The 129,593-nt window shown below is 45.0% G+C and overlaps 1 protein-coding gene across 3 annotated transcripts; it reads right to left on the bottom strand.

Annotated features, from left to right (window-relative positions):
- Window positions 1-7,953: 7,953 nt before the first annotated feature.
- On the bottom strand, window positions 7,954-112,377 carry LOC137561638 (potassium voltage-gated channel subfamily KQT member 1-like). 3 transcript variants are annotated; one of them, XM_068272948.1, is made up of 11 exons: window positions 112,283-112,377; window positions 100,136-100,628; window positions 36,085-36,175; window positions 33,238-33,364; window positions 19,426-19,504; window positions 17,056-17,152; window positions 14,931-15,071; window positions 11,749-11,859; window positions 11,413-11,508; window positions 10,435-10,563; window positions 7,954-8,151 (listed from the first exon to the last, which is right to left on the bottom strand). In XM_068272948.1, the coding sequence occupies exons 2-11, from the start codon at window positions 100,456-100,458 to the stop codon at window positions 8,143-8,145; spliced, it is 1,203 nt and encodes a 400-aa protein (XP_068129049.1). In that variant the 5' UTR covers window positions 100,459-100,628; window positions 112,283-112,377; the 3' UTR covers window positions 7,954-8,142. The 3 variants fall into 3 exon arrangements, with proteins under 3 accessions (XP_068129049.1, XP_068129048.1, XP_068129050.1); XM_068272947.1 differs by having other exon boundaries at window positions 7,954-8,156; window positions 10,439-10,563; XM_068272949.1 differs by having other exon boundaries at window positions 10,474-10,563.
- Between the last annotated feature and the right edge of the window lie 17,216 nt (window positions 112,378-129,593).

Here is a 129,593-nt window from a genome sequence, read left to right as displayed (position 1 = left end):
TTGTACAGTGGCCGTTACGGTCCGCTTTGGAACGCTAATGTGAATCGGGCCTTAAAGCGGATCTGAGAAGAAAAACTAACTATAACAAGTAACTTGTCTATATATCTTATCTAAAGTTTAGATAGTTTACACAGCAAATCTAGCTGCAAACAGCTTTAATAGAATATGATTATTTCTTCCTGCGATACAATGAGAGCAGCCATGTTGTTTGTAAACATTACACAGAGGCAGGCTTATCTGCATCTTGAGCAAAAAAACCTAATCCTCCCTCCTCCTCTCTAAAATCTCTGGCTAGTAATACCTCCCCCTCCTCCTGCCCAGACTGAGCTCCCATGAGCCCTTGCTACTGTCTGAAAGTGCCTTGGCTCTCTGAAAACCTGTGCGCGTGATGTGTTTAGTTTATAGGGAAATAGAGTATTAAAACAAAAACAAAAAAGTATTTGGCTTGAGGAATTCCCTATAAACAATAGGAAAGGAACACAATTATGCAATCAGTAAAAGTTCATCTCGGATCCACTTTAAGGTGAAAAATAAGTGAGCTTTGTGAATCAACCCCATAGGCTCTTATTCAATTCACTTTTTCTCATAAGTTTTCTGCTAGGAGATAATTTTGCGTCTTCTGTTTATACAAACTTTTTAGCACTTGGCAATATGAAAAAGTACCAACTAGCAGGTGCAGGGGCGTAACTATAGTTGAGGAGACGCAATCGCCAGGAGCAGGTAATGTATAATAAGCCTTTTGTTGCTCATTCCTTATACTATTAGGTACAGGACCGCCCCCAGGACTACCTCCGAGGCCACTGCAATGGCAGTGGGGGCTATAGCTTTGCCTAGTTACGAGTGAGTGAAAAGGTACTGTCAAAATTATTCTGAATATTTTCTTGCTTTCTGGTGGCTTAAAAGGCATTTTTTGACAAGGTGTGAACATATCACTTAGGAGAAAACAAAAGAAATCGCCAAATTCTCATTCCCTTATGCACTGCTATAGTAGCAAACTAGCAATTCCACCAGAACAGTGAATGTCTTGTGTTCGGGCTGGTTCAGACGGACGTTTGCAGAGCGTTTACAGCCAGCGTTCAGGGCTTGGTGTTAAACGCTCCCATTCAAGTGAATGGGAGCGTTTGTACCAAGCTTTCAAGCGCGTTTACACAAACGCGGCGTTTGGGTCCCGATTTTCCCTGGCGTTCAAGGAGCCCCTGGAAGCTACATGTAGCTTCCAGGGGAGGTTAACCGCGACGGCTAATGTCCCCCTAGGGGAAGAAAAAACGCGACCGCATCCAAACGCACGAACGCTGCTGAACGCGACGCCAGCAAACGCAACGCCTCCAAACGTCCGTCTGAACCAGCCCTTAAAGCTATGAAAGGGACACATTGGGCACTACCACTATCGAACTCCTTCTTGTAATAAAGTCAGTCACATGGAACTAGTATACAGATCAGCTACCTCACTCTTATGGCTGCTCTGGTCAGCACACTTCTTCCAGGTGAATAAATTAGGAGGCATTATAATAAGCCAAATCATTACAGTTTCAGAAGGAGGTCAGCTTAGTAAATTGAAGTCACATGCAGATGTGATGAGTGATAATGAGGACCTCCTTGCTGTCTGCTTTCCTTCTTGTGGTCTGTAGGATTTTGAATCCACGATTGACTTGTGCATGTAGTCAGGAGAAAACATCTGCTCACATATGAGCATAGACTTGTAAACATCTGCGACTATAGATGACTAAAACAATCAAAGCCTTCGTAAGAGTCCTTTGACATCTGCTGACAAGCAGGCATGAGGAGAACTATGGTGAAAGATATTACTATTAAAATCCCTAAGAGAGATGAGAAGCCAGTAGGTGAGCCAGATCACCTGAATTCATCTACAGTGGGTTGCAAAAGTATTCGGCCCCTTAAAGTTTTCCACATTTTGTCACTTTACTGCCACAAACCTGCATCAATTTTATTGGAATTCCACATGAAAGACCAATACAAAGTGGATCAAAAATCATGCAACATTCCAAACATTTTTTACAAATAAATAACTGCAAAGTGAGGTGTGCGTAATTATTCGGCCCCCTGAGTCAATACTTTGTAGAACCACCTTTTGCTGCAATTACAGCTGCCAGTCTTTTAGGGTATGTCTCTACCAGCTTTGCACATCTAGAGACTGAAATCCTTACCCGTTCTTCTTTGCAAAACAGCCCCAGCTCAGTCAGATTAGATGGACAGCGTTTGTGAACAGCAGTTTTCACATCTTGCCACAGATTCTCGATTGGATTTAGATCTGGACTTTGACTGGGCCATTCTAACACATAGATAGGTTTTGTTTTAAACCATGCCATTGTTGCCCTAGCTTTATGTTTAGGGTCATTGTCCTGCTGGAAGGTGAACCTCCGCCCCAGTCTCAAGTCTTTTGCAGTCTCCAAGAGGTTTTCTTCCAAGTTTTCCCTGTATTTAGGTCCATCCATCTTCCCACCAACTCTGACCAGCTTCCCTGTCCCTGCTGAAGAGATGCACCCTCCGAGCATGATGCTGCCACCACCGTATTTGACAGTGGGGATGGTGTGTTCAGAGTGATGTGCAGTGTTCGTTTTCTGCCACACATAGCGTTTTGCATTTTGGCCAAAAAGTTCAATTTTGGTCTCATCTGACCAGAGCACCTTCTTCCACATGGTTGCTGTGTCCCCCACATGACTTGTGGCAAACTGCAAACGGGACTTCTTATGCTTTCTGTGAACAATGCCTTTCTTCTTGCTACTCTTCCATTAAGGCCAACTTTGTACAGTGCATGACTAATAGTGTCCTATGGACAGAGTCTCCCACCTGAGCTGAAGATCTCTGCAGCTCGTCCAGAGTCACCATGGGTCTCTTGACTGCATTTCTGATCAGTGCTCTCCTTGTTCGGCCTGTGAGTTTAGGTGGATGGCCTTGTCTTGGTAGGTTTACAGTTGTGCCATACTCCTTCCATTTCTGAATGATCGCTTGAACAGTGGTCCTTGGGATGTTCAAGGCTTTGGAAATCTTTTTGTAGCCTAAGCCTGCTTTAAATTTCTCAATAACTTGATCCTTGACCTGTCTTGTGTGTTCTTTGGACTTCACGGTGTTGTTGCTCCCAATATTCTCTTAGACAATCTCTGAGGCCCTCACAGAGCAGCTGTATTTGTACTGACATTAGATTACACACAGGTGCACTCTATTTAGTCATTAGCACTCATCAGGCAATGTCTATAGGCAACTGACTGCACTCAGATGAAAGGGGGCCAAATAATTATGCACACACCACTTTGCAGTTATTTATTTGTAAAAAATGTTTGGAATCATGTATGATTTTCGTTCCACTTCTCATGTGTACACCACTTTGTGTCTTTCATGTAGAATTCCAATAAAATTGATTCATGTTTGTAGCAGTAATATGACAAAATGTGGAAAACTTCAAGGGGGCCGAATACTTTTGCTACCCACTGTATACCCAAATATGTCTAGGTGGGCTGCAGGACTCTTACTGTGAGATGTCGGTCACCGCTGGCAGGGGACTCTCCTCACTCATAGCATCCATGTCGTCTGTATAACTGTTAGTCCGGGAGATGTCTGGAAGGGACTCCACTGGACGGTTCTTTCCTGTGTGGATAATAAACATGGATAAAAAAAAATCATGCTGTGAAAATCTGATGAGCATGTCAAAAGATCCTTGGCTAATTTCTAAACTTCCTGTTTGAGGAAACCCATGTCTGAGCAGCACGGTTTTTGTCCATCACGATGGGTTTCTACCCTACCTACAGAGTCTAGAAGACTCAGGTCTAGTCAGGAGGGAAAGATGACTACTGTAATGTGCAGAGACATCCTGGATGAAAACCTGATCCAGAGCACTCTTGAACTCAGACTGGGTTGACAGTTCATCTTTCAGCAGAACAACAACCCTAAGCACACCGAGAGGGAGAAGCCTGAAGGGTGAGGGGAAGTATCGGGCACACATCGGCAGGGAGGGGGGGCCCGACTCCACCCCCCCGCCTACTGCCCCAGTATAGGTAGCCAGCTATAGTTGCCCCCAGTATAGGTAGCCAACTATAGGTGCCCCCGTATAGGTATCCAGCTATAGGTGCCCCCAGTATAGGTAGCCTGCCCCCCCCCCCCCCTCCAGAAATTAGAGCAGTGGCAGCAAGCGCGGGAACAAATCGCCCATTCCTGGTTCCAGGCGATGGAGCTCTGTGTGCCGCTGGTCTTCTAAGTCTCCAGTGCTGCTCACTGTACTACAGCTAATCAGGAAGTACAGTGAGCGGCATTGGAGACGCAGAAGACCAGTGGCCTGCAGAGCTCCATTGCCTGGAACCAGTAGGAGTTGAGTCGTTCCCTGCCCGCTGCCACTGCGCTAATTCATGCCACTGCGCTAATTACTGGAGGGGCAATGCTGAAGAGTGGGGGCCCAGATGAGGGGGGGGGGGGTCTGGCGCTCCTCCCCGCCACTGTGTAAAAGTTTTGCAGGATGTCCCAGTGATTTCTACCTGCGCCCCTGGCCACATAAGTAATTTCTTTACACTGCATTTGTAATTACAGAATTCTCATTTGACACAGCAAGGTAATAATGACAATTGATCAAAAAAGGCTGCACAATAAAAAAGCTCAGGGCCAAATTAACTTTTAATAATAATAATCTAAGCATTCTGCTTGCTAGAACACACCTGAATTGGAAAAAAATGGATTTTTGCTTACCAGGGGCCTCTTCCAGCCCCCTGTAGGCTTTCTGGTCCCTGGGAGTCCTCTGGATCCCCTCTGTTGTACCGCCACCCCCTCAGGAAAATCTGCGACTGGAGTTATAGTCACAGCTACAGGACATGCACGGTCTCGTCCGCCCCCCACCTCTACTGGGCTCTCATTGCCGAAAGCGTTCTGCTTGTGCTCAGTACAATTCAAGAACCACAGAACGCTAAAAGTAATCGAGGAGGTGGGGAGACGAAACTGCGCATGAGCAGTATCTGTGTCGTAGATCTTTCTGAGGGAGCTGCGGCACAATGGAGGTGACCCAGAGGACATCGAGGGACCTGAACAAGCGAAGACAAGGGAAGACAAAAATCCACTTTTTTCCCCAATTCAGGTTTGCTTAAGCTGTCTATCAGATGGAATAGTCTGGACATTCAACTGCTATATTTTTAGGAGGCAGTCTAAAATGTATAGCACATCCGATGTATTTGTTCTTCTGCAGGCTGCAGTACCTTGTACTGTAGAGTTAATAGATGTGCAGATAGACAGAGTAGACCAGGAACGAGGGCGACCTGTGTAGGCAAAGAAAAGGACAGAAAAGAGAGAGAAACAAGGCTGAAAGATAGACAGTTGATAACATGGAAGCAAAGGCAAAGACACACAGGGTTTCTTTTTTCCTCCTATATTGTACCAAAGCATCATATCTTCAGTGTTGTCCCATGAAAGGATATAATAAAATATTTACAAAAATGTGAGAGGTGTACTCAATTTTGTGAGATACCTCCCTGGCGGTAACCACGAGCCACCAGGAAGTCAGGCTCTGGATTATTGCTCTGAGCTGTGGTTTTCTGCCCAAGCCTGGCTCCTGGGCATAACTTTGAATCGGCCGCCGAGAGATTTGGGAGCAGGGCAAAGCAGATAAATGGCTCACCCTGCTCCAGCACAAGTCCCGGTGGCGCTAAATACTACTCTACCTCCGGGCCACCATGGATAATGGGGAAAGGCGTAATTCAGCTTCCAACTATTGCTGGCGGACGAATTACAGTGCTTTTGTAGTAATTTGTGCGCCGTCTATCGACGGCGCCCAAATTACTCACTGAACGCCACTCTAGCCGTAATTCCTATTACAGCCTATAGTGGCACCGGCTGCACCCAAATCTCCTGCACTGTTTTTACAGCACTCAGACTCCTGGAATCCGCCGGGAGGACGGTGCAGAGCATAGCGCACAGTGGGCGGTTAAACTCGCCTCCCTTGAGAGCCACATGCTAGCAGCTATTCTCCTTCCTTTCCTCTGAAACTCTACATCCCTCTAGTGAGATCGCTGCTCATGACGACAGATGGAAATCTCACTACAGGGTTACAACGCCACCCGGAGGATGGAGGGAGAATTGCATTGGATCCCAGGGAGGTGAGTAAATGCTGGGCTGCTGCAGATCTCTCTGTGTTGGGATTTTATTTTTTTATTTTTTTTGCTGGTTTTAGGGTCTGAAAGCGTGCCAAAAATTTGAGAATCTGAAAAAAAATCATATCACCAAGGAGGTTAAATACATACATGCCTATAGAGAAGAGGTGGTGCAGGGAGCCCTGGAAAGTTGGAAACGGAAAGATCCTGAGGAAAAGGTGAGGATGTGCCATGATGTGCACTCTGCAGGGATAGGAAGAGGTCTCCTAATGCAATCGGGGGAGGAGAGGCCACCTCACCCCGCTATATTGTGAGGGGAAGGGTGAGTGGCATGGCACGTAATACCATCCATATTGAGGGGTGGGGGGGGGCACGGCACCTAATACCATACAGCTATATTGTGTGTGTGTGTGGGGGGGGGGGTTTGCACAATGGGGAGAGCAATGGCGGCATGGCATCTATTACTGCAATATTGGCTGGATCGCTTTTGCCTAAGGCCCTATTTTTTCTAGAGCAGGCCCCGACTATAACTATGGTAGGTATTAGATTGTGAGCTCCTCTGAGCAGTTAATGTCATGACTACAGACTCTCTAAAGCGCTGTGGAAAATGTCAGCACTACCGGTACATAATTACACAGTATGTACACAAAAGATAGAATAAATCTGCAGTGCACAGCGGAGGCTTAAACACAAAGCTTTCCTTATATAAATCCAATAAATAATAATTATACATGAAGTGACATAGGTTTCATCAGTTTTCAGCTTGCTTGATGAAAACATCGACAGTCAATCAAAAGTGGATCCATTTCAGTACCAAAGACAGCAGCAGAAGACTGTGCAGTGACAATGTATGTGCCAATGCTTCAAAATTCAGTGAACCAGGATTAGGCTGAGGGATCTCAAAACTCCATCAGATACTTGTGCAACTGACAGATATTTTACTGCAGGATCAACTGAGTATCTGTTAATTCTGCACTCAATCATTTTTGGTGGACTGACATCAGATATTTACAATAGATTTAGGCTCAGCTCAATGAAATGATTAACCTAAATGAAAAATCAACCGATGTATTTAGCTTTAATGTATTTATATTTCAATTGTGGTTAAAATGTTTTAAAATAAGGCCTTGATTCATTACAGATTACAAATTACAGATTTTCGATCTATAATGCAGTGTAAATGAATTACAGATTCAACTCTCTTTAAAAATAGAAGCAAAATACTGGCATTTGACCCATTCTTGACTCATTATCGGTCTGCTTCTCTCAGTATGTGCTGAAGTGCTGATAAAGGCTACAGAGGGTTGTTAAGCAGTGAAGAGAAACTGGAATGGAGGGAACTAAAAACTAAAAGCAGTGGATACCAGTTAAGAAGCACAAATTTCAAAAAGTGATCAGCGCACAATGAAAGCAGTTTACTATCAGAATAAGCACAGAGCAACAGTTTATTGTGTATATAATTGAGGCGACATGTTAATATGGTAAAATGGGGATAAAACCAGTAAGGCAAATTTATTTGACAATTCATCAGAATACGTTTTAAACACATTTAGGTCCCTTGCACACTCGTTGCACTTCGATTGTTATGCAATCACACCACAAGGGTACCGAAAGGGTGCACCACATGTTACCGCTGTGGTGCAACCATACTGTTAGAAATACTTTGCATTGAAAAGTTCTTGTTAAAGTGGTGTGCAGACCTTCTTTGGATACCTGTCTGGAGAGGGATCTGGGAAGCCTCTGGGACATACAGGGGCTCTCCACCACTGAGGCAAGTATCTAACTTTTTTGTGACGTCAAGATTTTTTTTTTTTTTTAATGGCAAAATTTGAATTGTTTCATCAAGCACAGTGAAGCCTGTAGTCACCTACCTGTGGGCCCCTGGAAGTTCAGGCTGCTCTTCTCCCCTTCAGTGTGATGGTAAGTGATGTGAGGCACAGATAGGGCGTTTTCTGGGACTGATGTCCTGGGCCCTGCGCTCATAGGAGACAGGCACAGAGGAGCGAGGGTGGGACTGGTGGGGGAGACGATGGCCTCATGTACAGACTTGGTCTTCTTTTTACTTCTTCTGTTCTGGGGGAAGAGCAAGGACTTTCTGTCACCACATAGCCCTGATTTCACAGTCTAAAGGAAAACTAAACAGCATTGTAAATTCATTTCATTTTGGCACCCTCACTTAAACTTTACATTAAAAAGTTAACCAATCCCAGATAAAGGACTACTATCACGAAAAAGGTAAAATTTAAACTACATGTAAACGCATACAAATAAGTGTTTCTTACAGAGTAAAATGATCCATAAATTACTTTTCTCCTAGGTTGCTGTCACTTACAGTAGGCAGGGCCGGCCCTAGACTTTTTGCCGCCTGAGACAAATTTAGGAGAAAATTGCTGAAGTTTGCCGCCTGAGGCAAATGTTTCACTCCGCCTCATGAGCGGGCCGGCCCTGGTATAAATTTGATAGAACCAACAGGTTTTGGGCTAGCCCATCTCCTTATGGGGGAGTCTCAGAGTTTTCTTTATTTTCAAAACCACTGAGCAGGGAAGCTGGCCAGCATCAGTCTATAATCCTTTTAAGGGAATGTCTTTATGAAGAATAAAAGCCTTGCTGAGAATCTCCAATGAAGAGATGTACTAGTTCAAAACCTGTTGGTTCTGTCAGATTTCTACAATCTCCTTTAAGTGACAGCAGCATAGGAGAAAAAGTAATTTATGGCTCATTTTACTCTGGAAGAAACCTACTTCTTAAAGGGACTCCGAGCAGTGCAGAAACTATGGAAAGATGCATATTATTTTGAAGCTCTCTTTCTCCTCTTTCCAACGATATATAAACTGCCACCCTTCACCTTTTAGTTTTCGATATTTTCGCGATCGGAATCGCAGCCGCGATTTCGATCGCGAAAATATAGAAAACTGAAAGGCATAGGGCGGCGGTTTATGTGTCGTTGGAAAGAGGAGAAAGAGAGCTTCAAAGTGGTATGCATCTTTCCATAGTTTCTGCACTGCTCGGAGTCCCTTTACTTTTATATGTTTACATGTATTTTAAATTTTACAATTTTTCGCAATAGTGATCCTTTAAAAACATTTAACACATCTGTTAGTAGACCCAAGTAGACCCTTTATTTCATGGGTAACCAGTGGAACAAGCAATGTTTGTGACAGTGGTGAGGTTATTTTGTTAACTAGCATCTGGGTCCAGGCAGGGCTTTTTGTGTAGAACCTGAAGACTGTTTCCTTCAGAGAGGTGGGAAATCTCCCTACTTGTAATGAAGAGTTAACTATTTTATGAAATGCCAATTCCAGGTCCAGGTAGTCTGGTGGAGGTTCACAGGTACTTTGAGGGAGCTGCTGTGGGGAAGAAGGGAATTTTGTGATGTTCTGTCCAGACTGCTAGGCTGGCTTTCACAACAGTTATTAAAATCCCTTGTATGAAATATAAGATTTTGAGAGTGACTTTTCTTGTGTATAGGAAGGTTGAATACTTGAGAGCAGATCAGTGCATTCATAGTGTAAAGTTTTCCTCCTCCTAGTGGTGAAGAATGGGCATCTCATGCAAATACGTTTCCTGGGATGGTCTAACTAGTGTTAGAGCTATTTCCTTGAGAAAGGGGGGGGGGGGGGGGGGAGTTGATGAAGCAATATGTTCATGTGCTAGTAGATACCCTCAGTAGATATCCCAACCAGACTGTTGTAACATCGTTCTCTGTGGTCTACCAATAAATATGCTGGGACCTCTTCAGTCCATTCTGAGCTTCTTGACTCCTTCATCCCTCTTCTTACTTCTCAGATGCTGCTCCTCTCTGTCACGAGTCTATCCACTGGTTACCCATCAAATACAGGATACTCCAAGCTTGCTTCACTCCACTGGTTCCATCACCAATTATATACAGATTACCTGCTATTAGCATACACACAACCTGTCCCCCCTTCCTTTTGGAGTTATCTCCATAAATCTTTTCAGCACTCGTTAATCTTTCCAAGCTTCAGAGTAAAAACTCTGTTCTAAAGACTATGGAATGGCTGAAATAATGAGCGTCATGAATCCCTACAGTTTATATGGATATACTGCAAGAATTGTACGAAAGTGGAATTTCACTTTAATGGATCCATCCAAACTTTTGATATACTGTAAGTTTTGTCTGAATGGTGGCAAGTTAAATTGCCCAACAGTTTCTGATATCTCTCAGACACAAAATGATGTCCCACAACTCTACCCGCTCAATAGGGCCTCCTCTGATGGGGTTTTTAATCTATTTGCATCATGTAGAATGCATGGGTGTTGGGGAGCCTTTGACTCTGCATGTTTGAGAAGACTGGGGGATATCAGAGTAGGCTTGTAGGAGTCCCCGGACCTGCCTGCGCACACTGGGGCTGCCCGGCGTTGACACCACCTTATTGGAGTGATCTGGAGGGGTCAGGTAGATCTTCCAGGTCGCAGTAGAATTGTAAGACTTCTCGGCAGCATAGCACCTCCACAGGGTCTGTAAAAGAGACAATCACACACATGCCGTGAGTAACACACGCAGAGTTATGTGGTACTTTAGAGATTTAAGATAGGTTAACAGTTATTAAAAGGAAATCCTGTAAATGGAGGAGGAGGTGTTTCATGGGGTAGCATGCACACAGCCCACCTCAATTCACTTTCACTCACTTTTCATTTTTTTTTCTCCAGTATTTTCTCTTTTCTCTTATTCCCATACCTCAATTGTCTGTTTTTTCCTTCCATCTATCTTTTTCCTTCACTCTGCTACTTCACTTTCCTCTCCACCTTTGCCTACCATCTTCCTCTTTTTTTGTTTCTCTTACCATCTCCCGTCCCCCTTAACTGTCCTCTCACGTCCATCCTCGCCTGTTCTCTTTTCCCCCCACCTTACATTCTCCTCTTCTTCTCTTCAACCCAGTTATCTTCACCCTCCACTCCCCTTCCCTCCCTCACCTCTCTTTTTCCCTTCTCTCTGGTATCCTTACCCTCCCCTCATCTTCTCTTACCTCTCTCCCTCTCCTCTCCCACTCCTTTCCTAGTCCTCCACCCTACTCTCTTTGCCCCCCTTCCTTTTCTCTTTCCCTACCTCCCCCCTGATCTCCTTAAGTCCCCCCCCCCAGCCCCAAACTCTGCTCTTTTCTTCTCACTGCCTCCAGTACTGTCCTTGCCTATCCTTTCCTCACCCTCACCTCCTTCCTTATCGGCCTGCTCCTCCTGTGTCGTGGTCTGCCTGCATTGCTCCTACATCTCTTCATCCCCTCTTTATCCACAGATAATTGTCATCCATCTGACCTTCACTATCACAGCCCTGATCTCTCCTGCCATTACACTGCAGCATGTGAGGTACCTGGATGAGTGAAGCCGCTGCTGGGATCTGCCTGTTGAAATGTTTCTGCCGCTGTTTCTGCTGGACTTTTAGAGCAAAGCCAGAGCCCAGAATCCCCTGCCAGATGAGAAAGAGTGTCAGCTCACTAGACAAGACTGTATTTCAGAGTGGACTTTATAGAGTGAACAGCATCATTTATATTCTATTTATAATTCCTGCCCTGTGTGAGGTGTGGAGGGAAACTTCCCAAAATAGTAGAGGAAGAACATAATGGCTTCACGTGAAAGGTTAATGAGTACAGGAGCACATTATGTATGTGTGTTATGTTATACTGGTTACAGGGCTCCTATTACTCACCGCTGGAAGAGCAAAGAAAGAAATGGCAAAGACAGAGAAGCAAGATGCAATGGTTTTCCCAATCCACGTCTGCGGCACTTTGTCCCCATAACCGATGGTTGTCACGGTGACCTGTGAGAGAGGAAACTGAGCCGAACACAGGCGACACTATATGACATGCACAGAAGGCTCTAACCCTATCTTACAAAAGGCTCCATGAGTGGCGTCTTCCACACTTTGCTGAGCCAGGTACTGTCCTAAATATATACTCTGCGGTCCAAACCAATTTCTCCTTTGTCCCCATCTCCTCCCATGCTTGCATTTGGAACTTCTCACAATCCGCTTTTTTTTTTAGATTTCCTTTCCACAAACGGTTTGGCACTTACAATCTATCGGGATCTTTACAAACAATCTTAAAGTAGACCTGACTTCTTGCACAGGACAGAAGAAAAACCTAGAGAAATGCACCCTGTATGTATTTAGAGAGTTTAGCCTCTCTAATTCCCCCTCATCTGTGACTAATCACAATGGTAATTTGATCTCTCAGCTGTGTCAGCTGGCTGCCTCGGCAGAGCAGCTAATTTGTAAACACAGGATGTTAACCCTATGTCTACTTCCATGAAAGCAGGAAGTAGACATACTGCAGGTTTACTACAGGATTTGTATCAGCTGTAACAAAGAATTGTTTTTCTTTGAAGTTGGTTATGCTGTTGCTTATCTTTTAGAGCAGAGAGGAAGTTCTGGGTTCAGATCCTCTTTAAAGTGGAATTGAACATGTACTGTTCTGAGTTGCATGTCCGGTTTTGAAACAATAGATTAGTGCTGAGGAGGTAATGTTTACATTTTTTTTTTTTTTTAACTTCAAATTTTTATTACATTTTTGCATTAAAAGAGCATGAAAATTGTTACATACAGTAGCGTTGAAAACAATGAATCTGACACACAAGTACAATGTGATATGCAAGGTTGCACATAGCTTGGATAATGTGAAGTCACTGCACTTAATAAGTCTTGATTTTGTGCTTATAGGAAATGCTACAAACACTAGAAATAACAATGACCATAACAATAACTGTAACTGGCTGTTCCTTGTTTCTAACCTGAGAGGTACTTGAGATGAATTCGAGTCAAAATTAAATTAAATTAGGGTTTGTATTTAGGTGCCATGTGTCTAAATGGAAAAGATTCTTTCATATAACTCTACGGATTTGCCCTCGCAGTCTGTGTTCCATGTCTAGGTTGAGTTTGTATATGCCCATAATTGACTCTATTGTGGGTGGGGATGGCTCTTTCCAATTTGTGCATATGGCTTGTCTTGTTGCACATAGAATATGTGTGACTTGTAAGCGGAATTCTCTGGGGACATTTGAAAGGCCTATATGCAGTAGTAGGTAATGTTTACATTAAAGAATGCACGTTTATCTGCCATGAATCATCTTTTCTTCTTAACTTCACTGCATGCTCTTCACACAGAGGCAGCAGTTCTCTTTCTGCACTTTGCCCTAGACACTCCCAGTATCCCCTCTTCCCCACACCATCCCTGCTCTTTGCACTTGTGCCCAGACAGCCTGGCAATGCCAGCTGTTCCACATATATGGCACATACAGGGAAAATGATGGGAATGAAGATGGCCATGAAGTAGCACAGGAAAATATGAGCAGCTCGGGGTATAATAAGGATAAGGTACAGGCAGAGGCGTAGCTATGGGTGAGCAAGGAGGTACATATGTCCCCGGGCGCAGCACTAAGAGGGTGCTCAGCACAGCGGCTGTACCCCCACGTGTATGAGAGGTGGCTCACTGGCTGCCAAAAGTGCCCAATGCTTCTCTCCTTCCCTCTGCAGAGGAGTGCAGAAGCATTAACAGCAGCAGTAAAAGAGGCGCACATCTGGCTATCTAAATGGGGTCACATCTGGCTATCTATAGGGGGGAAGACCTGGCTATGTAAAGGGGGCACACATGGCTGTGTAAAGGGGGGCACACCTGGATATGTAATGGGGACATATTTGGCTATATATAAAGGGGGGGGGGGCACATCTGGCTATCTGGACGGGGAGAAGGGTGACAAATATGCCTATCTAAACGACATTTGACTCCACCCATGACCACAATCACATTCTGATGCGTGGCCTCACCAATTTGTCCAGAGGGGGTGCAAAAACTGTCTTTGTTTCCGGGTGCTGAAAACCCTAGCTATGCCTCTGGGTACAGGAAGGTTGTACCTGACCTGCCAAATATTTTAGCTGATCAAAGACTCTTTAATAGGTAATGTATATGAACCTTTAAGTTGAGTTTGCTGTTAGCGAGGCTGTTTCTGGGCACAGGATGTCCTGGCAAAAGTCTGGTGTACCGTCTAATTTACAGGCACAAAACTTCACTCCCTACATTAAATTCTGTGTCAGGCAGTCTGCGGCAAACAGCACAGCATATTTCAGCTTTTGCAGAGCCTCTCTGATGTCTTGCAGCAGCTTTCCATTGCCCGCTGTAGTGTAATCCTGGGTTGATGCCACCCCACTCATCCTGTCCTCTTGCTACCCCACAGAGTGTGTGTATGTGTGGGGAAATATCATTTCATTCTGGGCAGTGTAGAAAATGTTTTAAAACCTCTTTTGTTTTTTTGCTGTTGCCACTGTCTTTGACTGTTATTATTTACTAGCTGCGTGGGGCAGGAGTGCACACAACATCTCTCTGGATAATGTGCGTGCCATGCAGTTTCACATGTGCGTGCACCCCTGCCAGCATCACCAATCATGACAGGGCAGGAAGGAGTGGGGGGGAGGGGGAGGGGGAATCTTCATTACAGGAAATCCCCCAAAAGAAAAAAAAAGCTGAAGCTTTAACTTTTTGGATTCCCTTTCCAGGCAGCACTGAAAGGGTTAAACCTCAGTTATTACTGTATGAGGAGACATTTTGATCTGGCTAAACATACACAGAGCAGTGAATTTCTTCAGCAACTATATGTGGAATATAGACTTTTCATTGTGTGCCGTGCAAGAGTTAAGGTACACATTAATAGACCCAAAAGTTGAGAATGTTTCTATGTCCTGGTGGTGTTCACAACTATAAACATGGCAAAAAAGAATTCACCTTTTTTTCATAAGTTTTTCTTATGTTTAGAAATATGGCAATGGAAAACAATCCTGAGGTTTTCCAGTTTATAGCCCAAATTTAATATACAAAGCAGGATCTCTCCTGTCATACTCACCACTCCCCACCAGAGGGCATCTGCATAGCTGGAAAATCCAGTCCTCCCCTCCTCATCCACAGCATCCTTTTCAGCCAGATAGACAAAGTAGGATGAGAAGATGAGACCCAGAAAACCGATGTACAGAGTGGTGATTAGTTCCTGGAGGGGACAGCACATACAGAAAGTAATTCAGAGTCAGGCATATGCTATAACTGAGCAGTTACTTATAGGGAACCTTAAAGCGGAACTGAAGATCTTCTAAAAATAAAGAGTTTCACTTACCTGGGGCTTCTGCAAGCCCCTTGCAGCCGTCCTATCCCGAGCCGGTCCTCCACAATCCTCTGTTCTCCCGCCACCAGCTACTTTCGGTTTCGCCTGACGGGCCACTGCACCTGGGCGGCTCTGGCCACGCGTATCCTTCTTCGCGTTCCAGTCCACAATAGCGCTATTGCAGACAGGTACGCGGAAATAGGATACGCTTGACAGGGCTGTGCAGACACAGTGGTCCCTCGACTTACAAGTCGAGTAATGAAACTAGCTGGCGGCGGGGAACGGAGGATCGTTGAGAAGCACCGTGGGACAGGACGGCTGCCCAGGTAAGTGAAACTCTTTATTTTTTAGAAGATCTTCAGTTCCACTTTAAGTGACAAGTGACGAGACATGTGTATGTACAGTGCCAAGCACTCAAATATACTGTGCTGTTTTTCTTTTCTCTCTGCCTGAAAGAGTTAATATTCAACTATGCAGCTGACAGTTTTTCTCCAGTGGGGACCCAATGAATTACAGCCATAAAATACAAAAAATCAGCTTTTTTTTAGTTTGTAAACATAACATAAAACTGAGGGATATCTAAAAGTGCTATTTAGGAGTAGGAGGTTAGACACAATTGTTTATCTCTTTACTTTGTTTTCACCTAAAATTCACTTTAAAGTGAACCTCCGGACTAAAGATCTACTCAGCAGCACTGAAAAGGCTTGGTGTTTCTTTAACAGTTTCACAGCATCAGAACTTTGTTTTTCTTACCCAAGCCTCATTTTTAGCTGCACAGAAGAAAATTGCCCGGGCATTTTTCCCCTGATGCTGTGCAAAGCATGATGGGATTTCTGATGGTGGTGTTCTCCTTCTGCTGTTTTGGCACAAATTTGTTTTTTTTACATTTTGAATTTGAGATTTGAAGCCTAGCGTGCGCAGCTGGGAGGGGTGATCAGGACATAGGACAGTTGGAACTGTGTCTCATGCTCCCTTTCACCTCTTTTCAACCAAAAAGGTGGCTGCCTCATGAAAAAGATGGCTGCCCCCATGAAATGACAAACATTTGCCTGTTCTTTTAAAACAGGTAATATCTCTTACCCATCCTATCTATTTTAATTAACATAACTAGTATCTTTGTTCAGGCTAAAGTTCCCCTTTAAAGAGAACCCGAGGTGGGTTTGAAGAATATTATTTGCATACAGAGGCTGGATCTGCCTATACAGCCCAGCCTCTGTTGCTATCCCAAACCCCCCTAAGGTCCCCCTGCACTCTGCAATCCCTCATAAATCACAGCCACGCTGCTGACAAACAGCTTGTCAGAGCTGGCTGTGTTTATCTCTATAGTGTCAGTCTGCTGCTCTCCCCGCCTCCTGCAGAACTCCAGTCCCGCCTGCATCCTTTCCCTCCCTGCTGATTGGAGGGAAGGGACGGGGCAGGCACCGGAGCAATGCAGGAGGCGGGGGAGCAGCTGAGACTGACACTACAGATGTAAACACAGCCTCACAGCACGGCTGTGATTTATGAGGGATTGCAGAGTGCAGGGGGACCTTAGTGGGGTTTAGGATAGCAACAGAGGCTGGGCTGTATAGGCAGATTCAGCCTCTGTATGCAGATAACATTCTTTAAACACACCTCGGGTTCTCTTTAAGCTTGTAGTTACCTTGTCAGCAACTGCATAAACTCTAATCATTTAAAGATGAGGCATGCAGATTTTAAACTAATCTTATGAACTTTGGATATGGACCAATCAAATTCATGTAGCTGATGACTGGCCAAAATCCACATTTCATAAATGTGTGTAACATGAACATATTTGCATCATCTTGAAATGTATAGCTTCTCGTGAACCCTGTCTATTCATGTGCTTGTCCATGCTGAGCAGCGCCCTCACCTGGCGATGGATGAACACAACAGATCCCAGCAGCCTCCATGTTCCTCCCTGGCGGTCCACATGTAACATACGCAATATCTGCAGGAACCTGATTCCCCTGTGGTAGGAAAGTTGGCAGTTAGGAGGGTGAGGGGATGGATTAGAGTGCATACAGTGCTCTTTATGTATTCAGAACTTTATAACTTGAGATTGAACACTGAGGGACAGATTTATAACGGTACGAGGATTACTGCAGTAGCATACTGTTGTATCTCTCTGTGATATCACTGCAATTCTCAGTGCATTTATTATGCTTTATGGTGCAGTGATTAGGTAGGTCATTTATTTACCTGCATTATTAAACGGCTTCCTGTTGTGATAAGTCACAATGACATAGAGATAACACAGCGAGCAGTGTGGTAACTGACAGGAGGGAGCACTGTGCGATGCTTGCTCTCTTAGCCTTTCCTTGGTACTGAGGACTCGTACACCCTTTACATTACTGTCATCTGGTAAGGATCGGCACTCAATCCCTCGGGCCGCAGTTTGTGACTGAGGCAGTACAGACACCTCATTAGTCTATAGGCTAGCGACGTGTTCTGCCACTATGTAGAGGAAGCGCTCAGTGTGGTTTTGATGCTGATAAGCTGTATGCTCCTTTTTGATTGGCCTGATGAAGCGGGATTGAGCCCGTGAAACGCGTTGCCTATTTTTACTGTGGAGTATAAATAAATTGTTGTTTGACTGTTGATGCCACAGTCCTTCCTTTGTTTGCTTTGTCCACATGGATGGGATAGGTCCACCACTGCCCCATCAGTTTTAAGCTTGTTTAAGTGACTTTTATTCTATTGGCGCCTCTGGAAAGCTTCTATATATCATTCCATGCAAAGTGAGATATTTCAAGCCTTTATTTGTTGTAATGTTGATGATTATGACTTACAGCTTATGAAAACGACAAAATAAAAATCTCAGAAAGTTAGAATTTTGTGAAAATGTTAAATATGCTGGGCCCAAAGTCAGTGGCGTAACAATAGGCCCTGCAGTCCCTGCTCCCATGGGGCCCGCTCGGGGCCGTTTTGTGGGGGCTGGAGGGGTGGCAGCATGAGGGGAAAGCCTTGGCCACAGTCGGCGGGGAGAGGGGAAGTTCCCCCCCCCCCCCCCCTCTCCCTCACCTAGGGGCTCTCCCCTCTGCGCTCCCCTCCAGCTAGTTACAGTGTGTGGGCAGCGGGCAGATACATACCTTCTTCCGTGCGTTCCATCGCAGACTCCTCGCTCTAGCGGCTGACGTCACTTCTGAAAATTCTGCAGGCGGGCCCGGTGGGGCCTAGTTACGCCCCTGCCCAAAGTATCAGACTCTAATCAGCTAATTAATCCAAAACACCTGCAAAGGGTTCCTGAGCCTTTAATTGGTTTCTCAGTCTGGTTCAGAATTACGGACATAAATTAACTGTTGCAGGACAGTCTAATTTTTCGAGTTACACCTGTATTTAGGAAGCAGTTGGCTTGGGTCACCACAGGGGCGTATCTGGGTAATATAGTGCCTATGGAAAATACTGAAATTGTAGCCCCTCTCCTGGGCAGAGCCCCCTTCCCCTCTAAAAACAGCATTGTTTCTCCTGTACAGGTGTTATGGTTGCCTGCGTTTTTGGCACGGGTTATTGCTTAAGTAACTTTTTGGAATCTCTCTGTCCTCTTTTCTAACACTAAGCTAAGTGTGCCCTAGATACATAAATTAAGTAGCCAAGTTTCCTAGATAACAGAATTAACCTGATCTGGGGTCTGAGTGACAGGGAGGCATGAGGGCAGGCATGGGGGCGCAGCACAGGGGCAGGCATGGGGGCGCAGCACAGGGGCAGGCATGGGGGTGCAGCACAGGGGCAGGCATATGGCGCCTGTGGTGCTGTGGCGCTCACGGCACAAGCCATGCCTGCGCCCCTCTAGATATGCCTCTGGGTCACCAATCTCTACCCATAACTGATATGTCACTTTTGGGTGGAGCAGTCCTATCAAATTGGAAAAAGCTCCTTCAAGTCAGGGACTGATGTGTCCTCGGTGTTCCAAGGATGACATCATGATAGGTTTTCCAGCCATGTGTCTGTTGGAAACTGAAGGAGGGTTGCTATGTCATTGCAGCATCCCAGCCTCTTGCTGTCACCTTAGCTAGGGTGTGTGGCACTGCCTGCTGCTGATTGGAGAGGGACGTGGTTGTCACATGTCCTCTGAGTCTATACCATGGCTGGGAAGGGGCTTTGGCTATGTTGAATCAGAACGGGGGATTCTGGTCTTGCGATTATAGTGTCCAGTGCTACGGAAGACTATGGTGCTATATAAATCAATACTAATAATAATGTCACACCACAACACTTCCTGGATCCCAATAAACTCACCAACCTAATTGCAGAAGTGGCGAAGACCTGGCCATTGGAACCAACGCTGAGCACAATGATGGAGGCTATGACCACAATGAGATCTGGGGGAGAGAAGCACAGCACTGAGAATCACTACTTTGCATGGTACATTGGCCACTAAGTACAATCTATCCTCGTCTTAAAGTGTACCCGAGATGACATGTGACATAACATATACATGTATGTACAGTGAAAAACATTAATAACCAGCCTGTTTTACTTCCTTTATTTTGCTGCCTGAAAGGTAATTTCTAGGCATGGAAGTGACAGCTTCTGTCTTGTCGGGAATATAGTAAACATCACTGATAAGCAAATTACAGGCATAAAAGTTTTCCTGGCAGAATACAGCTTCTGAGGACAGAGAGAGATAAAATACATGAACTATTGACCTTTTCCTAACTCCGGGACACTCATTAGGCACCGAGCCGAGGTAACAAAACATTCAATCTCGTTTGTTAATGTTGAAATATAAAATAAAACCATGGGGTATTCAAAAAAGTTATTTTTAGGAGGTGAAACATAAATACAATTTTTAGTCTCATCTGTTTATTTTTACCTCCGGTTCACTTTAAACTCCACCTTCACTGAGGAAAAAAGCAATACCACCTGTACAAAGAGCTATATTATTTCAAATTGTTTTAGATTTCTGAAATCAGGATTACAGGCAACCAATATCCCAATCATCTACACAATTTAATGTAAAAGGACCCTACATCGAAAAAGTAAGCAGTTAAAATATGACAGAACGGATATATTTTGAACTAGTCTATGGGCCAGTGCACACCAAAAATCTCTATCAGATCCGCAGATTTCAGAGCAATTCTAGGCATGTTTAGAGAGATTTTCTAAACGTGTAACGTTTTTTGGAGCGTTTTTGTGTAGCAGATTTCATATATTGTTACAGTAAAGCTGTTACTGAATAGCTTCTGTAACAAAAACGCCTGGAAAACCGCTCTGCTTTAGCGTTTTTCAGAGCTGTTTTCCACTTTCCTAAACTTTAACAAGAAGTTTTGAATCCGGATGATACCATTTATTGGCTAACTTAGAGATGGATAAACAGTGAGCTTTCGACTTATAAAAAGCCTTCGTCTGACTGGTTCCTGACCAAAACTGAAAAACACAGCTTATATACACTGACATACAGAGGAGAAACATTCTTTAGCAAACATAAATGTAATTAGCAGGGCAGTTTCTAGGCTAAAATGCACCCAGGGCGAGGGTGTAAAAATTGTGCCCCCCGCGGAGCCAGGTAAAGGTGCCCGCAGTATAGGTTAGCCAGGTCCAGTTGCACTCAGTATAGGTAGCCAGCTATAAGTTTCCGCTGGTATAGGTAGCCACGCATAGGTGCCCCAGTATTGGTTAGCCAGGTAGGTGCCTCCAGTATAGGTAGCCAGTATAGTTGCCCCCAGCATAGGTTAGATAGGTAGTTGCCCCCAGATTAGGTTAGATGGGTAGGTGCCCCCAGTATAGGTTAGATGGGTAGGTGCCCCAGTATAGGTTAGATGAGTAGGTGCCCCCAGTATAGGTTAGATGAGTAGGTGCCCCCAGTATAAGCTAGATAGGTAGAAGCCCCAGGTATAGGTTAGATAGGTAGCTGCCCCCAGTGTAGGTTACATAGGTAGGTGCCCCAGTATAAGCTAGATAGGTAGGTTCCCCCAGTACAGGTTAGATAGGTAGGTGCCCCCAGTATAAGCTAGATAGGTAGGAGCCCCCAGTAAAGGTTAGATAGGTAGCTGCCCCTAGTATAGATTATATAGGTAGGTACTCCCAATATAGGTTAGATAGGTAGGTGTCACCCACCCCCACATAATGGAGGTCTTGGGTGGTAGTTACAATACCACCACAGACCCCCACTCAGTGCCGGTTGGCACTGACAGGCCAACAAACCTCCCTTAGTTAGTAAGCACCCCACCCCCAGTGGCACATGCAAGTCCTCCCAAACCCCCTCAGCCAGAGAGAACCCCCCAAGTAATTGTGTCACAGCCACCCTAGAACCCCCCAAATGGCCCATACAGGTCCTCCAGTTTTATATTTTTAATTCACTGAGAAATCAGCATGACTGACATAATTTATGAAACTGAAATAGAAAATACATGCAGCTCACAATGAAACAAAAGTTGTGTGTGCAATGCTAGACAATACACTAAGTTGCACAGCATTACTTTTAGGTAAGATTTACATCCATTATTGTGTACAGCATTGTTTGTGTGAGACATGCATCCCTGCCTTGGCTGTCAGGGCTCTGCATAATGTCACACACAGTAAGCAAAATAATTCTGTGCCATCTGCTCCTGGCTGCAGAGGTTATATACCTCCGGAGCAGACGACACAGTCTCACAGGAATTACACGGGTGATTTATACCTGGCTGGCTGGCTTGAAAACAAAAATAATGCGGACTAGTGATGGGTCGTGATGGGCCGGCTCTTTGAAGTGAATCAGAGGAGCCGATGCTCACTCTGAGAAGAGCCGATGCCTCAGCCGCCCCTTTTAGCTCTGCTTTGCTCCGTAATAAAGGGCGCTGAGGCATTCTGGGAGAAGTAGTCCTCCTCTTGCAGCTTGTAGGAGTGTTTGGGGCGGAGCAGAGCAGTAGCAAGACCAGTCAGAGAAGCAGTCTGGAGTTGTCATGGAGATGGGGCGGGGCTTTTAATCCGATTCTGAGTGGTGTCTAGTGATATTTAATTAAACAATGATATCGCTGCGCAAAATGGATAAAAAAATACTTGATGAGTATCCCAGCCGCAAGCAGTGTCCTCTGTATAGGAAGTCCAAGTGTTACGTGTTCAATGCTGCTGCGCTTAACTCCTCATAGACACATCCAGTGGTGACATATGCAGGGGGGAGATACAAAAGAGAAAAAACGAACACATAGGGTGTAACGTATGCTTAGTTCACCCTCAGTGACAAACACACTCTTCCCGAAATTGTGAATAAGCACCCAGCTGTAAGGACCACCACCTCTTCCTATAGAGCGGCCGCTTACCCTCAGTTTTCTTGTAAACAAGCCTAGCTCATGGCAGCCATTGCCTCTGCAAAAAAGATCCTAGAGCCAATACAAGGATAAAACATAGCGTAATTCCGTTTATTTAAAATAAAAATCCCTGCTACAAGATGTGCTTACAATGTAACTACTTGGGTATGAGCATGTCACATAATATACTGCACCGGATCCTCAGCGCGTCCGCCGGTCAAGTGTAGTTAATGGACCTCGCTCCTTCCCCAGTATGCGTGCATGCGTACGTCCAAGCTCCGCCCTACGCGTTTCGTCACTGGGCATGACTCATCAGGGGCTGGACGCACGCACGCAACCCTCACACATTTATACCTTCTATCGGAGTATGTTGCCAATGAGCCGACAGCCTTCAATAGCGTCATGCGCCTATACATTTTCATTTCGTGGTGCTGCACATCCCCTCTGTCGCGCGCACGGGCCACAACCCACTGCCCATAAAACCGCCCAGGCTGCAACCCAGTGCACACAAAACCGCCCCACTGCCGCTCATAGAGCGCACATGCAGCACATAAAAAGCGCATCTAGCGCATACACAATGCCCAATGTTGCCCCATATATATAAAATAGTACATGTACATAAAACATTCCCTAAAATGTACATAAAACATTCCATAAAATGATAAATTGAATAAACCACATAAAATCAATAAAAATAAAAAAACAAACTTAAATAAACTAAAGATCAGAAAAATCAAAAAAAGTCAAAAAAAAGGGGTTGAAAATGAAAAACAATAAAACAATAAAAATACACAAATAGCCTGTGTTAAGACATCTTTTAGAGAACCATAACCCATTGCGTCGCCTACAACCAATGAATCCCCGAGCAGCTCAGCCTATTGCACATGATTAGTCACTGTATCCATACCCCCTTAGTTGGGGCTATACTACCTACAGCCCACTACTATAGAGTCCCCCACCCCGCATCCCACATAATTCAGTCATTACTTATAAAACAGTTGATATCAACCTCAATATTTAATCCCTCAGGTGTGAGGGTGCGTAGCAGGTAGATCCATTTCGTTTCCATTCTACATAGTTCCCGTAATCTGTTTGCACCCCTCCATGAGGGTACCAGTTTATCAATTGCACAATAATGCATCTGGGTTGGGTCACATGCATGTACCTGTTTAAAATGAGCTGATACACTATGGTCCTCATGACCCTTCCTGATTTTATATATGTGTTCTGAGATACGTTTCTTAAGTTGTCTAGTAGTGCGCCCAACATATCGAAAACCACAATTGCACCATATCAGGTAGACTACATGATGGGAGCCACATGTCATAAACGATTTAATATCATATTTCTTCCCCGTGTTACCCGATGAGAACTCTGATGTCCTTCTTGCAACCCTCAGCTCACATCCCCTACATGCCCCACAAGGGAAAAATCCGGGCCCTATTGAGGGAGGTGGTACTCACGCCAGATGCAGTATTGGGTACAGCGGACGTCAGTTCACTTTATACTAATATCCCCCATCAAGGGGGGTTAGAGGCAGCTAGATACTACTTAGAACTGGAAGAGGATATTGACTACGACCAGGTTACCTTTCTCCTGGAACTTTTGGAGTTTGCCCTGACCAGGAACTATTTCTGGTACAGGGGTAAATATTACTTGCAGCAATCTGGTTGTGCGATGGGGGCATCGTTTGCCCCTTCGCTGGCGAATTTATATATGGCCAGGTGGGAGGAGAAGGCAATCAGGGAGGGTTCGCAGAATATCCTACTATGGCGGAGGTATATCGATGACCTCCTGATCATATGGAGGGGAGCTGTTGATACCTTCCAGACTTATATATCACACATTAATAATATGACCGATAATATCAAATTGACTCTGGAGTGTGATGTGGACACTATCCACTTCCTGGACCTTCAGATTAGTAAGGAGCAGGATGGCCTAAAAACTGCATGTTATTTTAAGACTACTGACCGTAATGGTTTCATCCCGGTAGATAGCTGCCACCACCCAGCATGGATGAGGGCGGTGCCCAAGGGACAACTGATCAGGGTGCGTAGGAATTGTACAGAGGTGACTGACTATGAGCTACAAGCTGACATCATTAAAAACAGATTTTTAAGTAAAGGATACGAAGCTGACAAACTGGATGCTACAGTAGAATGGGTAAAGAATCTAGATAGGGATAGGCTGCTGAGGGATAGAGAGGAGGAAGGGGGAGATACCACTCGTAGGAGTGGTGGTACTGCGTTTATAACTGATTTCTCTGTCCAATATAAACAGGTAGAGAAGAGTATACGAAAGCATTGGCCTGTGCTCCTAACTGATACGGCCCTACGTAGGGCCCTGCCGGAACGACCTGAGTTCATATATCGGAGGGCCCCCAATCTACGGGACCAATTGGTACCGAGCTGCGTGGATCCACCGATCGCGCAGAAATTTATAGGTTGGCAAAGGCCCGGATTTTTCCCTTGTGGGGCATGTAGGGGATGTGAGCTGAGGGTTGCAAGAAGGACATCAGAGTTCTCATCGGGTAACACGGGGAAGAAATATGATATTAAATCGTTTATGACATGTGGCTCCCATCATGTAGTCTACCTGATATGGTGCAATTGTGGTTTTCGATATGTTGGGCGCACTACTAGACAACTTAAGAAACGTATCTCAGAACACATATATAAAATCAGGAAGGGTCATGAGGACCATAGTGTATCAGCTCATTTTAAACAGGTACATGCATGTGACCCAACCCAGATGCATTATTGTGCAATTGATAAACTGGTACCCTCATGGAGGGGTGCAAACAGATTACGGGAACTATGTAGAATGGAAACGAAATGGATCTACCTGCTACGCACCCTCACACCTGAGGGATTAAATATTGAGGTTGATATCAACTGTTTTATAAGTAATGACTGAATTATGTGGGATGCGGGGTGGGGGACTCTATAGTAGTGGGCTGTAGGTAGTATAGCCCCAACTAAGGGGGTATGGATACAGTGACTAATCATGTGCAATAGGCTGAGCTGCTCGGGGATTCATTGGTTGTAGGCGACGCAATGGGTTATGGTTCTCTAAAAGATGTCTTAACACAGGCTATTTGTGTATTTTTATTGTTTTATTGTTTTTCATTTTCAACCCCTTTTTTTTGACTTTTTTTGATTTTTCTGATCTTTAGTTTATTTAAGTTTGTTTTTTTATTTTTATTGATTTTATGTGGTTTATTCAATTTATCATTTTATGGAATGTTTTATGTACATTTTAGGGAATGTTTTATGTACATGTACTATTTTATATATATGGGGCAACATTGGGCATTGTGTATGCGCTAGATGCGCTTTTTATGTGCTGCATGTGCGCTCTATGAGCGGCAGTGGGGCGGTTTTGTGTGCACTGGGTTGCAGCCTGGGCGGTTTTATGGGCAGTGGGTTGTGGCCCGTGCGCGCGACAGAGGGGATGTGCAGCACCACGAAATGAAAATGTATAGGCGCATGACGCTATTGAAGGCTGTCGGCTCATTGGCAACATACTCCGATAGAAGGTATAAATGTGTGAGGGTTGCGTGCGTGCGTCCAGCCCCTGATGAGTCACGCCCAGTGACGAAACGCGTAGGGCGGAGCTTGGACGTACGCATGCACGCATACTGGGGAAGGAGCGAGGTCCATTAAGTACACTTGACCGGCGGACGCGCTGAGGATCCGGTGCAGTATATTATGTGACATGCTCATACCCAAGTAGTTACATTGTAAGCACATCTTGTAGCAGGGATTTTTATTTTAAATAAACGGAATTACGCTATGTTTTATCCTTGTATTGGCTCTAGGATCTTTTTTGCAGAGGCAATGGCTGCCATGAGCTAGGCTTGTTTACAAGAAAACTGAGGGTAAGCGGCCGCTCTATAGGAAGAGGTGGTGGTCCTTACAGCTGGGTGCTTATTCACAATTTCGGGAAGAGTGTGTTTGTCACTGAGGGTGAACTAAGCATACGTTACACCCTATGTGTTCGTTTTTTCTCTTTTGTATCTCCCCCCTGCATATGTCACCACTGGATGTGTCTATAGTGATATTTAATGAAGAGCCGATTCAGAGCCGTAAGAGCCGGCTCTTTACTGGGAGCCGATTCAGAAGAGCCGATTCTCTGAAAAGAGCCGGAATTCCCATCACTAATGCGGACATCCTGGACACAGCAGAACGCAGCTTTTTGTCCTGTTGCTGCTTCTGCTTGGTTTTCTTCACGGAGACAGAGGGGCGGGCTCGGTCGGCTGGCTGCCTTACTCTCATTGGCTGGAGATAGGCACCAGCTGAAAAATGAGAGTTACTGATTGGAGGGCGGGAGGGAAGGGAGAAAAAAAAGAAGCCTTATGCTTCTCACACAGTGCAGCCGCCGGGGACCTGTCTGCTTATATCTGTTGTGCACACGTGTGCACAGAAAATAGTGTAAACACTGAGTGGCTCCCTAGCATTGTCCTCCATCCTGCGCCCATCTTCCTTGACCTGCTGGCCTGCGCTCAGTGCAGTCGCACGGCCCGCACGGTGGTAGAAACGGCCCTGGTAATTAGATGCCTTAACTGTTACTGAGGAGGCTTTCCCAGGCATCCTATCTAAATTGATAAGATCAATAGAATCCTCAACATGACATAAAGCAGACTCTGGTGATGGGGAGACATAATTGAGGCAGAAACGCCTCAGAAATCTAAAAAATGCTGCAGCACCCGAGTTTGCATTTGTGGAAAAAACGAACCGCTCTGGTGTGCACCAGCCCATTGAAATACATTAGCCAAGCAGTTTTCAAACAGCTAGCGGTTTTTAAACACTCTCCAGAACCGCTATGGTGTGCACCAGACCTAACTCCTCACGGGGGATTCTCAGGGTTTTCTTTGTTTTCAAAAGTATTTCATGAACAGCAGTTTAACTTCCAAAATAGTAAGCTACCAGCCAGCCTCCCCACTCAATTGCACACTATTTTGGCAGTTAGATTTAGCAACTGCTGTTTAGGAAATGTTTTTTATAATTAAAAAAAAAAAACAACTGAGAATCCCCCATGAAGAGATGGACTAGTCCAAAACCTGACGGTTCTGTCAGGTTTTAACTGCTTACTTTTTTCGCTGTAGTGGTTCTTTAATTAGAATATTAGCAGATTAACAGATTAATGATTCTATGGATCATGGAAAGTGTAGTCCTGTGTCTAACACAGTAAAATGGTAAAGAAAGCAGAATAAGTGAATCCCATTACCCCCCTGCTAGGAGAGAGCAATCAAATAAAAATGATGTATTTTAAATATTACAAAATATTTAGTGTTAAAATACCTTAAATCAGAGGTGGCCAGGAATCTGAATCTGAATGAGACATTTTTTTCTAAGTTTATTTTTTGTTGTGAAGATAATTGTGTTGTTCAGTCAGTAACAGTCAGTTAGTAACTCAATGTAGGATTTATACAGTATTTAGCTGGTAGAAGTCCTTTGGAAAGTTGATCTTGTTAGGTATAACTATCTGCCTGTTGTGTGTAGGTTGCAGCAGAGAGGCTGTGACTGCTGTTTAATCTCTCCTGTCTGTCAGCGCTATGGACAGACTATACGTATATCCTATAGCACGCTATTGTCTCCTGTACTCATACACAGTCTGTGAGCTGTCAGCAGGGCCGGTTCTCTCATAAAGCAAGGTGAAACATTTGCATCAGGCGCATAGATTACAGGGGCAGCATGTTTGTACTGAGTTTACACTAACAGCATGCAGTCAGTAGGAGGAAAAGCCAGAGGAAAGCGAGGTGAAAAGGTCATCATTGGGGATAAGCAGCTTGTTGTGCTCTGTGAGGATGTCAGGAACCATGCATAACCTTTTCCTGCCTGCTGGTGGCAGCATTTGCTTGGACTGCCGGGACTTTCATTGTGCCACCAGCAGAGGGTTCTGTGGACTGTGAGCAGTCCTAATTTTCTGCAACTCGTTACATGCATCCTGTTATCACTTGGACTATTTAAGGACTGCCTCTTCTCCCTGCTAATTGCCAGAACTTTGAGCCTCCAGGTCTGAGTTTATGGATATCCTGGTTCCTGATCCTTGCCCTGATCTCTGTTTATGCCTTCCTGTTGCCTAACCCTGTTACTTCTGTCTGAGACCTTGATTTTGCCTTATCCCTGGTACTGTACTTATCTGATTACCTGTTACTGCCCTTACTCTCCTGTTTAAAATCTATTAACCCCTCGCACTCACGCATGCAAATGTTCAAACAAATGCATTCACAGATTCACTCATCCAGGCCCAACTGTTATCCCTACAGCAAGTTAAAAGCCGGGGTCCCAGTTCACAGAAGAATGCATTCTTATGCTTAGTCACCTATACTGCGCAGAAGTATCCAGGTAAACATAAGTGTCCGAACTCTGGCCCTGTAACATGCATAGTGCAGACATGCAAACACATTCATTGCATCAAACCTATCAATGGATTAGGAGCACACATCCTGACGTCCTCTCCTGGGACAGATAGTGCATCTTACCAATCGCACAAGGGAGCTAACGTTATGTGTCCATGTGCACCATGCACATACACCAGTATAAGCTGGGTGCATGCTGACAAACACATACAAGGGAAGGAGGGAGTGCACTGAATTAGACCCTAGCCACAGGGGTCAGTAACAAGAACAAAATACATATATCCAGGCACATCGCATCTAGTTAGGACATTATATAAGTTATTAAGGAAATATAATAAATATAAAATATGTATTTTTGCTTGCTCTCCTGTTTGATTCTGATTCTCTGCCTGATTCCTTATAACCGCGTATGATTGTATATATTTGTATGTTGCTACTTTCTGTATATATTATTGTGCACTTATATAGATAGGTGTTGTAAATATTTGTCACTGCTTCCTGCTGGGTTATCTGTATATATTGTGTGCTGTGCATATGTTTGTATGATATTTGCATGTACGCTTGTATGTATGCTGCATTATTGCTTGGCAATAAAACGTTATATTTGCACCATATTCCTTGCTTCAGTGTCTGTATACTGCAAACTGAGGTCAATACCCTGTTTCTCTGTTCAGGCTTGTGACAGAGGAGTCTGACAGTGAGTGAGGAGGGGGAGGCAGGAGAGAGCAGCAGTGTTTCATTTGACTTGCACAGTAGAAGGGAGGAGGTGGCACTGCTGTCCTGACTGAGGAGGAATGGAGTGGCTGAGGGTGGGCAGTTTGTCACAGACTCACAGCCAGCCAGTGTGCTATTGTGTTGAGCTGCTGCATGTCATGTGAGAACATTAAATAGAGCAGAGTAAATTGTTGGGTGCTGTGCGATCATTCCAAATGGGGGGGGGGGGGCCACATCCTCACAGGTTTGCCTTAGGCAGCACCTATTCTAGAACCTGCCCTGGCTGTCAGTGCTGCTGCTGCACATATAGTACATGTGTGTGACTAGGTAAAGAAAATTCCTGCTCTGGATAAAAAAAATGTTCTTGAAAACTTTGGCACATTCACTGTTGAAGTCTGTAAATGCTAATAATAATTTGGTCAATTTCCCACTAGAAATAGCAATGCACAAGTATTTCTGATTGTCTCATATGCAATTTTTGGTATGCCTGCAAAGACCCATTCAAATGTCCTGAATAGCAGATGATGAAATCAGTCCCATCAAAATACATCATGCAAAGCAACTGTGATTCTAAACATCAGACTGCACTAATGGGAGCTGAGTGCCCTCATTGACATTTTAAGAAGAGCATCCTTGTGCTTGGCAAAACGTGCTTGCAAGAGCAGTTTAAACCCCATCTGGTAGGAACAGGGCCTTAACATGGCCACACACCATACAATTAAAAGATCCAATTCGATACATACGATTGGTTGTACCAAAAAATCAAAAGGTTTTTTTCTTTTTTCATTCATTCAATAAATCTGATCTAATTTCCTTTTTTTTTTCCTATAAAAGAAAATCAGAAGTGTTGGATTTTTCTGATCAATTTATATGAAAATTGAATGGTGTAGGGTAGATTGACAATTTCTTGATGTACAAACCCAAGCAATCTTTTCAGAATTTTCAATCATTTTTATGATAATTGAGGAAAAACTAAACATAGCTGTGTGGTACATTGGTCAGGTTTTTGAAATGTTACAATCGGTCATAAAAATTGATTGCAATTCTTGAATTGAAAAGATATTTAAAAAATTCTATGGTGTGTGTGGCCACCTTTAGGCTGGTTTAACACCAGGACGTTGCGTTTTAGGGGACGTTATGGTCGCAAAACGTGCCCCTAACGCAACGCCTGGTGCTCTCTGCTTTGGACGTCAGAGTGAGCCGCGTTGTGCAGCTCACTCTGGCGTCAGTGATGCCGTGATGCGTACTCTTGGACGCATGCGGCATCACGTGGTCCCGCCGGCCAATCGCCGCATGGAGCGGCCGCTCCAGGAAGTAAACACTGCACGTCACTGAGTGCAGTGAATATTAATTAGCCATGTGCCTGGCCGCTCTCCGCTCCTCCCCAACGTTACTGAGCATGTGCAAACAGTCTAACGCGGCTCTGCCGCTTACAAAGTACTGCATGCAGTACGTTATATCATGGCGCAGCGTTACAATGTAACGCAACGTGGGCACTGTGAACAGCCCATTGATTTTTCATTGCTGTGCGGTGGGGTGCATTACAGGCTGCTCTAACGTGCGCCTGTAAAGTCCCACTGTGAAAGCAGCCTTAAGGATTAGTTCACAAATAAAAAAGGTGTCAGTCCTGTCCTGACCTGTCAGTTTTTGACAGTTGGCATCAGTTTTGTATGCGTTTCTTTGGATGAGTTCAAACATCTGTACATTTCCGGGCCAGTCCTGTCAGTTTTATATCAGTTTTGTATCTGTTTCCAGGGCTGTGTTCCCACATAAAAGGTGTAAATGTCCGGTCCGGTTCAGTCCTTTCAGTTTTGTAACTGTTTTGTATCAGTTTTCTTTTGGTTTTGTTCATACATAAAATGTGTAGATTTCCAGTCCAGTCAGTTAAAACTGATAGAAAATGGATGCAAAACTGACAGGAATGGACTGGACCGGAAATGTACAGGTGTAAACCAAGCCTTAAAGGTTCATTCCACCTAGGCTCACAAGGCAGTTTTTTGGTGGATGCTATAGTGATAAACCATGTCATGTTCCAATCACTTAGGGTGGTGAGATCTCTTTATTTTTGACAGTTTAGGTTCCCTTTAAGAACTTCAGAGTCTCATTTACCTGGGGCTTCTACCAGCCTCCCTGCGCAGGATACACGTTGCCAGGGCTGAGCAGGTGCAGTGGCCCACTGACTTCCAGTCAGCGAAAAATAAATTAGCTGGCGGCGGGGGAACGGAGGATTGTTGAAGACTGACATGGGCACAGGACGGCTGCTGGAGGGGGGGGGGGGGGGGGGCTGGTAGAAGCCCCAGGTAAGTGAAACTTTATTTTTGACAGTTTAGGTTCCCTTTGACCCAAAGCCACACACCTGCTACACCCATAATTACGAGGGGCTCTCTCTACTGGGTGTTTTGTTAAAGGACACCTGAAGTGAGAGGGATATGGAGGCTGCCATATTTCTTTCCTTTTATACAATACAAATTGCCTGGCTGTCCTGCTGGTCCTCTGCCTCTAAAGGTGGCCACACACCATACAATTTTTTAAATATCTGTTCAATTTAAGAATTGCAATCAATTTTTCTGACTGGTTGTAACATTTCAAAAATATGACCAATGTACCACACACCTATGTTCAATTTTTCCCCCAATTATGATAAAAATGATTGTAAACTCTGAGAGAATTGCTAAATTGACAATCTAAGACACACCATGCAATCTTTAGAAAGATTGAAGAAAAATATCTGGCATTCCAGTTCGATTAAAATTGAAAAAAACGGGAAATCCGATCTGATTTTTCAGTTGGATGAAAAAAAAGCTTTCAATTACTTTGGGAGATCTGATCGTTTTTATCGAATTGCTGTAAAATCGGATAATTTTATTGTATTGTGTGTGGCCACCTTAAGGGTCCTTTCACATTGCATCACTTGCGTTGCAGGATAATTCTACGTGTCAACTTACTGCCCATTCAATTTTATAGGGCTGTTCACAGTACTGGGTTGTAATGCCTAATACACACGATAAGATATTCTGGCAGATTTACTGTCAGATCGACTATTTCCAGCATGTCCGATCTGATTTCCGATCGATTTTCTGTTCACTTCTATGGAAAATCGATCGGAAAATGAATCGGAAATCAGATCGAATAAGGACATTCAGATCATCATTAAGCTACAAATCTTTTACAGGGACCCCAATCCTCCTTCCCTTGCCTCCCCTTGGTGTCTTCCACTGGAAGAGCTTTCTACCAGGAGTCATACAACAAGTGTGACCAAAGAAGAAACGTTTCTATGCACACCTTAAAAATAATTACAAAAATTTGTATGCAAAAAAAAGTATTTAAGCAGCAGAATATGCAAAACCGCAAACAAATAGGTTTGTATAAACAGCAACAAATTAGATATGAATGTTGCAGCCAACTAAATATTTACAGCCAGAGGTAGATAACATCTAGCAACTGAGCGCGCGGTACTGGCTGAGTCTGGATAGGTCTGGCCAGAGTGAGTAACATAAAAGATTACCTCAAAGCACAGGAGAGCAGTGAGGCTCAAAAAGTTGGATACGTTTCCTCTCTTTTGTTTACACTACTTATCACTCCTGTGCAGCTCTTTCAGCACTTCAGCACACACTAAGCTTTATTTACTAGGGCATTCTTCCAGAGATCTCCAAGCAGCTCGAGTGTGGATATCATTAGCGATTTATGCAAACCTGGACCAAGGTTATTAAAATTGCCTCCCCCCACCCATCCCTGCCACACTTACCAATTATTGAGATGGGTTTGCGAGCAAAGCGTATTCGGCCCCTGAACCCCACATATTTGCTGCGGCAGCCCGCTGACCACAGCCGCACCAGATACTCTGCTCCAAAAAACACGACCAGCACAATCTCCTGCAGGAAGGAAAGAGACAATGGGGGAAACGTCAGATCTCAAGAACAACTTCATGACTAGTTATGCTATTACTAATACAATAAGAATACCATCTGTAATTTACATCTTTCAAAGTGATATACAGGGGCCTAGTTTAAAAAAATATTTATAAATAGAAGGCAAACTGAATTTTTTTGGTTCCACTTTTCAAAGCAATATTGTCACTTTTATAATAACGTCACATTTGAAAATGGTTCTGATACATTTCTGTAACACACCTAAAGAAGAAACTTAACCACTTCCAGACATTGGTAATTGAAATCTACGCCCTGTTTGGGAACTGTTATCCCTGCCAAGCCAAGGCATAGATTTCAATTACTGCGGTGCAAGCTCCCATCACTTCCGCCGATCGTGCTGCTTTCCCACCGCGGAAGCCCCCACGCTCTGTTGTGTTTAGTGATTGTCTCACAGTGATCACAGGGTCAGGAGTCCATTTCATCTCACAGAGCTGTCATAGTGAAAGCTGAGCAAGTGGGCTTCAATAATGGGAGAGCAGTGCGAACGCCGACAAGCTTGACAAGCAAGGATTTATTTACCTCTCTGGGATCCAGCGCAGGCGCATTAGCGGCTCTTCGTTCGGACTAGGCGGAAATAGCCAGGCCCAATATTATCTGCTCTACTGCACAAGCGCAAAGGGCTCGCGCCTGCGCAGTAGAGCAAATACGATTGGGCTTGGCTATTTCCACCTAGCTTGAATGAAGAGCTACTAGTGCTCCTGCGCAGGATCGCGGTAGGTAAATATTTACCTTGCTGCACTTCGGTGGGTCGCAGCACTGGATTGGCGGGCCACTGGAGGACCGGGGAAGCATTGTTAGGATCCAGAGGCTTTCCCCTCCCGAGGTAAGTATCACCCAGATAGGGTTTTTTTTTCATTACAGATCCTCTTTAAGTGGTTAAGGTTTTTAACACTTGTAATAAATTATGTACAGTAAGTCATTAAAGTACCCCAGAATCAGTCTAAAATCCTTTAAATAAAGCCCCTGGTGGGCTTGATTACCATAGGACAATGTCCTGGCGCTGCTCTGTCATTGCCACCGCCTCCTTCCAGTCTCTGTTCATCTGATGGAATACTCCGTTCGAATATGAAAGCCAGGAAGTTACCCCTAGCAACGGCGCGTGGTTCAGAACTGCTCAGGTGCAACCTCCTAACCACACAAGCACAGAGAAAGCAAGTGCTTGTTCACACACTTCACAATAGTTCTGCACCACTTGGAGGAAGTTCTGGGCAGCGCAGGAGCAGCGAGGGATGGAGGTACGGGGAGGACCCTAGTGGCAATGAGCAGAGTCAGGGCATTCCTAAACAGTAAACAAGTAATCTAGCCCAACATGGGTTTTATTTATAGATGGGTTCAGGGGTACTTTAAAGGGGAACTGAAGAGAGAGGTATATGGAGGCTGTCATGTTTATTTCCTTTTAATCAATACCAGTTGCCTGGTAGCCCTGCTGGTCTATTTCTCTGCAGTAGTATCTGATGAAAACCAGAAACAAGCATGCAGCTAGTCTTGTCAGATCAGACTTATAAGTCTGAACCACTGAAACACCTGATCTGCTGCATGCTTGTTCAGGGGCTATGGCTAATAGTATTAGAGACAGAGGATCAGCAGGGCTGCCAGGCAACTGGTGTTGTCTAAAAGGAAATAAACATGGCAGCCTCCATATACCTCTCTCTTCAGTTCCCCTTTAAAGGTATTACCTCAATCAATATATGTTGGTAAGATATTGGCATATTTGAAAAAGGTTGTAATCTCGAGACCACTAATTTAGGGGCTGCATGTCAATAGCCGGAGCCCAAATTAAATGGAGAAACAATTCATTAGGTTACCAGTAGGGGAATAGTTTTGATTGAGGGCAGAAAAATGGCTAAAGCAGGATGAGCCGTCTTTTGGCTTCACTCTGCACCCAAATTTCCCCTGTGCTGTTTTTATATGTACTATGTGTTCTATCTATCCTATCTGAATTATGGCCTGGGGCACACCAAGACCCGCTAGCAGATTTTTAAATTTTTTTTATCTTTCCGAGACGTTTTGCTAGCGTTCTGTGGATTGCTGCTGCGGATTTCAGTGTAGTACATTTCATATATTGTTACAGTAAAGTTGTTACTGAACAGCTTCTGTAACAAAACCGCCTGGCAAACCGCTCTGATCTGCCGTTTTTCAGAGCGGTTTGCGTTTTTCCTATACTTAACATTAAGGCAGAAACGCCTCCGCAATCCAAAAAATGCCTCACCCCGGGAGGATTCGTTTCTGCAAAACGCCTCCCGTTTTGGTGTGCACACGCCCATTGAAATGCATTACCCTAGCATATCCGCAGCCGCAAGCGGCTGCAGAAACGCTCAAAAAGCCGCTCGGTGTGCCCCAGCCCATATTCTGTGCTGCTGGAGGACTCTGCTCCTTCTGCTATCTAACCTGTCACACGCCCTCTACTGGTCAGACCACTTAGTGCTTCCCAATTTGCTTCAGCCCATAGACCACCAATCACATGGATTCAATCGATGTGCCAGAGCAGATGGAAATGGGCAAACAGACAGGCCAGGAGGAAACGTATACAGTGCATGGACAGGGATATATGGTAAATGTACCTCCCTATCTCTTGGAACTGTACTGGTCAGAATAATTCTTCACTTTTTTCGCCATAAGCAAACGAAGTACAGCAAATATTTTCAGTGACTCTCATTACTTACCATCCAGAATAGAGTTCCAGTGGCGAATTCAGAATAATGTTCTATAGTGGAAAGGACGCTGAATATTAAACATATAAGAACAAGAAGGAACCTGAAAACAAAGACATTGGTTATTTTAAGATGTACTGTATCTCTTTATAGACAACACAATCAGTGGGTAGAAAAACGAAAACTGATATAATACTGTATTTGTATGCCCTGATGACAGCTGCCACACACTGTAGTGGAGACTGCACAAGGGTCCTATGGTAACATAATGGTATTGGCAATCACATAGGCATCAGAGCAGTGTGCCCATAGCTGCATCTTTCTGACCCCATTCTAGTGGTGGTATCGGTGGCGTAGCTAGGGAGCTATGGGCCCCAGTGCAAGTTTTGTATGCCCCCCCCTGTGGAGATATATTGAGGTGCTGAGGATATTAGGGAGTACAGAAACCTATTCTATCATTTTTATGTCTGCTGTATATCTTTCAGAGGTGGAGGTCAGCCAGTATGGCCTGAAGATATTGGCAGCTAGCTTCATGGACTATTAAGGTGATTGTGTGTGGTGTCAATAGACAGACAAAGGGAACCTCATTACCTGTTTCTGGCTGTCCAGAGGAACTGTACGCTGTGATCTTTTGTATTAGTGTAGACAGCTGCCATTGTCTTCAGTGAATGGACCAGTCCCCTTCAATAGGCAAGGAAGTGGGTATTGTCTTGACCATAGGAAATGCTTTGAGTTTCTGCTAATGGGATTATCTGCCTGGCTTTTTGAACTCAGGAGACGGCCCATTGTCTCAATACACAAAGCAAGCCTAGGCAGGAAAAGTCTAACACATGTCAACTTGTGGTGAAGAAACCCTTTTTCACTGTGAGGAAATTAAATTATTGGAGGAAGTCTTTTCATGTATGTGGGCTATAGTACATTTTTTGTGGATGTTAGATCTCTAGAAATCCAATTATGACTGAGGATGTAATTAAAACCTAGTTCCTCCCCTCCCCAAGGAAGTTGCAGCCTCCAGGCGTAGCTCAGAGTATAAAAAGCAGAGGCAGATGCCTAGTGACTATCTGCTCTTGGAGTTAGCGCATAGCTAGAGTTGATCTTGACTTCTGGTCGAACAAGCGGCATGCTCCTGCCGACAACGTTGAGACCTTCAAGTTGGTAACGTTTTTTTAATCCCCATTTTTATTTTACGCAAATATCCGTGTGTGTTATCTTTGTAACTTTTATCTTGTAACTATTTTTACTTTGTTTTTTGTAATCTTTTGTATATAATAAGTTCTGCATTGTTCTATTTTTTTCTGGAATATTAAATTATTATTTAATAAGCTTGACTTCTGCCGTACTAAACTAACACTCATAGCCTAGAAGAGACTGAAGTGTAACCGTGTATAAGTTCATGCCTAATTGTACGCTTGAGCAACACTACCGTATGAAATTGTAATTGCATTGTGTGTGGGGGGCGTTTGTCATACGTTGGCTTAAGCGCGCAGCTGACCCAACGTACGAACAACGCCAGGGCGAGTAGCGACAGCAGAGTGGCTAACAGTATCGTTCGGAACGACTGTTAGTGGGTCTTTGCTTCACGACAGTGTAAGATTGCAACTGCGTGTGTGTGTGGGTGCGTGGCGTTCCCGTATTTGGCCTAAGCGCAAAGCTGACCCGAATACGAAAACGCAGAGTGCGCGCTGAGGACTCAACAGCAGAGTGGAAGTGTCTAGCGAACAGCTAGTGGTGGCAGTGAGAGGTGTTCTGAGGGGTCCCAGCCTTGTTTTAGCTTGAATAAGGCTGTTCCCCGCTTAATCTGGTCAAACCAGCAGTCGGGAACCGTATACGCAGGCGTGCCGCGGGCCGGTTCCTGACACCCCCCCCCAGCAATCTTTACATAATTGATACAGCGCACCAAAACCTGCAAAGAACAACAGTGTCAGAGGTGCAAGAAGGGGTTTGTTAATGATTACTACTATTTAAAGCATCTATAGAAGTTTTTATTACCAACACAGAGCCAATAGAGCTCATATGGTGCTTCAGAGAGGGCCCCTCGGGGTCCCGATGCGGTCGCTACCTCTGCAACCCCTATTGCTGGGTGGTATAGTTAGTGTTGGTGTAGTTGGACCCAGGAAGGGAAACCTTTTCCACTCATAAAAAGTCAATCACTGGTTATATAGGCTTTTGACTGATTACCATGATTGGAAATACTGGGCACTCATGGAAGGATGCAGTGTGAAATTCCACCACTAGATGGTGACTTGCTCCATGCCTACCATTTTTTTTATTTTATTTCCAGTGTCCCTGTTTGTAGGGTTGATCAACCTGCTGCATATAATTTAAAGTTGATGCTCCATGCTAATTTTTTCCAATGTATGCAGCATGAAAATGGACCAGTCGAATGCTGTAGCAGGTCCATTTTCAAGCTGCATACATTTGCATAAAGTGTGTTTTTAACTTGAAATGATTTGCATCATCTTGACCATCCTTACTGTGTAGATCATAGACGCAACCACGTCTTCTGGTTCACTGAAGCCCTGCCTGAATAATCATAATGGCCAATCCTGAGGATTTGACTAGAGGAATCTTATTGAGGAGCAGTGGCAGGAAGGAAGTTGTTGCTATTTACAGGAAGGGAGAAAGTGGTCCTTTCACCCGGTCCTATTTGGAGAACCAGCATGAAGCCATCTCTACCTGGCATGAGGCCTATCAACAAAGTATTTGGGGTAGGGAGAGTCATGTTCAGTCCTGCGTCTGTCAGTTTTTCAAGCAGATGATGTACTAATGGGCCTAACAGCAAATTCTGGAAGAGGAGAAGCCCACAATCTATTTTAACAGGTGGCACCGGCACACAAATTTCCGCCAATAGTTGGACGCCTGTGGTAGCACCCAAGCTTCCGTGGAACCGATTTTTTTTCTTTACATTTTTTTCTGCCAGCTATGCGACCAGGGGGTGTTAAGGTTAGGTGTGACGGGGGAGAGGGGGTCCTTTTAAGTTTACGCGCCAGTGTGTGTGTGTGTGGGGGGTTCTTTTAAGGTTATACGTCAGTGGAGTTTTTTTAAGGTTAGGTATCGTGAGGTATGTGTGTGTGTGTGTGGGGGGGACGGGGGCGTCGGCTAAGGTTAGTAATTGTGCAAATAGCTGCCCGATATGTCACTGCCTGCCACCAACTGAGGGGAACATGATACCACATTGACTGTATACCCTCTATACCCCCCTCCCCTATGAACTGTATATCCCAGCCCCCCATACTGTCCCCTATATCCTCCACACCCTATGGACTGTATACCCTAACCCCCTATACCCTTCCCATATTCCCACAATCCCCCCATGTCAATGCTTTGTTTGGCTTTGGGAATGCTAAATATATTTGGTCCTGCTAACAAAGCTTTTTTGGATTTGGATATCAAAGGGGTAGGGGGTGGTTAGGGCTAGTCATTGGCAAGTGGGGTCGTTAGGGTTAGGAATCAAAGGGGTTGGTAAGGGTAAGACATGGATAGAGGGAGCGTTCTTTGTGAGAATAATTTAGCTGCAGAAAATATGCCTCATTTATCACTATTTTAGTATTGGAATCAACACCCCAAAAGCGTAGAATATCTGTAAATTTACCAATATTCTACTGTCGCCTATTTCTGGGCCCCCAAATTTCCAGGCACCCATTTTGCATGTACGCTAGGAACCACCCCCTGCTTCAGATACTCAGTTCCCATCATGCTCTGCAATGTACCAACAAGAAGTCTGACACTACTATAATAAAATCAGCACCCAGTACATACAGGTGTTAGAAATCTGGAAATTTGAACCAGGTGACACTTGGGAAAATTAGGGAAATGTTGATAAATTATAAAGTTGGACACTTTTTTGGAATTTTATAAGCAGCCAAAATAAGACACTCAGCAATGTTGACACAACAGACATATTACTATTAATGCCGTAGTTTTATTACTGTTTAAATATCATTTATATACCACCATCCTCTTACAACATAGTACATTCGTAGCAAAGAAATTGTCTCATTTTTATTTTTAGTTATATAGGTTTTTTTAGTTTTATAACATTGCATCATTCTGTCATATGTGCAGTTTAGAAACCACACTCTGAGCTATAAAACAAAGCAGAAATAATGACCGTAAAACCTGCAGTAAAACCTTAACTCAAACTGTCTCTGGCCCAGTGCACACCAAAACCGCTAGCAGATCAAAACGCTAGCTGTTTTTGGAGCAGATTTCAGGGCAATTCTAGGCATGTTTAGAGACGTTTTCTAAACGTGCCTAGGGTTTTGGGAGCGTTTTTGTGTAGCAGATTACATATATTGTTACAGTAAAGCTGTTACTGAACAGCTTCTGTAACCAAAACACCTGGAAAACCGCTCTGATGTAGCGTTTTCCAGAGCGGTTTGCGTTTTTCCTATACCTTACATTGAGGCAGAAACGCTTTTGCAAACCGCAAACGTGCAGCAGGAGGCACGTTTGCGGTTTGCTAAAAACCTCGAACCGCTGGTGTGCACCAGCCCATTGAAATACATTAGCCAAGCGTTTTCACGGGCGGATGCGGTTTGCGGATCGCTGCTAAAACCGCTCGGAGTGCACTGGGCCTCTCACTGTTTCTTGGCTAAGTGCTTCAGAAAACAGGATTGTATTCCTCAGAGAAGAGAGCCTCAGCTCAGAGAAGCTCTAAAGTTTTTTTTTTTTGTTTTTTTTTAACTCTTCCCGTACTGGAAAACAACACAAGACTTTTTTCTTTACTACTAATGTTTCTTAGCTGTACTACACATACAATTCATCATCTCATAAGTTTACTATATCTTTGCTTCAGGTTTGCTTTAACACTGAGGTGGTAAACAACGTAAATATTAAACGTGTCTAATGGTGATAATGTCTAACAAGACATACCGTGATTACGAGTAAACATATAGGTGAGGGAACCCTTACAGGTGTATATTTTATACAGTGTTTCTACCTGGACATTAAAGTGAACCTCCGGACTAAACATCTACTCAGCAGAACTGAAAAGGCTTGGTGTTTCTTTAACAGTTTCACAGCATCAGAACTTGGTTTTTCTTACCAAAGCATCATTTTTAGCTGCATTTTTAGCTAAGCTCTACCCATCAAAGAAAACTGCCCGGGTTTTTTTTCCCTGATGCTGTGCAAAGCATGATGGGATTTCCTATGTTATTCACATTGCCTAGCAACTGGGAGGGGGAATCAGCACACAGGACAGTTGTAACTGTGTCTCATGCTCCCTGTCCCCTCCTTTCAACCAAAAAGATGGCTGCCCTCAATTAACTAGTGTAACTTAATGACAGTATGTTTGTTTAGGCTGAAGTTCCTCTTTAAGGTGAACCTATACTTTTAAGTTTTTTTATGCCTTTTCCCAGACATAATTAAATGTGATCCCCCTCCTCCGATACTCACCAAGACCCATGAAAGTTGTGGGGTGATGTCTCACTTCTGAAAGTAGTACTCTGAATCATCACAGTACCTTGGACTCCCAGCGTGTCATACAGGAGGAGGAGAGGTGGTTGCATTCAGCCCCCCCCCCCCTTTACCATTGATTGAAGGGGAGGCATGTCTGTTACAGCCACTTACTTCCCCTCATTATAACAATTGTCGGGATGTGTAGCGTCAGCAATGTGATGTGGCTCAGCAATGTGGGAGCCACGCGGGCGGTTCTTGGGATGCAGGGAGAAATTTTCCAGAGGAGTCAGGACACCCCGATTAGAGTTGAATTTGTTTGTGGTGCCTTCAGCTTTGTGGCCGTCTACCTGGTTGGTAGGTCATGTGACCCTGCAGTTGAATGCCCCTGAGAGGTAAGTTGGAGACCGGGGGGGCATGAGGGTTCACAGGTTAGTTGAGGGAAGAGGCATAGTTTAAAAAAATAATCTTGTAATTGGCCTTAAGGTTATTATGGGAACAAAAAACACTAGAACTTGTTTGTAGTGCTATAAAAGCACTCTTGTTTTGCCTCTCCAGTCTAAGCACTACAATGTGATCTCTGTAACTCACGGTTGTGTTGAGATGTGTGTAATCGCAGCCTTAGGTAGATTGGCGGACAGTGACTCGATCCAAACGACACCTTGCAGATCGTGAAGAAGTTTATTCAAACTGTGCAGATCATACACCGATGAACAAATGGATAGGTCAAAAAATCATAGTGTGAGTAGCTAGCAGAAGCATGTAGCTGAGATTAGTGTTGTCCGGATCATGAACGATTCGGATCTTTGATCCGAATCTATTTTGTGAGTTGAATCATCCGAATCATCAAAATGAGTGATTCGGATCGCAAAGGGGGCGGGGCCAGGAGCGACACGCCCCCTCTCAGCGGGCAGCGGGGTCCTGGAAGTAGAGCAGAGATGGATCGCTCTGTTGAAGGGGAGGCAGCCTTGCACATCCACAGGTAACTGACAGAGAGGGGACATCTGTGCCACTGCCAGATATGTGTAGAGCACACATACTGGCTGTAATGTGCTGCTCATTATAGGCTGTCTGTTCCGTAGTTGTGCACAGTGAACACATTGGAAACTTTTGGCACAGCTCAGTAACGTTCCAGGCAGCATGCTGAGCAAGGACAGGGCAGGCACTGTGATTGCTGTGCAATATGATCCTCATGCACTGCTCTAAACAGCTGCACTTTACTTCTGGGCATGCTTTGGGGAATGGGAGTTGGGAGTATACAGATGAACATATAGGTGAAATATATGTAAAGCATATGATTGCAGCATGTGGGTATTACGTGCAAACAAACATTTCTGCTCTCTGCTCGTCCCTTCTCTGTCCACTCCCTGCCCTCTGTCCTTCTACTCCCCTTCTCTGTGTGTCCACCCCCCTCCCCTTCTCCTGTCCTGCTAGTCATTTCACCCCTGAATGCTTCCCTTGTAAAATGATCCGAGATTCGGATCAAAGATCCGGATCTTTTCAATGATCCGATTCGAATCTCCTGGATCATTGAAAAGATCCGAACTTCGCATCTCTAGCTGAGATGCAGGGTGAAGCTAGAATGAGCTAGAATGAGCAGTGAGGGAGGAGACAAGGAGATCAGAGGAGGGTAAGGCAAGAGCGAGGAGACACACTTGAAAAAAGGCAAACTATGCATGTGTAACATGACAACTCTACTGGAAGACACTAGAATGTACAATGCCGCCTGTTTTAAATTCATATCATTGAGAATCATAAAGACATGACTTCAGGACAGTGAGTGGGATTCAAAACTATTGTTTATGCTCCAAGTAAGCCAAGCATACATCTTTAACTGCTGGTTTACAAGTGTATTCAACATTATCCCCAGCACAACTCTAGTCCTGTCCTGACTACAACTATATGCCCATTGTGCCTCCAGTCACAACTCCTCCATACCTTCTCTAATAAACCCCCAGTCATGACCCCATCATAGTCACATCCCTACCACACTTCCAGTAACAACCCCAATCACACTCTCCACTAAATCTCCAGTGGCACCCTCCTCACCACATCTTTAGTCACACCCCCACCACACCTCCAGTCATGCCCTTCCAACACCTCCACCAGACCACATCCCTACCACGCCTCCAGTAACACTGTCACCACACCTCTAGCAATGCCGACACTAAACCCAAAGACACCCCCCGACACACATCTAGTCACACCTCCTGTCACACCCTCTCTACACCTCCAGTTACGTTAGACCATGTCAAACTCCTTAGCTAAAGGTTTTCAGTTTTCAGATCACAGTCCTTTCTATCTTCACTAACTTTCTTTTAGATCAGCATCTGAAAATAGTTAATATGAGAATTTGAAGGTTGGACATGGAATTCACAATAATATAAATGTATTTCTTTTTTTTTTTAACTAGAATGACATTCATTTATGCCGATCTATACTCTAAATATAAGCTAAATGAAGGATAAAGAGGAGGGTTTGCTTTGTGAAACAATACTGTTGTGTTCTGGTGTTACAGTGAGTAATGCCAGTGTTACCCTTCATCCCCCTGTAATGTTATTTTCCACAATGCCCCGTATCCCTATCCATGACAGGTCCTGCTGCAATGTGTTCTGTCTGTGGACAGCAGTAATTAAAAAGAAGTGAATTATTCATCGGAGACTAAACAATGGCAGCCACGGGGATTCTCAGAAATCATCTGGCTTACTCTCAATAGCAGGGCTGTGGAGTCGGTCCAAAAATCCACCGACTCCGACTCCTCAGTTTAGGATTCCACCGACTCCTCGACTCCGACTCCTCGACTCCGACTCCTCTAATTTGCATATTACAATTTTGTTGATTAAAAGTATGTAACATGAAATTCGTCTCTTAACTGCCAACGCTTAGGAATTTTACAAGACAACTGAAGTGAGAAGGATATGTAGACTACTATATTTATTCCCTTTAGACTAAAACTAGTTCTTGGTAAGAGTACTTGTAAAAGGTACAAACCGGAACAAAGAACATCTATCAGGCTCTAGGCAATGTAAGTGTGGGTACATGTAAGAGTGATGTGCAGGTACTCTGCAGGGGAATGAGGAGATTGTAAAAGAGTAAAGACAACACCTCTGTGTTCAATGTGCACAGCATTCTCAGTGGATTCCCTGCAGCTCTGTGGGGAGTGCATATGTAGAGTATAGTACTACTGTGTAACAAAGTAAACCTGGGACAGATGAAATTAAAGTTTTATACATAGCTGGGGCTTCCTCCAGCCGCCTTCAGGATAATCAGTCCCTCGTTGTCTTCCTCCACCACCTGGATCTTCTGCTATGAGTTGAGGTACTTGAGCCAGTTGGGCGTAGTGCGCATGCACACACTCCGCCACCAGGAGCATACTACACCTGTGCAGCACTATTGCGCAAGTGCAGAATTTTCCTGGCTGTGGGAGCGGCATGCGGCCGGACAGCGCTGACTGGCTGAATTACCAGGATTCATAGCAGAAGATCCGGGTGGTGGAGGACAGCGAGGGACTGATTAGCCTGAAGGGGGCTGGAGGAAGCCCCAGGAATGTATAAAACTTTACTTTTCATCCGTCTCAGTTACCCTTTAATTTGTAGTCACCAAACCAAATTTTAACAACATATCAAATTATTTGATTTCATCAGCAAAGGGAGTGCGTACATTTGCATAAATCAGCATCAATGCAGAATTATTTCCATCTCGTTGACCATCTCTATTAGTGACACAGCTACACATCAGGCTTTATTCTTACAGCATAGATGTTATTTAGTATATATGTTACGGCCAGAACCCAAAGTTTGGCCAGAACTAGAAGTGGCCGGCCACTTCGGGTTCTGGCCGGCCAATGTGCGAACTGGCCGCTGCGCTGCGGCCAATGCGAGAAATGCAACAATTCCTGTAAGGTTAATGTTATGTTGTGGCCGCAGCGCAGCGGGCAAATGTATCACATCTTACTTTATTCAATGACATTAAGCCGCCCGGCTTTTTCCTCTGCCTCTCTCTCCCCCCCCCCCCGCCTCTCTCTCCCCCCCCCCCCCCCCCGCCTCTCTCTCCCCTTCTCTTATGGGCAGCCGGCGGGGACACGCGTGTACCCGGGAGTCGTTCGTCGCGGCAGGAGAGCAGAGCGGGGAGGCTGCAGACATTGCTTCTGCCAGCACCCGCTCTGCAAGAACGGCAGGATTCCCCTGCCGCAACAAACGACTCTGGAGGGGACAAACGTGTCCCCGCCCGGCTGCCCATAGGAGAGCGAGAGAGGCGGGAGGAGGAGAGAGAGGCAGAGAAAAAGCCGGGCGGCTTAATTTCATTGAATAAAGTAAGATGTGATACATTTGCCCGCTGCGCTGCGGCCACAACATAACATTAACCTTACAGGAATTGTTGCATTTCTCGCATTGGCCGCAGCGCAGCGGCCAGTTCGCACATTGGCCGGCCAGAACCCGAAGTGGCCGGCCACTTCTAGTTCTGGCCAAACTTCGGGTTCTGGCCGTAACATATATAAGAGATTCCTGTGTACACATCATATATACAGTCACAATCAGATATGTATATCTGACCTTAAAAATACGGGGACTGCTTTATTGAAGCAGCACAAGTAACTAATTTTGATTGGTTTATTTCATTTTTGTGGACTAAACACAGCTATTACTGTATATATATACACATTATTTTTTATGACTATTATCTAAAAAATAAAACATTTTATCATATTTTATATTTTAATTACAGTTACAAATTCATTAGGAGTCGGAGTCAGAGTCGGTGCATTTTTTCCCGACTCCGACTCCAGGCACCCAAAATTGCCCGACTCCACGACTCCGACTCCACGACTCCGACTCCACAGCCCTGCTCAATAGTATGAGAACAGAAGTAGAAGACCTATAAATAAAAGCAGAGAATAACACTGTGTTATTTGGGGCAGAGAGTGATTACTGCTGTCCACAGACAGAACAAATATACAATTCATTTTTTCACACCTTGTCATAAAATGCCTTTTAAAGCATCAGCAAGCAGCTGGTGAAAAGTTGACAATCATCTCATAGAACAGTGATGGCTAACCTTGGCACTCCAGCTGTGGTGGGACTACAAGTCCCATGAGGCATTGCAATGCTCTGACAGCTCTAAGCATAACTCGGGGAGGCAGAGGCATGATGGGATTTGTAGTTTTGTCACAGCTGGAGTGCCAAGGTTAGCCATCACTGTCATAGAAGATAACACATGAGAAAAAGTTAATTGCATATGGGCCCAAGTCTCTAAACTTTCTACTCCTCTCTCCATCTCTCACCCAATCTTTCTTTCCTTTCCTACTGATATCTCACAGTCTAAAAGAATTCCATTAGTGTGTAAAGCTAATGATCAGTGCCGTAAGGGCCGCGGTTACAGTGGTCACCTGTGCGACTGGGCCTGAGGCCCTGGAGGGGCCCGCTTGTCCTCCCTACATGCTGAGCCTGGCTACCTATACTGAGGCACCTATTTCTGGCTACCTATACTGGGGGGACCTATAGCTGGCTAACTACATTGGGGCACCTATTACTGGCTAACTATGCTGAGGGCATGTATAGCTGGCTACCAATACTGGGGTCAACTATTCCTAACTATACTGGGGGCACCTATTCCTGGCTACCTATGCTGGGGGCACTTATACCTGGTTACCATAGGGAGGGAGTAGTTATTATGTTAGGGAGTGGGCCCCATCTCACTACCATACCGGAGCGTGAGGGAGGGCACATTAATCAATGGGGGGGGGGGCGCATCCAAATTATGCATCAGGGTCCTGAGGTCTGTAGCTATGCCACTGCAAATTATTATAAGTATTTACTGGTATATAGCATAGTAATGGTCTAATGATCTAGCATATTACTGTATTATTATGTATTTATATATCACTGACATGTTCTGCAGCACATTACAGAGTACATAGCCATGTCACTGACTGTTCCCAGAGGAGCTCACAATCTAATCCCACCTTAGACATTGTCTATTGTCCTGCCATATTATCATTATGTATGTATGTATATATGTATATATATATATATATATATATATATATGTATGTGTGTATATATATATATATATATATATATGTGTGTGTATATATATATGTGTGTATATATATATATATATATATACACACATATATATATATATACACACACACACATATATATATATATATATATATATATATATATATATATATATATATATATATATATATATATATATATATATATATATATATATATAAATTTTTTTTTTTGGGGGGGGGGGAGAGAAGGGGGCCCAGTAAGTTTGCCCTGTATGGGACCCACAATACACACACACAAACACCTGTGTTGCAGAATAATTCTGTATGTAAACTCACTGCCCATACACTTCTATGGGGCTGTTCACAATATTGTGCTGTAACATCTGGTATAACATGCGCAGTGTCCACTGAAGTTCACACACTTTGTAACGCGTGCATTTTGCATCACACACAGGGCTTGATTTACTAAAACGTGATAACTCAAATATCACACCTCAAAGATATCACACCTTATAAAAGTTAATGCACCTTATCAGAGTAGCATAGCGAGCGCTACGAACTTATGCCTGCTAATTGGCAATGGCACTCGTCCTGCCCTGAGCCCCTGCGGGTTCGTAGCGTCCGCTATGCTACTTCGATAAGTTGTGTTAACTTTGATAAGGTTTGATATTTGAGTTATCTCGGTTTAGTGAATCAAGCCCACTGTGTGAAACCAGCCTCAGGCTGGGGTCACACTTGTCCATGCAGAAAACCATTAGTGTTCTGCCATGTCAGTTTTTGCGTTCTTTCCTGCATTTGCGTTTTTAATGTGCGTTTTATGCGTTTTTCATGCATTTCCGAATATTTTTTAATCAATATTCATAATTAAAATATTATTGTTTGGTCAAAAATGCATCAACATTGCATGTGAAACGCATGCTTTTTCACCGTAGGAAAGCATTGCAAGTAGAACAAATCAGTATGCAGAAAGAATAAACTTGTCGAGCATTAATAAAAAGCATTAAAAGCGCACACCCACCAATGTGTTTTGTGCGGCCCATAGACTATCATTATGTGCGGTTTTGCATGCGTTTTCAAAAACGCATGTGATTCAAAAAATTTGACCCTAGCCTAAGGTTTACATTTGGGGCTGGGGCCACACTTGTTAAAAACATGTGCGATTTAACACAATATTAAAAAAGGCATGCAATGCTTTCCAATGGCAACACGCGCGATCATTCGCAATTCCGCGTATGGTCATTAGCAATTAACACAAGCAAGGTGTTATGTGTATAATGAAGGTATATTTACATAGGGCACATTGTGTAGTTTGCATGATGCTCAGTAAGCTTTGTGTGCCCTATGTGCGCACATTAGCGTTCCGGTATTCTTATAATGCACCCCTTTGTCACAAGTGTGTTTGCCTAGAAATCTGATTTGCATAAGTTGCATTATGGAGCTGCCATGTCCAGAGCATTTGTGCCAACAAAATCCCCCCCCCCCCCCCCCCCAAAGAGGCACAATGTGTCCAAAATTGGGTTAAATTAATTTAATCTGATCGAATTGGTTAGGAGGTTTTTGACCATTAGTGGTCCCAAACGATCATTTACGATCGTTCATGTGAAGAATCGATCGTAAATAATCGTTCAGTAAATTGTATCGTTAGTGGCCACCTCAAAGGTTGTGCTTATGGTGTTTGGATTGTATCCTTACTGGGTTGCTTAGTGCTGCTTGTAGTGCATTTTTTTTCTTGTTTTTTTTTTTTTACACAAGTATTTTATTAAAACAAATCAGAAAATACACAACAGTATCATCAGGTGGCTCTTTCGGCCTCCAAGTTCGACAACTAATAGCATTCAAGGCTGGAACCCACTAGAGCGATTTTTTGAGCAATTAGGGAGCGCTTTAAATCGCTAGCGCTTTCCCTAAACGTTCTGCCAATGTAAGTAAATGTAACAAATTCCAAAGTAGCAATTGCGATTAGCAAAATCGCAATCGCAGGACATGCAGCATTTTGGGAGCATTTGAGCTTCAATGTAATATATTGAAGCGCTGGCAAATCACTCATGAATCGCTACACATAGCGATTTGAGTGCGATTGTAAGCTGTAATAAAATTCTGATACATTTAAAGGACCAATCAGAATTAAAATCGCTAATCGCAAATCGCTACACAATCGCTGGCACAAAGCTTACACTTTTTAAAATCTCTCCCAAAAGCGCCGGAAATCGCTCATAAAATCGCTTACAAAACTCTGAATAAAAACGCTAGCGATTGTGATAGCGTTTTGCGATTTGTAGTGGGTTCCAGGCCTCAGGCTAGGAAATTGAAGATGGTAAACCAGTTAAATGATTAGCCAGGCCTGTATCTCTGTTGTATTGCCAAAAACATCACTGATATCAGACCAATGGATCCGTAAACAAATCAAACATACAAACAAGCAGAATGTCTAGGCCACACACCATACAATTTGACTTTACAATCAATCACCAATTTTACCACTTTCATGTAGTATAAGAGACTAAGGGCCCATTCACTGGCTGATTTCAGCCATCGATCGATCGATTCTATAGAATTGATCGATCAGAAATCGATTCTATCAAATTCCCCATTCGATCGATTTGCGGCCGATCGATTTCGATCGAGTAGGTCTATCTGACGTGCTGGCAGCAGATCGATGGCCCATAGAGTTGCATTGGATCTAATGGTCCAATAATGCATTTAGATAGATTTCCAATAGATTTCATTCTGAAATCTATTGGAAATCTGTTCCTAGTGTGTGGCACACATCAGATAGATTCCTATCAGATTTCACTTGACAGGCATCTGCCAGAAATCTATCTGATGGTCAAATCTGCTACAAATCTATAAGTGTATGGCCACTTTAATAACTGAAAAATATATCCAAGTCACAGTTAATCTGTTGCTGTTATACTACATGGATGTTGGTAAGATTGTATAAAAATTGTATCGTCATATTGTATGGTGTGTGGCCACGCACAATCAGATTTTTCAGCAGATTTAAGGTGGCCACACACCATACAATTTTCATGCAATCTGACTGTACAATTTTAAACCATCTTACCAACATCCATGTAGCACTTGGTGATTGATTGTTCAGCCAGATTGCATGAAAATTGTATGGTGTGTAGCCACCTTTAAGGGGCCCATACACTGGTCGATTTCAGCCATCGATTGATCGATCGATTCTATAGAATCGATTGATGGATCAGAAATCGATTCTATTAAATTCCCCATTCGATCGATTTGCAGCCGATTCCGATCGATTTCGATGGATTTGATCTACCTGACAAGATGGAAAATCTAGGTCGATATGCTGCTGGCAGCAGATCAATGGCCCATAGAGTTGCATTGGATCTAATGGTCCAATAATCTGTTCCTAGTGTGTGGCACACATCAGATAGATTCCTGTCAGATTCGACTTGACAGGCATCTGACAGAAACCTATCTGATGGTCGAATCTGCTGCAAATCTATAAGTGTATGGCCACCTTTACTGTCCGATCAATTTTCAGATCATTTTTCTAAGATCGGACCTGTCGGAAATTACCTATCAAACCATCTCTCTGCCAAAATATCTCATGGTGTATTCCCAGCATTAGAGCTAAATGGGGCTTGTTTACCAATATTGAAAACGTGATGATTTTAACCATGACAAAGAATTGAGAAAATTATCAAAAAATGTTCCCGTGAAATCATATGACTCAGTGGGTGTGAACTTCACAGTTTAGAAAGAAGTAATGATGTGTATAGCATAGAAGCTTGTAGTGCATTTTTACTGACGCTAGCCACACTGCAAGCAATTAGAAATGAATCAGGAGGTAGAGGTCAGTTCATCACCTTATACTCCAGATTCCAGGAGAAATGTGACAGAGAATTGATAAACCTGCCAGTACTGTAGCACTCCAAAGTTATTCAGGTGTGGTTCCCTCAATCAAAGCTACACTTCAATAACCATGGACAACACGGTGATGTAGTGGTTAGCACTCTTGCCTTGCAGTGATGGGTCCCCGGTTCGAATCCCAGCAAGTGCGCTATCTACATGGGTTTGTATGTTCTCCCGGTGTCTGTGTGGGTTTCCCCTAGGCTCTCTGGTTTCCTCCCACTTCCCCAAAACATACAGATAAGTTAATTGGTTTCCCCTATACATACATAGACATATGACTTTGGTAGGGATTCGATGGTGAGCCCCTTTGAGGGACAGTTAAAGGACACATCCAACTTATAAAAAAAATAAAGATCCACTTACCTGGCGCTTCCTCCAGCCCGTGACAGCCGTCCTGTGCCCTCCCCGCAGCTCCGGAGGCTCCTGGTCTTCTCTGCTGGCGCCAGGTCGGGTTCCGGGTCGGCTCCTTCTGCACTCCAGCGCGCGGTCATGTGGTCCCTCCGATGTCATCAGGACGGTACTGCACAGGCGCAGAACTACTGTGCCTGCGCAGTACCATCCAGATGACGTCGGAGGGACCACGTGACCCGCGCCATGGAGCTCAGAAGAAGCCGACCTGGTATCGAGGTCTGCTGCGCCAGCGGAGAAGACCAGGAGCCTCCAGAGCTGCGGCGAGGGCACAGGACGGCTGTCATGGGCTGGAGGAAGCGCAAGGTAAGTGGATCTTTTTTTTTTTTGTTATAAGCTTGGACCACTCCTTTAAGTGACAAGACTATATATACTCTGTGCAACGCTACGGAAGATGTTGGTGCTATATAAATACTAAAATAATAAAAATAACCAGAAGTTCATTCATTGATGATCAAGGCTTTTGAATGTACCAGGAAACCTAATGTACACCAACCAAATGCACAGCCTATACTGGATGAGCTGACACGGAAAGTGCATTATGTCTTTGTTTTGTGATGTTGGGGTTGATGCCGGCAGCGCTGGTAGAATTGCAGTGCACAATTTGGTAATCTCCTCAGCTATTCTGTAGCTGCTGTGCTCAGCTCACATAGTTAGGAGCAAGTGACAACAGCTGTAATGAGTATCACATTAATGAATAATCAGCCATCTGGGAGCAGGAACTATTGGCAGATTACTAATGGAAAATCTGTGAAATCATAATCCGCCATGTGGATAGAAGAATTATATAGCGGGGAAGAGGGGAAATGCAGGCCAGAGAGGCTCAAGTGAGATGATACAGGGGAGCAGCAGAGACAGGCCGTATTTTGATGTATGTTAGTATGGTTAAGAGGCACATATGCCAAAGGAGGGGACAGCAAATTTGGGCAAGGAAGGCGCCGCGGTAGTTTGAGCGCCCTTTGCACCCGTCATTTGTAACTAAAGTTTTAGCATATTTTAACGAGCGCTGCAGACTCCCACATTTTCCTGTATTGTTGATATTACGGTCACCTATGGGGTGCCTAAACTTCTACGGTGACGGATAATTTTTGTCTATAGCGGCAATGGCAGTGAGGTTATTGACGGGTTTGCGGCTGAGGGGAGGCATGGTTATGGTTAAGCATCGTGGGGGTAGGTAATGGTTGGGCATCAGTGTGGGGTTGGTTAGGGATAGACATCAGTGGGGAGGGGGGGGGGGAATTGGTTAGTGTCAGGCACCGGCGGGGGGGGGGGGGGAGGGGTTGGTTAGGGATCGGCATTAGTGTCGGGTTGGTTAGGGGTAGGCATCAGTGGGGGGGGGGGGGTCGGTTAGGGTTAGGCATGGGTGGTGGTAGAGTGGTTAGGCTTAGGCATCGTGGTGGTTCAGTTGTGGTTAGGCATTGTTGGGGGCTCGGTTACGTTTAGGCAGCTGTAGTGGGGTGGTTAGGCATCGTGGGGGGGTTCGGTTATGGTTAGGCATTGGTGGGGGGATTGGTGAGGGTTAGGCATTGGTAGAGGGAGGGTTCATGTGGGAATAGGGATAGGTTTAGCAATAGTAAATAGTAATAGTAAAATATCAGTTACATTTACAGCATTACCACGGCACACGGCACAATAGTAGAATCATTACTATTATTATATAATATTATAATTATTAAGTAATTATTAAGTAATTACTGCCCATTTTGCCTGTACGCCCACTACTGCCTATTTTGCCTGTAAATGCATAAATATAACACTGGGTTCAGTTGTGAGCAGAAATCAGAACTGACCCAGAGACATGCTGACAGACCTTATTACTACTGTGTTGTGTGCATGTACTACTGCACATGCACACAACACAGATAAAACTTGAGGCACAGGTATTATGGGGCATATCTTCTAGAGGTACAGGCCGGGTTTAGCACCGGTACCTAGATAGTGTGGGATACATCTAGGGGTACAGGTCTGGTGCAGCACCAGTACCTATATAATACGGGACACATCTTCTAGGGGTACAGGTGAGGTCTGGTTCAGCCTTGGTACCTAGATAATATGGAACACATCTTCTAGGGATACAGGTGAGGTCTGGTGCAGCACCAGTACCTATATAATATGGGACACATCTTCTAGGGGTACAGGTGAGGTCTGGTTCAGCCTTGGTACCTAGATAATATGGGACACATCTTCTAGGGATACAGGTGAGGTCTGGTGCAGCACCAGTACCTATATAATATGGGACACATCTTCTAGGGGTACAGGTGAGGTCTGGTTCAGCACTGGTACCTAGATAATATGGGACACATCTTCAAGGGGTACAGGTCTGGTGCAGCACCAGTACCTATATAATATGGCTAACTAAAAAGAATAAGATTTAAAACGTCTTGCTTTTACTGATGGCTAACACGGTACAATACCCTACTGCTACTACTATTTAATATGGGTCACATCTTCTAGGGTAACAGGTCTGGTGCAGCACCAGTACCTATACAATATGGGACACATCTTCTAGGGGTACAGGTCTGGTTCAGCACCGGTACCTAGGTATTATGGGACACATCTTCTAGGTGTACAGGTTTGGTGCATCACAGATACCCAGTTAAGATGGCGAACAGGTTTAGAGGTACTGACCTGATGGGAGCCCAGGTTATATGGATACCAGCAGGATTGGGTTATAGGGGTACAGGACTGTTGGGAGCACAGATACTGGGGCATGTGGGGCAAATCCTCTAGAGCTATAGACCTGGTGGGACCCAATAAGAGAGGCACAGGTTACAATTGTACAGGTCTAGTGAGAATGGGTATCCAGTAAACACGGGGCACATCTTCTAGACTTTAAGGTCTTGTTGAGGTCACTATATAAGCTGGGACACATGTATCCAGGTAATTTGGGGTCGCCATTTACAGGTATACAGCTTTGGTTGAAGCACAGGTACCCTGGTAAATTCTGGTGAATGAGGTACCCAAGTAACAGGGGGCACATTCTTCTAGGGGTTCAGAGCAAGCATAGGAAGTTCAGAGAGATGCATGAGGTACCCAAGTAACGGGGGGCACATCTTCTAGGGGTACAGAGCAAGCATAGGAATCTCAGAGAGATGCATGAGGTACCCAGGTAACAGGGGACACATCTTCTAGGGGTACAGAGGAAGCATAGGAAGCTCAGAGAGATGCATGAGGTACCCAGGTAACAGGGGACACATCTTCTAGGGGTACAGAGGAAGCATAGGAAGCTCAGAGAGATGCATGAGGTACCCAGGTAACAGGGGACACATCTTCTAGGGGTACAGAGGAAGCATAGGAAGCTCAGAGAGATGCATGAGGTACCCAGGTAACAGGGGGCACATCTTCTAGGGGTGCAGAGCAAGCATAGGAAGCTCAGAGAGATGCATGAGGTACCTAGGTAACAGGGGGCACATATTCTAGGTGTATAGGGCAAGCATAGGAAGCTCAGAGAGATGCATGAGGCCTGTATCACTGTGTTAAGTACAGCATGGCAGCCCTGTCTGTGTGTAATGTTAGATTGGAACAACTGTAACCTGTGAATAAATGATGAAGAGATCAGGACACGGCTAATCCGAGCAGCGCTGTGTGTCAGGGGGAGCTATATGACACAGGGCCACGTGACGCACCCCTGACAGCTGCCTGACATGCTCTGGCCATACAACACGCACATCTGATAGCTGGTGACATGATCACCCCTCATATCATATCAGCATTGCTCTGTAGTGGAGATTCCCTTCATGCACCACAGATAGCTCTCGCCAATGTGTGAGGGGAAATAATTCCCTCAAATACGTCTTATAAGCAGCATCGCATTTCAAATGTCATTTTCTGCTAAATTGGGGCGAAAAAGGCTTTATATTTAAAGAGAAAAAAATCATCTCCAGTTTAGCTCAGTACAGTACAAGGATGTTACCAAACATTATTCCCTGCCCTTACTTACACTCTCTGTGTATACAGAGTCACTACTGCACTGCCTTCCTAATACAAAATGCTGAATGAGACTGTTAGGTTCGGTTCCCACTTGAGCAGAAAACGTAGACACTACGGTACGCAGCAAAATACAGGAAGTGGATCCTATCTTAAAAATAGGGTCTGCTTCCACTTGTGATTAAAAATGTCAGTAAATGGAATGCAAAATCCCAACCTGCTGCATCCACATGTGGAGAGCAGAGACGTTTTATCATAGCAACCTATGGTGGAAACGCATCTGCTCCGGACGCAAACAGGAAGAGAAAACGGAGTGGAGCAGACATGGAACATGGGCGAACGGACCATTTTGCTTCATCCTAAACAGGAACTGAGTCTAAAGGTGGCCACACATCATACATTTTTTTAAATATCTGTTCAATTCAAGAATAGCAATCAATTTTTCTGACTGATTGTAACAATTCAAAAATCTGACCAATGTACCACACACCTATGTTCAATTTTTCCCCAATCATCAATAAAATAGTTGAAAAAATGAATTGGAACTGTACATCAAGTAATTGACAATCCATCACTCACCATACAATTCTTGATAAAGTTGGTCTGAAATTTCCATCATGCCCAATCTCCAAAAAACGGGAAATTCAATCAGATTTATCGGTTGAAAACAAAGAAAAGCTCTCGATTTTTCAGGGCAACTGATCGGAATTATCGAATTGGTGAAAAATTGGATCTTTTAACTGTATGGTATGTGGCCACCTTAAGGCTATCCATACATGAATTGATAACCGCTCGATTCTTTGAAGAGGAACTGTAGACAAATTAAATAATGAATAAAAAAGAAATTATTTCCCACAATGCAACGAGGTTCACAGCAAACTGTCAGAACCTTGGTGCTGACATCACACTGTGGGAGGGGTTTCGCCACAATATCAGCCATACAGACTCCCCTGATGATCCATTTGAGAAAAGGTAAAGATTTCTTGTGGAAAAGGGGTTATCGGCTACTGACTGGGATGAAGTTCACTCCTGGATTAAAGTTCCTTTAACACCCAAACCACCTAATGTCAATTAGATTTCAAAAGAAACCTGATTGGGAATCAGTCAACTACCATTCTACAATTCAAAGCGGTACAACCCTATGCAGCCTTTTATTCCCCTCTGTCCCTCCTCTATCCACTCAAAGATTTTGCCAGGAAAATGCCAGCTTACCCTTTTGAATGTTAAACAAAAAATTATTAAAAGGTCTAAAATTAATCAAAAGGTGCTTGATGGGGCTTGTTGGGACTTCCATGAGACTTAATCAAAGTGATCAAATTGGCCAGAAAAATCTTTAGGGTGCATGCACTGATCAAATTTTAATTAGTCAATGATTGCTTAAAGAGAACCCGAGGTGGGTTCTAAGAATCCAATTAGCATACAGAGGCTGGGTCTGCATATAATGCCCAGCCTCTGTTGCTATCCCATCTCCCCCAGTCTCCCCCCTGCGCTCTGCTATGCCCCATAAATCAATCGCCGTGCTGTTGACGGCTGTTTACATGCGAATTGTCAGTCTGCCGCTCCCCCGGCTCCTCCATAGCGCCGGTCCTCGCTCGCGTCCCTTCCCTCCCCGCTGATTGGAGGGAAGGGAGACGCGGGCGGGGACCGGCACTATGGAGGAGGCGGGGGAGCGGCAGACTGACACTTCACATGTAAACAGCCGGCTGGCGACACGCTGCGTGTCGCCAGCACGGCAAATGATTTATGGGGGCCAGCAGAGTGCAGAGGGGGCTGGGGGGGGGGACTGTATAGCAATAGAGGCTGGGCATTGTATGCAGAACCAGCCTCTGTATGCTAATTGGATTTTTAGAACCCACCTTGGATTCTCTTTAATTTTACCACTTCCATGTACTAAGAGGGTTCACCTACACAATCTATTCATAGTATTCAAAAACTGTTGGTTTTCATACTACATGGAGGTGGTGAAACTGGATGCAACGCTACCGAAGTATCTGGAACAAAAAGATCGCTATTACCACCACACACGCTGCTTGCTCAGGAGCAGGACTTCAACGCCACATACGTGAAGATAGGATTAAGAGGTCCCGCTGCACCAAGACATAGCATAAAAAGCCAATCTTAAAGCATCTGTGAATGTACAGTGAAACAGCGTGTGTCAGAGTCATAGCTATGACTAAGAAGCCACCTTTTGCTCCAACACGCATCAGCTGTTTCACTGTATATTCACAGATGCTTTAATAAAGATTGGATTTTTATGCTATGTCTTGGTGCAGCAGGACCTTTTCATCCTATCTTCACTACCAAAGTATGTACAGGTAAAAGTGATTTGAAACACTTGGTCATAGAAGACTAGGCCCTCTGGCACAGAATGCGGTAATATACACCACTGTTTAAAATGAGAGCCTTTATTAAAAAATGTATCAAAACAAATGCGTATAGGTACCCACAGATAGGTGGTATTATAGAGTAACAAGGGTAAACTGGAGAGGGTGTCTTTTCTGACTGATTCTAACCCCCATCCCCCCCCCCCCCCCCCATAAATTGAGGTCTGCACAAGCCTGTGATGCAGAATAGGGGTGTAGCTAGCCCTCCTTTGTTACTCCCCACTGCGTACTTGCAGTAGGTTAGGCTGTGTACAAGCAGGGTGCCATAATAGGAACAAGGGCTACTTCCAAATGAGAAATGCGCCCACAGTTGTTGACAACACAGCTGCCACTGAAGCAAGCTAGTATGCGAGGAGCCACCATAATTGTATAGCTCACAAATTGTCACCAACAAATCTGTCAGTGAAACATCACTGTAAACCCTGATGTATACCGTAAGTCAACTGAAAGCAGAGGGGGGAAACATATAAAAATGGATGCTCAATATCTACAGTTCAATAGAAATAGGTGTTCTACATGTTTCACCCTTATGGGCTTCATCAGGAGCAAAGACAGTAATGTGCAAATAACTAACATTAAGACCCCCACTACATCAAAACAAAAAATCCCCCAGCATAACGCTCAAGGACCAGTTTTATAATTCAAACCACACTGGAGAGGACTAATATTTGTCTTACAAAATCTTTATGGTATGCGTGACTAGGGGTGTGGTGGGGATGTGATTATAAATGTGGTACAGGCATGGCTTAAAGGGCTACTGAAGCGAGAAGAATATGGAGGCTGCCATATTTATTTCCTTTTAAACAATACCAGTTGCCTGGCAGCCTTGCTGATCTATTTGGCTGCAGTAGTGTCTGAATAACACCAGAAACGAGCATGCAGCTAATCTTGTCAGATCAAACAATAATGCCAGAAACATCTGAACTGCTTATGCTTGTTCAGGGTCTATGGCTAAAAATATTAAACGCAGAGAATCAGCAGGAGATCCAGGCAACTGGTATTGTTTAAAAGGAAATAAATATGACAGCCTCCATATCCCTCTCACTTCAGTTGTCCTTTAAGTGTCCCTCTTTCTTATTTAGAAAAGTTGGGAGGTATGCATGTGCAGCACAACATGACAGCTCCCAGAAAGCATAGCATTTATGTTCTGTATCTACAGCAACAAGAAGAATAGACACATGTGTACTATATATACAATATAATATGGACAACTGTGATGATTTGCTCAGCTGCCTGTGCAGGCAGGCAGCTTTTTGACCATTGTGTAGGTTTGCATGCTGCAGGACTCTGTAAAGAAGAGCTTCTGTCAGTTTTGCAGCTTGTGGTTGCAGAGGAATTTGCATACGTTGTCATGCAAATTGCCTGGCCACATTCATTGGAGGCGTGTACTATAAGTACTATGTCTTTCCCAGAATGCTTGGCTGGTCATAAGGAGTCTTCCTGTGAAACACTCTGGAGAGTGTCAGCCATGCTCTTTGTTTGAAGATCAGCTTAGAGTAATTCCTGGAAACTGTGCTAGGCAGATTCCCTAATGCAGTTAGGATTGTTTATCTGGATATGTGCTGGAGGAATAGAAAAAAGGGGAGGGGCGGGAAGACACCGGGAGCCCAATCTGGTGTAGTATCACACGAGCAGGTTTTCTTAGTAAATAAGAGATCATATATACTCACAAGGCTAGGTTGCACGTAAGGCAACCACTGTATCACGCGTGTGGAGAAGTACCGTCCCCACTCGGCCTTGTGACTGGATGTTGTTGGTCGCAGCTCCTTGGAAAAAAATACCACCTGCCAAGGTGGTAGCCCCTGATCCCAGGGGAGGTAGACAACACGGGAGGGTAGGAGGCGCCCTTGGAGGTACTTTAGGTCTGATTTTTATTTTAATGCATGGGTGAACATTAGATTTATATGAACCAACTCTAGAATTGCCAATTTGTCTCGTTACAAACTCAGATATATGGAAAGATCCTACCTTAGTAAGTAGTCACTCTCGTATGGTTGAGTAAAACAAGAATTTATTGTAGCACTTTAAAATGACAACGCGTTTCGCGGTTACAACCGCTTCATCAGGTCGTGTTTCGTGCCTTTAAGATAAAAAAGAGATAGCCGGGCACTGAGACATAGAAACACCTATGGTACACCGTAGACAAACAAACCAAAAATCATATTTACAAGCATGTTTAAAACATATTTAAAAGTTCATCAAAGCATTCTTATATTCTTGTATTATGTACAATAGTAGGAGGTTCATAGTAGTACGTTGGTACTCTATATTCAGAGGTTCCTCTGTTGCCTGTATAGACATTGGGAGATAGAGCAATGAGCCCCTATAGTGATAGATTATATTAGCAGAAGCTTGGGATACATAGTATGTATCTATATACTATATGTGTTTTATATATTGATTTTAAGCGTTAAGTAGAATACGTGTATGAGCCCCGTATGGTTACCTAAATGGCCTTATGGTGTGAACTAACATTTATACATCTCTGTTATATAGTGTATATAGTCTGAGTCTGGGGGGCTCATGGTAGTGGGGAAGGACATATGGTGGATCCAGTGCCCTGACCCACTACCATGAGCCCCCCAGACTCAGACTATATACACTATATAACAGAGATGTATAAATGTTAGTTCACACCATAAGGCCATTTAGGTAACCATACGGGGCTCATACACGTATTCTACTTAACGCTTAAAATCAATATATAAAACACATATAGTATATAGATACATACTATGTATCCCAGGCTTCTGCTAATATAATCGATCACTATAGGGGCTCATTGCTCTATCTCCCAATGTCTATACAGGCAACAGAGGAACCTCTGAATATAGAGTACCAACGTACTACTATGAACCTCCTACTATTGTACATAATACAAGAATATAAGAATGCTTTGATGAACTTTTAAATATGTTTTAAACATGCTTGTAAATATGATTTTTGGTTTGTTTGTCTATGGTGTACCATAGGTGTTTCTATGTCTCAGTGCCCGGCTATCTCTTTTTTATCTTAAAGGCACGAAACACGACCTGATGAAGCGGTTGTAACCGCGAAACGCGTTGTCATTTTAAAGTGCTACAATAAATTCTTGTTTTACTCAACCATACGAGAGTGACTACTTACTAAGGTAGGATCTTTCCATATATCTGAGTTTGTAACGAGACAAATTGGCAATTCTAGAGTTGGTTCATATAAATCTAATGTTCACCCATGCATTAAAATAAAAATCAGACCTAAAGTACCTCCAAGGGCGCCTGCTACCCTCCCAGGATTGTTTATCTGTTTGTTTGTTCTGTTGCTGTTGTCCTGTCCCAGCGGTGGTCGATAGGAAATGGTTCTGATCTCTATTCTTGGAGTATAGCTGGTGCAGCGGTTGCTACCAGCTATCTCTTCTGTTCTGTCTCCTGGGATCGCGCTAGCCACTTTTCGCTAGTGCTGTGGATCCTTCTGTTCTGTCTCCTGGGATCGCGCTAGCCACTTTTCGCTAGCGCTGTGGATCCTTCTGTTCTGTCTCCTGGGATTGCGCTAGCCACTTTTCGCTAGTGCTGTGGATCCTTCTGTTCTGCTACTCTGTACCTGGATCGCGCTAGCCACTTTCGCTAGTGCTGTGGATCCTATCTCTCGCTTGTCCCTGTTTTCATGTGTCTGTCTTGTCTGCTACGGACGCTTGCTGGAGGCTCGGTGAGGTAACCGTTAAGCAAGCGTTCGCGTCCTCTGTTTCATGTTTGTCTGTCGATGGTTAGTTAGGCGTGCTTGTCTCTATTGTGCTTATCACGTGGAGACCGCGCATAACCGCGTGCACTGTTGCGAATGAGTGCGGTGTTTGCGGTTAGCTAGCGCTTGTTATTTCTTGCGATTGCGTTCTGCGCTTCGTACAATTCCTGTCTGTCATTTGTGGAGGTACAGAGGATTGGTTCCTCTGCACTCCCCAGCGCCATCTGCCGACAGGAATTTTCCCTCTACGGGTGCGTAGCACCTTTTTGCTGGGTGCCTGCAAATATACGCTTGTGGAGGATTTCCGCCGTGTCAGTGCACACGTTGTGCGCTGATCACGGAGGAAGTTCCACAATCGTTACAACAACTTATTATGATATTTTGTAAGGGTACAGAGTCTTGCTATAAATAAGAATATGCAAGTGTATTCTGTGCTGCATTATTTCCTATTATGGGGTCACCATTATCAGAGTCTATTTTACTAAAGTAGCTGATGGGCAGATGCATGGGGTTGTATTTCCAACACAGCATGAGGGACATGTTCTATTTTATTCCAATGTGACATGTGTTTAACCTTTTAGGCGCCAAGCATGTGTTATCTGGGATCATGCAGTCCTGTGATCTTCCTATCTAAGAGGGAATCGATAGCACAAGACTTGTGTTATCTATCCTGCCTTTAAATACTGCCATCTAGTGGGGTAAAACAGAATTAAAATTGCCTTATATACTTCCTACTGCTTGAGGCAAACTTGTGAGGATATGCCCCCCCAAAGCTGGAATGATCGCACAGCACGTAAAAATTTGCAACGCACGTTATAGCTGCAGTGAGTCTCCCAAAAAAACACCCCCAGTATAGGTAGGTAACCAGGTATAGGTGCCCCCAGTATTGGTAGCTAAATACAGTTGCCCCAATATAGGTTGGCCAGGAACTCTCTTCACTTCCTGTTTCTGCCTGGTGCTGTCCCCAGACCCCCTCGCCTGAGGAAATTGCCTCACTTGGCATCATGGGTGGACCGGGCCTGGCTATAGTCCAAGTACTGTAGCTTGAGCATAATAACTATTAAATGACCACACTTGACCGTATAATATTGTACAGAAATTTTAGTTTTTACATCACATTTTGCTTTGTGTTTTTCACGCATTTTTGTGCAAATTTGTAATTGTGTTAAACTGAAGTAGAATTAGCAAGATGTGCGTTATGAGGAGGAAAAAGCAAAAAGTTGTGTGTTCACGTTTCCTTCTTGCATTTCCTCTGCATTGAGAAACGTGCGGTGGCAATAAATTTCATGCTGTGCGGTAAAATGTGCACTAATGTAATGTATGTGCACCCCTGTGTATGCCTAAGTGTACTACTTAGTAACAAAAAATATTGCACATACAACATTAAATTAAATTTTTTTTAAAATAAATCAGGCTGCAGGCCTCTAGTTGAATTGGGGGTTAGAGGGTTAATGTACGGCACTTGGCTCTAGAACACCACTTACAATGAATTTAAAAGATCATCTTGTTTGATACACATGGGTGGTTGGTGGTATCTGGCTCTCTGATTGGCTTGCTAAACTGTGACCGGTGTGGGGTTTACAGTTTGTGGATTCTAGAAAATTCTTCTGTGACTATGAAAATAAAAAGTCTGGGGTTTAAATTTTTTGTACACTTTTTTTTTTTTTTTTTTTAGCTGAGAAAAGATATATAGGATTTACTCCTCTGAAATAAATGTTAAAATGTGAATTGAGAATCTGGCTACAGAAGTATCTAAATGGTATATGTAGGGTCCATATAGAGTCCGCCAGCTGATCACTTTTACAGAGTACCCAGATCGCTCATGGTTACCCAGAACCACCAGGAGAGTATAAGGGACAAAAATAGACAGAAAAGCCCTATAACTAAAAAGTGATGCAAAATATAATTTTGTCTACTTAAAACAGAAAGTATTTGCAATAATTCTGCTTTAAGTGAGCAGTTTCCCATGATGCACCACTCCTGACCATGCCAATCTTCTCTTTATGCCCCTGAAAGTAAGGCACACCTCCAGAACTGCTGGTGTAAAGAGAGCCTATAGTGCAGGGGTCAGGAACCTTTTTGGCTGAGAGAACTATAAACGCCACATATTTTAAAATCTAATTACGTGAGAGCCATACAATATGTTATAACCTGGGACAGTGCGCCTGTACAGCAGAGGGCTCACGTCCCTGTTGCCATGGTGATCTGTACACAGTTGATCCTCTGGGACACGGAAGTGTCAGACACATCTTCAACTTCTCTTGGGTTTCAGCAACATCAGCAATTTCCCAGAGAGCCAGACAGGAGAAATACCGACTAACAGCTTGTACAATTAGCTAGCTGACTTGGGGGTTGATTCACTTTGTAGGACGAGATCCCCACACTTTGGCGCAATAGGCTGCCTTGTCAAGTGACAGACAGCCTATTGGGCCAATCACAGTGCGGGGATCTCGTTCGTTCAAAGTCACTGGACCTGACAGTGTCCAGGGTGGGACAATTGGAGCGGCTGTTAGTTTTGGGGGTAGCGCGAGTAAGTTAGTAGTGCATGCTACAGCAGTAGCGGGCCTACTTTGAAAATTTTACTTGTGCTGTCACACTAAGCTGCGCTGCTTGAGAAGTGTAGCTTAGTGAATCAACCCCTACTGATTTGTCTGTGAGCCAGATGTAGCCATTAAAAAAGCCACATCTGGCTCCCGAGCCATAGGTTCCCTACCCCTGCTACAGCATATACATTTTACAGAACCACATCAACCCACTTTTCTAAGCTACATGCTGTATTTACAAATGGATTGAAGTTTGCAGGGGTCTCTTCTCTTCAGATATTTGCAAGGAGCAATGACTTTAACTAGATCCTGCTACAGAATATGGGGAAAATGTATCTTTCTCTTCAAAAAAACTTCAGGATTGAATAATGAACTGAAACTTGGAATGTTTCTTTCAATGTCTTGAAATTTGTACATGAACAGTGTCCATCAAATCTATGAATTTACATCTGGTAGGGCTGTGAAGGATAACTGGAGAGACCCTTTGGACATATTTGTTATTGCTATGGTGTTCATATTGTATATATCACGCAAGGTGGCATTCTAATGCTATTCTATAAGCGTCACAGAGTCTCCACAGAGTCTGGCACCTACATCCTAAAAGTCCAGAAGGGCCTGAAACTACCAATGGGAAGACAGCTAATGAATACTCTCCATACAGGGCCGGTTCTAGAGGCAAACTTGTGAGGATGAATCCCCCCCCCCCCCCCCCTCCAATTTAGAATGGTCGCACAGTACCCAAACTTTTGAACCACGCGTTATAGCTGCTGTGCGACAAAAAAATTAAACCCTGTCAGTGTAGGTTGGAAGGTAGCCAGGTATAGGTGCCCCCTGTATAGGTTAGCCAGGTATAGTTGCCCCCAGTATTGGTAGCCAGGCATAATTGCCCCGTATAGGTAGCCAGGTATAGTTGCCCTCAGTACAGGTCAGCAAGGTATAGTTGCTCCCAGTATAGGTAGCCAGCATAGTTGCTCCCAGTATAGGTAGCCAGTATAGTTGCCCCCAGTATAGGTAGCCAGTATAGTTGCCCCCAGTATAGGTAGCCAGTAAAGTTGCCCCCAGTATAGGTTAGTCAGGTAGGTGCCCCGGGCCACCCCTGTCTGCACATCTGTAGTTAATTTCAAAATGTTGGTAGGTTTGGCCTTGTGACAAATGCCAAGGTGACATCTTTCAATACTTTGTGGTATATATAAAGTATGTCACAAAAATAAATACACCTTTCACATTTTTGTAAATATTTCATTAAACCATCATCTCTTCATTGAAGATATGACACTTTGATACAATGTAAAGTCATTGTACAGCTTGTTCAACGTACATGTGCTGTCCCATCAAAATAACTCACCACTAATACTTACTTCCGTGAAATTATTCTTTTTGTACTGCACTTTCTTAGTAAACTGGCCCTTTTCCACTAGCAATCGCAATCGCTAAGCAGAAACGCCAGCAATTGCGATTTTTCATTAATTTAGTTAGCTCATAAAAATCGTTCCAGAAAGCGATTGCGCATTGGAAAAAAATCAAATCATGGTAGTGGAAAATACCTACCGTGATTCCTAAGTTAAAGTAGCAACTCTAGCGAATCGCTAGCGTTTTGTGATTTTGCGATTCAGCATTACAATCGCTTGCAGAGTAAAAAGGGCCCTGAGTGTGTGATTAAACAGGTGGCAGGATTTTTGGTGGAGGACTTAAAGAGACTCCGTAACAAAAATTGCATCCTGTTTTTTATCATCCTACAAGTTCCAAAAGCTATTCTAATGTGTTCTGGCTTACTGCAGCACTTTCCATTATCACAGTCTCTGTAATAAATCAATGTATCTTTCCCCTGTCAGACTTGTCGGCCTGTGTCTGGAAGGCTGCCAAGTTCTTCAGTGTTGTGGTTCTGTGATGCATCTCCCCCCTCCAGGCCCCTCTCTGCACACTGCCTGTGTGTTATTTACTTTTCTCTGCTCTATTATCTTTTACAAGCTGGATAAATCGTCCTCTGAGCTGGCTGGGCTTTCACATACTGAGGAATTACATATGGGGAGAGCTGTCTGCACTCTGCAGGAAGAAACAGCCTGACACTTCAGTGGAAGATAGCTGCAGGGGGAAAGAAACACACAAATGATCTCTTGAGATTAAAAAGGAAGGGTGTATACAGGCTGCTTGTGTATGGATGTATTTTCTATGTGTGGACATACTGTACATCAACCTACTTCCTGTTTTGGTGGCCATTTTGTTTGTTTATAAACAAACTTTTTAAAACTGTTTTTAACCACCTTTAATGCGGCGGGGAGCTGCGAAATTGTGACAGAGGGTAATAGGAGATGTCCCCTAACGCATTGGTATGTTTACTTTTGTGCGATTTTAACAATACAGATTCTCTTTAAATTTAGATATTAGCAGTAGGCTTGCTTGTGACAAACTTTCCTCAGTCCAAAAACAAAGGGGCCCCCATGTGGGATGGGGTGACTGTAGAGCCGATATGCAATGTTTGGCTTTTTCTGACAATATTGCCATCTTTTATTATACTTTTGTGATACAAGACCACATTCTTAACCAGATTCTCTATTGGATTGAGGTCCGGACTTTGATTAGGCCATTCCAACACATTTAAATGTTTCCCCATAAACCACTCAAGAGTTGCTTTAGCAGTATGCTTCAGGTCATTTTCCTGTTGGAAGGTAAACCTCCATCCCAGTCTTAAATTTACTGCCACACTGGTTAGGCACCACCGGGGGGTTAGGTGGTTGCACCACCGGGGGGTTAGGGTTAGGCACCACCGGGGGATTAGGGTTAGGCACCACCGGGGGGGGGGGGGGGGTTAGTGTTAGGCACCACTAGGGGATTGGTTAGTTTTAGGCTGCTTACACACCAAGACGTTACAGGCGCACGTTAGTGCGCCTGAAACGCTCCCCCAACGCACAGCAATGTAACACAAGTGGGCTGTTCACACAGCCCACGTTGCGTTACATGTAACGCTGCACGTTCGGTGCAAAGTGCAGCATGCTACGGCGTTGGAGCGGCTATAGCCGCGTTAGACTGTTTGCACATGCGCAGTGGGGGGCGGAGAGGAGGCGGGGAGAGCCAGCTACAGTAGCCGCGCACATGGCTACTTAATATTCACTGCACTGGCGGTAGCTGATTGGCCGGCGGGACCACGTGATGCGGAGTGTCTCGCTCCGCATCACGTGGTCCCGCTGGCCAATCAGCGCCACTCTGGGAGACATTATAGGAATCGAGCCGCCGAACGCGGCTCATTCTACCGTCGGCTTTTGCAGCACCATACGTTGTGTTAGGTGCACGTTATGCGACCTTAACGTGGCACCTAACACAACGTCTTGGTGTGCAAGAAGCCTAAGGCACCACCAGGGGAGGGTTCTGTGTGAGAGTAAGGTTGGGTTAAGCTGTATTGTTGAATTACGTAAAAACATTTTACGTTAATATATTTTTGTTATCAACTCCTGTCTGTTTTAAAACTGTATTTATCGTTAACCAATTTCGTTAACAATGTTTATCGTTATTGAGATTTCATTATCCACCGGTGCCAATTCGATATCATTTTCATGAGGGCTCTGAGGTGTTTCCAGTCCTACCTCAAACAGCCCCATTAATCCATGCCATGCACTGATGAGGATCAACCAATCCAAAACGGTCTATATGCATGTTGGATTATTGTGGTTCTGTTATATTAACAAGCTGACACATCATTGCATTCCAGCGGATCTGGGAGCGTTTACCTATCAGGGACATCAAAGGATGATTTGCATATTCAGCAGTGATGCATTGTGGGACACCTCAGAGCTCACTCCAACTTAAATAATTGTAGATACCTTCTGTTTTAAGAGGGCAAACTTCTGTTTGACCATAATGAATGATAATGTCATGCTGGGAGTTATAGTTCCCTGACAGCCTTCAGAGTTTCCACGTCAGCCCCAGCTATTTTAAGCCTATCAGTTCTTCCTGTATCGATTTACCTTTCCACCAGAATGGCACTAGCAATTACGCTTTTGTATGCTGATACCTGAAGAAAGGAAACTCCGTCTGACAGCAAAAGTATTTATGGTGCTTCTTTTCGGATGAAGAGCCGCCCCACCCCCCACACGTCACCTTTTCTCTCATCAGCTATAACGGGTGGGACGCTCCACTTTCAGGAGCCAAACAAAGGGATGTCAGTCAGCCCGCCATTGCTTCATAATTACCTGACATCAACAGGTGTCCCATTAATCTTTAATATGTTTACATTTTTACCTCTGCTGAGTTCCGGTCTAATGAAGGACCAATAGAAATGTTCAGATTACACTCCGTAGAACAGCTGTACAACAAAGAGCTCTATTTATAAAAACAGGCATAAAGATACAAATGCTACATTTGCTGAGGTCCTCACTCTCGCATTGTTTTTCACATTTAAAGAGACTCCGTAACAAAAATTGCATCCTGTTTTTTATCATCCTAAAAGTTCCAAAAGCTATTCTAATGTGTTCTGGCTAACTGCAGCACTTTATACTATCACTGTCTCTGTAATAAATCAATGTATCTTTCCCCTGTCAGACTTGTCGGTCTGTGTCTGGAAGGCTGCCAAGTTCTTCAGTGTTGTGGTTCTGCTATGAACTCCCCCTTCCAGGCCCCTCTCTGCACACTGCCTGTGTGTTATTTAGATTAGAGCAGCTTCTCTCTTCTCTCTTATCTTTTACAAGCTGGATAAATTGTCCTCTGAGCTGGCTGGGCTTTCACATACTGAAGAATTACAGACAAGGGCAAAGCTATCTGCAGGAAGAAAAGAGCAGCCTGAAACTTCAGTGCATGAGAACAGGGGGAAAGAAACACACAAATGATCTCTTGAGATTCAAAAGAAATGCTGTATACAGCCTGCTTGTGTATGGATGTATTTTTCTATGTGTGGACATACTGTACATCAACCTACTTCCTGTTTTGGTGGCCATTTTGTTTGTTTACAAACAAACTTTTTAAAACTGTTTTTAACCACTTTTAATGCGGCGAGGAGCGGCGAAATTGTGTCAGAGGGTAATAGGAGATGTCCCCTAACGCACTGGTATGTTTACTTTTGAGCGATTTTAACAATACAGATTCTCTTTAAGCAAGGCACACCTGTTTCCCCTGTTAAGTTGCATCATTTTGCCTCTTTAAAGTGCTAGGGGCCTTGTGTACCATAAAAGCCATAAAAACAGCGTTTGACTTTTCTGCAGCTGTTCACTGGAAGGACCAGTGGTGATTGCCTTGCAAAATGCGATTGCCAATGCATGAGCAAGTTGCAGTAGCAAAGCAATAGGAGAAGCAGAGGTTGCGACCACACCAGGGCCCCTGAACCTAAGGTGCCCACATGGTGACCTCCTCCAGCCATTTCCTTAGCTATTTAATGCAGCGGTAGTGGAAAGCACCTGTATTTCCCTTATTTACACCCCAGCAGAATGAACATAGATGCTTATATACCTATCTCGGCAGCCATAGTCGTCTAATTCTCTTGCCCCTATGCAAACATGGACCGTTTTTTTAACCCTTTAGCAGCCAATTTATGTAGAGGATTACAAGTGCTCCAGGCCAATTTATTTTAGCACATATTTTTATTTCTTACATTTCCCTGCTTATAATTAGTACTGCTGTAATGTGCAATTATGGTGACTTGTCACTAGGGGACAGTGTGAGACAATAACAAAGGAGTATTACTTTCGGCTCTATATTTTTTTGCTATTAAAGAGAGATCAAAGAATTTCGAGAATTTACAGCACAGCGAATTCTGCCCACTGAGGGCAAAAGCAGAGCAATTCAATAGAGTTATCTCATTTGAGATAACAGGTTAACCTCCCTGGCAGTAACCCGGAGCTGAGCTCGGGGTAAGAAAAATCTGTTAGGAGCGGGTCGGGGTAGCTAAATACCTGCGTTCTGCAGCTCTTCTGAGTCCCGAGCGCAATCGGCGCTGCGCATCGGGACTCCAGGCTTCTCCTCCTGGCCACCGGGATTCCCATGTCCCCTGCTCTTCCTCCAGGTCCCCGGCGGCCAATCATAGCGGCGGTGCGGCGTTACAAGGACAGCATGACGACATCAGGGACGGCGGAAAATTTTAAAGTGGACCCTTGCAGTGCACAGGACAGAAGGAAAACAATGAAATGCAGCCTGTATGCATGTAAAGTGTTTAGCATGTCTAATTCCCCCTTTGGACCTGATCACTTGCACAGGACAGAAGGAAAACAAGAAATGCCGCCTGTATGTATTTAGAGAGTTTAGAACGGCTAATTCCTCCTCATTTGTCACTAATCACAAGTTGTAATTTGATCTCTCCTGTGTCACATGACTGCCATAGCAGAGATGGCAGATAAGCTCATTTAAAAGCACAGGATGTTAACAATATAGCCATTTGGTTCCTAAGTGCTTCTGCTGATTTGCCTTACTGTTAGTGATTTTTGACTGGATTTTGACTACTCTGCCTGCCGCCTGCACCAACCTCTGCCTGGATTTTGACTACTCTCCGCCTGCCACCTGCACCAACTTCTGCCTGGATTTTGACTACTCTCTGCCCGCTGCCTGCACCAAACTCTGCCTGGATTTTGACTACTCTCTCCCTGCCGCCTGCACCAACTTCTGCCTGGATTTTGACTACTCTCTGCCTGCTGCCTGCACCGACCTCTGCCTGGGTTTTGACAACTCTCTGCCTGCCGCCTGCACCGACCTCTGCCTAATTTTGGCTACACTCTGACTGCCGCCTGCACCGACCTCTGCCTGGATTTTGACTACTCCCTGCCTGCCCCTGCACCGACCTCGGCCTGGATTTTGACTACTCTCTGCCTGCCGCCTGCACCGACCTCTGCCTGGATTTTGACGACTCTCTCCCTGCCCATGCACCGACCTCTGCCTGGATTTTGACTACTCTCTGCCTGCGGCCTGCAATGACCTCTGCCTGGATTTTGATTACTCTCTGCCTGCCGCCTGCACCGACCTCTGCCTGGATTTTGACTACTCTCTTCCTGCCGCCTAAGACTGATAGCAAAGGGAAAAAAGTCAGAAGGGAATCACACTTCTACTGCCCCGATTTGTGATGTCACCCTCTGTGTCATTCCCTGTTACAAATATACCACACGCAGGAGATGTATTAGGTATATATGTACATACTGTATAGTCTGGTGCCTTATTTGTACAGTTTTACTATTTTTTTTACGTTTATTAATACATTTAATTATTTCAACAATTCTGTGTTCTAGTCTTTTATTATACACGGGATGTCTACAAGACCTTTGTTCTGACATATTTCGGTGAGTTATGACTTAAGAATTGGAGGCCTAAAATTCTTGAAAAAAATGTACCACTTTTAGACCCATAATTCCAGAAAGAAATTAACTGCCAGTGCGGTTAATGGTGTGAGTGGTATAATGTGTTGCTCCCTGGATAGACTGATTTCTGTGCATGTTTTCCCTCTGTTTAAAATTAAGAACCAGAAATGGCATAGCTTGGGACTCAGGTTCTAGAACATGAAGGGTTGTGCATTGGCTGAGTACAAAATATACTGTAGTCTGTTTTGGAAATTATTCCATTATTATGGTCCTCTATTTTGACAAATCAGTTGCTTTAAATTATGTCAGAGTTCCAGCTTGTTGCGAGCATGTCTGAGGGGTGAGTGCAGTGTTACAGCCTGTTGTGAGTTCAGGGGGTTAATCCTTAAACCATTTATTTTCTCTGCTAACATCTCTCTTCCATAGTTTTGGTGGTCTGTAACAAGTTCCTGTTGTATGTCAGATGCTGGGAAAATTTGCACTGGGGCTCAGCGCTCCTTAGCTACACCACTGGCCAGCTGCATTACCCTCTTCACAGGCAGGAAGAAGCAGTATGCTATTGAGGTTCTGCGTAGCTGTGTACTGCATTGGGCAGTACAAAGATTGCAGCTGCAATGAGAGTAATGCTAGAAATTTCCACTAAAACCTAGTCTAATATTTTTAGAGTCTTGTACACACACTAGATGGTTCTGGACCAAGGCTCTGCTAAGAATGTAGCAGGTGTAAAAAGGCTCTGATGCATCACCGACAGAACCGCCCACTCCAATGTGCAGCGCACCATCGTCCCTCCTCCACCACCCTGTATTGCAATAGAATGTGCTGTTCACCTCTAGACTAGCAATGCGTCTGTACGAAACTTGTCCGCAAACTGTGGCCTAAAGCATTGAGTCCTCATCCCCGTATGCGAATGTAATGTGTATATGTGCTTTAAAGTGAGTCTGAAGTGTATTTAAAACAAAACAAAGATTCACCTAAGGAGTAGGAAGGCTCTGGATCCTATAGAGCCTAGGTTCTCAACGTGTGGTACGCGTACCCCAGGGGGTACTTCTGATGATTCCAGGGGGTACTCGGGCTTCATATACTTAGCCAAGAATAACAACTTTAGAGTCTTAGATAATGATAAATCTTATTTAACCTCCCTGGCGGTAAGCCCGTGCCGAGCACGGGCTATGCCGCCGGGAGGCACCGCTCAGGCCCCGCTGGGCCGATTTGCATAAATTTTTTTTTTGCTGCACGCAGCTAGCACTTTGCTAGCTGCGTGCAGTGCCCGATCGCCGCCGCTACCCGCCGATCCGCCGCTATACGCGTCGCTGCAGCCCCCCCCCCCCCCCCAGACCCCGTGCGCTGCCTGGCCAATCAGTGCCAGGCAGCGCTGTGGGGTGGATCGGAGTCCCCTTTGACGTCACGACGTCGGTGACGTCATCCCGCCCCGTCGCCATGGCAACGGGGGAAGCCCTCCAGGAGATCCCATTCTTTGAACGGGATCTCCTGATCTCCGATTGCCGGCGGCTATCATGTAGCGAGACCTCGTCATTTTTTTTTTTTTTTTTTTACGCATTTGCTGCCCCCTGGCGGATTTTGACAAACCGCCAGGAGGGTTAAACAACAACAAAGTAGTATTTTAGCTGATTAAAAGCAATAGTAAATACTTGGAAATCGTTTAGAACCAATGATCAAGTACTACAATTAAATATATATTTGTCAAGGGGTACTTATGATAATTTTCACTATGCCAGGGGGTACTCGGAGAGTACAGGGTTTTAAATGGGGTACATACCAATAAAATGTTGAGAAACACTGCTATAGAGCACAACTCCCCAACCCTATCCTCAAGGTCCACCAACAGTGCATGTTTTGCAGAAAACCACAAACATGCACAGGTGAGGTAAGGTAATTAGTGTCTCAGCAGAGCTGATTATATACCCCTGTGGATATGCACAAAACATGCACTGTTGGTAGGCCATGAGGACAGGGTTGGGGAACACTGAGCCTTCACGTTCCTCCTACAGTCCCCGATTCCAGCTCTGGATCCCCCATTAGCAGTCTCAGACCTATGGGTCAAAGACTGCTCACTTCCGCTGCCGTAAGAGGCTTCGGAAGCCCGAGTGCTCCTGAAGACATTCCGCACCGTTCAGTCAGTCACATGCACAGTGCGGAGCGGCCTGTCTACGGGAACACTGACCTTAGGAGTGTGAGGGCTGGGTAAACTGTCAGCAGAAATAGCGCTGATGAATACTGCGCACTAACAACTGGAAATTTAATCTTAGTAAAAAAAAAAAAATACTTTGTTTCAATTTGCTGCTAGTTTTGAGTTTTCAGGGTTCAACATATGCATAAATTGTACATTGTTTCAATCCTGGAATCTGCACTCTGATTACAGTACAGTCAGGAGTCTTCCTGCATGAATAATGATCTTCACATTTCAGGAGCTCCGGTTACCTTTTCCATAGCTGCACTACAGGCATGTGCCAGTGGCCTAGGTGAGGAGCTATGGGCCTTGGTGAAAGCCTGCTCTGGGCCATGAGGCGATTAAGCACCAAAACCTGCCACACACAACCACAGTGTCAGAGAGGTTTGAGGACGGCAGGGGAATCATTTGTTAAAGATTATGATTATAATTATTTAAACGTATATAGGTGATCATTAACAAGAAATGGTGTACCAGAGTAGTCTCTCATACCAAGAAAATCAGCCTGGACTGCTGGTGTACAATTCCTCCATAGGTCACCACTTCCACCCACTTATGGATCAATGAATAGGTTGATGGAGGCACCCACATGGCAAATTAAATTTGCGTTTAATCAAAAGTAGCAGCGCAAGGCCTAACAGGTCAGCTGACCATGGAGCGTGGTGCACTAGGTTCTATAAGTTGGTTTTCTCAGTTGCATGAACACCTGAAGAAGGGGAAGACCCCAAAACATGTTGTGTGTTGCTACTGTTGATTAAACGCAAGTTTAATTCGCCAGTTGAGTTCCTTCTTCATCCTATACATTGATCCAGAGCTAGGGAACCTATGCCCTGGGAGCCAGATATGGCTCTTTTGATGGCTAAATCTGGCTCACAGACAAATCAGTAGGGGTTGATTCACTAAGCTGCAGTGCTCAAGCAGCACAGCTTAGTGTGGCAGTGCGAGTAAAATTTTCAAAGCAGGCGTGCTACTGCTGTAGCATGCACTACTAACTTACTTGCTCTCCCCCCAAAACTAACCGTCGCTCCAATTCTCCTGCTCTGGACCCTGTTGGGTCCAGTGACATCGTAGAACAAGATCACTGCACTTTGATTGGCCCAATAGTCTGCCTGTCACTTGACAAGCAGTCTATTGGGCCAAAGTGTGGGGATATCTTTCTACAAAGTGAATCAACCCCCAAGTCAGTTAGCTAATTGTACAAGCTGTTAGTCAGTATTTCTCCTGTCTGGCTCTCGGGGGAAATTGCTGATGTTTTTGAAACCAAGAGAAGCTAAAGACATGTCTGACACTTCCGCTGCCTGGTTACACATCACCATGGCAACAGGGATGTGAGCCCTCTGCTGGGCATACGCACTGTCGTAGTTTGAAACATATTGTATGGCTCTCACGGAATTAAGTTTTAAAATATGTGGTATTTATGGCTCTCTCAGCCAAAAAGGTTGCTGACCCCTGATTGATCTATAGGTGATCAATCATTCCTAGCACAACACCAGTGAAGACCTAATAAATAGGTCAAAGGTGGGCTCCTGGTGGGGTCCTCTGTTTTAGGGGCACAAGTGTGGTCGCCTTCTTTGCATTACCTATTTCCACGCCACTGGCAAGTATGGTACATATTATATATTTTTTTAATCTATAGATCAGACCTTACATTCAATAAAAACACTGACTCTAACGAAGATCTATTTGAAAATAGAGTTCACTTTGTACGATGTATTATTGATTTGTCTTTTAAACATTTAAGTGAAATCATACTCCTAAGACAAAAATTTCAATAACTACTGTAAGTTACATAAAAGAACCTTTGAAAGCATAATCAATGAGATGCAAATATTTCCAAGTTCATGCAGGAGTATGTAAATTTGTATGCACATTGAAAATGGACCAAAATGAAAATGGATCAAGTACCACCAAGGTTTAAATTGATTGGTCCATTTTCAAACTGCATAAATGTGCATACAAATTTACATAATCCTGCATGAACTCAGAAATATTTCTCATTGATCATCAGTATGTACTATGTACTATGCTATCGCTATGTTATTTTCACTGCGGAGAGCAGTAGAAGCTTGTTTATCTCTGTTCATCAACAAATGTAATTGTTGCAGGCTGAAACTCTCTGCATGTGTCTTCACTCTCCCACCTTCTTCTGTTGAATAGACACATCACCCTGGCAACAGCTGAGCCACTTTAGCAGAAAAGGAGGGGGCAGACTGAAGATGCAAGCACAGGGAGATTCTTGCCAATGACCAGACATAAGCAAGCTCCTACTGCTCTCTGCAGGGAAAATATAAGTTTTTACACTCAGGGGAAACTTGGGAATGGTTTCAAATGTTCTTGTATGTAACTAAGAGTAGTTTCGGAAATGCTTGTTTTGTGAGTATGATCCCACTTTCATTGGGAAAGGCCATTCTTTGGGAGAATGAGTGGGATGGAGCAACGCCACAAGAGTGAGACTGACATCTGATCTGATAGTGGGGCACTGTGGCAAGATGGTAAATGATTGATATCGGGTAGATATGAATCGCATCATCACTTTCTTCACATTTTGCTATGTTACAGCCTTATTCCAAAATGGATTACATTATTTTTTTCCCCCTCAGAATTCTACACACAACACCCCTTACTGGTATTGGGAAAAAAATTACTTGAGGTTTTTGCAAATTTATTTAAAATGAAAAGAAAATGTGAAAGCACATGTACATAAGTATTCAGAGCCTTTGCCAGGAAGCTCAAAATTGAGCTCAGGTGCATCCTGTTTCTCCTGACCATACTTGAGATATTTCAGCAACTTAATTGGAGTCCACCTGTGGTAAATTCAGTCTATTGGATATGATTTGGAAAGGCATACACCTGCCCATATAAGATCCCACAGTTTATGTCAGAGCACAAACCAAGCATGAAGCCAAAGAAATCGTCTGTAGACCTCCGAGACAGGATTGTCTAGAGGCACAAATCTGGAGGAGGTTGCAGAAAGATTTCTGCTGCTTTGAAGGTCCCAATGAGCACAGTGGCCTCCATCATCTGTAAGTGGAAGAAGTTCAAAACCACAAGGACTCTTTCTAGAGCTGGCCGGCCATCCAAATTGAGCGATCATGGAAAAAGGGCCATACTCTGGAGCTCTGAGATCGGGTTCTTGGTCACCTCCCTGAGGTCCTCTGTGAAAGGAGGAGAACCTTCTAGCAATCCACCAATCAGGCCTGTATGGTAGAGTGCCCAGATGGAAGCCACTCCTTAGTAAAAGGTGCATGGCAGCCCACCGTAAGTTTGCCAAAAAGGCACCTAAAGGACTCTCAGACCATAAGAAACAAAATTCTCTGGTCTGATGAGACAAGGATTGAACTCTTTGGAGTGAATGGCAGGTGTAAAGTTTGGAGGAAACTAGGCCGATAGCATCCCTACAGAGAAGCATAGTGGTGGTGGCAGCATCATGCTGTGGGATGTTTTTCAGCTGCAGAAACTGGGAGACTTATCAGGATAAAGGGAAAGATGACTGCAGCAATGTACAGAGACATCCTGGATGAAAACCTGCTCCAGAGAGCTCGTCAACTCAGACTGGGTTGATGGTTCATCTTTCAGCAGGACAACAACCCTAAGCACTGTCCTTGAGTAGCCCAGCCAGAGGCCAGACTTGAATCCAATTGAACATCTCTGGAGAGCTCTGAAAATGGCTGTGCACCAACGCTTCCCATCCAAGCTGATGGAGCTTGAGACGTGCTTGAAAGAAGAATGGAGGAAACGGGATAGGATAGGTGAGCAAAGCTTGTGACATCATATTCAAAAAGACTTGAGGCTGTAATTGGTGCAAAAAGGTACATCGATAAAGTATTGCAAAAAGGTTGTGAATACTTATGTACATGTGATTTCTCAGTTTCTATATTTTGAATACATTTAACAAAACATCAAGTACATTTTTTTTTACATTGTCAATTTTGGGGGTTATGTGTAGAATTCTGCAGAAAAAAAATGAGTTTAAAGTAAATTAATGAGATGACGACAAAGAAAAAAATTAAACATACCTGGGGCTTCCTCCAGCCCTTTTCAGGCTAATGTCCCTTCGTCATCCTCCTCTGCCTCCTGGATCATCCATTAGAAGCCCCGGTATCTCTGCAAGGAGAGGGTTACTGCGCATGTGCGGCCTGTCGCTGGTAGCGTTCTGCATCTGCACAGTACTGCTGCGCAGGCACAAGGATGCTCCTGGCCGCAGGAGTGCAATGGAGTAGTGCCAGGCCGGACTGCACCTGTGCCGACTGGCCCCGTCTTGCAAAGATACCGGGGCTTCTACTGAACAATCCAGGAGGCAGAGGTGGACAGTGAGGAGCTGATTAGCCTGAAGGGGGCTGGAGGAAGCCCCAAGTATGTATAATTTTCTTCTTTGTTGTGATCTCAGGTACACTTTAATCCATTGTGGAAAAAGGCTGTAACATAAAAAGTGGAAAAAAAGTGATGCACTGTGAATACTTTCCGGATGCACTGTATATATTGCTATATATTTGGTCACTAGACCATTTATTAATAGATATTGTAAAAATTGAGCAATTCTTATTTTTTGACGAAATATTCTGTAAAGTTCCTTTTGAGATTTTAGCGGCAAGACTTTACGCATAGAAACTTTTACTTGTGTAACTTAATGTGCGCAAATCCATACATAACAGCAAAACGCTTTGTGAATCAACCCCGCGGTTGCCAAGGACATCCTGTGTCACAGAGAACAGTGGATATAATAAAACTGTCACAAGGCCTGACAGCTGTTTCACGCTAACTGCACTTTGTAAAAGGCCACAGTTCCTGTGTTCCCTCTCTCTCCCATGGAGATTGTCCGTTAAACAAAAGTGTTTTTGACTGACAATTATGAACTACTGGAGCAATGACCTTACTGGGTTCTTTTCAGCCTGATAATTGGAGAAACTATTTAATTAAAGCATAAGTTAAATTAAATTACTACATCAGGCAAGCTCACAGCAAGGTACCCGTAGTCACAAATGTTCTAGTCCTGTGCAGCATTCAACCGCAGAGTATGTTTTTATACATGTAGAAGCTCTCTGATCAGCAGCTGCAGGGCTGGATTGCCGGAAGGTCACAAAGGCATAGGCCTTGGGCTGCTGTAGGCCAAGCGGCCACCTGAACATAAGAGGAGTTGCTACATAGGAAAGAGGAGGCTGAGCAACACATGGAAAAAGGGAAACTGACGCCCAAGGGAGCTGTTAATGAAAGAGAAGGGCTGCACTAAATGGATGAAACACATGGAGGAGGGGGCGGCTGCACAAGAAAGGGGAGCCACTACATACTTGGCCAAGGAGCACAAAAAGTATAAATCCGGCCTTGAGCAGAAGCCAAATCATTACTTGGCTAGGAGCCAGAGGTGTAACTGCAATTCGTGCCCTCCCCCCCCTCAAAACTTTGATAGGAACCCCTCAAGGTTTACACCCTTCCCTTGCCTCCCCTTGGTGACTTTCACAGCCTGTGAGGCTTATCTTGCAAGAGTCATAAAACAGGTGTGGCCATCACTATCTTCACACCCATAACACGCTAGCCACAAAACACCTGTTCTAGAGAATGGTTCCCTGTATCATAGGAAAAGAAGGTTCGTAATAGGGGGGCCTGCTACAGCTCTGGCCCCCTGTGGTTGCAGGGACTGCTCCTCTATAGTTACCCCACTGCCAGGAGCTCAGCTACTGCCCACTTCCTGCACCCATTAGGCCTCTTTTTCGGACGGGAGGCTTGTCGGGTAGTTCAGTGTCACATTAACCACCCACGAGCGCCATTTAGGTGCAATTAAAAGGCAGACGCATGGCGGCATTTGTAACATGGAGTGTGTCAACTATTGACACACGATGTTGTTCCAGAGAACCGTGACATACCATGGCTGAGCAGTGGCCTAACACAAGAACATAGGCCTTGCATATATATAATGTGAGTTACGCAAATTATGTAACAGATTTGTAAATAAAACGTGGGCTCGCCTGCACAGGATATGCTTCACGTAATTTAGTGAATATATGCCATTGTCTGTTTGCAATACGAAGGAATGCTTTGTTTTGTTTGCTGAAAAAAAAGTATGCAAGCTGAAATATTGGGGTTAACCTCATAAACACCCATACTTATTCGTGACCACCCTGAAGGGGCCATGGGGACGTCTGGAGTGCTCCTGTCCCCTGAGCACTGGACATGGTGCTGAGTACAAGGCCTGACCTACCAATGCTGACAAGCATGGGACACTGGTAAACAGGGTTGAGGGAGACCCTTTTCCTTGCTTGGTGTCTTTCTGCTTATCCTCTGTATCTGGACACAAGAAAAAAGAAAAATGTCCTAAATGTAGAACATACCTTGTCATCATGCTCAGCACTTTGGACAGCGCCTATGGTGTGGAAGTCTTTAAACCTGCTAACATTACTTTCCGTCCAATGTGGTAAGTCTTTGGTAATAACCATGCAAAGTATCACAGACTTACAGATTTTGTGCATTAACCTCTCTTTTTTTTTTTACATTTTAGCACACCTGAAGTGAGAGGGATATAGAGGCTGACATGTTTATTTCCTTTTAAACCATGCAGATTGCCTGCCTGTCCTCCTGAGCCTCTATTCCTTATACTCTTAGCCATAGACCTTAAAGGATACCCGAACTGACATGTGACATGATGAGATAGACATGTGTATGTACAGTGCCTAGCACACAAATAACTATGCTGTGGTCCTTTTTTTATTTCTCTGCCTGAAAGAGTTAAATATCTGGTATGTAAGTGGCTGACTCAGTCCTGACTCAGACAGGAATTGACTACAGTGTGTCTATCTCATTATGTCACATGTCAGTTCGGGTATCCTTTTGTACACACATGCAAATCGGGTGTTTCTGTTTGAAGTTACTGGATTAGCTGCATGCTTGTTTCAGGTGTTTGATCCAGACACTACTGCCAGAGATTAGTGTTGGGCGAACATCTAGATGTTCGGGTTCGGGCCGAACAGGCCGAACATGGCCGCGATGTTCGGGTGTTCGACCCGAACTCCGAACATAATGGAAGTCAATGGGGACCCGAACTTTTGTGGTTTGTAAAGCCTCCTTACATGCTACATACCCCAAATTTACAGGGTATGTGCACCTTGGGAGTGGGTACAAGAGGAAAAAAAAATTTAGCAAAAAGAGCTTATAGTAACTGTCTTTTAAATGCGGGAAATGTCTGTTTTCTTTGCACAGGTAACATGCTTTTTGTCGGCATGCAGTCATAAATGTAATACATATAAGAGGTTCCAGGAAAAGGGACCGGTAATGCTAACCCAGCAGCAGCACACGTGATGGAACAGGAGGAGGGTGGCGCAGGAGGAGAAGGCCACGCTTTGAGACACAACAACCCAGGCCTTGCATGAGGACAAGAAGCGTGCGGATAGCATGCTTTGTACCACCATGCAGTCATAAATGTAATAAAGATAAGTGGTTCAATAAACAGGGACCACGCGGCAACGCTAACCCAGCAGCAGCACACGTGATGGAACAGGAGGAGGCGCAGGAGGAGAAGGCCACGCTTTGTGAGACACAACAACCCAGGCCTTGCATGAGGACAAAAAGCGTGCGGATAGCATGCTTTGTACCGCCATGTAGTCATAAATGTAATAAAGATAAGAGGTTCCATAAACAGGGACCGGCAACGGTAACCCAGCAGCAGCAGCAGCAGCAGCAGCACACGTGATGGAACAGGAGGAGGCGCAGGAGGAGAAGGCCACGCTTTGTGAGACACAACAACCCAGGCCTTGCATGAGGACAAAAAGCGTGCGGATAGCATGCTTTGTACCGCCATGTAGTCATAAATGTAATAAAGATAAGAGGTTCCATAAACAGGGACCGGCAACGGTAACCCAGCAGCAGCAGCAGCAGCAGCAGCACACGTGATGGAACAGGAGGAGGCGCAGGAGGAGAAGGCCACGCTTTGTGAGACACAACAACCCAGGCCTTGCATGAGGACAAAAAGCGTGCGGATATAGCAGCAATGCTTTTTGCCGCCATGCAGTCATAAATGTAATACAGATGAGAGGTTCAATAAACAGGGACCGGAAACGCTAAACCATCCCAGATGTTCATCGGTCATGTTACTTGGTTGGGGTCCAGGAGTGTTGCGTAGTCGTTTCCAATCCAGGATTGATTCATTTTAATTTGAGTCAGACGGTCTGCATTTTCTGTGGAGAGGCGGATACGCCGATCTGTGATGATGCCTCCGGCAGCACTGAAACAGCGTTCCGACATAACGCTGGCTGCCGGGCAAGCCAGCACCTCTATTGCGTACATTGCCAGTTCGTGCCAGGTGTCTAGCTTCATGCCCGGTTTCAGGTCCAGCGGTGCCAGCCACAAATCCGTCTGTTCCTTTATTCCCCTCCAAATTTCCTCCCCTGTGTGCTGCTTATCCCCAAGGCAGATCAGCTTCAGCAACGCTTGCTGACGCATGCCAACAGCTGTGCTGCACTGCTTCCACGATCCTACTACTGCTGGTGCTGGGTTAGCATTTCCGGATGAGGTACAGCTTTGAGATGCGTTGGAGGAGAAGGAGTCAGAGAGGTAGGTGCTGCTGTTGTTATCCAGCTGTTTGCGGCGTGGGCAACACCCGCGCCGTAGCAGGTGAGGAATCGCTGCCAGGCTCCACAAGGTTCACCCAGTGCGCGGTAAGGGAGATGTATCGACCCTGGCCGAACGCACTCGTCCAGGTGTCAGTGGTGAGGTGAACCTTGCAGGCAACGGCATTCTTCAAGCTTCGGGTTATTTAGCTGACCACGTGCTCATGCAACTCAGGCACTGCAGAGCGCGCAAAGTGGTAGCGGCTGGGAACCACGTAACGTGGGATGGCCACTGACATCATGCCCTTGAAGCTGTTTGTCTCCACCACTCGATATGGCAGCATTTCGCAGGCCAGAAGCTTGGCTATGCTGGCTGGCTGTTACTGCCACGGCCCGGGGGTCATTTGCTGGCAATTTCCTCTTGTGCTCAAACATCTCAGAGACAGACAACTCAACCGTAGCGCTGCACACCGAAGGGCTGTTGGTTGTTGTGTTTGATGAACACTGGGAGACCTCAAGAGCACTAGTCCGGAAAGTGACAGTGTCAGCATCGTCTGATGTTTGTGAATGTTGTGAACCACGCAATGGCTGGGCTACTGCTGCTGCTGAGGCGGGTCTGGTGGTGAGTCTGGTGAACCCAAGGGAGGCAGTGTTGCTGGTGGTACCCTGTCCTGCCGCGTTTGCCCACAGAGTGGGATGTTTGGATAGAATGTGGCGGCTCATGCTGGTGGTGGAGAGGTTGTTAATACTTTTCCCCCTGCTCAGGCGGGTCTTGCACACCTTGCAAATCGCCATGGTAACATCCTCAGTGCAGTCTTCAAAGAAAGCCCAGACTTTAACTGGCTGAGGACTTGGACCTCGTGCGTGATGTGCTGGTGCTGCTTAACCCACTGCTGGACGCTTGAGAGGTCATCCAAGTAATTATCTGGTCCTGTTCTTTTGGATCTGTGAGGGTTGTTGTCCTGGACAACATGGGCAGTATTGAGTGGGTTTTCTTGGGTGCTCCCCTGTGGCCTGTACGTGAACCGTCAGGGGAAACACCTCTTCCCTTGCCCCTCCCTCTTTCACCGGATTTCTTCCTCATTTCACTTATCCTTAAAGTACACGCTGACTGGCAGCAGTACAGTGGCAGTACAGAAATGCTATACAGTGGTGGGTGAGCGGTGTACCACTATTGTCAGCAGTGACACAGAGCACAATGCTATACAGTGGCGGGTGAGCGGTGTACTACTGTTCCCAGCAGACACAGAGTGGAAGTAAACACAATGCTATATAGTGTGGCTGAGCCGTGTACACAGAGTGGCATTAAACACAATGCTATATAGTCTGCTATATAGTCACCCCGAACAGGGTGATGTTCTGCAGAACCCGAACAGTGGCAAACACTGTTCGCCCAACACTACTGGGAGGGAACGCAGATTTTAGTACCTAAACACACGATACAACATGTTTTCCGGGGTCGGACTCTGAGGCACATACAGATGGTCCCGATCATCATCCTCATCATACAACTCTTCTCCTGAGTCTGACCCACCCACCACCTCTGCCACCCCAACATCCCCAGACACAGACCCCTCATCGTCCTCAACATTAACTTGGGATGCTGGCCTGAGCCAGACCTCCTCCTCCACATCAGGCCCCATCATCTCCTCAATGGCAGCCCTCATTAATCGCTCTGGCGACGGACTGATGGACACAACGTTCTCCTCCGGGGAGGGCTGCTGCTGACCACTGGCTGCTGGGGTGGATGTTATAGCTTGCGTGGGGCGTTGGCTGTTGCTGTTGTTGGGAGTGCTGCTCACAGCGGAGGTCTCTGGGGAACTCATGTTGAGCTCATATAGTGGTTGACGGTGAGTGGAGTATTACTGATCCCAGCAATATACACACTGACTGGCAGAGTACGCAATGCTATATAGTGTGGCTGAGCCGTGTACACAGAGTGGCAGTAAACACAATGCTATATAGTCTGGCTGAGTGAGCGGTGTACTACTGTTCCCAGCAGAATCAGAGTGGCAGTAAACAATGGTATATAGTCTGGCTGAGCGGTGTACACAGAGTGTCAGTAAACAATGGTATATAGTCTGGCTGAGCGAGCGGTGTACTACTGTTCCCAGCAGAATCAGAGTGGCAGTAAACAATGGTATATAGTCTGGCTGAGCGGTGTACACAGAGTGTCAGTAAACAATGGTATATAGTCTGGCTGAGCGGTGTACACACAATGCTATATAGTCTGCTATATAGTGTCAGTAAACAATGGTATATAGTCTGGCTGAGCGAGCGGTGTACTACTGTTCCCAGCAGAATCAGAGTGGCAGTAAACAATGGTATATAGTCTGGCTGAGCGGTGTACACAGAGTGTCAGTAAACAATGGTATATAGTCTGGCTGAGCGAGCGGTGTACTACTGTTCCCAGCAGAATCAGAGTGGCAGTAAACAATGGTATATAGTCTGGCTGAGCGGTGTACACAGAGTGTCAGTAAACAATGGTATATAGTCTGGCTGAGCGGTGTACACAGAGTGTCAGTAAACAATGGTATATAGTCTGGCTGAGCGGTGTACACAGAGTGGCAGTAAACACAATGCTATATACTCTGGCTGAGCGAGCGGTGTACTACTGTTCCCAGCAGACACAGAACAGTAAACAGAATGCTATATAGTGTGGCTGAGCGAGCGGTGTACCACTATTCCCAGCAGACACAGAACAGTAAACAGAATGCTATATAGTGTGGCTGAGCGAGCGGTGTACCACTATTCCCAGCAGACACAGAACAGTAAACAGAATGCTATATAGTGTGGCTGAGCGAGCGGTGTACCACTATTCCCAGCAGACACAGAACAGTGAACAGAATGCTATATAGTGTGGCTGAGCGAGCGGTGTACCACTATTCCCAGCAGACACAGAACAGTGAACAGAATGCTATATAGTGTGGCTGAGCGAGCGGTGTACCACTATTCCCAGCAGACACAGAACAGTGAACAGAATGCTATATAGTGTGGATGAGCGAGCGGTGTACCACTATTCCCAGCAGACACAGAACAGTAAACAGAATGCTATATAGTGTGGCTGAGCGAGCGGTGTACCACTATTCCCAGCAGACACAGAACAGTGAACAGAATGCTATATAGTGTGGCTGAGCGAGCGGTGTACCACTATTCCCAGCAGACACAGAACAGTGAACAGAATGCTATATAGTGTGGCTGAGCGAGCGGTGTACCACTATTCCCAGCAGACACAGAACAGTAAACAGAATGCTATATAGTGTGGCTGAGCGAGCGGTGTACCACTATTCCCAGCAGACACAGAACAGTAAACAGAATGCTATATAGTGTGGCTGAGCGAGCGGTGTACCACTATTCCAAGCAGACACAGAACAGTGAACAGAATGCTATATAGTGTGGCTGAGCGAGCGGTGTACCACTATTCCCAGCAGACACAGAGTGGCAGTAAACAGAATGCTATATAGTGTGGCTGAGCGAGGTACACAGAGTGGCAGTAAACAGAATGCTATATAGTGTGGCTGAGCAAGCGGTGTACTACTATTCCCAGCAGACACAGAGTGGCAGTAAACAGAATGCTATATAGTGTGGCTGAGCGAGGTACACAGAGTGGCAGTAAACAGAATGCTATATAGTGTGGCTGAGCAAGCGGTGTACTACTGTTCCCAGCAGTGACACAATGACAGGGGGGACCCTGGCTAGCGTGGCTGGAGCGCGAACTACCCTGCCTGCCTACCCAAAGCTAAACCCACAGACAAATGGCGGAGATATGACGTGGTTCGGGTATTTATTTACCCGAACCACGTGACAGTTCGGCCAATCAGAGCGCGTTCGGGTCCGAACCACGTGACCCGTTCGGCCAATCACAGCGCTAGCCGAACGTTCGGGGAACGTTCGGCCATGCGCTCTTAGTTCGGCCATATGGCCGAACGGTTTGGCCGAGCACCGTCAGGTGTTCGGCCGAACTCGAACATCACCCGAACAGGGTGATGTTCTGCAGAACCCGAACAGTGGCGAACACTGTTCGCCCAACACTACCAGAGATCAGCAGGGCTGCCAGGCAACTGATATCGTTTAAAACAAAATAAATATGGCTGCCTCCAATCCATATCCCATTCAGTTCAGGTGCACATTAATGCTTACAATGTTCACAGATGAATGCAACAAATACAGAATTTCATTTGAAACGTGTTTAGAGCTGATCAATAATTAATCAAACTATGTAGTCACTAAAGTCATGGGGAACCAGCAAAACGTTGATAGGACCCCCTTAATGTTTACACCCCTTCCCTTGCCTCCCCTTGACGACCCTCACAGCCTGTGGGGCTCATCTTGCAAGGGTCATAATAACATGTGTGGCCATCGCTACCTCCGCAACTATAACAAGTGTAGCCACAATAGTGGGTAAAGAGGCGCCCAATATATATAAAACACTTTAAAATCAATAAAATGAAAAAAGGATGAGGTGGTTTACCTCACAGACGACAAACTCACTTTAGGTAAGGAAGTTTAATTGATTATTAAGCACAGGCAACGAGTTTTGTGGGACTATGCCCACTTCCTCAGGCCAAATAAAAGTGCCCTAGCAGTCTGTATGCCGCATTCGAGGCGCCCCACCCTCTACTGTACCTTACTCCCCCCACCCTTCTGGGAGGGGAGCCTTGCGCACCTATCCAAGGGGCGCAGGTTTTTTGCTGAGAGAGCGACCGAGTCCAGGACTGCTGGTAGACCTGAGTGGAGTCAGGTTTAAAACACTCCACCTGCCTGAAGTGGTCGGTTGCCCCCTTTGCAACCCACCTTCTATAAAGTACTTTTTTATACCCAATACTTGTGACATACTGCACCATTTGAGCTCCTGTTTGTCTTTGTTTTTTCCCTCCAGTACTGTACAAGTCTGTAGCCACAAAAACACCTGATCTGGAGGAAAGGAAGGTTAGTAGTACAGGGCCCCCTGCGCTCGCAGGGACTGCTCCCCTATAGTCATGCCACTGCCAGGAGCCCAGGTACTGCCCACTGCCTCAATATCCCTCTCAGTTCAGGTGCACTTTAATGCTTACAGTGTTCAGAGATGAACATAAACAAATACAGAATTTCATCTGAAATGTGTTTAGTGTCGCTCAATGATTGGATCTATGTGGTCACTAAAAGGAATCTTGTGGGATAAACAATCACCCATGGTCTACTAAATGAAAGCTTTTCTGTTAAACACAGCAATGAAGTGGAATCCCCTGCTGGCATTGCGGTGCAGAGGGCCCTGCGAGCGATCGGGGGGACGCCATGTGGGCTGGGTAAACAATCTGATAATATCTGACCCTGCACATCACACAGCAGGATAAAGCCGCAGATTATCCGGGCCACTCACTGCAACATCTGCCCGGCTGACGGAGCTTATCCACACGTAGCGATTAGCGGCAGAGCCCGCTGTCCTCGAAAGAGGGGCCTATCCCAGAAGTTGGCAAGGGACCATCATGAAATCCTGGATGTATGGTGTGGGCAGTAGCAGGGAAGAGCTGGCACAGCTGTGAGGCTAGCAGTGTTTACGGCAGACAGGAGAGAGAAAGTAGCTGTGATGTGTGACCTAAAGGGAACCTCATAGTGGCATATGGCACCTCGGTACTGATGGCCATAGCTATAATTATTGCTTCATTGAGATTAGGAAAGCCTAAACATTTGCAAACTATACAAATTCCAACATGACTGCAAACAACAGTGTACAGGGGCCAATCAGAATTGAGAACTACCAATCAATTAACTGGCAGCTTTGTAAAATTGCCGGGTTGATGGTGGCATTGAAGCTGCCGGTTAATTGCTGACAGTTCCCGATTTTGATTCTGTACATTTTCACTTAGGCAGGCTTCTCCTGCATGTGCATTTAAATTACAACATAAAACCAATGTAGTTCACACTTAAATGTGAATTTCGCATTTGACAACAAAACGTGCAGCCATGCAGTACAGTCTTGCACAATGTGGGTTTTCTCATTGACAATCATTGAGCTACTGCCTGTGACAACACATGCACAGTATTAAAAAATAAAATTGCTTGAGATAAAATGTGTTTGTTTTCCACACTTAGGGCCTGAGCCCACTAACGCAGTTGTGTCCGCTTTGCAGTTACACATAATGTTACAGATGCTGAAAAGCGGACAGAAGCGGATACAACAGCGTTAGTGGGATGAGGCCCTTACAAGTGTCAGCCTTCCCTAAGGTGCTCAGGTCTGTACAGCACAGAGCCCAGCGGACAGTTTAGTGTCCACTCTGCTACGTTTTAGCGTCATGTTAGTTAGCGTCTGTGGATGCCGGGTGGATGTGTTGCACCATAGGTGGCAACAGGCAACGCATCCACTCGTCTGGAAAAATGAAGCAGGTAGGGACTCTGCGTTCCGTTTGCTGCAACATAACAAACGGATCCTTTTTCTCACAAGTGTAAGCGGATCCTATTTTTAAATTAGGATTCTCTTCCTGCGCTGCAACCCACTCGCTCAGCCGTTGCTATGACTGCACAGCTCCGTGCACCAATGAAATCGGCTCCTGACCCTGTGATCACTGTGAGCCATTGAGCCAATTACATTGACAGATATATGGAGGCTGCCATATTTATTAACTTTTAGACAATACCAGTTGCCTGGCTGTCCTGCCAACTCTCTGCCTCTAATACCTTAAAGAAAACCTGTACTGAAAAAAAGGTCCCCTGGGGGATACTCACCTCAGTAGGGGGAAGCCTCTGGACCCTATCGAGGCTTATCCCGTCCTCCTGTGTCCCACGGCGGTCTCGCTGCAGCCCCCGGAATGCACAGGCAACAAATCCGACAGCCTGTGCAATATTTACCTTTTCGGGCTCCAGCGGGGGCGCTGTTGCGGCTCTTCTGTCAGAAATAGGCGAAAATAGCCGATCTCCGTCGGGCCCGCTCTACTGCGCAGGAGACTTGAGCCTGCGCAGTAGAGCGGCCCGACGGAGATCGGCTATTTTCGCCTATCTCCGTGGGAAGAGAGGATACTGCGTCTGTGCTGGAGCCAAAAGGTAAATATTTAAATCGCCGCTGCTACGGGAGGATTTTCTCCGCCGCCGTGGGACTGAGGAGGACGGGGGAAGCCTCAATAGGATCCGGAGGCTTCCCCCACCCGAGGTGAGTACCCCGCAGGGGAGTTTTTTTCATTACAGATTTTCTTTAAGGCTGGTTTCACACCAGAAACCAGCCTCAGCGAAGCGTCACATCCTACACAGCGCATTGCACCCTCAAAAACAGGCCTTCAGAGAACACCGCGCTATTGCCATTGAGACAAAGCTATACCTTTTAAGGAAGGTTCATGTTCTGCTGATATTGTTATGTGGAAACTGAAGCCACCTGGAATTCCGTGTCTGAGCAAACATTCTGCAATCACCAGGGGCTGCTGCAGACAGATGGGACAGGTGATACTGGAAGAAAGAGAGCACAGCCAGTTTGGGGCGTGCACCTTGTTCCCCACACAGCCTGCAGACAGATCCTCGTGTGTGGCAGACAGGCTGTAAGTACAGCTCCAACACTCAGAGTACGTTGTTATAAAGCTTGGTTTTGTTTTTGCACAAAACTAGATCGTATTTTCTTTTATCTTAGTTTCAATTTTTTTTGCAGCCTGTCTACCCACCCCTGCTTGAAGGGAACCTGAAGCAAAAAAAATAAAGAGCAAAAAAAAATAAAGACTCCTTAAGGGAGGGGAAGCTTCTGGATCCTAAAGAGGCTTCCCTCATCCTCCTCTGCAGGCCTATTTCAGTGTTGGGACCCCCTGAAGAAGAGCTTGTTGACCCTTGTCAACAGCTCAACCAGGCGCACAAGCACCATCCCGCTCAGCTTTGTTCGAAAAAAGCTGGGCCAGAACGGGTCCGCGCTACTGCATTTGATTGGCTATTTCCGCCGGAGGCCTAGCAGGATGGTGCTACTGTGCATGTGCATGGAGGCCACTCTTCGGGGGTCTGAGTGCTGGAATGGGCTGAGGTATGAGGACGGGGGAGTCTTTTTAGGATTCAGAGGCTTCTCTCTCCTGAGGCAAGTATCTAATTTTGGCCTTCGCAAACCTTGGCTTTAAAGAAAACCAGAGATAAAGAATTAAAAGTTAGTTATACATACCTGGGGCTTTCCGCAGCTCCAGAAACCCTGATCGCTCCCACGCCGCGGTCCTCAGCCTTCCCCGTTCGCCGCACCGGCTCCCGTGACTTCAGCCGACTAGCCAGTCAAGGCGTAGCTGAAGTGCGCTCCTTGCGTACCTCTCCGGCTGCTGGAGAGATACGCAAGGAGCGCACTTCACTTGCGTAGGCTGGCCACGCCCCCTGGAAGTCCGTGAGCCGGTGCGGCGAACGGGGAAGGCTGAAGACCGCGGCGTGGGAGCGATCAGGGTTTCTGGACCTGCGGGAAGCCCCAGGTATGTATAACTAACTTTTAATTCTTTATCTCTGGTTTCCTTTAAAGGACAGCTGAAGCGAGAGGGATATGGAGGCTGCCATATTTATTTCCTTCTAGGACCAATTTCCACTGGCTGCGTTTCCGCAGCGTTAAGGTTTTGGGAAAAAGTATTCGCATGTGCCAGTGCAACCAAGTGCGCTCCTTCGTCTCGCTCCCGTGGCTGGGAGCGTTCTGCACCTCAACAGTAGTACTGCGCAGGCACATACCTCTTCCAGCACTTGCAGTATGACGGGGCGGGCCTGCGCAGTACACCTGACTGGCCATGGAGAACGGGGCTGCTACCGGGAGATCTAGGAGTCTTTGGACCGTGGCGAGGGAGCATTCTGCACAGAGAGGGCTGGAGGTAGCCCCAGGTATGTATAAAACTTTTCTTTCCCCACGTCTCAGGTTTACTTTAAGGCGGGACAGCTGATAAAGACTGCCTTGGGAGAGAGTATAGGAGCACCCCCACATCACCTAAAGATACTTATGGCTAACCCAACACCCCCCCTCCCCACACACACACACACCAACAGAACGCCTTGCACTAATATTAATTTCTTTCTGTTGCCTAACCCTAACCCTTCTGCCAAAGCAAATCCCCCTCCTATGAGGCTAAAGGCTCGTACACACGCCTGACGGAAGGCAACGACGGGTCCATCGTCACCTCCCGCCGGGCGGGTTTTCAGCAGACAGTATAGCGTGTGTACAGTCTGTCGGTGGACTGATAAGGCTGTTTCTGAGCGATCGCTCAGAAACAACCTTATCAGTCCACCGACAGACTGTACACACGCTGTGCTGTCTGCTGAAAACCCGCCCAGCGGGAGGCGACAACGGACCCGTCGTTGCCTTCCGTCAGGCGTGTGTACGAGCCTTAATCCTAACTTCCTAATCCTATTAACTTTAACCTATCCCACAACAATAGCCCTTCAAACCCTACAGTCCTGTAAAACTGATATCTAGTATTTGGCTATATAATGGCTGAGCACTGGTACTCGTTGAAATAGCACAGTTAAGCTGCCCATTCTAAAATTGGCTACGTAATAGCAGCTATGTTATTACCAGTGCTCAGCTAAGTAGCGGGCAAAGGAAGTGCTCCCCACAAGCGCTAAAAGCCAGATTGCACTTCAAGACACTGACATTGACCTGAGGAAGCAGGATGTATCCCATGATGTCCACTGTGTTATTTTATTTTATTTGTGACACCAGTGATCGAAGTGCTCCTTACCTTTTTTAACTGTTCTAAATTGTTTTATTATTTTGGGGTGCCTCCTCCCACCTTGTTTTTTCATAGATGGCTGAGCTGCGCCCTTCTGGGCAGTTCAACCTCCATTTTGACGGTCATCAAATGCCTTCCAGCTACAATTTAATGGGGCCAAATAGCAAAAGTTGTAATTTCACGTGTGTCATCGCTTGACACATGGTAAGATCACATGGCTACAATAAAACCGCCTCTCCCCGGCTTGTGCTGAGCGCTTTCAAGCACATGGCGGGTCCACAGAGGCAGCTGACATGAATGTACTGCCTGTACGAAAGAGGCCTTCATTGGTCCACTTGTCCTTAAAGAGACACGGAAGCGGAAAAAAAATATGATATAGTGAATTAGTTGTGTACTATGAATAATTACTAGAAGATTAGCAGCAAAGAAAATATTCTCATACTTTTATTTTCAGGTATATAGTGTTTTTTCTAACATTGCATCATTCTATAATATGTGCACATTACACAACACTCAGCATTCAAAATGAGTCTTTCAGAGCAGTCTGTGAAGTAATGACCTCTCCTCTGGCAGAGAAAAAGTAAACAGTTAACTTACAGTTGAGATAATAAAAGTCAGATAACAGCCCTCTCCATAACTTAGTCGGAGAGCTTAATGGCTTGTTTGCATAGAGATAACAACTGGAGTTTCTCAACTCTTCCTGTACTGGAAACAATGAGACTGATGTATCTGATCTTAATGTTATATTTCTTAGCTGTACTACACATACAAATCATAATATCATAATTTTTTTTTCGCTTCAGTGTCTCTTTAAATGGCCTAGATGGTGTTAGGGACATTATATACCTATGATTGGGATTAAATTGTAAGTTCCTATGAGGTCCCTACTTATTAACATTTTAATCTGATTTGCGAAATGGCCAAAACCCCTTTGCCGCAGATGTAATGTATCTCAATAGCATTGCCTTTCTGCGTTTACAATTTGGACAGCTTGTTCGCTTTTGACTCCGTTCACACTTGCGTTTTGGCATGCAAACGGACCGGATCCGGATCGGATTAGGACTTGATCCGGATCGGAACCGTACGGTTCCGATCCAGATCCGATCCGGTCCGTTCGCATCAGGCATGCATCAGGCTGCCATCCGGATCCGTGTGGTAAAAACAGCGAAATATAATAAAAAATTGTTGGGGTCAACAGAAGGTGCACCTGGTGCACCTGTAGAATCAGGTCCTCCGCTGTTAGGCCTCACCTCCACCTCCGACATACTGCCAAACAGCTCCAGCACGTAAGGTCACTGCTGCTCCACTGCTGCCCATGTGTCCCCATCCGAAATGGCCGCTAGAATACGCATAGGAAGTGGGGTAGAACGTCAGGTGTTTGTATCCTGTGTGTTCTGTGCTTTCCGTTCCCCATTGGTTTCTATTTCCGGATGGTGCAGTCAGGCTCCGGTCCGGGTGCGTGGGCCGGATGATCCGGACCCGAAAAATAGCGCATGTTGGAAAAGTGTCCGGAGTCCGGATCCGATCCGGCTCCGTTCTGTACGGAACGTACGCGTGTGAACGTCCGCATAGACTTTGCATTGCTATGCGGAACGTACGTTCCGTTTGTACAGTATACGGTCCGGATCCAATCAGGCGGATCCGGACAGGGAACACTAATGTGAACCGGGCCTTTCTTGGTGTGGGATGTGCAATTCATTTTTCAAGAAAAAGTCAATTGTAAGTTAGAAAGTTTGCATCAAATTTTGAAGTTAATTAGGTGGATTTGCGAATATAGTTTCATCAGTATTTATGAAAAACTCGCAATGAAAAATTTCACACACAAACGCATGTAAAAATTGCAAAACGCCCAAAAAAAGTTTCTACAGAAAAGAATAATCAATAAAATGCAGAATTGTACATGTGGTTAAATGCTAAGTTGAGTTTGCACAGCCCCTTAGTGACATGGCCATTTACTGTGTAAAGTGCTGCAGAAGATGTCAGTGCTTCATAAATACATAATAATAATAATAATAATAATAATATGATTGAGACTATAGCTATCGTAGGTTTAGATAGTAAACTCCTCTGAGGACAGTCACTGGCACGACTATGTACTCTGTAAAGTGCTGCTGCAAGTGTCAACACCGTATAAATACTTAATACGATAGATTCATAAGACTTTCCACTGGCCACATTGCCGCGTGTAGTGGAAGCAAGCCCATTAACTATGACAGGGATTAGATTGTGAGCTCCTCTGAGGACAGTCAGTGACATGTCTATCTACTCTGTGAAGTGCTGCTGCAGGTGTCAGCATCATATAAAAACTTAATAATATGATACATACATAAGACTCTAACGATGGTACTCAGGCCTGGATTTACATCACAGCAGCCTATAGGCACAGATGACCTGGCACCCTAGACTTTTCCCTCCATAAACCTACCAACCCTGCCGAACCACACTATAAGTGAGCTGGCTGGCACAGCTGTGACTTCTCCCTTATGTCCCTTGGCCGCCATAGGTAGCTACAGGTGTCTCCTAGCATTAGGTAACCAGAGGCACCCTCAGTATTAAGTAGTTATCGGTGCCCCCCACTGAAGGGAGATCTCGTCAGTGGATTGCAGAGAACTGGGTGAGTCACCTCTCATTTATGTTCTGCTCAGGACTCTGCATAGGTGAGCAGGGAGGTGCTAGAAGAAGGGAGGGAGAGCCCCCTTTCCAACATCAGGCGCCTGTAGGCACGTGCCTACAGTGCCTTATGGTAAATCCGGCACTGATGGTACTATTAGATAGTGACCTCCTCTGAGGACAGCCAGTGGCATGATTGTGGTATGTACCAAACTTTGTAAAGTGCAGTGGAAAATGTGTTCTATAAAAACGTAGTAACAACATGATACTGTAGAGCTATAAGACTACAGGTAGTCCCCGGTTAATGAACGAGATAGGGACTGTAGGTTTGTTCTTAACCTGAATCTGTTCTTAAGTCGGAACATTGTGCCATCTCTGTCCCCTGTACCTCCTCTGTGCCCCCCTGTGCCACCTCTGCCCTTTGTACCTGCACATACAAGTTTAAAAGCCATTTTTTCTTGTAGTTTTTGAAAAAAATTATTTAAAAAAATTTAAAGTCCAAGTTGAATTTTTTTTTAACTTGTTCCCATGGAAACATAGAATCCATGCCGTTCGCATCGGCGGGTCGTTCGTAATGCTAAGCACACACTATGATATTTTCTGGCCGATTTACTGGCAGATCGATTATCTCCGACATGTCCGATCTGATTTCCGAATGTTTTCCGAGCATTTTCTGAGAGTTTTCCTACCTAGGCGAACGGAAAATCGATCTGAAAATACACGGAAATCGTTCGGAAAGCAGATCGGACATGTTGGAAATAATCCATCTGACAGAAAATCGGCCAGAAAATATCAGTGTGTGCTCAGCATTACGATCTGCTTTCCGATGGATTTCCGTGTATTTTCCATCCACTTCAATAGGAAATCGCTCGGAAAATGCTCGGAAATAATTCGGAAATCAGATCGGGCATGTAGGAAATAATCGATCTGAAAGAAAATCGGCCAGAAAATCTCATAGTGTGTACCAAGTCGGGGACAACCTGTATAACTATGGTAGGGATTAGATTGTGAGCTCCCCTGAGGACAGATAATGGCATGACTAAGTGTTCTGTTAAGTGCTGCAGAAAGATTTTAGCACTAGATAACAGTCCATTTGAGGAACAATAAATGGAGAAGGTTTAACTAGAAGCTGTAAAGATGCCTTCTGAATGTGCATTTTACCTCGCACCAAAGACACAAGGACATAGAAACTTTTTTCTGCCTCCCCCCTAAAAAGTTTCTAAGTAATGTTTCGATGCAGCCCTACGAACAGGGTGTATGTAAATATTTACCTTCCCTGCTCCTGCGCAGGCGCTGTTACGGCTTTCAGCTCCGAAGTAGGCGGAAATACCCGATCACCGTTGGGTCTGCTCTACTGCGCAGGCGCAAGTCCCCGGCGCCTGCGCAGTAGAGCATACCAGACTGAGATTGGGTATTTCCGCCTACTACGGAGCCGAAAGCCGCAACAGCGCCCCCGCTGGAGCCTGGAAAGGTAAATATTGAACAGGCTGTCAGGCAGCTGTACGGAGGGCTGCAGCGAGACCCCCGAGGGACAGAGGACGGCGTGGGAAGCCTCAATAGCATCCGGAGCCTTCCCCCGGCTGAGGTGAGTACCCCCCAGGGGAACTTTTTGATGTTACAGAGTCTATTTCAGTTGAAAAATTTGGGGCAATTTTTAGACTAGCCAAACCTATTTATTATTTTTCTTTTTTTTTCAAGACAAATAGGGATTTCTTTTGATATAATTTAATTATAGTAAATCTGGAATTTGCTTGCGTTTTTAAGAGATAATATGCTTAAAAAACGAGAAAATTATGTAGATTATTTATTTTTTAGGTACACTGCAGGGGCACTAAATAGAGGTGGAAATTAGGATTTTAAGACCGAAAAAGTGATAATTATGCTATCCTAGTAATCATGAGCCAATCAAAATCACACCGCCTTCATTCCAGAAGGTGCCAGCTGTCAAAGTACACAAGAATGATGGAGTAAAAATCTACAATGTGTCATAAAATAGCATTCATACCCAGGAGGTAGAATTTAATATGCATGGTCCTGAAGGTGTTAACATTCCTTTATCGCAGGGCTTTTCAACCCTGTCCTCAAGTACCACCAACAGTGCATGTTTTGCAGAAAACTACAAACATTCACAGGTGAGGTAAATAGTGTCTCAGCAGAGCCGATTAACTGCCTCTGTGGATTTCCACAAAACATGCACTGTTGGTGGTACTTGAGGACAGGGTTGAAGAGCCCTGCAGTCTATTGAACTTCTTATAACATCTGCAAATTCTGAGTATGTGCTGGTTTACAATATTTAGGACAGAAGGGGTTGGAGGCCATAAGAGACCATCAGCAGTTGGCTGAAGGTGTAATGGTTAAGGGCTCTGCCTCTGACACAGGAGACCAGGGTTCGAATCTCGGCTCTGCCTGTTCAGTAAGCCAGCACTAATTCAGTAGGAGACCTTTGGCAAGTCTCCCTTACACTGCTACTGCCAATAGAGCGCACCCTAGTGGCTGCTGCTCTGCTCTGGCGCTTTGAGTCCGCAAGGAGAAAAGCGCAATATAAATGTTATTTGTCTTGTCTTGTCTTGTCTTTAATCAAAACGGTAACTCATAGCCCCCGACACGTGGAGCCTGGATGTTTTTTTCGGGGGGATTATTTAGGGTTGGAACCTAGCCATCCTACAATACGGGGAACACACTGTTCCGCATATACATCTGTGGGATCCCAGCTGCCTGGAGGACTTGGAAGTTTTGGAGGACTAACCTCCTTTGTCAAGTGTTGGCAGTATCTAAAATCATACACAATACATTACAGTTTATATAGTACACAATTCAAACATTAGCCAATCAGCTCTGCGGGGTCGCTTTTAGCGACCAATCCCTTTCCGTCCGCCACCTGGACCTAATGGGGAACGAGTACTTGATATGCAAAGAGCTGCTTCTTCAAGATCAGTAATGAAAAACAATGCTTTATTGCTTAGGACAGGGGTTCTCATTCATTGACTACTTGGGAGGAGGTGGAGGCCTGCACTGCCTGATATGGGTCATTATGGCATTTCGGTAGTTATTTTGCTAAGGGGTGTCTTGAAAAAATTTCAAAGCCATAAAGGGCATCCTCACCCAAAAAAAGTTTGAGAGCCACTGGCTTTAGGCCATCAATTTTAAGTTTTGTGTTGTTTGGGGTTTTTTTTAGACTATGTAAAGGACCACTATGGTGACAAACTGTAAAACTTAAAATACATATATCAAATACTTTTTTTTTCCAGAGTAAAATACACTATATTTTCCTTTGTTGCTATCAGTTACAGTAAGTAGTAAAAACCTGCCAGATCTGACAGGTTTTGGACTAGTCCATCTGCTCATGGGGGATTCTCAAGGTTTTCTTTATATTTAAAAGCACAGCAGTTGTGCAGTCTAATTGCCAAACTAGCGAGTAAATGAGTAGGGAGGATGACCAACATTTTTGTGTAGATATAGATTTTCAGGGTGTGCTCTAGTAAAGACTACAAGGAGATATTGACTTTCCCCCATCAGGAGATGGACTAATCCAAAACCTGTCAGATCTGTCACATTTTTACTACCTATTGCGATTGACAGCGACATAGTAAAAAAGTAATTTATAGTGCATTTTACTCTGTGATAAATGTATGTCCTATATGTATGTGTATAGACGCATTTTAAATTTTGCAATTTTCATGATAGTGGTATGTATACGGTAAGTATACCAACACAGTGAGGGCCAGATTTACTAAGGCGTCTCCGGAGATCTCAATGCATCTCCAATATAAGCGATCCAGCAAACCTGGACTGCGTTAAATAAAAACTGTATTAGGTGGTCAGGATTTTGCCACCCTCACCGGGGTCATATCAGATCCCACTGAGGGTTGTTGAGAGGTGCGTGGATTAGTGGCTGTGTGATTGCTGTTGCATGCAGAAGTTTCATTAAATTCAAGACAGTCAATTTAACTAAAAAAAAAAAAAAAGTTCTCTCTCTCTGCGAGTGCTTGCAATCATGAGGCCGCTATCACACATCTGCCAATTAACTAACCCTTCAGGAAAATCCACTATGTTCTGATATAGCCCATGTAAGGGCTGCCATATTTTACCAACTTACAGCACACAGTTTACCTGGACTGGAATCTGATATGGCCCATGTGAGGTTTTCTGCATTACGGATAATTTCCTGTTTTAGTAAACCAGGTCCTGTGTGGACAGTGTTGAGGTATATTCTACCTACACTTCCCTCTTCCCTAGAGGTAAAGGGAACACATTCTGTTTGTATTTTTCAGAAACCAAATCAGTTTTGGTTCCATTTATTTCTATTTTTTGACTCACCAGAATTCAGCTAAACTGGAAGCCTCCCCTCTCCCATTGATTATTTATCGCTGAATCCCAGAATAATTATGCAAAAACAATCTGGGGATCTATCAGACACAGGTGATAAGGAGTACAGAGTATTGTCTAGATAAGCAATAACACTCAGAGAGGAATCTGAAAGTGCATTGCACTGACTTTGCCGCATTAGCTGGAATCGGGGCCAGACAGGACAACAGAGGAAATTCATGTAGCAATTTGTGCATCAAAATATTAAGATAACAAAATCTATTTATAAAAAATAAGTAACAGTAATAATAATGACATTAAAAGGCTATTAGATCGCAAGAAAAAGCAAGACTATCCTACTGTCTGAGACCCAATATATACTTTGATTCCCTACCACCCAAGGCACATGCCACCCCTTAAAGTGGTCTGAAAGTCAGCATTTCTACTTTGCTCTAAAAGATTACTCACAGCTTGAAAGCTACTATCCCAGAATGCTTTTTTTTTAGCAGAACATCACTGAAATGGTTAAACATAGCACTTTGTCCTGCTATTCAGCTTCAAATCCGTATCCAAACTGGAGATAACAGTATCTTTGTTTAAATTCCAAGTTGATACATGTGTGTAAATACAGTGTAAAAAGTGAAAAGGAGCTCTCTGTGAACCTCTCTGTGAAGCTTCAAGCATGCAAACAGCTCAGAACAGATAATTAAAAGATGTTAATATATAATAAATAGCAGTTTGAATAAAATGCAATGACAGGTTTCAGGGCAAGATAAACTACACTTTGGAAACTTGTAATTTGTAAAGAGACAATATTATTTAAGCACAAAAGCAGATATGATAACTGTATGAGTAATAAAAAGTAGGAAAACACATTTTTATTGAATGTTATGTCGGAGTTTCAGACCACTTTAAAAAGGCACCAGCCTTCCGTGCCCGGTTCAGTTCACAGGAGTGATTGTAGACCGTCTTGCCATCGCCGGTTACACATAAGCATTTGCCTTTATTTTCCGAGGAGCGCTTACAATCTCGCCAGCCAAGACCTGAATTATGCATTGTCAATCTGACAATTGGTGTAACAGAGGAGGTAGTAAGAGTGCTATCAATGAAATGGAGACAGGGGAAGGACAGGAGACCGGCCTGCCAGATAAGAGGGAGACTGGAAGGTCTCCAATGACCGGTACGGGAGAGCGCCAGCCTGCGCTATACACAATAACACAAAGAGTGGGGAAAAGGTACTCACACGCTAAAATGGTATATGAAGCAACGCCAGCCGCTAGGTCTTTCCAGGAAGTTGTAGATGTCGCCCTGCATGCTGGTTCGCGTCAAGTAGTGGCGGTAGAAGCACTTGGGGGAGTAGTCAGCCTGGCCTTCTTTCACGCCCCCGGGGGGGCTGCTCACCTGCAGTGTGGGATCTTGGGCAGAGCAAGGGGTCCCAGAGCCATTGTTTAGGGGGGGATCCTGGCCAAGGGCCACTGAGGAGTAATGCGTAGGGTCCGTGGCAGGGGGGGCTGCGTAAAAGCTGTAGAGGGGGAGCCCCCTGCTCTCCCCCGAACTGCGCGACATGGCGCAGACTGCTCCTGATCAATATTTCACATCCTCAGCTGCTGGTGTTGGATTGCAAACTCCCGCGGGACCTGATCCCTCTTATCAGAGTACTGCTCAGAGCCACCGCAGACAGGATCACAGATGTGTCAACCGGTGTCACCTGCCGTCACCCGCTGTCACTCATAGCTCTGGAACAAGGAGAACAACACAAGGTCAGTGAACCTCGCAGATGTAAAACGGAGGGGTGAAAGAGCACCAAACAATCGCAAATATAACATTAAGAGAAATAAATACATGAATAAATTGCATTATGATAAAGACAAAATACATCACTGCTCCTGTTTCATTAAGTACAACCAATGAGCATGATCCAAGTGCAGAAACTCAAATGAACCAATCAGAATGCACCTGTTGGGTAGTGAGACCATCACAACATCATTTCTGATTGGTTGCAATGGATTATTAGTGTGCTTTGCACCACCATGCAATGAGTGTGTTACATAGTACAAAAAATACTTGGGAATGACAAGAACAGTGGCATAGCAATAGGGGATGCAGAGGTTGCCAGAGGGGGCCACTAGGGGTCCTACTTCAGCCATCTTATTAGGGTTTTTTTCGGTGCTATGCTGATAATGAACACAATGATGATGTGCATTGAAGCTATTTTCTTACTGTGATTACTCCTCTCTGACACTGCAGTTGTCTTCGGTAGGTTTTGGGGCTCCATATCAATAGAGTGCTTGGGGCTCCATGTAAAACTCACACTGGGGCATCAAGCTCCTTAGTAACGCCACTGGACAAGAATACGGAGGCTGCTATTATTGTCTTCTCTTTAAAAACATGTTAATCCTCTGCCTAAGGCTCCCTGCACACTGCAAATCCGATTTACGATTCCGATTCTGATTCCGATTTGCGATTTCGATTTTCCCCGAATGCTATCAACAGAAAAACACAGAAAAAAATGCAGCATTCAGTAACGATTACAAATCGGAATCGCATGTAAAAAACAATTAAAACTCGGAATTGGAATTGCATGCAGTGTGCAAGGGGCCATACTGATGATGGACAAGTCGGTGTTCTGACTCTGCTAGAAAAATGGCTGTTCAAGGGGGTGTGATGCTTTATACATAAGAATAATGTGTGAAGCGTCCATATTTCTCCCATTTGGACCACAAAGGCTTAAGGGGACCAAAAATACACAACCCCTGATGGTGCTTGGGCATTCTAAAGAACCGACATGATGGATCACTTCAGCAGAGAACCATTCATTGTCAGCAGTGTGTACAGAGCTACGAACGATTTCTAAACAATGTGTTCAGGAAGTCTACAGCATGTCCCTCTACATCCTGCATCGTTTAACAATCTTATTGGTTAACAAAACTTTGTCACTTCAGTGGCAGTTTTGCTGTCATTTAGGCCTCTTTCACAGTGGGACGTGGCTTTTTTGATGCAACGTTAAAGTCTCAGCACAAATGACAACGCAATGTCCCCAAAGAGTTGCAACGCAACTTAATGCCCCATTACAGTCGCATACAGTAGAGTATACAGTCAATGAAAAGTATGTTTCCAAGACATTACTGAGCATGTGCAAACAGTCCAACACACAACATGCAGCACTTTCTAATAACGCAACGCGTTACACACAAACGCAACGTGTGCACTGTGAATGTCGCACAGACTTAGTATTGCTGTGTGATTTGCCCAATCTGAGCCTCTCTAGTGATAGACATGTGCTGTTAGATGCACAATGAGTGTCTACTATGCCCAGCATGATGGCTATACCTGGTACACACCATGCAATTTTCCATCAGATGGGTTGAATTGATTATTTCGGACAGGTCTGATTTGATTTCCAGTAGTTTTTCTGGTTGATTTTTGTTAAGAAATGATCAGAAAATTGATTCGAAAAACGATCGATTCTGTTTTCTGAAACACTTAAACAGGCAAGAAACAGTGTGTGGGCTGGTGCACACCAGAGCGGGTTGTTATTTCCACAAATGCAAACTCCTGTCCTGCAGCATTTTTTAGATTTCTGAGGCGTTTCTGCCTCAATGTTAAAGTATAGGAAAGTGAAAAACTGCTCTGAAAAACGCTAGATCGAAGCAGTTTTTCGGGCGTTTTTGTTACAGTAGCTGCTCAGTAACATCTTTTACTGTAACAATATTTGTAATGTGCTACACAAAAATGCTCCCAAAAACACTAGGCATGTTTAGAAAACCTCTCTAAACATGCCTAGAATCGCTCTGAAACCTGCTCCAAAAACCGCTAGCGTTTTGCAGATCTGCTAGAGGTTTTTGGTGTGCACTGGGCCAGAGACAGCTTGAGATAAGGTTTTACTACAGGGAAGTTCAAAGGGTCAATATTTCTGCTTTGTTTTATAGCTTAAAGTCAAAGTGCGCTTATATAACTGCAATTATGACAGAATGTTGCAATGTTATAATAAACAAAAAAAAAAGCTACCGTATATAATTGAAAACATAAATATGAGACTCTTTTCTTTGCTACTAATGTTCTATTCATTATCTGTACTACACATACAATTCATTACCTCATGAGGGTTTTTTTCCGCTTTAAGTTTAATATAACTTTTTTTTACCTACAGTTTAGTACTTGTTCACCTGCTCGCTGCGGACATGGGACTTTGTAGATGACATGACAAAATATGTCCTGAGAGAAAATGTACCAAAAAGGTTATGGAATCGGACCAGTATCTTAAAAGTTGAATATATAAATAAACGTCAACCTAAGAATTACTGAAACAATTTAGAGAACCCATTACAGGCAGAACATTGCGCCCTCCAAGCTGTTGGCATGCCGACTAGTTAATGCCATTACTCCGTGCCAGCCAACGTTGTTGTTGTTTACCAGTAGCGCAGTATGCAGACTATTGCACCGACCTAGACCTCTGTACCTTGCGCCCCCTGCGGGTAAGTGTGATGCCACAGATCTGCACTGCGGACCATTGCATCCGCCCAGACATCCTAACTCTGTGTCCTCTGCAGGCTATCGCTTCATTCCAGACATTTGCATCCCGTGACCCCTGCAGACTTTCGCACCCCATCCAGACATCTGTGTGTTTTTTTGTTTTTTTTTTGCATAGCTGCAAGTGTATGCGTAAAACTTAAAAGCACACCCCTCCTCTCCCCTCCAAGCCAGATATTGCACCACTGCAAACCTCTGCACACTGAGCCCCCAACTACCATCCACTCTTCCACCAGTGCAGGAAGTTTCCCTGAGAAGACATTACCTGCAGCCTCCTGTCCTCCCTTGTAGTGACATCCAGGGACCTCCAGCCTTCAGTGATCTCTGCAGGGCTCTGCCATTAACCCCTCGGTTGCTGGGAGACTGGTATACATAGTATGCATCAGCCATCCATGTCTCATGCAGCACCTGCTTGTGGGTGTGCGGAGCTGTCTGCCTTGTGGCTGGAGGCTCTGAGTCTGTCCCCTCCTCCCTGTGGCTCATCAGTGCCACCTCCCTCCCTAACCATCCTGCACAGAGTGACAAATGCCACCCTGCGTACTCAGCAAGTGCAACACCTGTGCTGTCCTCATTCATGGTGACTGCCCATCCGCTGGACAACTACAAGTCCCATAAGTACCACAATTCCCAAGCTGGGCTTCGTAATGGAAGTCAAACAAAAGCAACTTATTTTTTATCCTTTTTATTTGTGAATAGATTGCTAATCTCGCTATACACAGTTTCATATTTGCGGCTTCTTGCCTGAAACACACCGCAGAGCACTTTTTGATCAGTCAGCGATGCATCTGCGTTTTTTTAAAAAACGTATCCTTGACTTGCATAAAAATCGTGGTAAAATCATAATCGTTGCGATTGTGCCACGATTTTTATGCAAGTCAATGGGAGCAATTTTTTTAAACCGCAAATGCAGCGCTGACAGATCAAAAACCGATATACATCGTCTGAACACTATACATCGCAGTTCCGATTTGCGCTTGCTATTTTCATTGGATGCTAGCAACACAAGAATAACGCAGAAAAAAAAATGCAGCTTGCAGCTTTTTGTACAATGCAAATCACATTTCCGATTTTTACTGGATGCTATTCAAAAAAACTTAGAAAAGGGCAGCAAGCAGGACTTTTTAAAATCCCATCAAAAATTGAAATTGCATGTAAAATCGCATCAAATTCGGAAATCAGAATCACATTTAGTGTTAAAGAGCTCTCAGTCAGGTTTGATCACTCCAATTACTGTAAATCTGTTAACGATCTCTACATCAGCTCACTATTGACTGATAATCATTTATTTTTGACAGGTTATCCATAGGAAGTATGGTCGATAGTGGATATTATTCTGCAGCGCTAGGCTAGCTACATGATTTTAAAAAAAATGTTTTAAAAAGTGCTGCACCGCCCCCCCTGGCGATTTTATTGTAACGCCAGGAGGGTTAAGGTGCGAAATCATCTTCTATTACCTGTGCAGTATTCTCCCCAGCATTTTTTCCCAGGCAGGTGGCATAAAAAAGTGGTTGGGTGGGGGAATGCAGGGCTGGTGCTTCTCTGCGCAGCTTTGCTTACAGCATAGGAAAAGCATGAGCAGGCGAGATGATGACAGCCTGGTGCTCCACCCGGCTAATTTTGGTGAGCACCTGGTTGTCATCGGCCCGCCTTCTCATGCTCTTCCTATCTTAAAAAAAACGGGGAGAACACTGCTACAGAATGTAACGCAGGAACTCATTTTATACAGTGACTTAACTAGCTATGCTTGTGTTTCATCCGTCTAGATTGTAAGACCCCAGGAGTAGGGGTCTCTAGTCAATTGTTTGTTACACCCACAGTTTATTTTGCTATATTACCCCAACCCCCTTGTGACATGGCATCATGGAGGCCTTAGTGAGGCGCTGTGAATGAAGTAGGGAAAAGATATCACAAGGGCACAAGTCGCGTTAATCCACTCTAAGCCTTAGGACAGAGGGGAGGGACATTTAAAGGAGGAGTTAAAGGGTTGGGTAGTACAACGTGGCTGCACAAACATTTTGTGCACACAGTTCTTGACACAAACAGAATATCGAAAGAAAATTAATTGATACTGCTAGACATGCATATTTTCAATGGGCAGCTCGGTATAGACTGTTCATTTGGTGGTAGGTCAGGTAAATGATCCATATCCACCTGATATGAATAGCTCACCTGGTCTACCACCAAGCACCAGTTAATATTGAAAAGAAATCTGCAGAAATCATTTCTAATATCAGTCTTACAATCGTCTCAATACAGCGCAGAGCCGAATACAGCCTAGAATGCAATACAGCACAGAGCCCAATACAGCCTAGGGTGCAATACAGTGCAGAGGCAAATACAGCCTTGAGTGCAATACCGCGCGGAGCCCAATATAGCACAGAGCCTAATACAGCACAGTGCCCAATACAGCCCAGAGCGTAATACAGTGCAGAGCCCAATACGGCCTAGAATGCAATACAGCGCTGAGCCTAATACAGCCTAGAGTGCAATACAGCACAGAGCCCAATATAGCACAGAGCCTAATACAGCACAGTGCCCAATACAGCCCAGAGCGTAATACAGTGCAGAGCCCAATATGGCCTAGAATGCAATACAGCTCTGAGCCCAATACAGCCTAGAGTGCAATACAGCACAGAGCCCAATATAGCACAGAGCGTAATACAACACAGAGCCCAATACAGCTTTGAGTGCAATACAGCTAAGAGCTCAATTCAACCTAGAGCGCAACACAGCACAGAGCCCAAAACAGCCTAGAGCGCAATACAGCCTAGAGCCCAATACTGCACAGAGCTTAATACAGTGCAGAGCCCAATGCTGCCTAGAGTGCAATACAGCCTAGAGCGCAATACTGCGCAGAGGCCGATACACCACAGAGCCTATTACGATACAGATCTCAACAGAGGCGGACATAGGCTCGTGCAGACCGTGCAGCTGCACGGGGGCCCCATGTCCTCTAGGGCCCATGCCATTGGACCAGTTAGGGCCTGATTATCCTTTAAGCTTTTCTCCATGTATTTATCTCTAAAACTTAAGAGAAACAGTGGTCATAACTTGTACCCCAGTCATATACAAGTTTAAAATGTGTGCTACATTAATACAGTGCCTAGGGAATGTGACCTGGGTTCATGTACTTTTATCTTATCGGCATTGTTTGGAGCCAACCATGATCTGTTATGACCGCGCCCAATCACATGGGGCCCAATTTATTTATTTTTGCACAGGGGCCCATTGTTGGCTTTGTCCGTCACTGGATCTCAATATAGCATTTTATAACAATACAGCAAAGAGGTTAATTCAGCACAGAGCGCAATACAGCAGAGAGTCCAATACAGCGCAGAGCTCAATACCGCACATAGTGCAATAAAGCGCAGAGCTCAACACAGTGCAGATCCCAATGCAGTAAAGAGGTCAGCACAGAGCCCAATACAGCCTAGAGCACAATTCAGTGCAAAGCCAAATACAGCCTAGTGCGCAATACGGCACAAAGCCCAATACAGTGCAGAGCCCAATAGAGCGCAGACCTCAATACAGCACAGAACCCAATACATCCTAGAGCGCAATACAGCACAGAACCCAATACAGCCCAGAGCGCAATACAGTGCAGAGCCCAATACAGCTCAGAGTGCAACACAGTGCAGAGCCCAATACAGCCTATAGTGCAATACAGCACAGAGCCCAATACAGATTTGAGTGCAATACAGCAAAGAGCCCAATATAGCCTAGAGCGCAACACAGCACAGAGCCCAATGCAGCCTAGAGCGCAATAGAGCACAGAGCACAATACAGCGCAGAGCCCAATATAGCACAGAGCCTATTACAATACAGAGCCCAATACAGCCTTGTAGCGCAATACAGCGTAGAGGTCAATACAACACATAGGGCATGCCTTCCTTAGTTATGCGCCATGCTTACATAGCAACGCATGTAACTTTAAATGCCGGCGGTCCTGTGAAGTTTCTCAACAGCGATACTTCACTAGCAGCCGCTACTATGTTAATTAACATAGTTACTATACATAGTGCAGAGCCCAATACAGCCTAGAGCGCAATTCAGCGGAGAGCCCAATACAGCGTAGTGCACAATACGGCACAAAGCCCAATACAGCCTAGAGCCCAATACGGCACAAAGCCCAATACAGCCTAGAGCGCAATACAGCACAAAGCCCAATACAGCCTAGAGCCCAATACAGCACAAAGCCCAATACAGCCTAGAGCCCAACACAGCACAAAGCCCAATACAGCACAAGCGCAGAGCAGGATCATCAACCAGGCAACCTAGGCAGGTGCCTGGAGCCTAGTGGGTGTCAAAGGGCCCACTTGCCACCTTCTCTGACCACGCTCCACTTCAGCTTACCAAAAGGACCACAAGGAGGCCCCAAATCTATTACATTGCCCAGGGCCACTTTCAGGGGTGTAGCAATAGGGGTTGCAGAGGTTGCGACCGCATCGGGCCCTTGGGCCAGAGGGGCTCTGAAGGGCCCTCCCTCAACTACAGTTTTAGCTGTCTATTGTCCTGTGCTCATAATAGTCACTTCTATAGATACTTTGAACAGTGGTATTCATTCAACTGTTCCCCATTCGCTTCTTGCATCTCTGACACTGTAGTTGTCCTTGGCAGGTTTAGGTGCGCTGTATCAATTGTTATGTATAGAGTGCTTGGGGGGCCCCATTGTAAAACTTGCACCGGGGCCAGGGTCAGATTTACCATAAGGCACTGTAGGCACGTGCCTACACGCGACTGATGTTGGAAAGGCAGCTCACTCCCCTCCCCAAGCACCTCCCTCCTTCTTTTCCTATGCAGAGTCCCTAGCAGAGCGTAAATGAAAGGTTACTCACCCAGCTCTCGGCATTCCACTGATGAGATCTCCCTTCAGTCTGAAACACTAGTAGCTTCCACTTAATACTGAAGGTACCTCTGGCTACATAATGCTAAGGGAAACCTGTAGCTACAGACAAGGGAAGTAAGAGAGAAGTGACAACTGGGACAGCCAGCACACTTGTGGTGCAGCTCGGCCGGAGTTTGTAGGTTCATAGAGGGCAAAGTCCAAGGTACCAGGACATCTGTGCCTGTAGGCTCCTGTGATGTAAATCCAGGCCTGATAGGGGCCCAAAGCTTCTTAGCTATGCCACTGGCCACTTTACTCTGACAGAGCAATACAGTGCAGAGCTCAAAACACCAGAGCCCAATAAAGCCTAGAGTGCAATACAATGCAAATCCCAGTACAGCACAGAGCCCAACATAGCCCAATAAAGCCTTGAGTGGAATACAGAGCAGAACACAGTACAGTCTAGAGCGCAATACAGCACAGAGCCCAACACAGCCTAGAGCGCAATAACAACACAGAACTCAATACAACCTGCAGCTCAATACAGCCCAGAGTGCAATATAGTACAGAGCCCAATTTAGCACCGAGCCCAATACAGTGCAGAGTTTGCATCCATATTTGAGATATGTTATTATTACTAAAGGGGAGTGGCTTGGATATGGGATAACACAGTTTCTCTAATATTGACCCCACCTCTCACTCTTGATGATGTCACACGCCTCCCCTCTGACCGGCGTGAAGATGCTCCAGTCTCTATGCAAATTCTAGGCTGTATTCATGACAGCCCATCAAAACCAGGTGAGACCTGTGTACAGCAGGGCAAACGTTTTCTGTTTTTTAAAGATAATTAGAGCACTCTTTCTCTTTTGTATGTTTTATATAGTATCTAGTGGACCCTGAGAGCTGCTAATCAAGACATCGCCAGACAGCACCATAAAGGGGACTTGTCCAATTCCTCGTTGTTTTATCGTCTCTAATATTGGGGGAATGAACTGTCCGTTTGTACTTTATGTGTTGTTATATTACCCACGTGATTAAATTAAAGTTCTCTTTCACAGCTGTCAGTCACATCTCTTCCTTGTAAAGCCCGCCAGCAGCTTTACTGTGAGATTATAGGAGAGACACACTTTATGAAAGCAGAAGTGAGTTTCTGCATGTCTGGACTGACTGACATCATTCATTCCACCTTATGCTAAGCAGTGTTCTGACAGCTGATATTTTACCAGCTAAATACTATTGTGAGCCCCCCTTTGCTGTGTTAATAGTAGCCACAATAAAACTTGACCTCACTCAAAGGGTTCTCTCACAGACTGCATCAATTCTTTCCCATGGATAGTGCTGCCTGCTGGCAGAACCTATGGAGAAGCATGTGATCAGTTTGAGTAGATGGCAGATTTATTTATAGAAGAAACAGAAGCAACATAATCAGTGGCGTAACTAAGAAGCTATGGGCCCCAGTGCAATTTTTACATTGGGTCCCCTAAGCATTCTATACCACAAAAACTGCCAATGACATCCATAGCATGAGAAGTGTAAGCAGAGGTTTGTTAATGATTACCACTATTCAAAGCATATATAGAAGTGATTATTACCAGCATTGCAGCATTGAAGGTACAGTGCAATGGGCCATTAGACATGAGTATGTTTCCCGAGGCACGACATTAGTGTGCAGGTTACTGTGAAAGTCTATGGGCTTTCATATTTCTATGCAGATCACACAACATGAATGAAGTCTGCACAAGCCCTGAGGGAAGCGTGACTGGCAATGGAGAGGTGCCGACCAGGATATGGACTTTACCTTCACGCTTGCAATACAGCGCAGAGTCCAATACAGCACAAAGCCCAATGCAGCCTAGAGCGCAATACAGCATAGAGTCCAATACAGCGCAAAGCCCAATACAGTAAAGAGGATAGCACAGTACACAGCCCAATACAGTCTAGAGTGCAATGCATTGCAGAGCTCAATACAGCGCAGAGCACAAAACAGTGCAGAGCCCAATACAGTGCAGAGCCCAATACAGTGCAGAGCTTGCATCCATATTTGAGGAATGTTATTACTAAGAGGGAGAAGCTTGGATATGGGATAACACTGTTTCTCTAATAAATATGAGGGGGGATTAAGCTGTCAGTTTGTAATGTATGTGTTGTTATATTGCCCACATGATTGAATTAATTCTCTTTCACAGCTCTCAGTCACATCTCTTCCTTGTAAAGCCCGCCAGCAGCTATACTGTGAGATTATAGGAGAGACACATTTTATGAAAGCAGAAGTGAGATGTAAGGATATATTATAGATACCTTGCGCTTCCTCCAGCCTCCTCCACACTGATCACTTCCACGCTGTCTTTCTCCGCCTCCTCGTTGCCCAGTAGAAGCCCCGTTAGCTTGGCCAGTCGGCGCAGTTCTCGCTGGGAGCATTCTGCGCTTGCGTAGTACTATGCAGGCGCAGAGCTCTCTCGGCAACGGGAGCACAGCGGGGCCTACGCATGTGGCCGGGCATGTGCAGTACACCCGACTGGATATTGGCCAAGCTAACAGGGCTTGTACCGGGCAAACAAGGAGTAGGAGTGATCAGTGTGGAGGGGGCTGGAAGAAGCCCCAGGTATGTATAACACTTTTATATCCTTATGCTGGGCTTACACGGCTCGATTTTGCCGCTCGATTCTCCCGCTCAATTGATTTCCCGCTCGATTCTGCAGGCGATTCTCTTATCTTCCGATAGTTTTTCTCATCTTTTTCCATTGTCCTCAATGCAGAATTGAGCGGCGAAACGATCGGGCGGGAGATCGGATATTATCTATCAAGCCATCTAAATGGCTCAGAATCGAGCCGTGTATTCCCAGCATTACGTCTCAGGTTTCCCTTAAAGGAAAACTTAAGTCAACTATAAAAAATGAGATTTACTCACCTGGGGCTTCCCTCAGCCCCCAGCAGCCGATCGGTGCCCTCGCAGCCCCGCTCTGACGCTCCAGGACCCGCCGGCAAACACTTCCGGTTTGGCCATCACCGGCCGACAGGCATGGGAACGTGAGTGATTCTTCGCGTTCCCAGCCTGTATATCGCCCCCTATGCTGCTATTGCGGCCAGCTGGTCGCAATAGCAGCATAGGGGGCGATATACAGGCTGGGAACGCGAAGAATCACTCGCGTTCCCATGCCTGTTGGCCGGTGACGGCCAAACCGGAAGTGTTCGCCGGCGGGTCCTGGAGCGTCAGAGCGGGGCTGCGAGGGCACCGATCGGCTGCTGGGGGCTGAGGGAAGCCCCAGGTGAGTAAATCTCATTTTTTATAGTTGACTTAAGTTTTCCTTTAAGCATGTCTGACTGACATCATTCAATCCATCCTATGCTAAGAAGTGCTCTGACTGCTGATATTTTACCATTAAAAAAACGCTATTGTGAGTCCCTTTTCTGTATTATTAGTATCCACAGTAAAACTTGACCTCACTCAGAGGATTCTCTCACAGCTTGCATCATGTCAATATGTGATAGTGCTGCCTGCTGGCAGAACCTATGGAGAAGCATGTGATCAGTATGAGTAGATGACAGATTTGTTTATAGAAGAAACAGAAGCTACATAATCAGTAGCATAGCTAAGAAGCTATGGGCCCCAGTGCAAGTTTTACATTGGGCCTCAAAGCATTCTATACATAACATCCACACGGCGCAACAAAACCTGCATATATAGAAGTGATCATCACCAGCATAGCAGCATTGAAGAGCTAATACTGTGGTTGAGGGGAAACCACTAGTGGGCCCCTGTGTGGTTGCAACCCTTGCATCCCTATTGCTACCTCACTGTACATAATAAGATTAACAGAAAATCAAAGTGTCACATATCAGCTGATAACACTGATGATATTCTTCTCTGCAAGGTTTGCTACATATGAGATGCTCATATGGGGATTTGAGGAAGGGGCCTAATGTGTTGGCACTGAAGCAGAAAGCAGTAATTAATGACACATAGTACAGTTGTCTGGCATTTTGTCCCTCAGACTTGATCAGAGTGCACCAGAAAGCTATGCTAAATTCCTTTACCTAGCATGTCCAGATACAGAATACTGGCAGCTGCATCTCAGTAATACTCCTCCAGTCCACACACTGGTGGCCTCACTGGCCTGTACTACTGTAGCAGGCACCAGGCAGTAGTGATGTCATTTCCTCTGTACTCAAGGAAACTAGGAGGTATAGAGAAGGTGGGGCTTCTAACATCCAGGGAGGGCTGAGCTTCTACTATTCCAGCTTCCTAGGGATAGTCAGTAGGATGCTAATCACTTTGAGTTGATGTATGCTAATTTTATGTAAATACATACAGTTTGGAAAAGGAACAATCAAATGTACAATCAAAAATTACCATCAATATAATTATTAGCATCCCTATTAGAGTCATACTGGCATTACCCCGTCTCCTGGTCCACCTCATAACTATTTTGTATTAAATAAAAGTAGCCGACCCGCGGCGTAGCATACGCCGCATAAGGGGGTAGCGGGCAGGAAGGGGGTATTGGGCACAGCGGTGGGAGGGGGGTCGGACGGGGGGTCCGACCCCCCTCCCGCCGCTGTGCCCAATACCCAATATTAATTAAGCTGGAGGGGGAACGCACATGGGGGACCCAGGTGAGGGAGGGGGGCTCCCTCACCTGGGTCCCCCATGTGCGCTCCCCCTCCAGCTTAATTTCGTGGCGGGGAGGGGGGTCAGACCCCCTCCCTCACCTGGGTCCCCCATCTGCGCTCCCCCTCTAGCTGAAGTTGAGGCAGCAACCGCCGCTATTAGTAAGAGGCAGCGGGCGGGGATGACTCACCTCTTCTGCGTTCCAGCGTGCGTTCCACTGTCGTCACTTCCTGCAATAACGCCCACTGTAATGTAAGTGGACGGCATTGCAGGAAATGACGACAGTGGAACGCACGCTGGAACGCGGAAGAGGTGAGTCATCCCCTCCCGCTGCCTTTTACTAATAGCGGCGGCTGCTGCTCAACTTAAGCTAGAAGGGGAGAGCGCAGATGGGGGACCCAGGTGAAGGAGGGGGGTCCGACCCTCCTCCCCGCCGTTGTGCCCAATAACCCCTTCCTGCCCGCTACCCCCTCCAGCTCGGCGGACACCCTCCAGCTCGGCGGCAAGTCTAGGACCGCCCCTGGGGGCAGGGCGCTACTTCTTCTTCTTCTTGCTTGGACTGGCCCCTTCTTCTGCTTGGACCGGCCCTGGGGGCAGGGCGATACTTCTTCTTCTTGCTCGAAGGTTGAGGCACGTAGCCTATTATATATATATATAGATTGTATCTAAACACTACAATGGTTGTGTGCTTTTATAGCATACTTTCTTACCATTACAGCCTCTGTAAAATAATGAGAATCTTGCGTAATTTGGCCCTGTTCCACACTCCTGTCAGGATATTCAGCCTCCTCACCACTGCAGAGCTTCCAACTGTCCCTCTTTGGGAACCCAGATCCAGTGTCCCAGTGTAAAGCTTGGAAGGCATTGAGCGGTCCGGCCACTAGGGGGCGAGTGACATCTCTGTCCCTCTTTCTTTCTCATTTGTCCCTCTTTCAGGACTGATCTACAGGTTTTAGTAAATGTATTTATTTTTCTACTGAAAAATGTGTTGACTCTAAACTTTATTCCTATCCTTTTAATATATTTCTTATTTTTAATTGTTAATATGGAGGAAAATGTACCAGGATAGAAAGGACCAGTGTGTTTTGAATTATAAAATAACATATTTTTCCCATGAAATCTCTATGGTATGCATGACTAGAGGTGTGTCGGTGGCGTGATTAGGGGTGTGGCAGGGGTGTGGCTTAAGTGTCGCTCTTTCTTATCTCAGAAAGTTGGGAGGCATGCAATGACTGCCTCTTTATTGCATTTTCATGCAGCCCAATGGAAGTGTTTGTAACCTCATGTATTTCATCGTTTGGCACACGGTGGTGTTACCCATCATCAATAAAAAAGTGTGCATTATGTCCGTGTTCAGTTGTGACTCCATAGAACGAGTTGTGTCTCCATGGTTCATGTTGAGCTTTGGTAAATGCCCAGCTGGTGCATGGGAGCAGCTGACTGGCAGTGAATGCACCATCTTCAGCCTCCCATGTAAAACAGGCCTAATTAACTCTTCACGATCCTCCACCATAATTGTTAAAACCTTTCTGCATTGAGGATGGTTCAGATGGATGGCTGCCGGCGTCTGTGCACATTGTTTACCATGGGGATCTACTGCGTTCCGCATTGAGATGAATGGGAGTGTTTATCTCAATGGGTATACCATCGATTGCACAAACTTTGTGGTCAACTGAATTTTCCGATATGCTGTGGGTAGCTTTTAGCATTGGCTGTGTTCACAATTTCTTTATCTCCCTAGGAGCTGAAGACGCAATGTAACAAACCGACGGGAAATTATGCCAAGCGCTTTTTTGATTTTTTTTTTCCATTTCACAAAGTACCGTAATGGGGGGTGCTGATGTTCAAAGGGTCTTGTCTGAAACAGGTAAAGATATCAATAAACCGATATGGCGGATATACTTTATAAACTGTGGCAATTTAACAATGCCAAATGTGGTAAATCAAAGGTAACACCGGGTGATACCATCCTTCATTGTTTCATAAATTGTCCTCCAAAGTGATTTTTAAGCAAAACTTGGCAGCCGAGCCAGGAGTTCACAGCCTACATTGACGCTGTGACTGAGGTCCCCTGCTGGACTCTCCGCTACCTGGCCTGTCACAGTGTACAGTGACTGTCCCCCCCTCCCTTCTGTTTCCAGCATGTCGTGCCCCCTCCCCCCGCACCGCCCGCGCTGTGCCCACACGTAAGACAATGATAGCACACTTAGAGTAATTGGGTGAGAGTCAAGTGACAGAGGAATTTCATATAATATCTGTGCCCTGGGAAGCGACACCTGATCCGAGCGGTCACACAGCAGCCTCACACCGTCCCTTGCCTTTCATCGGCACAATGACACTAGCGAATGCATCTGTAAACAGTCCCCAGGGCTTACGACTAATTATACCCAGCGCAGAGGTTCAGATTCCCACGGGGAGCTCTTTATGCGCAGACGGTTTAATGGTTACAGGGCGACTCACTACCAGAATCTTCCACTGACCTCTGACTTCCACGCATAATCTTACACTGACTTCCACGCATAATCTTTCAAAATGCTACTTGCATTACGCAGGTTACTCAATGAATACTCCTCTTTTGTTTGAAAGATGTATAATCTATATAACAACATGTACCAATCTGTTATTTAACCATTTCAGTCAGTTACATAAATGAGCAGCGCTCAGGGCCTCACACCATGGAGTCATGATTATATAACCTTATATAGGTAGAAAACAGTCACAAGTCCACGTTCATCAGTGGTACAAGCATCCAGGTTCCATCATATATCCATATAGGGCCAACGCGTCACATGTAAAGGAGAGAAGAAAAAGACCAATAGCGTAACTCCGTTACTGACCATAAGCCACCACCACCGTAATAGACTAATGGCCAATTGACCGTGGAGATATATGTTTTAAGTAGCACCTCAGGTGAGCACCCTGACACTCCCCCACAATGTCTGCACTCACCCCGTCACCCTCCAATATTCTCCGGAGGTGGGATTGATCACAGGGGGGATACAATATCCAAAGGAGTCAAATCAGCCGTGTCAATCTACGACTAAAGCAACAATTCATAGCGTAAAACCATTTAATAAACAGATTAAAATTATCAGATCCACTCACAAACGTAGACTTGGGTAAGCGCATGTAAAACAGTAGGGTCCCGGGTGACCTTCCGTTCAGCTGCAGCTTGAAGTCCCCGCGTCCTCTTTGTGAATTAGTTCCTTGCCAGCAGCGTCCGACGTAGCTCCGCCCTACGCGTTTCGTCAGAGGTTCTGACTCAGCCCGTGGGTATTTTTCACCTTATGGACAAGAGGAATTTTCACATTTCAGCACTCCTCCCTTTCATTCCCCAATAACTTTATTACTACTTATCACAACGAAATTATCTATATTTGTTTTTTCCTGCCACCAATTAGGCTTTCTTTGGGTGGTAATTATGCTAAGAATTATTTTATTCTAAATACATTATAATGGGAATAATAAGAAAAAAATTATTATTTTTCAGTTTTCAGCCATTATAGTTTTAAAATAATTCATGCTACCATAATTAAAATCCACACATTTTATTTGGCCATTTGTCCCAGTTATTGCAACATTACAATTATATCCCTATTATAATGTATGGTGACAATATTTTATTTGGAAATAAAGGTGGATTTTTTTAGTTTTATATCTATCACTAATTTTTAGCCCATTATTTAACAATTATATGCCATATTGACATAGATATTATATATTTTTTTCCCTCTAAAGTCAGTAGGTGTATTTTACTATTTGGCCACAATAGCAAAATTCTATGTAGCGTACAAGTATGCTACATAGGAAACAATGTGTTGCTACATTGTTACTAGGGAAGTGACTCAGCCGAGGATCACAGTGTCGGCGGGGAGATGAATGAATGGGCACATGGTTCCCATTCATAAATTTAACGTTTGGGTGTCGGAAACCGGCAGAAATCACAGAACAAACTGGTGAAAATTGCTTGAACAAAAACAGTGTTTATTAATTTCTCAGCGGTAATGTACGGATTGGCACAGAGGACTTTTGTCCCCTGCAGCCAATCTCCCTCTGCTCCTGGTAACAGTGCGATCGCGGGCATCTACCTGCCAGATCACCTGCAAACCCCTCCCCCAAACTGCAGGGATGTGACTAGCGTGTCCCTGCGGCTCTAGCAACGTCCGCGCGGCATAAATGATTAAAGGGAACCCGAAGTGAGAGGGGATATGGAGGTTGCCATATTTATTTTCTTGTAAACAATACCAATTGCATGGCAGCTCTGTCGATCTTCTGGCATAAGTAGTGTCAATACCCTGGAACAGTGGTGTAGCAATAGGGGATGCAGAGGTAGCCACCGCATTGGGGCCCTTGGGCCAGAGGGGCCCCGAAGGGCCCTCCCTCAACTACAGTATTAGCTCTCTATTGGTCCTGTGCTGGTAATAAATCACTTCTATAGAGACTTTGAATAGTAGTGATCACTAACAAACTGTTCCCCATCCCCTTCTTGCTCCTCTAACACTGCGTTGTCCTTGGCAGGTTTTGGTGCGCCATATCAATTGTTGTGTATAGAGTGCTTGGGGACCCCATAGTAAAACTTGCATCAGGGTCACAGCTCCTTAGCTACGCCACTGCCCTGGAACTAGCATATTGGCTAATCCCGTGTCAGAGTACCTGATCTGCCGCATGCTTGTTCAGGGTTTGTGGCTAAAAGTATTTGAGACTCAGGATCAGGGGGACTGCCAGGCAACCAGTATTGTTTAACCCTCCTGGCGGTTTGCAAAAAAATCGCCAGGGGGCAGCAAATCTTTTTTTTTAATTTTTTTTTTTTTTTTCATGTAGCGAGACAAAGTCTCGCTACATGATAGCCGCTGCTCAGCGGCATCCCCCCAGCCCCTCCGATCGCCGCCGGCGATCGGAGATCCGGAGATCCCGTTCAAAGAACGGGATCTCCCGGAGGGCTTCCCCCGTCGCCATGGCGACGGGGCGGGATGACGTCACCGACGTCATCGACGTCGTGACGTCAAAGGGGATTCCGATCCACCCCATAGAGCTGCCTGGCACTGATTGGCCAGGCAGCGCACGGGGTCTGGGGGGGGGGGGGGCGGCTGCGGCGCGACGGATAGCGGCGGATCGGTGGGTAGCGGCGGCGATCGGGCACTGCACGCAGCTAGCAAAGTGCTAGCTGCGTGCAGCAAAAAAAAAATTATGCAAATCGGCCCAGCGGGGCCTGAGCGGTGCCTTCCGGCGGCTTACCCCGAGCTCAGCTCGGGCTTACCGCCAGGAAGGTTAAAAGGAAAAATTATATGGCGACCTCCATATCCCTCTTACCTTGGGTTCCCTTTAATGCCCAAGTTGAGGAGAAGCTTTTTTTATACATTTAAAGTGGACCTCAAACTCCATGTATGCTGCCCAGCTTGCTGAATCTATGAGGCTCACCGGAGACTATCTACACTGATGGTGGAGGACATCCAAGCAGTCAGCTGAACCCAGCGGTGGTGAGAGCCCGCCTGGGCAAGTGCATTCATTGTTAGCCTTGTATGGCTGAGGGGTGCATAATCTGCTATTGGAACTGTGCCTACACCTTGAACTGTGTATTACTAAGGCTGCCCTATCTGAAAAGCAATAGTTTGCAGTTGAACTGAGGGGGATGCCTGGTGAACGGTGTAATCGCACCTTATATCTATCATAGACTATAAACAGTCTTCAAGCGGCCAGTGTCAGTATACTGAGTCAGCCTTACAGTGTGGCAGATTAAGAATCACAGAGGATGTATATTGCAGCATCTGGGCTGTGGATTTGAAGCATTCACTTACTCAAGTCAGATTTGTATTGTGGAGTACCAACTAAGTCTGTCAAGATAGTTTGAGAATGATTGCTTTGCTGCTATGTGTGGTTCAGTGTGTATGGTGTCTATGGGGCCCTTCCTGTCCACCCCTGTATCACTTAAGTATGGGGTGCCCCAGGGCTCAATCCTCTCTTCCCTGCTTTTCATGATTTACATGTTACCGCTTGGAAAACTAATCCAAAAACATGGCCTGACATACCACTGCTATGCAGACGACACCCAACTATATCTTTCCTTCAAGCCTGGTGTGACAGACCCAACTCTAACTATAAACGCCTGCTTACGTGAACTACAGCAATGGATGAATGACAACTGGCTGAAACTAAATGCAGACAAAACTGAAGTCCTTCTGATTGGAGGGCAGAGCATGATAACAAAACAACTTAACTTGCAGTCTTCATCACTGGGAATAGGAGGCACGGATCTACGCAGCTCTGATCATGTGCATAGCCTGGGAGTTCTAATTGATGGGAATTTAAACTTCAGAGCTCAAATCTCTGCTGTGGTGAAATCATCCTATTTTCACCTGAAGAACATTGCAAAAATCAAGCACCTCATCCCCCCAGAAGATCTGCCAACCTTAGTCCATGCCTTTATCACATCCCGACTGGACTACTGTAATGCTCTCTACACTGGCCTTCCAAAAAAGGTCTTGTACCGCCTACAGCTGATACAGAATACTGCTGCCAGACTGCTAACCAACCCCGTCACTGCCACATAACGCCAGTCCTGCACTTCCTTCACTGGCTACCTATAGAATGATGGGTCCTATTCAAGAACGGCCTACTGACATTTAAATCCCTGAATAATCTGGGCCCTGGATACATGAAAGATATGTTGCAGCTACGTAGCAATCCCCACATTCTCAGATCCACAGGTTCTAATAATCTAGTCATACACCCAGAGTCCACTAGGAAACTTTTGGTCCCAGAGCCTTCTGTCATGCTGCCCCTACGTTTTGGAACTCCCTACCTCAACAGCAGGACAGCTCCATCCCTGGCCGTGTTTAAATCCAGACTGAAAACCCACCTGTTCAGTTTGGCATTTGCAGAGTTATAACTTTTGTTGTGTGAATACTTCAGCCTACTACCAATTACTGAATCTGAGAGAGCCTAAGTGCTTTGAGTCCTATGGGATAAAAGCGCTATAGAAATGTTATTGTATTATTGTATTGTATGGTCAGCTGACATCTAGCTATACACGGCCGTGTATTTTAGGGGGGGGGGGGGGATAAGGGAGTTTTATGTGACTGCATTTTTGATTCAATAAACTCTTGTGATATTTGCTAGTAGACGCTCTCCATAGTCTTTTCTATCTTTATGTCTTTTCATATGGAAAGCGGCTCCCCTGATAAGGGTATCAGATACCTCTATATCTTCTTGCGCTCCTCAATTAATGTTTAACTTTGACCTGTACTCTTGCACAGGACAGAAGAAAAACATAGAAAAATGCACCCTGTATGCATTTAGAGAGTTTAGCCTGTCTAATTCCCCCTGATTTGTGCCTAATCATAAGTTGTAATTTGATCTCTCCCCTGTGTCACATGACTGCCACAGCAGAGATGGCAGATAAGCTAATTTGAAAGCACAGGCTGTTGACATTATGTCTGCTTTCATGAATTAGGAAGTAGAAACAGTGCAGATATATTACAGGATTTGTATCAGATGTAACAAAGAAATGTTTTTGTTTAAATTTATTATGCTGTTGTGTATCTTTTAGAGCAGAGAGGACGTTCTGAGTTCAGGTCCACTTTAAAACAACATTATTTTAAAATACTTAGTCAATACGAAGCTATGCCTCATGATATGTTACCAGTTAGCAAGGAGGCGTGGCTTTCACTTACAGAGCATTCTCGCTCTCCTCTGCACACCCATGTGACTAGAAGGCAACATTTTCAGGTTGGCTGAGAGTGAGCAGGTAGGGAGAGCCTCAGAGAATCTCTAAGTTGTTGTAGCAGCCAGTATCCTTTTCTATTGTGCTAAAACTGCATTTCCTACAAAATGTTTTATACACAATTAGCTACTTATCGTCCCGGGGCACTATATCTACGTCCCGCAGGGCTTCATCTAAAGTCCCAGGAAAGTAGATACACTTACCTCACCGGGATCGCCTCCCGTTCGCGCTCCCGTGCATGTTCTCGTCACCGCCCATTAGCACACTGATCAGTTCCCATTCACTGAACAAAGTACCTGTGATCAATGATCACCAGCATCAATGAGATGGCGGTGGTCATTGATAAAAGTGAAAGTGAAGCATACACGCGTTACTTCCTGTAACAAATGTATGCAATACACAGTACACACTAGGAATAAAGTGGGGGGGGGGGCATCTAGTGGTCAAATAGTAAAATTACACCTGTGTACATCCCATTTAATAAAAATATAAAAATACATAAATAGCCCATTAATTAACCCCCTACCTCCCCTCCTACAGTTACCAAAATAAAACACTGTTATAAAAAAAAAGAGAGAGACATTTAAAAAAAATACATAAATAGTTACCTTAGGGACTCAACTTTATATATATATATATATATATATATATATATATATATATATATATATATATATATATATATATATATATATATATATATATAGTGGTTTGCAAAAGTATTCAGCCCCCTTGAAGTTTTCCACATTTTGTCATATTACAGCCACAAACATGAATCAGTTTTATTGGAACTCCACGTGAAAGACCAATACAAAGTGGTGTACACGTGAGAAGTGGAACAAAAATCATACATGATACCAAACATTTTTTACAAATAAATAACTGCAAAATGGGGTTTGCGTATTTATTCAGCCCCCTTTGGCCTGAGTGCAGTCAGTTGCCCATAGATATTGCCTGATGAGTGCTAATGACTAAATAGAGTGCGCCTGTGTGTCATCTAATGTCAGTACAAATACAGCTGCTCTGTGACGGCCTCAGAGGATATTGGGAGCAACAACACCATGAAGTCCAAAAGAACACACCAGACTGGTCAGGCATAAAGTTATTGTGAAATTTAAAGCAGGCTTAGGCTACAAAAAGATTTCCAAAGCCTTGAACATCCCACGGAGCACTGTTCAAGCGATCATTCAGAAATGGAAGGAGTATGGCACAACTGTAAACCTACCAAGACAAGGCCGTCCACCTAAACTCACAGGCCTAACAAGGAGAGAGCTGATAAGAAATGCAGTCACGAGGCCCATGGTGACTCTGAACGAGCTGCAGAGATCTACAGCTCAGGTGGTGGAATCTGTCCATAGGTCAACTATTAGTTGTGCACTGCACAAAGTTGGTTTTATGGAAGAGTGGCAAGAAGAAAGCCATTGTTAACAGAAAAGCATAAGAAGTCCCGTTTGCAGTTTGCCACAAGCCATGTGGGGGACACAGCAAACATATGGAAGAAGGTGCTCTGGTCAGATGAGACCAAAATGGAATTTTTTGGCCAAAATGCAAAACGCTATGTGCGGCGGAAAACGAACACTGCACATCACTCTGAACACACCATCCCCACTGTCAAATATGGTGGTGGCAGCATCATGCTCTGAGGGTCCTTCTCTTCGGCGGAGACAGGGAAGCTGGTCAGAGTTGATGGGAAGATGGACGGAGCCAAATATAGGGCAATCTTGGAAGAAAACCTCTTGGAGTCTGCAAAAGACTTGAGACTGGGGCGGAGGTTCACCTTTCAGCAGGACAACGACCCTAAACATAAAGCCAGGGCAACAATGGAATGGTTTAAAACAAAACATATCCATGTGTTAGAATGGCCCAGTCAAAGTCCAGTTCTAAATCCAATTGAGAATCTGTGGCAAGATCTGAAAACTGCTGTTCACAAAAGCTGTCCAACTAATCTGACTGAGCTGGAGCTGTTTTGCAAAGAAGAATGGGCAAGGATTTCAGTCTCTAGATGTGCAAAGCTGGTAGAGACATACCCTAAAAGACTGGTCAAAAGAAAAACGATTATGTCTAGCGCTATCTATCTAACTACAAAACTGAATTTTTAGAAAATCTTTCGTTGTTGCACTGTGGAGCAGCTTCTCTTCTGGGTGGAACCAGTGGATAGCATGCAAAGAGAAAAAAAGGAAAAGCGCTCCTATAGTGCATTAAACTTTTAATGGATTAAAACGCAATGTACAAATTGCACTTACAAGATTGATGTCTTTGGATAAGCGTGTGTCTAGGCCACCCAACGATCAACTTCTCTGCCGCTGTCTGGCCAGGACGAGCGGCTGCTGCGATGGATCTGCGCTGACGTAGTGACGTAGAGGCACACACGTGCGACGGGCACGCCCCCTCATCCCCTCCACGCTACAGCGCGTTGCAGCGCAGATCCATCGCAACAGCCGCTCGTCCTGGCCAGACAGCGGCAGAGGAGTTGATCGTTGGGTGGCCTAGACACACGCTTATCCAAAGACATCAATCTTGTAAGTGCAATTTGTACATTGCGTTTTAATCCATTAAAAGTTTAATGCACTATAGGAGCGCTTTTCCTTTTTTTCTCTTTGCACCCTAAAAGACTGGCAGCTGTAATTGCAGCAAAAGGTGGTTCTACAAAGTATTGACTCAGGGGGCTGAATAATTACGCACACCCCACTTTGCAGTTATGGATTTGTAAAAAATGTTTGGAATGATGTATGATTTTCGTTCCACTTCTCACATGTACACCACTTTGTATTGGTCTTTCACGTGGAATTCCAATAAAATTGATTCATGTTTGTGGCAGTAATGTGACAAAATGTGGAAAACTTCAAGGGGGCCGAATACTTTTGCATATTGTATATATATTTCCCTGGTGCTTCCATGGCAGCCTACTGTGGGTTATGGTCCGCCCCCTTAACCCTATTGGACATCGTATCTATAAATCTTTTGTGTGCACCGCTGACCACCATTCTTTTTTTTATTTGTCCTTCCTCTCTATAGGACATCGATTTTCTTTGACTTTTATACCTTAGGTTTCCCCCAGGGTTTACCCCTTTCCCTGGGGAGGACTCCAGTGTGTGCTAAATGCACTCCAGAGAGGGCTGGCTGTATTGCTGGGCGCCATGTGTCTGTTAAGTCACAGACAAGCGCGCGTGCTGCGGAGATAAACTACTTTTTTTTTCCTCTCCCTTTTTCCATGTGTTTCCCTTTCTGTCCTTTCCTACCTTGTGGCTGGAGTTCCTGGCTGGTGCGGATTCCGGACGCCGAGGCCGCTTTGTAAAGGGTTGTGCGGTGGGGGAAGGAAGGTCCTTCCTCTATGGCGTCCTCCGGCGCGAGATTTGCCATCGGTTGTACTGACGGCGAGAGTCCCGCCTCTTGCCCTTCCTCAGTATAGCGGCGGCCATCTTGGACGTGGGCAAACGCCGACTGAGCATGCCCACAGTCCAGGTCCTTATTTAAGTGGCCGCGCTCGACCTGACAGGTTGCTTTCTGAAGCTCCAGTCAGGAATTGAAGGAAGCTACACCACAGATGATTCCCGGTGAACGTTGGAATCAGTGAGTAGGGGGCAGATTACTCTTGCTAGCCATTTTTGGCTAGGTTATGTCTGCATGCATCAATGTATGTGTGGCATATATAGATGTGTTAATCATTTCTATTCTCATTTCTTCCTGGTATAATTTTTCTTTTATGTTTCCCCTGCAGCACCTTGTGAATACCTCATCATGGGTTGCTCAAAAGACAAGAAAAAAGATAAGAGGTATTCTATTAAAAAAAAAAAAGGAAGGTCAGTGGCTTAGTGGATACTAATTAGTATTCCCTTTTTTCAGCCCTTCTAGACCTAAAACGTCTGTTGCACACCGTTCTCAAGACTCATCGAAGTACTACCAATCAACCTCCAGAAGAAGTCACTCAAAGTCTCGTCGAGATACGTCACAGTATTATTACCGTTCAAGATCAAGATCTAGATCAAGAAGACGTTCTCCTACCCCGCGACGTCACTATACCCCACCACCAAGACGTCAAGCTACTGATTGTTGGATGTGTGGAAAAAGAGCGATGCTTTCTTCCGTTACAGCTAGAAGAGGTTTTTGGTTGAGGCCTTGGAGTGCCGACTCAACTTCAAAACAAGCTTGGATTAAAATCCCTTTAATGGCAGAATGTTGTTTGGAGAAAAACTGGATGCAGCAATCTCCAGAAAGTCCGATGGAAAGTCGGGCGATATTCCACAAGACAGGAAGGTTAGAAAACAACGTTTTAACCAGACGCAGCAGTTTCCAAAGATACATAAATATAAGATCTTACAGACCAGGAAAAAGAGTATCAAAGGAAGTGGCAGGGGGGCCAATCTTCTCTGTCAAAGTCCACAAAATCCACCTCCACTGGTCGGCAGGCTCAGGGTAAGTCCTTTTGAGGCCTTGTCCGTCCACACTCTGCCTGTTGGGGCGAGGCTCAGTTCCTTTGCTCGAGTGTGGGTGGACAAGGTTTCAGACCCTTGGGTCTTGTCGACCATAAAAAACGGTCACAAATGGGACTTCAAGACTTGTCCAGAGGACATATATCTTACAACCAGACTACCTTGCCTAAAAGAAAAAAGAATGTGTTTAGTCCAGTACGTGAACCAGTTAATCCAACAAAACGCCATCAAGAATGTTCCCATGTTACAAAGGGGCAAAGGCGTCTACTCGCCTCTCTTTTTGGTCGCAAAAAAGACGGGAGACTGGAGACCAGTCCTAGATCTAAAGAGACTGAACAAGCACATTTTACTTCCAAGTTTCAAGATGGAGTCCCTTCAGTCAATCATCTTATTAGTTCAACCGAACGACTTCATGGTCTCCATAGACCTAAAGGACGCATATTTTCATATACCAATTCATGTCCGGTTTCAGAAATACTTAAGATTCGTGATTCAAGACCTTTATCTTCAATTTACAGCTCTTCCGTTTGGTCTTTCCACCTCTCCCAGGACGTTTTCGAAGGTTCTGCAAGCACCAATAGCAATCCTGAGACAGGATGGCGTTCGAGTTTTCCACTATCTGGACGACATACTAATTTTGTCGGTCTCCCAAGAACGTCTAGTTCAACACATGGAAAAGTCACTCTCGTTACTACAAGAGATGGGCTGGATAATCAACCTGCAGAAAAGTCAGTTATCTCCCTCCAGAACGATGACATATTTGGGAGCATACTTCAATACAATCAGGAACACAGTATCTCTGCCTGTTTCGAAAGTTCCGGCCATTCTTCAGTGGATTTTCAAAGTTCTGTCAACATCTCGTCTGACAGCAAGACAGTGTCTACAACTGTTGGGAACTCTAGCAGCAACTATCTCAATGATAAGATGGGCACACTGGCACATGCGCGGCTTTCAACTGCTTTTCCTGTTACAGTGGGACAAGAGGAACATGAATCAACTGATAATTATCTCAACATCAATGAAGGACTCTCTGGTGTGGTGGACCAAGGAGGAACACCTTCTACGGGGCTTTTCTCTACTTCCAATTCCTTGGATATTTGTAACTACAGATGCCAGCAATCTTGGCTGGGGTGCCTGGTGCCAAGACAGGATAGTCCAGTCCCGGTGGCCGTCTCGCCCTGTCGCAAGCAGCTCGAACTTCTTAGAATTGAGAGTAGCACGTCTAGCTCTGGAAGCTTTTGCGCCTCTGCTACAAGGCCACCCAGTTTGCTTGAGGACAGACAACACGACTACAGTAGCATATGTGCAGAATCAGGGGGGGACTCACAGCCACGTGCTATCTCAGGAAGCAGCTCTCCTGTTTGCCTGGGCAGAGGACAACCTGTCGTACCTCAAGGCAGTTCATATCCCTGGTTCTCTCAACAAGAGAGCAGACGTCCTGTCGAGAACTGTGATAGACAACAACGAGTGGGCTCTGGATCAAGAAACCTTTCACCAACTCACGCGGAGGTTTGGAGTTCCGGTAATAGACTTCTTCGCCTCAACACACAACAACAAACTGCCCCAGTTCTTCTCCAGGGTTCCTTGTTCAAAAGCCCTTGCAGTAGACGCACTGTCCCAGCCTGGCCGCCTCTACTGTTATATGCTTTTCCACCGGTTCCGCTGATCTTTCAGTTTCTTCGCAAGGTGATGATGGAAACTTCAACAGTTCTAGCGATACTACCTCACTGGCCATGCAGAGTCTGGTTTCCACTACTGATGCAGCTATCACAATCCCGGCCACTATTTCTTCAGAACTCCCCCAAACTGATGTCTCAGGCGGAGATATTCCATCCAGCACCGCACAAGCTCCACTTGGCAGCCTGGATGTTGAGTGGAAAAGGCTGGCGGCCCTAGGTTGCTCAAACGCAGCTGTAAACACTTTACTGAAAGCCAGAAAGACTTCAACAAATATGGTATACAAAAAAGTCTGGGAAAAATGTGTACAGTTCGCTTCCAGGAATAAGTTTGAGCCTCTTGAAGCTTCTATAGCTAACGTGATAGATTTCTTACAAGCTGGGCTGGATATCGGACTGAGTTATAATACCTTAAAGCGTCAGGTAACCGCGTTATCTACTGTCTCAGGGCAAAGATGGTCATTGAATCTCTCATCCAACAGTTCTTGAAGGCAGCCCTTCAAGAAAGTTAAGACCACCCAGGAGAAACTGTTATCCAAAGTGGGACTTACCAGTCGTTCTCGACTACTTGAGCTCGGCTCCGTTCTTTCTGCTGGAAAATTGCTCAGTTGTGATCTTAACATACAAATTGGCTTTCTTGCTTGCGATCACCTCAGCAAGGAGGGTTTCTGAGATCCATGCCTTAGGGTGTTCTGATCCTTATATTGTATTTCATCATGAAAGAGTGGTTCTGAGGCCTATCTTGGAGTTCTTACCAAAAGTGGTGACAGTGTTTCACTTGGATAATGAGTGGACCTTACCTGCCTTTATGGACAAGGACAATCCTTCTACTCCTCATGTGACGAACATTATGGAAAGTCGTGCGCAAGCACCAACGATTTTCGTATGGTCGTGCACAATTACTGTCAGTTTTGTGTAAATGTACAATAGATGTCCTTTTTCCTCTCTTCTTACTGAGAGCAACAGTAACCTTCCCCCACATCCTGTGTCAGGAAAGAATTTCACAAGTGGCCAACTCCCCTGCCGAGAAGCCATTTGGCTACACAGCTCATCTTCCCCCAAAAGAAAAACCAGCTCGAACCAGTAAGATTAAAAATTCCCTCCAAGCTCATAGCCTCAAACAAAGGGAACGTTAATTTATTAATAATTCAAAATAGGTTTGGCACAGCAAGACAAAAATTACATTCCCTGATACCTAGGAAACAGTTCTGTCATTCACCTGAATTATAATTTTCTGGCTATCAGGAATCAATAGAGAAACCACTTTATCCGGCCTGTGTAGAGCGCAGGCGATAGAATATGCATGTATAGCCTCGTTTGATACAGGGTCGCAAGCCGCTTATGAATATAGTCTCGGATTTGCGATGCGCCAATCTGGGGCGGAGTTACACAGATTATTAATAATCGGTACATTTCTTGCTCTGAGTCTGGGGGGCGACAACCTGCTGATTAGGAGGTAAACCCGCCTTAAACACACCTACTTTCCAGGTAGTGACAGCCCCAAGACTCAGGTCCTATAAAAGTGGGGCGGGACCAAACCTGCTCAGTTCTCCAAATTTCATCGACCAGGGAAGTCCAAGCATGCGTTCCACAGAGAACCGCCGCATGCTGTGATTCAAGGACTTTAAACCTGAATGCCTACTTTTAAAACTGGACTCTTTTTCTTCATTCTTCAAATGGACTGCTCAGCATAACTAAGTAAGAATTTTCTGATTTTATTCCCTTTTATTTTTAAGCTCTGTGTGTATATGTTAATTGGTGTATATAACTGTATGTAATGCATTTTTGTTATTAAACATTTTAAAAATCGTTTAGCGGTTATGACCTGTTGCTGAACCTACACAATCGTACCTATTCTCCTGAACTCGCTACCCTGTGTTTAATAGAAGTATACATTTATAACCCGTATGCGAGAACCCGGCCCAGATATAACGATCTGACCCAGGTTCCTGCATACTGCTAAGGGTTAGTAGAGCGTTCTCGAAGTCCTAGTAATTACAGTAGCGGGCTGTGTAACTCGCTTGGGGGCAGATCTTTGAATTGTATGTGTGAGGTGAATCCGTTGGCATCCGAACGCTCCCTCCACGAGTCGGTTCATCAAATTGCGAACGCGGGTTACCCTTCGTGATGAACAAAATGACCGTGTGAGAGGATTTCTGACGCTGATCGACTGACCCACCCACAGACCGGCCTAGCCGTCTGTGACACCTCATGCTCTGGATGTAGTCTCCTTGTTGAAGAAATACCTGGAAATATCACAGCAATTCAGAAGCTCCCAGCGTTTGCTTGTACTCCCGAATGGTAGCCGGAAAGGAAAGGAGGCTTCAATCAGAACTATTGCGGCATGGATCCGGAAAACCATCTGCGATGCCTACAGGTCTAGAGGGCTTAGTCCTCCTGTTAATGCTGCAGCCCATTCAACTAGAGGTATAGCTGCTTCGTGGGCAACTTTAGCTGGAGTATCACTGCCGGCAATCTGCAAGGCGGCAGGATGGTCTTCGAGTAACACCTTTATTAACCACTATAGGATTGATCCTTCAATACTCACCTCAGTCACTGTTGGACGATCAATTATTGATGTTGCTCCTGCTATGCAATAAATAGTATTTTTTTCCTCCCTTTGGCGTTTTCATTATGGATAGTTAAATCCCAATGTAGGCTGCCATAGAAGCACCAGGGAAACAGTAATTTTGAAATACTTACCTACAGGAAATTTTCCTTTCCTGGTGCAATTCCATGGCAGCATACGAACCCACCCATTTCGGGAGGACGATAGTAACAAAAATGGTGGTCAGCGGTGCACACAAAAGGTTTATAGATACGATGTCCAATAGGGTTAAGGGGGCGGACCATAAGCCATAGTAGGCTGCCATGGAATTGCACCAGGAAAGGTAAGTATTTCAATTTTCCT

This window comes from Hyperolius riggenbachi, chromosome 3 (genome assembly GCF_040937935.1).
Source record: "Hyperolius riggenbachi isolate aHypRig1 chromosome 3, aHypRig1.pri, whole genome shotgun sequence".
Classification (NCBI taxonomy): Eukaryota; Metazoa; Chordata; class Amphibia; order Anura; family Hyperoliidae; genus Hyperolius; species Hyperolius riggenbachi.
The sequence above is the reverse complement of the archived record's forward strand: the minus strand, read 5'-3'. Positions and strand labels throughout refer to the sequence as shown.

Excerpts from the sequence above, each read along its gene's own strand:
- LOC137561638 (XM_068272947.1), bottom strand. The coding sequence starts at position 100,458 with ATGTCGCGCAGTTCGGGGGAGAGCAGGGGGCTCCCCCTCTACAGCTTT. Across the intron at positions 17,153-19,425 it reads TTCGCCACTTCTGCAATTAG|GGGAATCAGGTTCCTGCAGA; the intron begins GTTGGTGAGTTT and ends TTCCTACCACAG. Across the intron at positions 10,564-11,412 it reads CAGCGGCTTCACTCATCCAG|ACCCTGTGGAGGTGCTATGC; the intron begins GTACCTCACATG and ends TCTCTTTTACAG.